The sequence below is a fragment of the Melanerpes formicivorus genome, unplaced genomic scaffold (genome assembly GCF_026170545.1).
Source record: "Melanerpes formicivorus ecotype bairdi unplaced genomic scaffold, bMelFor1.0.p_v2 SCAF_70, whole genome shotgun sequence".
NCBI lineage: Eukaryota > Metazoa > Chordata > Aves > Piciformes > Picidae > Melanerpes > Melanerpes formicivorus.
In genome coordinates, this window is record NW_027142422.1 from 889,490 (window position 1) to 1,031,003 (window position 141,514).

The 141,514-nt window shown below is 47.1% G+C and overlaps 2 protein-coding genes and 1 long non-coding RNA gene across 18 annotated transcripts; all 3 read left to right on the forward strand.

Annotated features, from left to right (window-relative positions):
* Positions 1-15,966: 15,966 nt before the first annotated feature.
* On the forward strand, positions 15,967-18,282 carry LOC137453665 (uncharacterized). Its single transcript, XR_010990435.1, has 3 exons — positions 15,967-16,233; positions 16,363-16,536; positions 17,811-18,282. It is a non-coding gene; the product is annotated as an uncharacterized lncRNA (long non-coding RNA).
* Positions 18,283-20,107: 1,825 nt separating this feature from the next.
* CD96 (CD96 molecule) lies at positions 20,108-79,613 on the forward strand. Of its 15 annotated transcripts, XM_068163076.1 has the most exons (15): positions 20,108-20,559; positions 21,482-21,545; positions 22,588-23,029; positions 23,164-23,288; positions 30,618-30,726; positions 45,324-45,471; positions 54,324-54,678; positions 60,769-60,885; positions 62,246-62,671; positions 69,034-69,087; positions 71,695-71,772; positions 73,968-74,048; positions 74,621-74,710; positions 75,753-75,876; positions 77,457-79,613. In XM_068163076.1, the coding sequence occupies exons 7-15, from the start codon at positions 54,660-54,662 to the stop codon at positions 77,563-77,565; spliced, it is 1,098 nt and encodes a 365-aa protein (XP_068019177.1). In that variant the 5' UTR covers positions 20,108-20,559; positions 21,482-21,545; positions 22,588-23,029; positions 23,164-23,288; positions 30,618-30,726; positions 45,324-45,471; positions 54,324-54,659; the 3' UTR covers positions 77,566-79,613. The 15 variants fall into 15 exon arrangements, with proteins under 15 accessions (XP_068019177.1, XP_068019187.1, XP_068019176.1 ...); XM_068163086.1 differs by lacking the exon at positions 30,618-30,726 and having other exon boundaries at positions 60,740-60,885; XM_068163075.1 differs by lacking the exon at positions 30,618-30,726.
* Positions 79,614-85,585: 5,972 nt separating this feature from the next.
* PLCXD2 (phosphatidylinositol specific phospholipase C X domain containing 2) lies at positions 85,586-130,372 on the forward strand. Of its 2 annotated transcripts, none has more exons than XM_068163099.1 (4): positions 85,586-85,809; positions 98,602-99,062; positions 100,924-101,165; positions 130,266-130,372. In XM_068163099.1, the coding sequence occupies exons 1-4, from the start codon at positions 85,671-85,673 to the stop codon at positions 130,360-130,362; spliced, it is 939 nt and encodes a 312-aa protein (XP_068019200.1). In that variant the 5' UTR covers positions 85,586-85,670; the 3' UTR covers positions 130,363-130,372. The 2 variants fall into 2 exon arrangements, with proteins under 2 accessions (XP_068019200.1, XP_068019198.1); XM_068163097.1 differs by lacking the exon at positions 130,266-130,372 and adding an exon at positions 104,573-110,175.
* The last annotated feature ends 11,142 nt before the right edge of the window (positions 130,373-141,514 follow it).

Sequence of the window (141,514 nt, forward strand, 5' to 3'; positions counted from 1 at the left end):
CCACAACTTGACCAAAATGGAAATGAAAACCAGGTCTTGTTTTTCTCCTCTGGTCAGTCAATCTGCAAGATCTGACTTGGAGTTTGGGATTCTGCCTAATGGATGCACAGAGAAACCTTGAGGTCAGCCATTCTTGTGTGAGATTTCCTCTCTGCGATTCAACAATGAAAAACAGAAAGGAAAAGTAATAAAAAGAAAAGGTAATAAAGAGAAAAGAATTCAGTTCTGCTTTGGAGGCTTTTCCTTCAGCCCTACAGAGCTAGGGTACACACCTTGAGTACTGTAGCCAGGTGGGGGTTGTCTCTTCTCCCAGGAAACCAGCACCAGAACAAGAGGACACAGTCTCAAGCTGAGCCAGGGGAGGTTTAGGCTGGATGTTAGGAAGAAGTTCTTCACAGCAAGAGAGATTGGCCATTGGAATGTGCTGCCCAGGGAGGTGGTGGAGTCCCCATCCCTGGAGGTGTTTGGGAAGAGACTGGATGGGGTGCTTGGTGCCATGGTTTAGTTGATTAGATGGTGTGGGCTGATAGGTTGGACTCAACGATCTCAGAGTTGTTTTTCAACCTGGTTAATTCTACTTTATTCTCCTTAGTTGCAGAGATTTGACAGCTCTAAGGCATTCATCACTTGCTCTTACTTTAGGTGGTTAATTTAGTTGTAAAATAATTCTTCTTTAATTGTTTGCAGTAATTGCCATTAATAACCCATCAAAGTACTTGTCCCTTGGCATTACATCAGAGCAAAAACTCGTAGTAAGAGAGCTTAGAAACCTAGAGAACATCAGGGGGCGGATGGGGGGTGGTGAGGAAGGTGAATGCCAGAAACAAGACATCCTGACAGGCATCTTGGAGTGTTTGCAGTTGGGGTTTGTGCATTGGGCTTATGCAGTTTGGCTTCTTTACAGCAGAAGACGACAGTGTCACATGCAAGAGAAATAATAGAGAGGACGAGGAAGAGGAAGGCAGAAGAGTGTGAAATGACAGGAGGCTGGGAATATTTTAGAGACAGAACAAAGTCATGTGCTGAGAGTGACATCAGCTGCAGCTCATGTGGCAGCAGAGCACAGAGTGCTTTTCCATAGCTGGGCTGCCCGTTTCAGCTAGGTGAAAAAGCCATCTCCACGGAGGTGTGAAGCCTCAGAGAGTGCAGTGGCCCTCCTGAAGCAGCAAGTCTTCACAGCACCTCTCTCCCTTTCCCCACTGATGGTCTGCTCCTGGTAAAATCTTCTCTCTGCTCATGAGAGCCTTTGGGAAACAGTTGTTACTTCTTGAATTGATTTAAAAGGCAAAGGAAGTAATTGTTATATTTCATCATCAGAGTGATTCTGTAATGTGCTGGAAAAGTGGGAACAGATTCAACCCTAATTCTAGAAATTACCTCACATCTAATGAAGGTAAAAGTAGCTCTTGATTTTATTATTATTATTATTAGTTGGAGGACCATGTGGCTCAGGTGGTAGAGCATAAGACTCTTAATGTCAAGGTCGTGGATTCAAGCCTGCAGTGGGCAGCAGTGTCCTCCTTTGAAGGGCCTCAAGCACAGCCCTATGAGGAGAGGCTGAGGGAGCTGGGGCTGCTTAGCCTGGAGAAGAGGAGGCTCAGGGGAGACCTTATTGCTCTCTACAACTACCTGAAGGGAGGTTGTAGCCAGGTGGGGGTTGGTCTCTTCTCCCAGGCAGCCAGCACCAGAACAAGAGGACACAGTCTCAGGCTGCACCAGGGGAGGTTTAGGCAGGAGGTTAGGAGGAATTTCTTCCCAGAGAGAGTTGTTAGCCATGGGAATGTGCTGCCCAGGGAGGTGGTGGAGTCCCCATCCCTGGAGGTATCCAAGAGGGGATTGGACGTGGCACTTGGTGCCATGGTTTAGCCATGAGGTCTGTGGTGACAGGTTGGACCTGATGCTCCTTGAGGTCTCTTCCAGTCTTGGTGATTCTGTGATTCATTTAATTCCTTTTCTTAGTTTTCTTACTTCTTTTCATTCCTGTACAAGCCAGAAGGAATGCTGCCTGCAACTGACACCCTCTTTAAAAACCTGATTACAAATGTGATCCCCCACTCCCATCAGATTTGAAGGGCTGTTCTTTTGGAGCTGTGTTTGTGCTTCCTAGAATTGCTGTTGCTTTTTGAAGAAGGAAAAACAAAAAAAGCCTTTTTTTTCCTCTTCTTTTTGGTGTGTGGCTTAACCAATACTTCCCCATCTGTGCTTTGCTTATGCTCTCTCATTGTGGGGAAACTGCAGTCACAACCCAATGCCTGGCAACAGAGGCAATAGGCTTGATATTTATATTAGAAGTGTAACACATGGGCGTCTGTTCCCTCTGCCCTTTAAAAGATATTGCTTCCAAAGACTAATATTTGGCTGGGGGCTGCTGCTGTCAGATGAAGCTGGTGGCAGCCTGGGAAAGGCCCCCACTGTTGCCCAGAGGTTGGATATTGCCTGGGGAGTGCCCCTGGTTGGACAGGCAGGCAGAGGTCTGTCTGGACAGAGTCTCTCTCCAGCTCCAGGGACGGATGGACAGTCAGATGTGCCCCTCTCTAGCCCAGAGCTGGGGCAGTGTTGGGTTGACCCCTAGTGCTGAGTGACTCAGAGTCCTCTTTCAATGTTGCTGCTGATTTGCTTCTCAGCTCTTGAGGTAATCCTTTTCTTCTGCCTCTGTTTCCTTACACAGAAACTGAGAATTTTGAAACCAACCTAATTTAATCAAATATTTGAGCATGGCACTTTGGGAAATGCTTTAATGGTCATGGTGCTCTTAGGTTGATGGTTGGGCTTGATGATCTTAGAGGTCTTTTCCAACCCAAACAATCCTGATTCTGTGGAGGAAAGGTGCTAGTGGCAGAGCTCTCCGTGGTGATCCAGACACATGTAAGAGCTGGAGGACCACAGCAATTTGAGCAGAACAGGACAACAATGACTTGGAGGATGCATTAAAGCAGATTGTTCTGCCTTAACAAGTTTAAGTATCTAATCAAGACAATGCTTTTCCTTCTGCTTTAGAGTGAGATTTTTGTGGCATCAGGCTCCCTCTCCAAAGCAGTGCTGCATGGCCAGGTAAGCTGGCAGGTCTGTGCTTTGCCTTTTCACTTGGGAGTTGGCATCTGTTATCACAAGATGTCAGCACCTGGGCTGAATGTCTTCACAGGAGTCCAGCCTCTCTGGATTCAGCTCCTGAGCACATCTTACTTGTGGAGCAGTTGGGTTAAAGGGAGCTGCAGATGTGGATGTTGCAATTTCTTATCTTTCTTCTTAAACATGCTTTAAAAGCCTGAACCCTGACCTGTGATGGTTGAAAAAGTGTGCCTCAGAGCTGAGGCCAGGATGAGATGGAAATATCTTACTGCTACCACTGACACTGTTGCCTGCCCTCAGAGCAGATACAGCAAAGATAAGTCAACTGCTGTAGAGGTACTGGACACTTCACACACCTCCTCCTGCATTACTGTGCAGGGATAACAGTCTTCATTACCCAGATGCAAAGCAGAGGGGTGAGAGGACCCTGTGCACAGCCCATTTGGTCAGGAATAAACCCAGGCTGCACTCCAGCAGGGCACTCTGCTTCTGCCCTGCCACAGGCTGCAGATTGGTGTTGCCTTCTAGAAGCTTCTTTGTGGCATTTTGGCTAGGTAAGAGCATTTTTCAAGGGGTAGGCTGAGTGGTAAGAGGTAGCACAGGGAAGATGGGAGGAAAGTGGTGTGCTTAGGTAGTTGAGTAGGCAAACAGCATCCTGGTCTGTGTCAGCAATGGTGTGGCCAGCAGGACCAGGGCAGTGATCATGCCCTTGGACTGGGAGCCGGTGAGACTGTACCTCACATCCTGGGTTCAGTTTTGGGCCACTCACTCCTAGAAGGTTCTGGAGATTGTCCATAGAAGGGCAACAAAGGTGGTGAAGCATCTGGAGAACAGGTCTGGTGAGGAGCAGCTGAGGAAAGTGGAGTTGTTTAGTCTGGAGAAGAGGAGGTTGAGTGGAGACCTAGTTCTCTACAACTCCCTGTGAAGAAGTTGGAATGAGGTTGGGGCTGGTCTCTTCCTCCTGCTATCAGGTGATAGAACAAGAGGAAAGGGCCTGAAATTGTGCCAGGGAAGGTTTAGGTTGGAAATTAGGAAAGCCTTTCTTTGTTGCAAGAGTGGTCTGGCACTGAAGGCATTCCTGTGTGATCTGGTATAGGTGATCCTGCTCTGGCAGGGGGGCTGGACTAGATGATCTTTTGAGGTCCCTTCCAACCCCTAGCACTCTGTGATTCTGTGGTTCCAGAATTACCAAACCACAGAAAATATCTGGTTGGAAGAGACCTCATCCAGTCCAACCTTTGACCCAGCACTGTTTCAGGGCAGAGTTTAATGGCCATGGTGGTCTTAGGCTGAAGGTTGGGCTCGATCTTAGCAGGCTTTTCCATCCCAAACAATTCCATGGTTGTATGATTCCTTTCTGTCAGCCTTAGGAACTGGCTTGATGGACGCACCCAAAGAGTGGCTGTCAATGGCTCCATGTCCCAGTGGAGGCCAGTGACAAGTGGAGTCCCTCAGGGATCAGTCCTGGGACCTATCTTATTCAACATCTTTGTGGGGGACATGGACAGTGGCATTGAGTGCACCCTCAGCAAGTTTGCTGATGACACCAAGCTGTGTGGTGCAGCAGACACGCTGGAGGGAAGGGAGGCCATCCAGAGGGACCTTGACAGGCTGGAGAGGTGGGCACAGGCCAACCTCATGAAGTTCAATAAGAGCAAGTGCAGGGTCCTGCATCTGGGTCGAGGCAATCCCAGGCACAAATACAGGCTGGGCAGTGACTGGCTGGAGGATAGCCCTGAGGAGAGAGACTTGGGGGTGCTGGTGGACAAAAAGCTCAACATGAGCTCTCAGTGTGCACTTGCAGCCCGCAAAGCCAATCAGATCCTGGGCTGCATCAGGAGAAGTGTGGCTAGCAGGTCAAGGGAGGTGATCCTCCCCCTCTACTCAGCTCTGGTGAGACCCCACCTGGAGTACTGTGTCCAGTTCTGGAGCCCCTATTACAAGAGGGATGTGGAGGTGCTGGAACGTGTCCAGAGAAGGGCCACGAGGATGATCAGAGGGCTGGAGCACCTCTCCTATGAGGACAGACTGAAGGAGTTGGGGCTGTACAGTCTGCAGAAGAGAAGGCTCCGAGGTGACCTAATTGTCGCCTTCCAGTATCTGAAGGGGGCCTACAGGAAGGCTGGGGAAGGACTTCTCAGGATCTCAGGTAGTGATAGGACTAGGGGGAATGGAATGAAGCTGGAGGTGGGGAGATTCAGGCTGGATGTGAGGAGGAGGTTCTTCACCATGAGAGTGGTGAAACCCTGGAATGGGTTGTCCAGGGAGGTGGTCGAGGCCCCGTCCCTGGGGGTGTTTAAGAGCAGGCTGGATGAGGCTCTGTCCAGCCTGATCTAGTGTGGGGTGTCCCTGCCCATGGCAGGGGGGTTGGAACTAGATGATCCTTGTGGTCCCTTCCAACCCTGAATGAAACTATGAAACTATGAAACTATGGATGGTCTGTGTGTGTTAATGTACTGCACGTGGGGCTGAGGGAAGGCAGAATAATTCCTATGCACTGAGGTAGGGAAGTGTTGCTCTATTGTAGGTCTTGCTTACAAGGCTCAGGCAGTAACACAAAGAAAGGAAAGTGCTGCATGAGAATTGAGATGAGGCATTTCACAATGGCTATGATTCACTTCTAACCTTGACCTGAAATGTTTGGGAACTGACTCATGGATCCATAGCTCTTAAATCACTGGACAAACAAACACAGGCTGGTCTGTGAAAAGTCGTTGAAAGCTTTGGTGTGCTTCTTTTCACCTTGGGAAAGCTTCCTCTCCTCCCTGCACATACCAATGCCAGCTGGTGATAACTGCCTGAGCTGGAGATGTGCCATCCTCACCCTGCAGTCCTGCATTCAGAGCAGAGCTTAGTGATCCCTGACAGAGTCCTAGAAATTAGAGCCAGCAGAACAACACGGAGCTGGGACAGCAAGTTGGTCCCTTCCCAGCTCAGAGCCTTGGGGAGGAAAGTGAGAGTGCTGATGAATCAGGGCACTGGAAGCTGGAAGCAGGCAGATTTCAACTGGGTATGAGGAAGAAATTCCTTACATTGCAGGTGTTGAGACACTGGCACAGGTTGCCCAGAAAGGGTGTGAATGTCCCCTTGCTGGAGGTACTCAAGGTCAGGTTGTGTGAGCCCTTGAGCAACCTGGTCTAGTGGGAGGTGTCCCCACTCGTGGCAGGGAGTTGGAACCAGATGATCTATAAGGTCCCTTCCAACCCAAACTATTCTATCAAGCTATGATTCTCTGACTGAGGGACAGCTCAAGCTATGGCTCCTTGTCAAGGGAGACTGCAACTCACCATCCTCTTCAGCACACAGCAAAAGGGCTTCCATGTTTCCCACTGGGTTCTCTAAAACCTGAGTGGAGAGAGAACAGCTATGAGACATCAGTCTCTTCCCTTTTCTGGGGTGGAAGGTGCTTGTGCCATTTCAACTGCATTGTGAGGATTCAGGTGACTAAAGTGCAAACTGCAGTCTATTTCAGTGCAAACAAAATTAACTTGTCTTTTTTTACCCCCCCTTTTCTTAAGGACCAAAAAAACCAACCCCACAATCATTCTAATTATGTGGGGGGGAAATTAATCTTTCCTCTGAAGTTAGCTACCAAGTTGAGAAATCAATGATTTGTGTAGCCCTAGTTGCTGCCATTGTTACAGTTGGTGCCAAGCTGTCTTGGTTCAATTTTGTTAGCACAGGAGTGTGATCTAAGCCACGTCAAGTCTTGAGCTTGCTGAGGTTTAAGCCTCTCCTGTAACAGACCAAAGTCTGAGGAAAAAGCCTCTGGTAGAAGCTTGCAATAAGTTTAATTGGCTGCAGACAGCTAAACAAATCTCTGCCTGTGAGAGGCACAGCTTGTGATAACGAATGAATTTCAAATGCTGAGTGGGACCTGTGGATGGGCTGGTTTGGCAGCTGAGCAATTTCATGGAACACTTCATTTAGAACTCTGCCCACAAAGGCTTGGACTAAAGCTATCACAGCAAATCTGCATGTGTCATGGCCTGAGTGAGATTCATTTTGTTACTTTTACTTGAGTCACTTCATGAAGTTAAGGGTCGAGCCTCCCAGGCTCAGGGTTTCTAATGCTTACCCTCAGGAGCTAATCCCCAGTGTAGATCTTCAATTAATTACACCTATTACTTTGGCTGTGGATGGAGGTTGGATGCTGCAGAGAAAAACAGTGGCTTCAGATGGCTTCAGGTCTGCAGTTATGTCTGCTCAGACACTCTACATCAGACTGAGAGACAAGGGATACAAAGGGATTTCCTGTTGGATGCCCTGGCAGTGAGCATCTGAGTGGGGTTATTGATTCCTTGTGCAGCCTGGTATGTGTTTTGTGTTGGGATCAGATGAGTGCATTTGGTCTACTTGGCTTCTGTGATTGTTGGCCATGTGCCATGTCCTACCTTTGCCTCTGATCTCTGACAATTCATTCCTGACCCTCTTCACAAGGAGAAAGGTTCAGGAAAGCTTCCTTGTGTTTGCTCATTCAAGTGTTGCTAGCACAGGGGTGTCGACTGGGGGAAGCAGAGAGCAGATGATGGTTAGAGACTTCAGTTCTAGGCAACCTTTTGGTTGCCATTGCTCTAGCACATGCTTGTTTTATACATAATGTGCCTGCTTTGTGGGAAGAATTCCTTATGTATCTTGCTTGTGACACCCAAGATCTGAACTCTGCTTCCTTCATCTCCAAAGCCGCTGCAAATGCCTAAGCTGAAGGGAAGTTGCTATGTTCCTGCAAGTACCAGACTGCACAGCCTAGAAACAGAAGCAGAGATGGAAAAGGTGCGATAAGCCTGGGAATTTTCCACTGCTGTCTTTTCTCCTTCAATTCCAGTGATTAGAAACAAATGGCTCATGAAATAGGCTGATCTGTGGTGACTGGAAGGAGACCAGGCAAATCTAAGATTGCTTCTTCTGAGAAGCAGCTTTCTAGGCACCAGAACAGAGCTTTGAAGGCGCAGCTGCACACCTTTCTGCCTCCTCATTCCAGCAGCTGCTGCAGTTTAGGTTAGTTTAGCGAATTACTTGCTAATTTTGTGCAGTACAGATTGTGACTTGCTTGATGGAAAATCTCTTTTAGGGGACTATGACCTCTCTGAAGCTGGTGACTGCAGCTCAGGACCGGTCTGTTGCTGTGACATGAAATATATCCCAGTCCACTAAGATCAAATGAATCAAGCGCTTGCTCTCGGCGGTAGTGTCTACAACCCAAAGTATTTATACTGATTGACTGCTTTGTTGGAGCCCTCTGCTTTGAACTGTTAACCTTCCAATAAGTCACCCCATGGGAGATCACTGATGACACAGGCACCTCTCTCAAAATTCAGCTGCTTGATCTTTATTGAACTTGATGAGCAAACATCTAAATGATTGTCGAAGCACTAATTAAAAGCTTTGCCTAGGCTCCTGCTCCAGGAGTTAGAAGAAAGACTGAGTTATTTAATGGCAATTTAGAGAACTGCAGGCTGGTAAGAAAGGGGAGTTTGTTCAGATGTCTCAACTCTGGCTGCTGCTGCCTGCTTCTCTGAATAGCCCAGCTGATCCCCTGGCTTTACAAGGGCATTACTAGAATGCTGCTCACCAGAGTTTCCCTTTACAAGGGCATTACTAGGATGCCATTCACCAGAGTTCCCTAGCAAGTGTTGGGAGATGATATTTGCTCTGGTGAGCAGAGTGGCAGTATGGGACCTTGCCTTTGTGCTGCACTTTCTTTTCATTCTCATCATGCAGTCTTGGCACTATGAATCCATGTCTGCATTGTAAGTTCACCTACCTTCGATAAGCACAATTTGGCTCCTGACTGCAATCAAGTTGTTGAATTTTGTATTTCAGATTCTTCCCTAGTTCCTTAATTTTCATTCCTAATAAGTTTGTTGCTTCTCCCTACTTTCCTCACCCTGCCCTTTGTTGCTGTTCATGTCCATCCCTACATTAATGCTCCTTTTCCTTACAGACACGCTTTGGACATCATTCAGGTCTTGTTCCAACCCAAGCCATTCTATGACTCTGTTAAGGTAAATAGGCCAGCAAACCTTACCAGAATGTCTCAAGCTTAGCAAACCACATATAACTCTAGTCTCAAGTTACAGGAGGTCACTGCTCCTCCCAGCTTAGTCATGTATCACTGTTACCCTGTCCAGGAACCAGAGAAGTGAGAATCATGCTTGGCACTTCCATGGGGAGCTCAGAGGTAGGCAGCAATATCACTGCCAGTGACTTGTGCCCTGTGCAGAACAGATTTGTTTGACCAAACTCACAAGCTTGGTGCAGTGCCAGTTCTTCTTCTGTTACTGTCCTCTTGGTACCAGCAGCTTGCAGACCGATTTCCTTCACTGGGGGTGGGGGCAAGTCCGGAACTGCTACCAGAGCAGATGCTAGGGAAGCAGATGGGACAAGAGCTGAGTTGGAGCAATGACAACTCTGTAACCTTTCAGCATCATCTTTCCTACCATTCACTAGCAGAAAGTGAGTCCAAGGTGAACAGGCATGTTTATTGCTGTACATGGGCAGTGGTGGGTGGCAGCTGGGCTTCTCCACTGCAGTATGTTGGCCATGAAAAGGCAGCTTGTGGTGGAGCAAGGCTTTCTCTGTCCTCTGTTGCATAGCAGACTTGATTGCAGTGAGTACCTCAGGCCCTTTCAAGAGTTTAGCCTGGAAGATACTATTTCAGAACTGATCCAAGTTGCTTCTCTCATGAGGAACATCACAGAACCACAAAATCCCAGGTTGGAAGGCACCCCAAGGATCATCTGGTCCTTTTCTAGGTGATAGTGTAGTTGAAATGAGACAGCCCAACACCTTTGCAAGCTGAATCATCAAATTGTCTAACATAGGGGAATCCACTGCTTCCCTTGGGAGATGATTCCAATGTCTAATTGTTCTCATGGGGAAAAAATTTCTTGTGGAGTCCAATGGGAATTTCCCCAGCAGTAGCTTGTACTCATTACCCCTTGCCTGTTCCATGGGCTCCTTGCAAAAAGGGACTCTCCATCAACATTGTCTCCACATGCTCAATGTCATCTCCTAACTTTTGAAAACTAGAAGGGTGTGCTCCATGCCACTCAGAAGGTTAGAGGCAGAGCAAGTCATGAAATGGGGATGCACAACCTTCCAGCCACACACCTGAGGCAACATCCCATGTGTAACAGAGCTGGGGACGTATGCACAGGGCCAAAGCCAAAGTCTGTTCCTGTTTGTCTGTCCCCAGGGGGCAGGGAGCTGTTTAGTGGTTGAGTTTGCACGTTTTGGAGGTGTCAAAATAGAAACAAAACAAACAATCAAAACCCCAAAAAAAACTGAAACAAATGAAAAAAATCAACAAGCAAATGAAATCCAAATCCCAGCAGCCTGGTTCTTCCCTGGGGAGTATCTGGGTAGTTCATAGCAGGTGGAGAACGTCAGTCTGATAAAACATTCCATTTCAGACAGCATTTTAGAGGCTCTGCTGAAAGCTTCCTTGTCACAAGTTCCCAGTTTCTACAGGGTGTAGAGGAGTCCTGAGACCTGCCTGAGGAAGTAAGACTTCAGTAGCTGGTTGACATTTACTCTTGCAGCTGGGCAAAATCCCATGTAAATCTCCTCAGTTGAAAATGGGGCTTTGAAACAGTTGGTAGGGCTACAGGGAGCCTCTTGGAAAGCACACACCCCAGACTCCCTGGGTGGTTCCTTAACAGTGCTTTGCAAAAGTTCAGTCGTGGGAAACTACAGGATTAACACTCAGTAGGTGCTTTTGGGGTCACTTATTCTCTCTGGTGGCAGTGAAGGTTGAGAGTCCCATTGCTTTTCTTTTCAGATCACCTGCAGGTCTGGCCAGGTGACCACCAAAACAAGTTAGGTTTGTTTTATTTTTCAACTTGAGCTCTACCTGGAGCAGGGTAGATTTAGGTTGGACATTAGGAGAAAGTTCTTAACAATGACAGTGGTGAAATACTGGAACAGGTTGTCCAGGGATGTGGCTGAGACCCATCCCTGGAGACATTCAAGATCAGACTTGATGTGGCCCTGGGCAGCCTGATCTAGTTGAAGGTGTCCCTGCTGACTGTAGAGGGGTTGGACAAGATGGCCTTTGAGGGTCCCTTCCAACTGGATGCATTCTGAGGATCTGTGAGCTGTTGTGTTGTGCTTGTCTCTGGGTTTCAGACTGCTGACTCTCACATGGTGAAGCTCTGTTTCTTTGTGCTTTCCTCTTGAAGACAAGTTGCTGCTGCTTGTATTAACAAGGGACCAGCAGTGCTGGCTAATTCCTAGCATGTTACCTCATGTCTCTCCTGGGCTACAGGTCACCAGAGGATTCCCCTGGGACCTGCGTGAACGTTGGAGAGTTGTATATCATGTAGATGTCAAGCCCAGTCAGAGCTTCCTTGTCAGGAGGTGTTAGGGCAGCTGTCTGCAGTTTGTGTGACACTGTGCATCTCTCCTGTTAAATGACTTCTGCTCCCCATTGTGCTGTGTCTGCAGTGCTGCTGGGAAAGCTGCCAGCAAGAGAGAGAAAGCAGCAGAGGTGGCTGGGCAGCAGCTCCTGTGAGCTGTGTTCTACACAGTGCACTGATGGATGGATCCTAGCAGGTGAGCAGAAGCATCATATACCTGCCCATGACCTTTTAATCACAGAATGCCAGACTGGAAGGGACCCCAAGGATCATCTGCTCCAACCTTTCTAGGTGATAGTGTCATTGAAATGAGATGGCCCAGCACCCTGTCAAGCTGCATCTTAAAAGTGATCAGTGTAGGGGAACCCACTGCTTCCTTTGGGAGATGATTCCAGTGTCTAACCAGACAGGTTTAACTCCTGGGAGAAGCTGGGGTAATGTCTACTCTTAAAAATCCAAACCAAAGAAACAAAGAACTACATTGCACCCCAAAAAAGCACCACCACCTGCTGGCTATTGCTTAGGAACTATGTATAGTTGAATGCAAGGCATAAGGACAGGCTGAGAGCACCCAGATAAAGCTCTGCAAGTTGGTGATCAGCCTAGGCAGTGAAATCAGCATTTGGCACGTGCACAGACCATAGCTGGAAAGCAGAGCCTGCACAGTGCAGCACCATTCCCACCTGCCAGCTGTAAAATCACTTGTCTCACAGGATGGGAAAATGTTCCTGTTGCAGGAGATGGGGCTGGCAAGGAGCAAGAGACATCTCAAAGAAGGTGGCTGTGTTTGCAACTATAGTCACCAGGAAAATACAGCCCTTATGTGCTGGTTCACATCAGCAATGTTTGAAGCAAGGGCTGAAAAATGGTCACCGAGAAACATCAGACAAAGCCCTCCTCCTCAGCCTGAGCCACACTGTGCACCAGAGGAGTTTAGCCTTCCTGCAGAAAAATCTCAGGGTCTCAGAAGAGCTTGGTTAACCTTGAAATTCTGTGTGGTAGGTCATTTCCTACCTGCAGAGGAGAAAGCACCACTTATTCACAGGCACGGGTGAGACAGAGGCTGATCCAGAGGCAGACTTGAAAGGGCATTCAGCTGCTGTTTGGGGGAAATTAACTGAGCAGAAGCTTCTGAAATGCCAAAACAGAGAGAACTGCAAAACTCTCCCCAAAGTGCTGCCTTGCTTCTAATTGCTGGCCACCTCCTTTCAAGAAAAAGGCAAGGAAAGCGGTTCACAAGTGCAAGGTCTTGCAGATTCCAGGGTAAATTATCATCTTTCTTCTCTTGCTTTCAAGCCCTTCAAACGGGAAAGCAACGCATGGGAGTTGACAGAGGAAAGCCAGCCCATGTTACCTTGGTGTCTGATGATCAAAGGCATGCCCCCCTCTGCTGTGCCCTGGGAAGGGCAGCCACTGCTTCCCGAGTGAGCAGCACTTAGTCGAGAGCTGGAAATGTCCCTTCCTTTGCCATGGGGCCACACAGGCCAGCCAGGGGCTGCTGGCTGCCCTGCCTTTGGAGAGCAGAGAATGTAGCTTGTCCCAGCAGAGGCAGGGCAGCTTAACCAGTTCTCTTCTGCCAGTGAAAAGAAGCAAGCAGGTGAGTCTCGGAGAATGATTCCCCCCTGGGTAGCGACATGTCTGACAGGTATTTTCTTGAGGGCTACAGCTGCTAGGCAGCAGTAATTTATGAAATCCATGGCCAGCTTTGTAATTCAGCTTCCTTTTGTCAATGCAAAAGTCTGTGATTTTGTCCTGACTGCTGTACTTGAAAGGCAGAAAATAATAGAAGCCAACAGAAAAATTGTTTGTTCCCCACGTTGGGTGAGCGCTTTGCTGTCTGCATTTCAGCACTCAAAATCTGCTGCCTGCTGGCTGGCATCTCCACCATGTTGGGGTGCCTGTATTCCTCTCATGTTTCTGATGAAGCACAAAGTGTGGAGAAGGTAAGTGACAGGAAAAAGCTACAGTTGTTTTAATGACCAAAATCATATATCTTTTAAAGCTCTAGCCTAAGGTTATAGCACAACAAAGCAGGCAAAGGCTCTTTCATCTGGGACCAAATTTCTGTCTCTCCAGGTGACAGGAAAGAGCAGAGAGCCTCTAGTACAAAAGCAAAGACCCAGACATGTACCATCCAGCACTGAAGACACAATGTGAGTCCTTGCAAGAAGCCGGCGCTATCTTTCTTTGCAGAAGCAGAAGAGATAAGGGCAGGAGAGTTAGACAATGAGATTAAAGGAAATTAAAAGGAAAGGATATTAAAATGAAAGGAAAATGAAAATGAGTCAATATTGTGAAGTTATCACAGAATCACCAAGGCTGGAAGAGACTTCAAGGATCATCGAGTCCAACCTCTCACCACAGACCTCATGACTAAACCATGGCACCAAGTGCCACGTCCAATCCCCTCTTGAACACCTCCAGGCATGGTGACTCCACCACCTCCCTGGGCAGCACATTCCGATGGCCAATTACTCTTTCTGGGAAGAACTTTCTCCTCATCTCCAGTCTGAACCTCCCCTGGTGCAGCTTGAGACTGTGTCCTCTTGTTCTGTTGGTGTTTACCTGGGAGAAGAGACCAACCCCCACCTGGCTACAACCTCCCTGCAGGGAGTTGTAGAGAGCAATAAGGTCACCCCTGAGCCTCCTCTTCTCCAGGCTAAGCAACCCCAGCTCCCTCAGGCTCTCCTCACAGGGCTGTGCTCAAGGCCTCTCCCCAGCCTCATTGCCTTTCTCTGGACACATTCAAGTGTCTCAATGTCCTTCTTAAACTGAGGGCCCCAGAACTGGACAAGAAGAGAGTGTTACAATACCTGATGTGGAAGAACTCACTTGGGCCACACATAACATCTTTCCCTGCCTCACTAAGCAAAGGGTTGCACTGACTTTGCCAGCATAAATTGCAAACAGCATCAAGCTCTTCAAGGATCCTAATATCTATCACACATTCTGGAGGAATTTTTGCCAGAACTGGAGAACCATTTCCTGAGATGAGAATTATTTTTTTGCCACCTGCAAATTGCACTTTTGTGAGGAGCTGTGCTGAGGAAAAGAGAGGCAAGATGTTGGTGGGACAAACCAGAGCACCAAAGCTGCCTAGCTGACAGGTGAAATTTCTGTGACAGAGAGGTGTAGAGAAAAACTGAAAAGAACAAAGTTCAATTCCTGCTGGTTCTAACAGAGCAGTGAAATTGCAGCCTGTCAGTGGAAAAAGGAAAAAACCAGCGCTGCTCAGAGAGAAAAGGACAGGGGACACTGATGTGAAAATGCCAGGGAGAATCAGTCTCTGGATTACATTATTAAGTGCAAATGGGTTTTACCTGAGGGGGCTGGGAGCAGCCTCTTTAGGAGGCTTGCTGTTACTGTTTGCATTGCAGCAGCATTTAGAGGCATGTTCACAACCCATGGTACCAACCACAGCTTCTACAAGCACTGTGCACTGAAGGTGTTGTGTGTGTGTGTGTGTGCATGCATACAGATGTGGTCAAGCCCTCCAGGAACCCCAACATCGGTTTGGAGAAATGAATGGTAAGAAAGGGGATCAAAAGAAATGGCTCATCTGGGGAGTTTCATTTGAGCAAATGAAACACTTCTAAAGGTCCAGGGGAAGCATGGCAACAGCTGGGAGAAGCTTCTCTTCCTTGGCCCTCAAGTCCTGCATGTTTCTCCAGAAGGTGCTACTGGAGACCTTCAGTGGTAAAGGGTCCAAAGCAGGTTTCAGAGTTTCTCTGGCACTTTCCTGTGCACATCAGATCATGTATGATGCAACCTGTTCCATACCCCTTCCCTGCAGGTGTTCAAGGCCAGGTTGGATGGGGCCTTGAGCAACCTGGTTTAGTGTGAGGTGCCCCTGGCCATAGCTGGCACTGTGTGATCTTTAAGGACCCATCCAACACAAACCATTTTGTGACTCTGTGATGGAGCAGGAACAGCCTGAAGGCTGCTTTTTATTTATTGTCTGAGCTCAGAGTGTTGGTGCATGACTTTGTCCCTCAGGCTTGAACTTCCATTAAGTCAGCTCACACTGGAGTACTGCAAATGTAACAGAATTGAATTTGGGAAGGAGGAGGCTGATAAGACACTTGCTGCTACCAGCAGCGTGAAGCAGAGCTCTCCTGCAGCAAAGCTGCCCACGTTACCCACACCTGAAGTGCACCAAAAGCACTGACTGCAGACAGGGAACTTCTCTAGCTGGTTGCAGCTCTCATCTGGTAGTGGGCAGTTCCTATTTGTTGTGGTACTTAAGTGATGCCTGCAAACTACCAACAACCTGAAGCTCTGCAGGATGCTCCTGGTAACGTTCAGGCAGGACAGCGGAATGGGCACTGCAGCTATTGACACCTGCTCTGATTCTCAGCAGTGCTCTTGGAGAGAGTGTGGCAGACTCAGTTTGTATTTAAGCAATGCCTTGGACTATCATTTCTGAGGTGTTTTCATGTCTACCTTTGATCTGAAATGTGTTAATCTAATGAGTGGGTAGAGGAAATGAGTTACTATGGGAACGCCTTTCTGTAACTTACTGCCCCAGTTGGCTGCTCTGGCAATCGAAGCACGCTGCGAAAGGGAGGGGGAGCCACCAGAGACAAACGTGGATGTCAGTCTGAGAGGGAGCTTTGGAGGTCGAGGTGGAGGCACAGAGGATAACAGCAGACCTCTGGGAGCTGGATCATGTGCTCAAAGCAAAATAAGAGGAGGAGGAAGGAGCTGCGATCTGACAGTGATAAGGAGAAGCACTTACAGAGTGATAGTCATCTGGTGGGAGGGAGACAAAGCCTCTGCTGCTGCATTTCTTGGAGTGTAATTGGTAAGTGATTAAGGACAGCTGTTAAAACTTGAAGCTTTACACCTGTTCTGGTGATCTGAAGTACCTGAATGAGGTACTCCAGCATTAAACAGCACTTTGACTACATTTGATTCCCGCTTTCTGCTGTAGGTTTGCAGTAGAAGCCATCAGTACCAAAACCATGGGTGCATCTTCGACTGTCCTAGAGAGCAGTGGCACCTGCAGTGATAGCTGGTGCCCTCTGAGCAGGCACTGCTGGCTGGGAACCATCATCCCACACCGGTATGGTGTGTCCTCTGCACCCCTCTGAAACCCACGCACGAGGTAACGCATAGGGAGAGGGAAATGCTGAATTCCTTGCTATTGCTCATGTAACTCGGGGAGAGCTCTGCTCTGAGGGGGCATGTTTTCATCCTCTCTGATTTCCCAGGTGACCATCCTACCTCCCTTTGGCAGGTGGTTCAAGGAGGGACCTCCCTGACATCAGTGGGGTATCTCTGACCCCAGCCCTTCAGAAGCATGGAGCCAGGGTACGTGGGGCTGAGTGTGTGCCCACCATATTCTGGGGCTGGGGTTCCAACCCCCTGGCCTTTGGCCATGAAGCTCCACTGTCTGGCTGCTGAGTCTCCTTGCTGTAGCGTGGGAACATGCCAAGCTCTGTGGCTTCCTGAGTCTTGGCCTGACCCTAACAGGGTCTGGGGCCGAGAGCCTTTGCACTAAGCTGGCAGCCTGTGTGGTGCATCCACCCTGTTAGCAGGGTGTGGGTCAGGTTTTTTAACTGTATGACAGACAAAGCAAATCTTCTGGCCCTCAAAAACCAAAGTGTTTAGAAGGATTGAGTTGCTGTTTGCTGCCTGCAGGGGGAAAGGCAAACACTATGGCAGAGAGGGCAGCTTCTCTTCTCACTAATCACTTGCAGAAGATCAATGACTGGTGGTTCATGAAAAGAACAAAAATTGCACCAAATCTAGATAGATGCTTGGTGTATCCACACATCCCCTCATAAATGCTTCACTGAGGCTGTGTGCCCACAGCAGTTTCTCTCTGCAGCACCACAAGTTTAAGCAGTTACTCTCCTCTCTGTTCCCGCATCGGTGCCGCTTGCCTGCTTCTGTAAATACAACTATCTGTAGGGCCCCCGAGTGAAATGGATCAGCAAATTGATCCAAATCACAATAACCACGCTGAAAATGAAGTGTGGCTGAGGCTTGGAGGAGGGATTTTCATTTGTGGTCAGACTGAACTACAGTCAGATTGCAGAGCAGTGCTGCAGGCAGGTTAAGAGAATGGCAATATTGTACAGAGCATCACAAATAAAGTGTGTGTGTGGTGAGAAGGTGGCAATATAATTATGTTCTGCTCTATTGATCAAATTAGAAACTCAATTTTTTTTGAGGAAAAAATACCTTAAAGGTAATTAAGTCATGCAGGCATTTGCTGGCTTATGAATTTCTTGGAATAAGCATTCTCAGCACAGTGCAGCCTCTGTTGTAGTGCTGGCTTTAAAAAGACAGCTATGTTCTGGAGGTTAACATACATATGACATTGTCCTGGGTTAACACAGCCTGCTCTCACAAATCCCTCTCCCCCACACACAGATGGGAGGAAAAGTAACCAAACCAAACAAAACAATCTCTCTGGATTGAGATAAAGAATTTTCCTGGGAAGTATACAATGCACAGCTACCTTATCTTGCTTGCAAACAAAAAGTGCAGCAAAATGCCAAACCAGCAGCAGAAGCCAGGCAAAGCAGTCTCCCCCCACCCAAGCATGCAGCAGCCAGGGCAGTGGAAAAGACCAGCACCCCAAACCCAGGAACAGGAACCAGAACAGGAAGCCTCCCATGTTCCAATCTGAACTTCAAACCCCACGATGGCTCCAGCCAGCACTTTCACTTCGAAGCTGGCACGACAGAAGCATGGCATTGAATGGCAGCAGCAGATCCCACTCAACTCATGACAACTGTAGTGCATGGGTAAGCAATTTAATTTTTCCCTTAAGCCTAATTTTGTGGTATAAATAAATTAAGCCTAATTTTCGGGTATAAATAAATTAAGCCTAATTAATAAATTAAGCCTAATTAATAAAATAAGCCTAATTAATAAATGGAGCCTGATTTTATGGTATAAATAAAGACAAGTGCCTTTATTTTCACAAAATAACTGGAAGTTGTGATGCTTGTCAAAAATTCCACTGATCTGTCCCTTGAATTCACAAGCATTCTAAAGAGCTGTCAGCTGGTGAATCATTTATTTATTTGATTAGATTATTATTATTTGAAAGGGTTTCTGTTCTATCTTGAGCTTGAGGAAGGTAGATTCAGACTGGATATTAGAAGGAAATTCTTTACAGTGAGGATGATGAGGCATTGGAGCAGGTTAGGTTGCCCAGGGAGGTTGTTTTCCTACACATCGTCTTCTTGTCCTTCTCTTCTACTCCCTGGCTTCTACAGATGAGAGAGGACATGGCAGATGTCCAGCAACAACCTTTTCTTGGCTAGCGTCACCGAGAGAAGCTGACAGCTGGGAAGCTTATCTTGGAGAGGAAAAACGTAAAGGAAGAGCAGGAAGAGGAAATGGAACAAAATGGAAGTGGTTCAGAGTTAAGCAGCCTGTTAGGTGGCACTGATCTGAAATTAGCTTTGTTGCTATGAAAAGAAGAACACTTCTCCAAAGGGAGGTTCTTCATTTTGGTTGTGGTGACTGTTCTTCCAGCCAGGCAGCACACTTTGTCAGGCACAACAACTTCCCACAGTTTAGTCTGCAGAGTCCTTGTGGATGCTGAAGCACTGAGCAGCTCTTCAGTCTCTGCTGGAACAGCCAGTGTTATCAAAACATGGGGAGCTGTAGTGATTCCTGCAATTACTCTTGACTGAGTTATCACTTAGTGTTAGGAATTCCTCTCTCTCTTCCTTTCTCTCTCTCTTCCTTTCTCTCTCTCTTCCTTTCTCTCTCTCTTCCTTTCTCTCTCTCTTCCTTTCTCTCTCTCTTCCTTTCTCTCTCTCTTCCTTTCTCTCTCTCTTCCTTTCTCTCTCTCTTCCTTTCTCTCTCTCTTCCTTTCTCTCTCTCTTCCTTTCTCTCTCTCTTCCTTTCTCTCTCTCTTCCTTTCTCTCTCTCTTCCTTTCTCTCTCTCTTCCTTTCTCTCTCTCTTCCTTTCTCTCTCTCTTCCTTTCTCTCTCTCTTCCTTTCTCTCTCTCTTCCTTTCTCTCTCTCTTCCTTTCTCTCTCTCTTCCTTTCTCTCTCTCTTCCTTTCTCTCTCTCTTCCTTTCTCTCTCTCTTCCTTTCTCTCTCTCTTCCTTTCTCTCTCTCTTCCTTTCTCTCTCTCTTCCTTTCTCTCTCTCTTCCTTTCTCTCTCTCTTCCTTTCTCTCTCTCTTCCTTTCTCTCTCTCTTCCTTTCTCTCTCTCTTCCTTTCTCTCTCTCTTCCTTTCTCTCTCTCTTCCTTTCTCTCTCTCTTCCTTTCTCTCTCTCTTCCTTTCTCTCTCTCTTCCTTTCTCTCTCTCTTCCTTTCTCTCTCTCTTCCTTTCTCTCTCTCTTCCTTTCTCTCTCTCTTCCTTTCTCTCTCTCTTCCTTTCTCTCTCTCTTCCTTTCTCTCTCTCTTCCTTTCTCTCTCTCTTCCTTTCTCTCTCTCTTCCTTTCTCTCTCTCTTCCTTTCTCTCTCTCTTCCTTTCTCTCTCTCTTCCTTTCTCTCTCTCTTCCTTTCTCTCTCTCTTCCTTTCTCTCTCTCTTCCTTTCTCTCTCTCTTCCTTTCTCTCTCTCTTCCTTTCTCTCTCTCTTCCTTTCTCTCTCTCTTCCTTTCTCTCTCTCTTCCTTTCTCTCTCTCTTCCTTTCTCTCTCTCTTCCTTTCTCTCTCTCTTCCTTTCTCTCTCTCTTCCTTTCCTTTCTCTTTTTTCTACTGTATAATCAGCATTACTTCTGCTGCTTCACACTGTTTCTTTACTAGCAGCTCTTATTGCCAGAAGCTTTAAATGTTTAACAATCTGTCGTGGTGGCAATTTATTTTTCCTTTACTTGAAGCCATTTTCAGTGATACCTTCCAGCACCTGGCCTGCTCAGAGGCTTTAATATTCACTTATCTCTGCCTGGTTGGCCTCATGTTCTTTTTAATTACACACAGTAGCACAGGTTGGAAGGGACCTCCAGAGATCAGTAGGTCAGGCTGCCTCTTAATTCTCTTTCCCTCATGCTTTCTGTGCATGGAGATGCAGGCCAGCAGGAGCTGGTCACCAAAACCTGGCAGAGTAAAAGTTGTGTCATGGCTTTGACGGCAAGAATAAAACCCAGAGGAAGGCAGCAAGTGTTCTTGAACTGAAAAGAATGAAGAGTGAAGAATTACTTGTGGAAAATAAGGTATTTATTTAAAATGGAAAAATAACCTCCTTTGTAGTTGTGTGTCAGGGAATTGTCTCCTTTCCTCATTTTCAGTGCTCCTTCAGCTGTTTTGGGGGCAGATTTTTCATTAATGGAAGTGACTGCCTGCATTCCTTTTAGCACCTTGTCTGTGCCTGGTTTTATCCTGCCAGAGGAAACGGATAGATATTAATTCCTGGGGTTTTTCTTGTCTATATGATAATCCTGGCAAGATATTGACAAGCCAGTACAGTAGCTGCCTCTCAGGAAAGCTTTGATTGCACTAAAACATACACTGAAGTGCTAATCTCTTAACCTTCTGGAGTCCATTATTTGTACAGATAAGAATGGAGTTTTAAGTGACCTACAAGGTCTTATTGCCAAGATATAATCTAGTTAATATTTCCTCAAATTGAATTATGTGGGCTGCATACCATCCATTGATTTTAAAACCCCACATACATATTCTCCTTAATGGGGGTCACATAATAAGAGTCTTGACATGTTTTGGGTTGGGATTTGGGGTTGGGTTTTCTTTGTTCCCCTCCTTTGAATGGAGTCAGTTTCTAAGAGAAACTTCAGCATTTTGTTTTGTAAAGCTGTCACCAGCTCGGTGGCTTCTCAGCCAGCTCAGGCTTTGACCTCTGCACCACTTAGTTGAGGAAAACACAACTGCAGAATTAACTACTCCTGTGCCACTTAGGAATCAGTTTCTCATACTACATCAATATGAAAAAGCTGAAGGCTGCTTTGGATTATATCCTGAAGGACTGGTGCTGTGGCATTCATTCAAGGTGCATCCTTTGTGCTTTTGAAATAGACATTTCAGGAATCTTGCAAAAGAGAAATGTTGGGAAGTACTTTTTTTTTCCAGTTGTCCTTTTTGCCATGATTTATCATTTTTAATTCAATTCTTTTCCAGACCAGTAGAGGAGGAGGTGTGTGCACTGAGGAGACACCTTCAGCTATGACTCGTTTTCTGGAAGGTGAGCAAGGAGTCAGGCAAATTGATGTCAGGATAGAGTAGAGTAGGGTAGGATAGGGTAGGATAGAATAGAATAGAATAGAATAGAATAGAATAGAATAGAATAGAATAGAATAGAATAGAATAGAATAGAATAGAATAGAATAGAATAGAATAGAATAGAATAGTTCAACCATGTTGGAAGAGACCTTTGAGATCATCAAGTCCAACCTATCACCCAACACCATCCAGCCAACTAAACCATGGCACCAAGCACCCCATTCAGTCTCTTCCTAAACACCTCCAGTGCTGGGGACTCCACCACCTCCCTGGGCAGCACATTCCCATGGCCAATCTCTCTTTCTGTGAAGAACTTCTTCCTAACATCCAGCCTGAACCTCCCCTGGCGCAGCTTGAGTGGTGTTGGATAGGAAGGTCCCAACTTTGTCATTGCCTCACCTGGTCACATCTATGGCTTCACTCTGCAAAATCTTTGTTCTGTGTGTTTGGGAACTCCACAGCCATATTCTCCTGTAGATCTGTGTGTCCCCAGGCTGTTAGCTGACCTCCACTCAGTATTTATTGATTGCCAAGGTAAGTGGCAAAGAAGCAACAAAGGGGAAGTGGAGTGTGGAGGTCCCTGCAGGGACACTGTTTTAAGTCTGACTGTGGACCTCAAAGGGAAGTTTGGATGCACCCATCAATGATGAGCCTTTCAAATCTGCCCGGCCTCTTTAAGTTGCTTTGTTTTTAAAGCAGATCGTTTCAACAGTAATACTGGTTTCAGAGGCTCTGCGAGTTGTCTACCGAAACTGCTCCTCTAAGTTGGCTGGGGAGGAAGGGAGTAGGTTGTTCAATGTAAAAGAAGTTGTTGCCTTTCTTTAAAATATTTTGCAGCACACATGAAGCTGACAGCGTTTGTCTGATCCATTGTCATCACTGAGAATGCTTCATTCACACAGAAGCTTTCATGATAACCCCAGGGACTGCTGAGCTTTAATATAAGATGTTTTTCTCTTTATCTGTGATTTTTCTCTCATGATTTCCCCTTTTCTTTTCTACAGGTGTCTCGGTTCTGTTGCTATGATGTTAATTTTTCTTTTCCACATGAAAAGGTGTCAGCAAAGCAGTGGTGTTTCAAGCAGTTCTCTGGATTTCTAGGGTCTGATTCTTACACAGACAAAGCTATTTCTCGCTAAAATTATGTTTGGGGCTTGGTACTGAACAACTTGATCAATCAATAGCTCCTGGTTGATAGAGGAAATAAATTGGGTTTGGTATGTGATAATCCTCCAGTTTTCCCACCACCTAGCAGAAGGTTCCTACCAAGGTGGGAGTGTAGAAACAGAGGAGCTGACAGCCTCAGACAAATGAACAATTAAGTTGGTGTGCTCAGGTCTGTGGCAAGGCAACAGAACAAGGCAGAACACGTGCCTGGAATAGCAAAATCCTACATGCCAGTGTAAAGTGTCCCAGGAGAGCTGCAGGACAGACACTGCATGGGAAGTAAGCTATGCTCTCATTGCAGCAGATTAGGCTGCTTATCAGTAGCCTAAAACTTGGCAATATGGGAGAATGAGCCCAGAATGGTTTGCCAGCAGGAAAGTACATTTCTAAGGCAAAATTCTGTTTGCTTTCAGGAAATATGTTTTGAAGCACTCCCTGGTCAAAGAGGAAGAGGCCTGACATGTTGCAAAGAGCAAAGCGTGGGAGCTGGCAGCAGAAGGTCCTTTGATCGCAGGTTGCAGCCTGGCTGCTGGTGCCAGTAAGTCATGCAGGATTTCAGGTGTCACCACGACCCAGCACCATGGGTGGCAAAATGGCAATGAGAGAAGTTTATACTCGTGGTATCTTTCCCTTCTGTTTGCCAGCCACACTGAAACGTTTGCTTCTCTTCCCACCTCAGAAAAAGCAAACACATGTAGTCAACCTAGTGCTCTGCCCTGCCCCTCCAGGGCAGTTTGGGCAGAAGAGCAGGGTAGAGTAAGGTCAGACCTTAGGAGGAAGTTCTTCACAATGAGAGTGGTGAAATATTGGAACAGGTTGCCCCGGGATGTGGTTGAAGTTCTATCCCTGGAGATAACCCAGGCAAGCCCTGGGCCTCCTGATCTAGTTGGAGGTGTCCCTGCTCACTGCAGGTGGGTTGGACAAGATGACCTTTGAGGGTCCCTTCCAACCCCATGCAATCAGTGAAGAGCTGCACTGGGACAAGCCTGAGAGCCTGAGCAGATGTGAAAGACATGGCCCCCAGTCAGGACCTGATTTCAGGTTTGGGGACAAGTTCAGATGTTTGCTTTGGAAGTACCTTTCTCTTTTCTCTTCTCATTTCTTCCCCCCCCCCCCCCCCCCCCTTGGGGATTTGTTTCTTCCCTTAGTGTCAAACACCTGCAAACTCTTTGGTGGAAAAGAAAGCAGGTTGTGAGTCATGAATAGGATTATTGACTAAATACCTCTTGTGGGATCTACACTGCTGGTGCCTGTGCCAGAAAGCACATCCTGGCTGTACAATTTTATTTCTATTTCCATGGAAGAAGCAGTTTAAAAAATCATTATCACTTCTGTCTGAGGGGATGGTGTTTGATGTGGCAGTCACTGGGATACAATAAACAGGGGGCCCCAGGGTGCCATTTTACTCAGACAGTTTTCAGAGAGGAGCCACAGTTTCTGCTGCAAAGCACTGTTGATTTACATGGATTTTCTTGTCACATGCTTTGGCAAAATGTATCAGCTTCTGCTTCTTAGCATCAACAAATAATGCTTGACTTGCAAACCAGCTCCGTGGCAAGCACCCAGCCACAGGAGGCTTTGGGAACTGACTGCATAGAGAAGACTTTCATCTCACCAGTTTGTGAGATGCTGTCCCTGCAGTGGCTGTCTGCAGCTGCTCTCTGATCCTTGCACTTGATTCATTGCCCTCTACAACTACCTGAAGGGAGGTTGTAGCCAGGAAGGGGTTGGTCTCTTCTCCCAGGCAACCAGCGCCAGAACAAGAGGACACAGCCTCAAGCTGCACCAGGGGAGGTTTAGGCTGGAGGTGAGGAGAAAGTTCTTCACAGAGAGAGTCATTGGTCATTGGAATGTGCTGCCCAGGGAGGTGGTGGAGTCACCATCCCTGGAGGTGTTCAAGAGGGGACTGGACGTGGCACTTGGTGCCATGGTCTAGTCATAAGGTCTGTGGTGAGAGGTTGGACTCGATGATCTCCGAGGTCTCTTCCAACCTTGGTGATACTGTGAGACTGTGATTCTCAGACACTGAAGCTGTTCAGGCTGGTAGCCTTTACCAAATTCCAAGCAATGAAAAGTAAATATGTAATTTTCCCCCCATTTCCATGGAAATGCCTTACAGGGCTCTTGAGCTTATTTGTGCTCTCATGTCTGAACCTCCTCTTTCCTATCATAGGACACTGGTATCTTTTCCTTCACTAAGTAGGCCTTTCAAAATGCTGACTTTGGGAGGGGAAGGCAGCTTACTTTGTGTTTTTCCTCTGTAGCCTCCTTGTTCATAATGAGCTTAAATATAAGGAATATAAACCCATCTGGGAATAAAATTATGCACTGGGTTCACTATAAAAAGTCATTACATTATAATCAAACTGTCACTTGATGAGATAGTGGGAGATGAAATGCAACATAAGCTGCCAAGAGAGGAGGATGGCTTGTTCTTTTAAGCACTATCCATGGCACAAAGCAGTGAAGAAACTCTGAACTGTGTACAGGAAAGCTTCTGGAGCTGAGGAGGGGGGACCACAGTACTAGGATCTGTGAGACAGATATGCTGTCTTCTGGTGGGATGGTGAACCTTCAGCCATATACAGCCCAGTGCCTGTGCAGGCTTCTGCTGTCAGTAGACTGGCAGCCCAAGGGTGTTTGAACACCAGGTGGTAAACACCCAGGAAATGTACAGAATGAGTGCATCACATTTTGCAAGGACCTCCAGTCTCTGAGCACCTCTGCTTACTTCCTGAACTGTCACCCTTCTCTGCCTCACCTGAAGCATGTGTGCCCCACCAAGCTGTCTGCCCTCTTCAGAGGAGGCTGAATCATGCTGCAGGTTAAACATGCAAATGAATCAGAGAATCTGAAGAGTTGCTTTGTCCATATCTTGCCCTTCCTTGTGGCCCCTTGCACCCCATGGTGCCTCAGCATGAAAGGAAATGCCTTAGTTGAGAGGAAATTCCTGGTCCTGTGTAGCAAGGAGTATGCACAGCCATGGAGTAGATGGCAGCATTGTCATGGGAGTGATTTTCTTCCAGCCTTCTGGTCCTTGTCATGTAAACTCTGTTCCTGTTGTGGAGCAAAGACCTTTTTCCCTCCTGACATAGTATTTTAAATGTGAGTCTGTTCCCTGCTTTCCTTTCTCTGGCAATGTACTCATCTTAGCCTGAAAGCAGGAGTGACAAAGTCAGCCTAGTAGGTTTGTGACGCTGTGTGTACCTGGGGAGGCTACACACAACTTGTGAATTCTAGCCTGACTTCATGACTTTGGTTTTGGAGCCTCACATTTGTAGCTAGTGTAACTTGTTTTGTCTTTTTCTTCTGGGTCCCCTGTGTCCCTCCCTACCCTAACATAGAATCATGGGCAGGGACACCTCCAACTAGACCAGGTTGCTTGAGCCCTTATCCAAACTGGCCTTGAACACCTCCAGGGAGGGTGCATCCACCACCTCCCTGGGCAACCTCTTTCAAGGTCTCACAAACTTGTGTTGCTTCCTTCAGCTACTGTGCTGAAAAGAAAGCAGACATTTATGAGCTGATCTGCTGAGGTCTGTCCAAGGCCTGATGATTTTTCCTGATCCTGAAAGGAAGAGAAAATATAGGAGCTTTGTATTTCTTCTCTGTAGGGGTGAGGGCACACAGCCTCTGCTGCAGCTTGACACCGAGTTGTAAGGGCTGGACTTGCCCCAAATGCACTAACAGAGCAGGATTGTTTTCTACTTGCTGGATGCATTTGCTCCTTGCTTTTGTTGGAGGTGCTATAGGTCCCTCAGCTGTCACCAAAGGCCCAGGCACTAGTTGTTCTGTAAGCTGAAACCTGCCTTTCTGAAGTGGCTGAGCACCTCTCTGTTTGGGCTGTGCTGTTCTCCCTTTCTGTCTCATCTTGATTCTGAGATGCATTGTATGGGCAGGATGGCTCTGAAACTGTTTTGCTGTTCATTACCAGAATCCACAGCAAGTGGTGAGGCTGATAATTCATGTAGCTTCTCTCTGTTGTTTTTTTTCTTCTTCTTCAAGCATGCAGAGACAGAGGAAAATTAATATCACACCTCTTATAAGCCTGTCCTTGTGACTGATGTGAACTCTCCTAGAAGCATGCCAAAACAAAATGCCTTGGAAAACATGACAAACTTATAGGAGGACTTGTAGGAAAAGAACTTGGGCTAGGTAATCTCCAGAGTTTAAATAGAATATCAGCTCAGAGGTGTGTGATGAGCTCTGCCTGCAGAGAAGGAAGCCTTTTCTGTGCCCCCTATTCTTCAAGCAAAGGCAGCAAGGCATGCATGAAAAGAAATCACTGGGCTTAATACAGTATTGGAGTAGAACATGCTCTGAAACCTAACCTGTGCAAGACCTGGGGAGTTGGCAGCTTTCGTATTTCTCAAATGAGAAGCTGCTGATCCAGTTGCTTACTTTTCTGCTCAATTATCTTGATTATTCTCCTCTTTGTCAAAACACACTATTCCATTTTTCACCCTGTAGATTAAAGCCCAACAATCAGGATCTTTGCTGCCTTGTTAATAATGAAGTGCTCATGGCTTCACTAGAAACAATGCAAGCTCTTTACACTCCTGACCTGTCTTAAACCAGATCTGTAAAGCACAACAAGCCCAGTGAGAAAGTGTTAGTGAAGAAGGAATACTTGATGTGTTAGTGAAGAAGGAATACTTCTTCCTTATAATGCTTAACAGCAAGTTCAGCTCAAAATTAGAGGCTTCAACATTCCAACTTGATTTTGCCTCCAAACCTTATTGGCTGGCACTGAGTTCTCTGCAATGTAAATCCCACTACCCAGCACTTGGGTTTCTAGCCTTAGAATCATAGAATCAATAAAGTTGGAAAAGATCTCAGAGATCATTAAGTCCAACCTATCAACCAACAGCTCATGACTAACTAAACCATGGCTTCAAGTGCCACATACAACCCCTTTTTAAACACCTCCAGGGACAGTGACTCCACCACCTCCCTGGGCAGCACATTCCAATGGCCAATCTCTCTTTCTGGGAGGAACTTTCTCCTCACCTCCAGCCTAAACCTCCCCTGATGCAGCTTGAGACTGTGTCCTCTTGTTCTGGTGCTGCTTGCCTGGGAGAAGAGACCAACCCCCACCTGGCTACAACCTCCCTTCAGGTAATTGTAGACAGCAACAAGGTCACCCCTGAGCCTCCTCTTCTCCAGGCTAAGCAACCCCAGCTCTCTCAGCCTCTCCTCACAGGGCTGTGCTCCAGACCCCTCCCCAGCTTTGTTGCCCTTCCCTGGACACCTTCCAGCAAGTCAACATCTTTCCTAAACTGAGGAGCCCAGAACTGGACACCAGACTCAAGGTGTGGCCTGACCAGTGCTGAGTAAAGGGCACAATGACTTCCCTGCTCCTGCTGGCCACACTGCTCCTAATGTAGGCCAGGATGCCATTGGCCGCCTTGGCCGCCTGGGCACACTGCTGGCTCAAGTTCAGCTGCTGTTGACCAGTGCCCCCAGGTCCCTTTCTGCCTGGCTGCTCTCCAGCCACTCTGACCCCAGCCTGTAGCACTGCATGGGGTTAGTTTAGCTGCTGGCCCTCATCACACAGCCTTTCCCAAGTGAGTTTCCTTCAGTAGCTCATCCCTGCTGCTTACGAGCATGCTTTGCCCTTGCCTGCCCGGAGAGATCATTTCGAGCACAACCGCTTCAAAAGGCGCAGGGTGATAAACAGTGAGTTAGAGAAAACTCAGGAATCAGAAATAACACAGAGTTTACTAGGAGGCAGAGAGTCCCAAGGGAGCTTTTTATGAAGGGAACATAAATCCAGTGAGTTGCAGTTGTTATGACCCATGGATGTCAAGGCTCCGGAGGAGTGACTTCCTGGGCCGTTTATAACATGAGCAAATTACACCCACGTATGAAACTGAAAATAGAATGAGAGCTCTGCTCTTAGAAAAGTTTTGCACCTCGCTGCCATAACCTTGAAATTAATCTTTCTTCCTTTAGCATTCTCATATCTCTTGCAAGTAACGTTGCTGTGCTAGCTGTTGAAGCAACTTTCATGCCAGTGCTCCTTGGCAGCCATACTGGGAAGATGCTGATGAGAGAGGAGAGGTCACTTACAGGGAGCTGCTGTGCCAGATGACTGTTGCCCTCATTGTGTCCAAAGGAAAAGTCTGATTTTGTGGAAGCTGCCAATGGACTTGGTTGAGAAAATATTCTGAAAGATAGCCTTATCTTTCACAGGCTGCCTAATTAAAAAAGCTAATTGAAAATCAGCTCAGAATGAGCTTTTTCCCTGTAGGCATGACCTGTGCTCAGGCTTCAAGCAATGCTTTTGAGACATCAAAATATGTAGGCAGTGATCATAGACTGAGAGCAGATGACACCCATCTTAAGCCTCTCCAGGATGTACTTGAGAATGAAACCCTGGACTGATTCAGCCTTTATTTGCCCTACAGACACCTGGGAAACTTAGAGCAGTTTATGGGCTTTCCATCACAAAGACAGGGCTGAGAGTCACTAGCCTGGAAATGAAATCCCAGCTTACAATAATGAGAAGTATATCATGAGAACATGATAAGCACCCAGTAAAATGAATGAGATTTTTAATGGACTCCTGCAGGAAAGACGATGTCTTAGTTGAGCCATGATGTCCTTAAATCTCTGCACCAGTGAAGATTCAGGCAGCAGCAAAGGCAAGTGAAGCTGGATGGTAAGGACACTGAGGATCTTTATGAAAGAGCAGAGAGAGAAGAGAGCAGCTCCCAGAAGCACGGTGTGACTGGTGTCACACACATTCCCCAAAGGATAACTACGATGAAAAACAACCAAAGCCAAGTCTGGACACTTCCTGGCCTTCCAAGTTAGCAGCCTGGAGTGCCTCTGTATTTCCTGGAGGTGTTCAAGGCCAGGTTGGATGAAGCCTTGAGCAATCTGGTCTAGGGGAAGGGGGGTTGGAACTAGATGATCTTCAAGGTCCCTGCCAACCCAAAACATTCTACGAATCTACGAATGTATGTCCCCATTCCCAGGTGAACCTACCTGCATGTGAAAACTAGCTAGTTCCAGAGCTGAAAAAAAGGACTGATGTTGACCAAAACCATCCTCTCTGTTAACATTTGCTGCCTGTGCAGTAGCTCCACTTATTTTCTCACCCTCACCCATTAGTCTGATGAATCGCTTTATCTGTGCCAGGCTGAGTAGGTAAGCTGGAAGTATCACAGTATCACTTAGGTTGGAAAGGACCTCGAGGATCATCGAGTCCAACCTGACACCGCAGACCCCATGACTAGACCATGGCACCAAGTGCCACGTCCGATCTCCTCTTGAACGCCTCCAGGGATCCTATCCTGAAGGTAAATAAAGGGGAAAGAGGGACTCAGATGTTGAGCTGAAGGGTGGGAAGGTGGAGCTGGCTGCCCAGGTTTACAAAGCCTGTGGGAGCTGAGAACAGAGCTTGGGGTACTCGGAGTCTGCTGAGTAGCTCCACGTTCCTTTTGGTAGCTCCACAGAAAACTAGGGTATTTATTTATCTATTTATTCAGGAATATCATCTGCCTGGGCTTGCTTGTGGCAGGGCAAACTCTTTTCTGAAGGATGACATACGAGATCATGATATGCAGCTGAGCTTCCTGATGGCTGAGCTGGTTATTTGTTAGCCTCCCGACTGAACGTTCGCAGAGGTCCTGTCGTAATGGCTGCGGAGAGGACAGATGTGTAACAGTCACTCTGACTTATGCAGATGAGGAGAGGGAAAATGGACTTAGGTAATGGGGATGTCATAAATACCTCTGAGTTATGAAGTGCTGTGTTATCAGAAAGGTCAGGGGTAGGACACAGTGATTGCTCACAGCCTCACAGTCATTACGAGTCCCTTCTCTAATCCCTTTGGTCCTTTTGTACCTTCCACAAGCAGAGAGCTGGAAACGGAGTCTGGTGAGGCTCACACCCTGAGAGAAACTGACTCCAGCAGAGGTGGCTAACTGGTGGCAGTCCTTCCCCATATGTTGGTGTTACAGTGACAGGTATGGCACATATTCAGATGCATTTCTCCAAGAGACACGAGGCCAACAAGTGCTTGTTGGTTTCCAGCCTGCCAAAGATTTCTATTGATGGCAAAAATCTCCAGGAGGCACTCACAGAGGGGAAGAGTCAGTGTGGGCATCAGAGCCACCACACCAGAGTGGGACAGAATCACAGAATGCCAGGTTGGAAGGCACCACAAGGATCATCTGGTCCAACCTTTCTAGGTGATAACATAGTTGAAATGAGATGGCCCAGCACCCTGTCAAGCTGAGTCTTAAAGGTGTCCAATGTAGGGGAATCCACTGCCTCCTTTGGGAGATGATTCCAATGTCTAGCTGTTCTCATGGTGACACATTTTCTTCTGTATTACAATGAGAATCTCCCCAGCAGTAACTTGTACCCACTGCCTCTTGTCTTTTCCATGCAGAAGCTGAGCAAGGGTGAAGGGGTGGCTGTGCAGGCAGCCCAGTGATAACTCCTAGTTGCCTTACTGGTTTAGGTCTCTTTGCTGGATTTTGGGGTTAGCTCTCCAGGGCTGCTGGTCTGAGCTCATACTCTGCTTGTCTCAGGAAAGCAGTGCTGGGTGTGGTTAGAGAAGGATCTTAGGGCAAGTAGAAACAGTTCTAATGTTTATGCCAGAGATAGAGGGTGCAAGGCTGAGGAACAAATACAGTGATTACAACACATAGAGAAGGTATATGATGATGAATGTGCAGTTGTGTTGCATCTCCTTCTGTAGTGCTCTAATAGAATCTTTGTAACAACATCTGCTCATTTCTTCTGAAGGAGGCTCAGGGGAGACCTTATTGCCATCTACAACTACCTGAAGGGAGGTTGTAGCCAGGTGGGGGTTGGTCTCTTCTCCCAGACAACCAGCACCAGAACAAGAGGACACAGTTTCAAGATGTGTCAGGGGAGGTTCAGGCTGGAGGTTAGGAATAATTTCATCATAGAAAGCGAGATTGGCCATTGGGATGTGCTGCTCAGGGAGGTGGTGGAGTCACCATCACTGGAGGTGTTTAGGAAGAGACTGGATGGGGTGCTTGGTGCCATGGTTTAGTTGATTAGATGGTGTTGGGTGATAGGTTGGACTCCATGATCTTGAAGGTCTCTTCCAACCTGGTTAATTCCATTCCATTCCATTCCATTCCATTCCATTCCATTCCATTCCATTCCATTCCATTCCATTCCATTCCATTCCTCCATTGGCTTTTCCCAACTATTTAACAGCAGGGAGTACTCAGGGAACATCAAGTAACTCAAAAAAGCTAAAGCTGCATGTGGACAAATAGTTCTGTACTTGAGAAATCATTTTTCAGGCAAAATTATTGAACTAATTGGCTGTAATTGCTGAATCACTTCCTTGCATTTGTGTTTTACAATTTCTCTTGCTCAGTTGTGCTCCACCACAATCAATGAGTTGTCTCTCAGGTGTGACTGAGGGGTGGTGTAACATTGATAGTTGTTAACTTTGCCTCCATGGGAACAAAATCGCTTCAGGAACCCTAAAGTTGATTTTAGGGTTAAGAAAGGCAACAGCATTCAGGTCCACAGGGATCTTCCTGTTCTGTGTCTGTTAGTAAGCAATTAAGGAGAGTGTGGCTTGTGTTTGGAAGGAGCTGCTCTCTGGGCTTCTAGACAAGAAGCTGACTATGAAGATCTGGTACCTAACATTTTGCAGCTGATTTGGTGCCAGAGTGATTGATTTTAGGCTATGGAGACATTATTTATAAGCTTAAAACAATAGGAGAGCTTGTCATTACGGGGAAGTTTCTATTTGTCATGTTTGCCATTACCTTGCTGCTGATAGTGGCTTGCTGTTGTGATTTATCAGAAGTCGATGTTGATGATATGAAGGATATGAAATAGAGTACCCTTCTGTGAAGCTCGGCTTCAACAAACCTGCCACTCCACATTTCTCAGTTTTGAAGTGTTATAAGACTGTGGTGCTGCTTTCATGACCAGTTCAGCTTGTCAGGCTGATGGAATACTCTGTTTAGCATAAGATTTGTAGCATATGCACAATCGTGGCCTGAACCAGAGGAGAGACTATCCACAGGAGTTCCTCATGAGTGTGGTATCTACAGTCCTATTTACTCAGTTCTTGGAGGCACAGAGAGAGTGCTGAAAAGAGCAAACAAAGCAACACAGGGGTGGGGAACAACAACAAAACAAACAAAACCCCCTGAAACGCTCCTTGCCGTGTTGGCATGTCTGTTTAAGGACAAGGAGTGTGTGAAACTCAGCTCTCTTGAGCAGGATGGCCATTGGCAGTCTGGATGGCAGGAATCTCCATTGCATGGCCCTTCTGTATCATCATTGTATCCATTGTGATTATCTTAAGCTGCTGTTCAAAGCACCCAGCAGTTCAGGAGCTGGTGACTGTTTCTGCATCTGCAGGATGAATTTCTGCTGTTTCCCAGTGTTTCTCCTATACAGAACTTGGCCAATTCTGCAGCAGTAACTGTCTGGGGAATTCCTTGGACAGGCAAATATCCCCATGGGATGCTCACTGGCATACTGAAGCAGAGATATTGTTCTATGCATATCAGGGATCTACCCAAGTTCATTTCCCAAACTCCCTCCTGACTGTCTCCTGGGAAAGTTAGTCACACATTTTGCTATGACAGTGACAAGTGACAAGTCATTTGGTCAGCACTATGCCTCACATCCATCTTTTGTCTTATCAGTCCACTACTGCTTCTGTGCAGAGACTAACCAAGGATCTGCTGAAAATCTGGAACTCAAGGCATTAAGGACTCAAATGGATTGGATGTGCACACAGGCACACTCTTGAGCACACCTCAGTTGTAATTACAGAACAAAACTTCAGTTTCCTCCTTGTTTCTCACAAAGTAAATGCAATAGCTCTTGCCAGCCAATACACATCACAGTAATTTACAAGGTGTATTTCCATTCTAGCTGATGCCCCAGGAAATGGTGGCTGCTTGCCTCTGAGCTCACACACCAGGAACTCCTCCATTTCTGCCATCACTGGCTAAAATAAGTCATTTACATCGATAAGTGAAGCTCGGTGGTTTCATATGCACAGCACCGCTGCCTGCTCAAAGCACAGCTCTCATGCATTTTCTGTAAACCAGAAAACATAGCTGCTCCTGGAGCTGTGCCTTGAATTTCAACATGAATTAAATAAAAGCAGCATTTTTTTTGAGGATATTAGCTTAGAAACTTAACACTGCCCTTCTTCACTCTCCGTTCCTCCTTACTCACGACGCTTCGGGTCTGTAACACGAGCAGTCCTTTACAACGCTTGGGTCAGTGACTGAAACCAAAATCAATGCAGCTTCTTCTGCTGAGGAAATATTGGGAGAGATTCCTGGAAATGCCTCAACAGTTGAAGCATCTAACTAAAGGTGCCACATAACACCTTAGCAATCATTCAGTACTTTTGATCTGCAGCTCCACGTGGCAGAGGAGTGAGAAGCCAATCTGGTGCTAGGCAGCCTCTGGCAAACAGAAATGGATGTGCAAAAGCCACACAATTCACACTGGCATTTTCTACAAACAAAGGCAACTCTACCCTGCTCAATGATTGAAAAAAATCCCTGTGCCATGAACATGCATGATGATGGACAGCAAAAATGCTTTGTCTTCCTTGCACTGCTTGTTCAGGTTTCACGACTACAGCTTGCTGAATTATTCATTGGAAACAGTTCTTATGGTGGAGGTCTCCTTTTCACACTCAGAAGCCAAGAGATGCTGTGCTTCAGTTAGAAGAAGCTGTCATATGATATTTGTTGGGCCAAATCCAGCACTCAGCTACTGTGTTGGGATGAGAGAATCAAAATGTTCCTTAGTGGAATCACAGATGTAGCTCAACAAAAATCAGTCTTCTCCCTGGTTTATCAGGCAGTTAGGTGCCATGCAGCCTTCTTATCAGCCTATGTGTGCTCAGCTTGCTACAGGAACTTGTTGCTCCCTAATCTTGTACCATAGGTTACCCAGGGAGATAGCAGAGTCACCATCCCTGCAGATGTTCAAGAAACATGTGGACATGACACTCTGGGATGTGGTTTGATGGCCATGGTGATCTTAGGTCAGTGATTGGACTTGATGGCCTCAGAGGTCATTCCCAACAGAAACAATTCTATGATTCTGTATCTGGACACACTTCTCTCTTCATGGTTCTTCACCTGCATCTAGTGATGGAAGTGCACAAAAAAAAGCCTGAAGGCAAGCTGTGAAACTTCACCATCATAGTGTTCTCCCAGATGACCTCCCAACCTGTTCAAGGCTTGCTTTGATAACATGAAACAAATATCTCTGGCCAGCGTATGTGAAACTTGGTTTCAATTAGCCAGTCACTGCCATGCCTGTTCAAACTGGTCACTGAGAGTTTTATCTCAGCAGGCCACAAATGGTTTTGCACAGGTCACCAGCTCTGGAGTGCAAGTTCCCAGTGGCAAGGAAAAAGCTGTGGAGATTTCTTTCACAAAAGCATTGGTGGTGTTCTGCTGGGCAGCAAGCAAGCTACCCCAGTCAGCTACTGCACAGTTAGTCTCCAAAGTGATGAATCATGCAAAGACTTAGTTCCTTGTGACTGTCAGCACCTTTGGTGAAGTACAACTAGACTGTGACCATCTTGCATATGGACAGCACATTCAACCAGCATTGTTGTAAGGAAGGGGAGGAAATCTCATACTTTTGGCTATGATGCCAGTAAAGGTCTTTAGTGAGTTCATCAATTCCTTTTAAATGTGAAGATAAATAGGGTGCACAAGCCAGATTCTTGTTTTAGGTAGGGTCTCGTAACTCATAAGCAAACCCCATGATATGAGAGACAGCCTGCTCCTGCTGGTCACACTATTCTTGATGCAGAGAGGGACCTGGGGGTACTGGTTGATGGTAGGCTGAACATGAGCCTGCAGTGTGCCCAGGCAGCCAAGAAGGCCAATGGCATCCTGGCCTGCATCAGGAACAGTGTGGCCAGCAGGAGCAGGGAGGTCATTCTGCCCCTGTACACTGCACTGGTTAGGCCACACCTTGAGTCCTGTGTCCAGTTCTGGGTCACTCAGTTTAGGAAAGATGTTGAGATGCTGGAAGGTGTTCAGAGAAGGGCAACAAAGCTGGGGAGGGGTTTGCAGCACAGCCCTGTGAGGAGAGGCTGAGGGAGCTGGGGTTGCTTAGCCTGGAGAGGAGGAGGATCAGGGAAGACCTTACTGCTCTCTACAACTACCTGAAGGGAGGTTGTATCCAGGTGGGGGTTGGTCTCTTCTCCCAGACAATCAGCACCAGAACAAGAGGACACAGTCTCAAGCTGCAGCAGGGGAGGTTTAGGCTGGGTGTTAGGAAGAAATTCTACATAGAGAGAGTGATTGGCCATTGGAATGGGCTGCCTGGGGAGGTGGTGGAGTTGTTATCATTGGAGGTGTTTAGAAGGAGACTTGATAGGGTGCTTGGTGCCATGGGTTAGTTGATTAGGTGGTGTTGGATGATAGATTGGATGTGATGATCTTGAAGGTCTCTTCTAACCTGGTTAATTCTACTCTACTCTACTCTACACACTTGAATGACAGTTTAACTATTCTATATGCTATAAATGTGAATGACAACTATAAACATTTTATCTGTGTTCTCTAGGGGTGGAGAAGAGAAAGAAATCTTCTTTTCTTCTAGGGAAAAAAAAGAAATCCCCAATCCCAGACATCTTCTTTTAAGCTCTAAGTGTTCAAATTTGTTCCTTGTCTATTTCCCACTGGTTGTCCTACAGTTTTCTGTGCTAGGTTTTACAGTGCACTAAATATGTTGGTGTTGTATTGCTTTCCTTGAGCCAAAAACCACAGGTGGCTGCTCAGGTACACATTTGTCAGTGAAGCTGCTGCGTGCAAGAGGTAAGGAGTCAAAAGAGAAAACCAAATAAAGGCTAGGGAAGGGGAAGAGACTTCAGCACCTACTTATTTTTAAGTCATTAAATGTTAGCAAAAGATTCATGAGGAGCTTCAAATGAATGTTTGAATAATCCAATTGATTTAAATATGGCTAAGGAAATTGAGAAATTCATCTGACAAAGGGCAATATTTGCCCAACAGAATGTTACTTTGCAGCATGTGAAGGAAGGAATTGCCACCCGCCCCTCTGAGCTCCAATTTCTGGTTTTTAAAACCATCCTAAATAGAGAGTTTGCTTTACATGAAGCAAAACTAGCTCCTTTCTGCTGCCCACCCCTCGATTTATAGGTGAGACAGGTGAACAGGGGAATTACTGTTTTCCAGACTAGTAAAAAAGTGGCCTGAGCCAGCCTCAGCTCCAATACCTCATAGCCTGAACCCAAATGGAGCAAACTCCAGACGTGGTGGAGCAAACCTACAGCTCCTCAGCTGGGCTGCTGACACCTCACCACTGTGAGACGAGCCAGCAGACCATATCTATGCCCTGGAAAATCTGCTCCCTGGCTTATTTTCCTTTTCTCATCTCACTCTCCTTGCAGGTCTCTGTCATCAGCACTGTGACCAAGGGGTGGCTTCTCGCTAGGGCTGCTTTTAGAGCACCTTATTCTTGAGGCTTTCTTGTCTTGGGACTTTCTGCTCTTGGTACCCAGCTCTCAGATGCCCATAGGCTTTCCCTGACCTCAGAGCCTTGCTGCTGGCATGAAGGAGAGTCCCTGGTGTCAGCTTCTTAAAGCCAAACACCAGAAAAAACACAACAGCAGGAAACCCCATGAGAGGGACCTGGCCCATGCAGGCAGCTGTGTGATACCCTACTAGATCAACCAGTCCCTGTGTGTCCCATAAATCTTTGTTCAATGGCAGGAACTTCAAGATAAATAAGCAAGTAGCATAGCCCATGTGCACTCATGAGTGTAGCAGCTGAAGCTGCCTCATAGGGGACCACAAATCCAATAGGCAGCTACATTTAAAAGAGCAAAACCAGTAAAAGTCCATTTGAAATAGCTCCATGTGCCAATACCAATGACTCCATACGTGTCAGGAGCAGCTTTTGAATACCATAAATCACTCCTTTGGATTGCTGGAAGGAGAGGAGGTTTGGTCAGATGTCAAGAGATAGCAGGCTGCAATAACTCATAAAGACACTTGCCTCACATTCACAAGTGGAACATTTCCAGAGATAAATATCAGGATAATGGAGTCATTATCCAGGCTTTCTGGCTGAAGAGTAAATCTTACAGAACTGATTTTTTCTTCTTCTTCTTCTTCTTTTTTTTTTCAGTCCCTAAGAAGCAATAAAGGAGAGATCCTGCCTCCAGCACTGTGCAGGCATGTGTTTGTGTTCAGTGCCTCAGAAAAGGCTTTTGAAAAGTTGAGTTGCTATGGAGAGAGAAGTCTCCTCGCCCCCACCACTGGCTCTCCTCCCCTCAACAAACAGAGAGCACCATGGCTTTCTGCACCCTGCCCTTGCAGCGTGCTTCAGCACTGCTTCCAGCCACCAAAGGCATGGATCCCCACTTTTGTCTTTTGGCAGGAGGAACAGCTCAGTGGAAGCTCTAGCTTCACTGCAGGAAACTGACAAGTTTAAATCCTGACCTGAGACCTCTCTCAAAGAGCTCCAGTGGAAGCCAGGGAACAAAATGCAACAAATTGGTTGGCTTTGCCTCCAGAGGGTAGAAGCCACCAAAACCTGGTGAAGCCAGGTCCTGCTGCAGTAAAAAGCCACACTTCAAAAATGAGACTTGCAACATACTCACTACAACCCAGAGGTAAATTGAAGTGATCACCTCTCAGTGACTCAGGTTGGGCCAGTGTGAAATAAGCTTTTTAGAGGCAGGCACATCTCTGATAGAAACAGACTTGTTATTGAGTTCCCATTGTACAGGAAACTCTATTGCTCCTTGCAAGCTCTCCCTGAGAAGTGTCACAAACTGGAGCAGGCCCTGGAGACTCTAACTGCTCTGGCCAGCATTTAGAAGAGGTTCACTCAAGGTTAGAATGAAGGCCTGGTATTGCTTTTCTGCTGCTTCCTTGCAGGGTAAATGTAACTTCCTTCACCACAAAGCTTGTTAGTCAGCAGAAGTTATAAAGCCTTTATGGAAAATATCATTGTATTCAATTGCATCAGGAGGAAAAGAGAGTTGCAAAACGGTGCCTTCAGAGATGTAAATACAGCACACAGCATTTCCTCGAGAAGAGGAAAAGTAACATAAAAGAAAACCAAGCAGACACATGCACTTGTTTCTGGCAATAGGATTAAGACACCTGATAAAATGTGTGCAAGAGAGAGTTGGGATGTTTCGAGTGAGGCTTCAGTGTTTTCTTTAAAGAAATGTTATTTCAAAAATAATCCTTAAGGGAGACGTCCCCCAAAATTAAAAACCTCATCTTGATGTTTTCTTCCCTGCTGATTAGGGCAAAACTGAACAGGAGAGTGGTTAGAGAGTGGTTAGAGAGAGTGGAGGATTTCTGCTGTGCCAGAACTCAGAGTATCTGAGACATGTTTGGGTCAGCTGTTGAATTTAGTCTTTGCTCGGATTTTTTATCATGTAGATGAGTGCTGCTTCAAGACTTAGAATTCCCACTTTTTGCCACAGCCTGTTTATTCATCTAGAATAGACTAGGATAGAATAAACCAGGTTGGAAAAGACTTTTGAGATCATGGGGTCCAATCTATCATCCAACACCATCTAATCAACTAAACCATGGCACCAAGCACCCCATCCAGTCTCTTCTTGAACACCTCCAGTGACGGTGACTCCACCACCTCCCTGGGCAGCACATTCCAGTGGCCAATCTCTCTTTCTGTGAAGAACTTCTTCCTAACATCCAGCCTAAACTTCCCCTGGCACAGCTTGAAACTGTGTCCTCTTGTTCTGGTGCTGGTTGTCTGGGAGAAGAGACCAACCCCCACCTGGCTACAGCCTCCCTTCAGGTAGTTATAGAGAGCAAGAAGGTCTCCCCTGAGCCTCCTCTTCCCCAGGCTAAGCAACCCCAGCTCCCTCAGCCTCTCCTCACAGGGCTGTGCTCCAAACCCCTCCCCAGCTTTGCTGCCCTTCTCTAGTTGTGCCTTATAAGGAGTACCAGACTATTTTAAGGCTGTGAGGCAGAAGGTGATAGGAACAAACAGGTTTTCCATAGCTCTACCAGTTTCATACATATAAAGCATACACAGAACAAGAACAAGAAGGCAAGGCATCCTTTTATCCAGCACTATTGCAAATAAAATGATTGTTTATCAATACATACATAATGCCCTTTACAACCCCACTGTAAACAGTGAGAGCTGAATGAATTTCAATTACGCAGCCCAACGCTGTTGTGCCATCCATCCCATAAATCAGACCTAGGCACAGGCCTATAAGCTCTTGCTGCCTCACTGATTTTTATTGCTGTACCAAATGATAACTGGAAACCATATAGAACAAGGCAAATTAAGAATCTATTGGGGGAGAATGCAATTGGAAATGAACATCCTCCTGGAAGCTGTGCTCACCAGCCAAATGCCTTGTGAGATTTTATCTGCCGTGCACAATGGGATGATATTCCTATGCATATAGAGCTAAATTAATTTTCCCTTATCAGCATAAAAATGTGACTGGCCAAAATAGATTAGAACTGCATAATATGTTGGATCACATTTTATTTAGGTGAAGAGGGAAATATTTAATTTCAGTGCTGGAATGCCATCGAGCTGAATAAATGATTGAGTTCAGACAAAGGGATTGTGCTTCCTGGGGTTTTGTGCTTTTGTTAGGTGAATGAAATGATCTCTGCGTTCCTGACAAGACGAGGATTTTCTCACTTGCAGAACAGTGAAAAGACAACAAAATAATTTCTCTGCAGGCAAAGAGAAACTTCTCTTCCCAAGGGAGTCCTGTCTCAGTCTCTGAAAGGTTATTGAGTTCTGTGCTGTTCAGTCTGTTTGTGCAGTTTGTCGAGGGTAAGGGGGGTGAGGTTGTCTGTGTCCCACATCCTGTCGTCTTGTAAACAGCTGTCATTACCCACATCTGTGAACAACAGCTTGGTCCACAGAGGCTAAGCAACTGACTTCAAAACAGCCCAGTCAGGTGCTACAATTAACCTGGCATTTGCTATAAGCATTACATTTGCCTTTTCTAGCAGCAGTTTGAGCTCACCTGCAATTACTCTGAGCAAGTGGCATCAGGGCCACCAGTACAGGGTTGGCAGGCTTGCCCCTCTGCTGAGCACAGGCAGCAGCACTTTGGCCCCCGAGGATGCTGTCCTTTCTGCACAGCACACCACTCAAACTCAGGAAATGGAAGACCACTTTGTGGGGAGAGAAAGAAACTGTAAGGGAAGGGTGGTGGCTTTGTTCACTCTCTAATTCTGCTGCTTCCCTTCTCTTTGTCACGTAAATGCTATCTTCAGGGTGGTTGGGCTTTACCTTCTTTTTTCTTCAGCCACGATGCTATGGAGAATTATTCAGCCTTCAGCTATTTTCTTATGAAAACTTTTGAAGAAAACATCTAGAGTGTTCCTTAGCTTCGTGTTTCAATGACAAAAAGCCTTTCAAACAAGACAGGCAAATATCTGCAGTAAAGGAGATTTATTTTGATGGCTACTTCTAGTTTCAGCCATGTAGGTATTTTTAAACCCAAAATTCAAGCTTTTTTTTAACTGAACTGGTGAGGATTTAACCTTAAGATGAGATTTAAATGCTTGGGTTTTAATCACAACATCATCCAGGCTGGAGAGGACCTCTGAGCTGATCAAGTCCAGCCATTTCACCACTCCGCCAAGTCTGTCATCACGCCATGTCCCCAGGCACCAGATCTATATGGGCTTTTTAACAAGTCCAGGGGTGGCAACTCAACCACCCTCCTGGGCAGCCCATTCCAGTGCCTCACAATCCTTTCTGTGATTTTTTTTTCCCTAATGTCCAGCCTAAACCTCCCCTGGCACAGCTTGAGGCCATTCCATCTTGTCCTATCCTTAGTGACTTGTGAGAAGAGACCAGTGCCTACCTCTCTAAAACCTCCTTTCAGGTAGTTGTAGAGAGCAGTAAGGTCTCCCCTCAATTTTGTAGACTGAACAGGCCCAGTTCCCTTATTGTAACTTATTTCACTGCCTTCTTCAAAATGTCAGCTTTCATTCATAGGTGTTTCTCCTCCTTCAGTAAGACAGTATTTTGTGTGCTGTGCTAAGCATTTTGGCCAATGTGCCTTCCTAATGCCCAGGACTCACTTGTCTCTATGCCCCATGTGGTGGAAACCTCCCGACAGCAGGCTTCATTGGACCAAACAATCCTTGGGGTCCCTTCCAATCTAGCATTCTATGATCCTGTGAGTCTGCAAGTCCCTCAGTGGCTGCCAGCACTGCTCTTGTGTGCCTGAACTTCCCACGGAACTCAGCTCTTTGGGAAGTGTTTCCTCCAGAATGTGACATTTTGTTGAAGCTACAGAGGCTAAGAATAATGCAGCTGAACTCTGTTCTCTGTGATTGTGGCTTTAGAGGTTTGGTGTATCATAATTTAAACTGTTTATAGCTTCTTACACCCCATCCCAGAAGTCTCACGTGCTCAACAGTGTGTCTGAGTCTTGGGGTTTGTGCAGTTCTGTCAGCTGGTTTGGGGAAAGACATTCCTTGTCCTTACAGATCATAGTATCATAGTATCAGTCAGGGTTGGAAAGGACCACAAGGATCAGCTAGTTCCATCCCCCCTGCCATGGGCAGGGACACCCCACAATACATCAGGCTGGCCAGAGCCTCATCCAGCCTGCCCTTAAACACCTCCAGGGACGGTGCCCCAACCACCTCCCTGGACAACCCATTCCAGGGTTTCACCACTCTCATGGGGAAGAACTTCCTCCTCACATCCAGCCTGAATCTCCCCACCTCCAGCTTCATTCCATTCCCCTTAGTCCTATCACTGCCTGAGATCCTGAGCAGTCCCTCCCCAGCCTCCTTGGAGCCCCCTTCAGATACTGGAAGGCCACAATGAGGTCACCTGGGAGCCTTCTCTTCTCCAGACTGAACAGCCCCAACTCCTTCAGTCTGTCCTCACAGGAGAGGTGCTCCAGCCCCCTGATCATCCTCCTGGCCCTTCTCTGGTCACGTTCCAGCACCTCCAGATCCCTCTTGTAATAGGGGCTCCAGAACTGGACACAGTACTCCAGGTGGGGTCTCCCCAGAGCTGAGTAGAGGGGGAGGATCACCTCCCTTGACCATGGTCCTAAGAAACAGTTGCTCCTCCTTATTTGAGGCATACCCTCCCTGGGCAACCAGATTAAATGAGAGACATTAAAACAAAGAGTGAATAATGATAATTCACTAGGTACCTATCAGCTGATTCCATCAGGAATAACATTGTCTTTGGGTGAGTTTAGGAAGACCACATAGTTGTCAAAACAAATTGCTCAGTTTGAGCTCTCTGTGATACAAAGCAGGTGTTACAAACAGCAACACTGGCGCTAGCTGAATTGTAGATGACGGTTTCAATGCAAAATTGCTGTATTTTAGGGAGGAAAAACGAGGGGAAAGGCTCTTCAAGGCACCAAAGGTCTGGTAGAGGAAAGTAAAATTAATTTTAAAAATGAATTAATGGGGGAAAAAAAAAACATTTTTTAAGTCCTCACTGCTCCCTCTCACACACACACACACACACACACACACACACAAACACACACACACACACCCCTGCCCAACCGAGCCCCAGGTGGGGAGTGGGAGCAGCATCTATTGTGGTAAAACATTCCTTGGGCTGTCTGTGTCAGAGGAAATGAAAATCCATTAAATGGGTAATAGAATAAAACTGCAATGAGCTGTTCAGAGAACCCATCAATAAAAGGATGGCAAGCAATTGCTAAAGACACCCCGTTCTGAATGTATCTTTATTGCCAGAGGAGGGAAATGTGAGAGAGAATTTGCCAACAATTGGATTTATGGTAATGGCATGGAAGAGTGTGTTACCACCTAAGCAAAGCACAGAGCAAATATAACAGACAGAATACTCTCCTATCCCATGGAAACTCCTGTGCTTTGCCTGGTAGGGAAGCTGTTCTGTTGTGATATTGAAGTCCAGTGCACTGCAGAGTGCATTAGGAGTCAGTGGCTGGGTGGTATTCTGCTCTGTGCCTGCTTTATAAGGTGAATTATCAGACTGAAAGCTGTTCAAGATGTGGGTGACACAGAGCTTGCTCCTGTGCACTCAAGGTAGCTTTGTTGCTTAGCTTCAGTGATAGCTGGTCAGTCTGATACTCTTCCCTTGGCAGCTGATGGGTATGTCACCTCGGAATAACCTAAGGCAATTTGCATTTTAAACCTGTTTGAGGATGCACTGTCACTGGGGCTGCTGAAGCGGCAGAGGTGGCTGCTGAAGGACAAGCAGGAAGAAAGTAAATGGTGGGCTCAGAGATGGAGCTTGCCAATAACCAGATAAACTGCAAAGGGAAACACAAATTATGCTGCCAGTCACAGCTGCCTCTTCTGGGCAAAGCCCCAGACAAACCTTGATAGAGCTGAAACCCTGTGGTTGGAAAACCAGAGGCACCAGGAACCCTAAGCTTGGAGAGAGCCTGTGCTGGGCAGGGAGGGTGGGGAGGCTTTCCTGTAAAGCATGCTTGGGTTTGTGTGTGCAGAGAAATTGCTGGCACGTGTTCAAAGAGGATATTTATGTCTGGGGCTTGGATTGATTTTTATTCTACATCCCCACCTCGTGGTGCAGCAGCCTACTCCAGCAGCCATGCCTTTGCCTGGTGACCATGGAGGCTCAGGATGTGCATCCCTGCCGTGCCCCAGTGCAGTGCTGCTGGCTGGGTCAGCTTCAGAACCAGCCTGAGATTTCTGTTGGTCTGGTTTACAGCGTGCAGACCCATGAGAGTCAGCCAGAGGATGCTGATGAGGCTTAGCAGAACAAGAGCAAGTGCTTGGTTCACCCTATTGCCTCTTTTTAGCCTCTCCTTACTGTCCCCAGGCAGCACAGCAGCCAGTGAGGAGCAGTGCTCACTCTCCTGCTGTCCCTCCAGTTCAGGACAGGTGTGTGGCACACGGTGCTGCCAGGCTGTCTGCTCTCCCTCCTGCTGCCTTTGGCTTTCACTTGGATGGTCATTCCCCAGGGAGCTGACAGCAGCCACTGCATGTCCCAGCAATGATGGGGCTCCTTGGCTCTCTGCTGAGTTGAGGCTCTGCAGATAATTCTCAGCAAGTCACTGATGGTTTGCTAGGTTTATCTTCTTTAGGTTTGCCATTGAGAGCAGTACTTGGAAACTGAACAAATGGGAATAAACTAACCCAGGTCAGGACATGTCATTCTGGAGCATATGGTCTTCCTGAGGCAGACACAGACAAAGCAGAACCTATGTCAAATTAGGATGATTTTTCATAGATTCATAGAGTGGTTTGGGTTGAAGGGGACCTTGAAGATCATCTAGTTCCAAGCCCCTTGACATGGGCCAGGGCACCCCCCTCTAGACCAGGTTGCTCAAGGCTTCATCCAACCCAGCCTTGAACACCTTCAGGGAGGGAGCATCCATGCCCTCCCTGGGCAGCCAGTGCCAGTGTCTCATCATCCTCACTGGGAAGAAATGCTTTCTAATAATTTGTTCTGTGAGTTCTCTGCAAAGACTGAGCCTGCAAACAAGTGTCAAATACTCCAAAGGAGGTACAGAGGAGCAAACCCATTCTTTCAAAGAACAAGCAATCATCATTGTAAACCTTTTTTTTTCTAGGCATTATTCCCCAGGCCTCCACAGCAGACACTCAGGGTGGAAGATGGAGAGTTTCAAAACGGGTAGAAGAGGGCTGTAAGGTGCTCCATTAACAGTCAGACTTGATGATCTTAAAGGCCTCTTCCAAGCATCAAGATTCAATTCCAAGGTAACCAACCAGCAGTGAGGTACTTGCTGCCTTTCAAAGCTGCATGGGGCAAGTGGAACCTAAAGGAATGAACAGCAGGAATGAGAGTAAGCAGTGGCAGCCCATCTCAGCCTGAACCTGTAGAGAGCAGAGCTAGGAGAATGCCACTGAGTTTGAATGAAAATGTTAGTGGCCAGCTGCTGGTCCTGCTGAGGTGGTAGGACAAGCTGCAGCTAGGCAAAGTACCTCTGATCAAAGCCTCTCTTGCAAAGATAAAGCCTCAGATGCTAATGGCTTGGGCTGTGGCACAGCCTTGTATCTCTGCCCCTGAAAATCTAATAGCAGGTGTAATGGTATTGCTGTTATTAATGACTCTGCCCTGCCCAAAGGCAAATAGTTCTGATTTATGACAGGGGTTTTTTGTTTACACTGTTCTACCTGAAGCATAACAATTGCTCTATCTCTGGAACACCCATAAATGGCAGAGGCACAGCAATGTGACTTCTGGTGGAAGATTTAAGCAGTGCAGTTTTCTTGGCAGCAAACAAGGACTCAAGTACCTTTGAGATATTTGTCTTTAATTGTGGGGGAATGGCTTCAGCAGCTGCAAAAAGGTTTAAAGCTCAGAAATGTTTGTCTTGCTCATTAGTACCTCATTGAAGCACTAATTACAAAGAGGGTGGCTGGAGGAGGGGGCTACTGCCTTGCCTGAGAGGCAAGCAGAGCCATGGAGGTTCAGCTGAGCCTGGCCTCAGGAGGTCTCCAGGATCTCCAAAGGGTTTATTTCTTTGAGTAGTCTGCTGACTAGTTCTAGTGTATTGACAAACCTGATAAAGCTGTGTGGAACTGACAAAGCAACCGTGGAAGCCAGTCAGGTCCCTTCATAGGACACAATTTGGGTCATGCTTCTCTCAGCATTGTCTTCAGCATGCAGGAGCTGGATGTGTTTGATGCACAGATCTGTAAGTACCCAGTGTATGAGGAGCTGGGGAGGGGGATTCTGATGTCAGTAGCTGCAGAGCTGTTCTCCTGTACCATTACAGCTCTTGTGATCAAATGTATATGCTGGGGGGGGGGGGCGGGGAGAGTTACAAATTCCATTTTCCCAGATTGCTTGCTGTATCAGGGGGAAGTGGAGTGGTCCTGCCTCCAGCTTTTGTAAAGCCAGTGAACAAAGCAGTCAGGATGGTGGCTCTTCGATTCTGACTCCTTCAAACCTTGCTTGTCAGAAGGCTGTGCTGGATTTGCCAGGCACTGACACACAGCCGTGGCTGCTGCTTTCTCCCCAGGAGCTGCCTCTCCCACCAGTCACTACCCACACAGTGGTGGTTTGATGAGCTCTGCCAAGGCTGGCTGCTTCCAATCTCTGGTTAGTCAAAACAAGTGCTCAGCAGGCTGCCCATGCCCCTGCTGCCTCCTCCTGTGCCCCAGACAGGAATCCTCATTTACTCAGCTGTCTTGAAGCCTAGATCTGATTCAGTGTGGTATTTGTCATCCTCAGCCTTCTCTATTCAAGTAGAATGGCTGAAAAATAGCAAATGCAAAACTGTACCTGGTGGGGTCCACCACTGTAGAAATCCCTTTCTGAAGGCTGGAGGGTTTGTGTAAATTAAGCTCTTTACAGAGGAAGCTGTGTTTTTCCTTGTCAATCAGTGCCTTCTGCCCAGTGCTCAGCTTCCACCAGTTCCCCACCAGTCCTGCCTTCAATTTATTGTTTGTAAATCAGGATGCTGTAATTGGACTTCTCCAAGTCTGCACTGTAGACCAAGTGTCTTATCCAGGCTTAGATTCTTCCTCTGATGGTCTACAGGCATCCTGCTTCTTTGTTAGACAGCTCCTTATCTAAGTTGTAGTCTTAAGAAACTTCATAATTTCAGCTGCCCAGCTACAGTAATTAGGCTTCCTGCTTTTGTGGTCTGGCTGATGCTGCCTTAGCCCATACAAAGAGAGCAGAAAAAGGAAGTGTGAGAAAGAAAACCTTACCACTGGCAGCAGTCACCAGTGCCAGACAAGAACACTGGTCACGCACATCAACCACTGAATCCTGTAAGGCTAAGGTGTTGGAACAGATCAAAATAGTGCTAGCACAGGGCCAGAATCTGCAAAAATGAACAATATGAAGCCTTGCCACAAAAGCTCTTTGTTGCCTTTTTCCATTGTTAATTGTATCAATCACACACTGGGAACAGGAGCCATACTGGGAAGCTGCACCAGGGGAAGTTTAGGCTGGAGGTGAGGAGAAAGTTCCTCACAGAGAGAGTTATTAGCCATTGGAATGTGCTGCCCAGGGAGGTGGTGGAGTCACCATCCCTGGAGATGTTCAAGAGGGGATTGGATGTGGCACTTGGTGCCATGGTTTTGTCATGAGGTCAGTGGTGACAGGTTGGACTTGATGATCCTTGAGGTCTCTTCCAACCTTGGTGATTCTGTGATTTGGGGTTGCAGACATATCTGACCATCAGGTTCTTCTCTCCCTCTATTCTTCACTGATGGGGCCTCACCTGGAGCACTGTGTGCAGTTCTTTGTCCTTCCTGAGCTAGGGTGCCCAGAACTGCTGGAGAGAGTTCAGCATGGGGCCACTAACATGCTGAGGAGACTGGAACATCTCTCATGTGAGGAAAGGCTGGGAGAGCTGGGGCTGCTTAGCTCAGAGAAGAGGAGGCTGAAGGGGCACCTTATTAACACTTAGATATTTGTTAGGAGTGGGCATGCAGAAGATGAGGCCAGACTCTTCTTGGTGGGACCCAGTGACAGGACAAGATGTAATGGGCACAAACTTGAACATAGGAAGGTCCATCTAAACGTGAGAAGGAACTTCTTTACTTTGAAGCTGACAGAGCACTGGAATAGGCTGCCCAGAGAGGTGGTAGAGTCTCCAGCTCTGGAGATTTCAAGACCACCTGGACACGCTCCTGTTCCATCTGCTTTAGGGGGTCCTGCTCTGGCAGAGGCATTACACTTGATCTTCATAGGTCCCTTACCACTCTGTGATTACATGGCAGCATGCCTCTGCCAGGCTGCTAAAGAACAAATGCTCTGATTTCTTTCCCACACAACAATACCTGAAGTTAGGAAAAGACTGAGGACTTCCAAATGCCATCTATCCCCTGGAGAAGGGAGCCTGACTGGAATGCATTTGAAGGTGCTGCAAATTAGAAGTATTTCACTCCTGTTCCTACTGCTGAACACACACAGACACAGAGCAGCAACAAATATTTATCCAGGTGGATGAACACAGGAGTCAGTTTCAGCCTGAAGCTGTCATTGCTCCTAGCCACCCACATCCTCCCCTGGTGAGTCTGTGCTGACACACCATTCTCCTTGCTGGAAGCAAGTCACCAGTCAGGCTATGCCAGGTACACAGGCCACCAGAGCTGCTCCATCTGCCAGCCTTTCACAGCGGGACAACCTGGGGCGGCTCTTCTGGAGGACAGCAATGCTGCCAGGTTCTTGTACATTGTGATGCCCTGCTGGAGCAGGTTACATCAGACACTTGCCTGGCACCAGTTTAATTCCTCAGCAGGACCGTGCAGGATACAGCCTTCCAGTGCTGCTGCTTATTCAACTGCTCTGAAATGGTGTTCAGGCAGGAAAGGGTTTTAATAAGCTGTTGCTGAACAAGGAGAGTGGACATAGTTCTGCATCGTAGAACAGAATGTTTGTGAGCTAATTGCAGCCTGTCACACTTCAGCTGCTTTCTTTTGAACTCCTCTAGGGGAATTCAGTCTCTGCTGGGTGTCAGGGGTTGGGGTTTTGTTCCTCTTTGGCAGAGCCCCGAATACCTTCACTTTTCAAATAGAGAGGCTGATTCCCTACCTCCCATGAGGAAGCTGCCTCAGAGAATGACACAGATCAGCAGGGAAAAACTGGCCTTCAAGTGCAGAGCTTCAGGCCCAAAAAGCAGGGCTTGCAAGCTTCTGTCCCCTTGAGAAGTAACTAGTTTCTGCAGTGAGATGAGCTCTAGCCAATGTCATTTTAAAGCCAAATCCTGAGAAAAAAATCTGGAAGACAGCAGACCAAACTCAGCTGTTAAAAAAGCCAGCTGGGTGTTATGGAAGGGCTTAATGAGGATGATCAAATTGGCAGCAGAACTGCAGCAGAGCAAAGCTGTCAGACCAATTTCAACACAAGGGTTTGGTACCTGCTTTTGAGCTGCAAAAAAAACAAAAGTAAAAGCAAAAAGGCATGAGTGCCAGCAAGCTCTTTCAGGCCCAGGAAACTGGGCATTCAAAACCTGCCTGAGAGTTATCTGCTAGGAATTAAAATACACAGGCACAAAATGTTTCCTTAAACTGATTCTCCATGCACAGAGAGGGGACCCCAGATGCCTCCTGAGGTTTCTCTCTAGAGAGCCCCAGGAGACTTCCTGTGAAAATCAATGCTAGAGGTGCCTTTTCCCTGCTCCAAAGCCAGAGTGCCACCCTTGCTTGAAAATCAGCAGCTTTAAAGAAACTCCAGCATCAGCTGCAGCATTCAGAGCCCTCCCCATTGCTCACATCTCTGTAATGTATGTCAGGAAGGACTGGCAGGGTACAGGGTCTCAAACACCTGAAAACCATGACGGGTGGGAAGAGCTCTGGCACCGCTGGCTGGAAAGGATGGATGCTGGCATGTGGCAGCAGCCCAGCATGCCCCAGGTGACTTGCTCCTGGTGGCCTGGCAGGCAGGGCAGTGCCCTGCTTCTCAGCCTTTTTCTGAGCTTACTGCTTTGCTCATTAAATTAATAAGATTTGTCATAAAAAATATGCACACTGACCATCTGTGTTAATAATTGACTTAACAAGGATCTGACTGCCTCTGGCCCAACCCAGAAAAGTTAATTGAGGGCATTGTGTTTGCAGTCTGCCTCGAGAGTCCTAATCTTCTGTTCCAGTGCTGCCAAGCTATGGGTTGATTGATTGATTTTGGTCTCTTGGAGCAAAATAACAACCTCCTGAGACAGGCTCTGGCTGTTTCCCAGAAAGAAAGTACACAGCACGAGGAACAAGGGAATAATAGTGCAGGCTTCTTTGTGGTGTTACACTGGGAGCTGCTAAATGCTGTTAACTACAATATGCCAACCAGTAAAAAGTTGAACTCTTAGGTATGCATCAGGTCCTGGGGAAAAAAATCTTGTGAGCAAGGAACTTGTGACTGTAGGGATGATGCATGGCAAGTGTGGGGTTTAAATAGCAAGACAGGAGGTCATCCTTACCTTTTGAGGGGTGGGAGGCAGGTCTTACAAAGGTAACTCCATGAGGAGAAAGTAATCACTGAGAGAGTCATTAGCCATTGGAATGTGCTGCCCAGGGAGGTGGTGGAGCATCCCTGGAGGTGTTCAAGAGGGGATTGGACGTGGAACTTGGTGCCATGGTTTAGTCATGAGGTCTGTGGTGACAGGTTGGACTTGGTGATCTTTGAGGTCTCTGCCAACCTTGGTGATTCTGTGACCCACTCTCTGGAGGAACTGCCCACCCACATGAGCTACTGCACAAGGAGCAGGTCAGGGGGTAACAAAAGAAGGTGCCAGTGAGAGAAGGAAAGGTCACCCATAGAGAATGGCTGCTGGAAACTGCAGCTGTCAAATGGAAAACTAAGGAAAACTGGCTGGGGAGCCCATTAGGAGATAGAACTCTTCATCAGGTGCCCAAGCCAGACTGACTGCATCAAAGGTATTTTCACTTTCTATTTTGAATAGATAATAATTCTAAGCAGGAGATGGCTGGTATGCTTGCTCTGATCCACACTTTGGGTAATTTTGAAACAGCAGATTACTTCCTTGAAGAAAAACTCCTTGTTCTTTGCTGTGGGCAGCTGGTGCATGATGGAGGTGTTGATCCTATCCAGCTGGGCACGAACTTTTTCTGTTCAGGAGAAGAGGGCAATGCTCCCTAGAATTCAAAGGGATACATTTGCTGCATCCAGTGGTTTCAGACACAGGCAGCATCCACATTGCTATAATGAAACCTTTCTTCTAGATGAGCATAGATTGTATCTTTCCTTTTCTGTTTCATATACAAGGCAAGTGTTTCTACTCTTCAAACCACTGAGCTATATATGAATTTTCTTTGAACTTAGATTTCTTTCATTATTCACCTTGCCCTCTTCAGCTTACTGGGAATCAGAGCCTGTGCACAGCAGGAAGCCTGCCAGTGAAGTCCAATATCTCATGGTGATATGAGCTTACAGCCCAAATCTAATAAGGATAGATTAGTTTTATTTCCCATTTAGCCATGAGCAGTGTTGGTAGAACAAGATATTAAATCAGACTTCTTAAATTGTACCTGTGTTCTGAGCAGCTGGTCAGCTGTGCTGCTTGTCAGCCCTGACACTTTCTTGCATGCTGGAAGATCACTGACAGATTGCTTGCCAGAAGCACTGCAAGCCAAGGGTGCCTGTGGCATACTCAGGTAAATCACTGAAATGGTCCTGGAATTGCTGTGACCCAGCCTCCTGCAAACAGATCCAGGGCACTTTTAAGCTCGGTTTTGTTGGTTTGTTTTTTCTCATGCAGCTCTGTGGTGGGCTTTATTCCCCCTCCTTGACAAGCCCTTTGCTGCAGAGTAGAATCTGTTAATCCACTCTGAGTCAGTGCAGCATAGAAGGGAAAAAGGATGAGTGGTATGGGCTGTGGCTGCCTTGCTTTGCATGATGTTTGCTGCTTCAGCTGCTGTGCACCCGAGCAGGGGGTAGGAGGAGGAAGTGTCCTCTGGAGAGGCTGATTCACAAGCCAGCTCAGTTCTGTAATGAGAGATCCTTCCTTATTTGCAATTAAAATGTCAAACAACATTAGAAGTGTTTGATTTGTGCTCAGTCACAGGGTGATTCTTCACCTTTCTGACTTGAAGGAAAATCTCACAAGGTACTTTTATTATTTTTTCTTTAAATCCAATTACAGTAACAGACTGGAAAATAATTTACTGAATCACTGATTTTCTAAGGAGCAGAGGTGGCCTCAGCCTTTTGGGAGATAAGACTTGGGGAACACAAGTGCCTTCCCTTGTCTACGCGGTGGTGCTCTCTTTGGAGGGCACAGCCTGGAAGCACCCAGCTGCCAGCCATTGGTGTGGGCAGTGCTCTGGTGAGACCCTTAAAACCACTGCATATTCATCTGAACATGGAGGCAATCATGCAAAAGAGAAGTTAACTCCTCTGGTAGAGGTCTCAGATGATTTCTCTGCTGTTAGTAGTGCTGCTAAGGTAAATCAGCTGTGGAGAAGCTGAAGCACATCCTCATTCTGGGCAGGAGGACAAGTGGGGCTGAGTCAGGTGGTGCTTGTGTGCCTGTCACGAGCAGGCTCCGAGAGGCAGGTAGGTCACACATCAGTGATTGGGATGGAAATAGCATCTAGGACAAAGGGTTGAACTAGGAGAAGGGCTGTGGGAGGTGACTACCAACCTACTCTTGATTTGCAATCAAAACGCTGGTCCAGGTGACACCTAGGGACAATTTTCACATGAATGTCCCTCCTCCACTTTGAGCAGCAAATGTGTAATCAGTGACTCTCTTAAATCCCCCCTGGCTAGGACATGGTGTTCCACTGAAACAAGAAGCAGCAGCTCAGGCCCTTTCTGATGCTGCTTCAAGAGGTGACAGGCACAGCTAGAAATTGAACATCTGTTTTACATAGGCAGTGACCCCTATCAACCAACCAAAAGCTAGAAATCTCTCTTAATTTTAGTGGTGGTCAAAACTTCAGGAGCTCATACTGAAGGGTGAGAGGGATTTTATCTGTTGAAAACCATTTTAACTCCCCATCCTTTTCCTCAGCTTCTTAGCCAGGAGTGCTCTGTAAGATGGATGTTCAGCACACACTGCTGTACTAACAAGTCCTCACAGGCTCCTTGGGGTAGGCTTACATTATGCCTTTGAGCATGGAGTGAACCAAAAAGATCCACATCTGAAGAAGCTGAATGTTACTCTGATTATGGCCTGGAAAATACTGTTTTGCAGAAATGTCTTAGAACTTTCCCATTCTCCATTTTTACCTTCTAGCTACTCCTGTGCTGCCTTTATCCCATCCAACTGCAGGTTGTTAACTCTGTTGAGATCCTCAGGAATGCCTTTGGCTTGTGTTGCTGTCATGTAAGCTGCACTCAGCTCTGTTTTGCCTTCTGGAGTAACTTCTCTCTTTCCAGGACCCGGGTGAGGTGTCCTGATCTACAAAGCTCCAGGTTAAAGCACTTTGGAGTCCAGATAGGAGCTCCTCTGAGGCACAGTTCTCAGTCAGGCTCAACATGAAAAATAACCTCTGCTTTGCTGTTCTCACTTCTACTTCACCAGCTTTTCTAGAGAGACACAGAATGAGGGTGTAGTGGGCAATTTAATAGGTGATGGATGTGGTGGGAGAGAGATTTCACTTTTCCATGGTTGCCTCTGGCTTGCTGATAGCATAGAAGTTATTTATAAGACTACAAAGGCACTACATGCAAACAAACTCATTAATACCTGATGCTTTCAAAGCATTCTCTCAAAATCAAACAATAAATCTAAGTTCTCAGTGTCACTGTAACCTGGTATTTTATTGCTCTCAATGATGTGATAGTTTATATATCTTTTTTAATGCTGAGAAGGCAGTTGCTGCCCTCAAATTGTCACTGTACCTGGAGTCAGCTTGCATACCTTTCATCTTTTCCTATGTGATGCATTCCTTCTGTGGTGAGTCCTAAGCAGTCTGCTGCCTTGAGCTCTGCCCAGGTGTCTGTGTCTGCAAGAAGGTATCAACATACAGAGGTGTGGAGGCACCCAGATTTATCAGGGGATGAAGTCCATTAGGCAGTTTGCAGGGTAAGAAACACCTGGGCTTACAGCACATGGGACGGGAAACTGCGCTTGTCGCTTCTCATCGAGTGGTCTGCTGCTTCTCCTGATAACTTCCTCTTTCCAACACAGCTCAAGATAAAGCCCCACAAGCTCGGCACAAGAGCATGGACTTGATGGAGCTGAGCCAGAGGAGGGCCACAGAAATTATTAGAAAGCTAGAGCACTTCTGCAAAATAAACAGGCTCAGAGTTTTGGGGCTTCCAACCCAAACCATCCAGTGATCGTGTGACTGAGCTGTGTCTGCAAAGCCCTCTGTCAAGCAGGCTCCTGTGTTCTCTTGCTGGCACCATTCCTGAAAGCTGCTCCACACATTGTCTGAAGCTCCTGACAAAGTGACCAGGGGATGGCATGGCCTTTCTGAGAGGCTTCAGTAGAAACCTCAGCCCTGTGGTGTGACGTGAGAAGATGCTTCCCAACACTGCAGGTGGGTTAACTGTTCCTAACAAACGAGACTTTGAGACTTTGGGTGCCACTGCATTTCAGTACATGGTTTTTAACCTGCTTTGAAGCCATTTCTGACACAACGTGGAAGATGAGATGTACATGAGCCTTTTAGCTGATGCTGTGCCAAATGGGAGGGAAACATTGCTTAAGCTGTATCTGGAAAAGAGAAAGCAATCAAAGAAGGCAGGGCTGCTCTCATCTGTGCCTCCCATGTTAGTTTGAAAACAATGAGTCTGCAGAGTCTTTATTTTTTAATGTGTTCCTGCTTTTCACACAGTGATTTTTCATTGCTGTGCAGTTGTCAGGTCAATGCTCTTAACAACTGCTTTGTTTTGTTCACTGGCTGCAGTTTTTATACTCTGTTGTCTCAGTAACTTGCACTGTGCACAATGCAATGTTGAATGGCTTATCCAGGTGGACACCATGGCTGGTCAGAAATGGCATTAAACAGGAGCAGGAGAACACAGGGGGGTGTGGCTGGAATGACAGAGAAGGTGAGGGAGCTGGTTCTCTTCCATTTATCCCCAAGAGCATGCTTTCTCTCTCTGGAACATGCATAGTGTGGTAGGTTGAAATTTCCCTCCCAACATTAACTACCTAAAGCTACCACACACAGCAGCTTAGACTGCTCAATTACACTGCTGCCAGCTTAGGCAGCTCCTTTCTTGTAACACAGAGGTGAGGAGTAGAGAGATGCTCACACAGGGGAACTCAGCACTAGATTGCCCTCTGGGATCCTCCTGCTTTCACAAAAGGCACCTACCTTGTTACCTCATCTGGAAGGGGCTGTGAACACAGAGCAGTCACAGCACATGCTAAAAACACCACCCACAGCTGTAACTGAACATGTCTGCTCATAAAGTGCTGCTAGATGATGACAACCTTCTTCCTCTGCTTCATTTAACCTTTGAGTGTCATGGTTTTGGAGACTTGATAGGCTGCTTGGTTGCATGGTTTAGTTGATTAGGTGTTGTTGGATGATAGGTTGGACATGATGATCTTGAAAGTCTCTTCCAACCTGGTATATTCTATTCTATTCCATTCCATTCTATTTTATTCTATCTTCCCTCCAGACAGCAAAAAGAGAGGATTGGGGGGCTGTGGGCCTTGCTACCCCTTCATCTAGACTTGAAGGCTCAGATGAAGCCCTTCAGAAGCAAGTTCCCTGCTTACAAGGGAATTCTGGCAGGATTTGTCAGTGGGGTGAGCAAAAGCCATCATTAAAGAGCTGTCCCTCATTTGGATTTGGGCCCAGCATGTCTGTAGGATGCAGTGTCAAATGAGATGTTTGCAGAAAGTGTCATTTTGAATTGTGCCAGCAGCCATGAGCTGGGGAAGGTGATGGAGCAGCCCTGCTGCCAGGCCAGGCTGAGCTCCTCTTCATTTTCTCTGCTATCTTTGAGAGAGCAATGATGAAAAGTCTTCTCCCATCTTTAAACATCTTTCATCTGGAAAATGGCTGGAGAAGGCAGCACATGCATCTTGCCATGCTGCTTAACCCCCCCAGCCAAAGCCCAGGCTGCATTGTGTCAAACAGAGCATGTGGGTGTGGATGTGTAGCCATGAGGCAAGAGGATGGAGCAGAGTGGGAAACCTCTTTCCTGCCTCACTCAGAATCAGCAGCGCTGTAAGGAGAGGTGTGAGAGCTAAGGGTGGGAAGGGCAGATAGAGGAAGCAAGGGATCACTGAAAAAGCCCAGTGGGGATCTCATTGCCACCTCAGTGCCTCGTCCCTTGGCATGCTGCTCAACCCAGCCAGTGCCACCCACTCACCACCCCTCTGTCAGGTGCCATGGCCAAGGTTGCCTGCCAGCTACAGTCATTAGTGCAATTTTCCAAGCAGCTCAAAACCAAAGCACAATGACAAAGTGGGAGCCTGTGTGCTAAGCACCAAGCAAACCTGGAAGGTTAGTTTACTCTGTAATGAAATTCCTACTTCAAAGTCTCCATCTTTTTCTCACTGGGGAGCAGGGCTTTCTCTAAGCAGTGTTTAGAGGACACCAGCCTGCAAGGGTAATCATCCTCGCCTCTGGCAGCAAGAGCTTGCACTTCAGAATATCTGAAAAGGTTCTCTTTGTGAAGAATTGAATTTGTCCCTGGAGTTCAAGATGTTATTTTTTTTAATGTGGGACTGACTGCAGCTCTGTTCCTTCCTTAGGTGCAGCTCACTGTAATTGAGGTAGAGGAATTCTATTGCAGTCGAGGTTTTTGTGTGCATGGCACATAATAGGGGTGATTTGCACAGGAGGAGTCATTTGTAGCATTTAGAATACCTCCTCCAGTGGCAAACAGATGTGCAGAAAATAATTAGAGGACCCCACCAGTGCCACAGCAGGGGAGAGAGATGAATGTCTCATGAGGTGACAGAGGTGTCCCAGAGCCCTGTGCTGCACAGCACTGTTGGGCAATGCTCAGAACCCATCGCTTCTGCCTGGCACACAGGGGAGGCCAACTGCTTGTCCAGTCCAAAACAGAATGCTGGGGTGCACACATCCTCCTGACAATGTGCTGCTTGCCTGGGCATAGTCTCTGTTCATTTAAAACCTCCAAGCCTTGCTGTGGCCTCTTGGTCTCTCTGGAAAGCACATGTAGCATGATGGAAAACAAATGTGCAGCCTGGCTCTGGGACAAACATCCCTGCAGCTACTCCACCAAGGAAAAGCCAGTCACAGATATGTCCTCTCTCCAGCTACCTATGAGGTCCACTGCCCTGTGCATGTTTCTGAGCATCCTCTCATCCCCACCACCTGGAACCTGCTGTGTGACATCCTACTGTGGCACCTGCTGAGCTGCCTGGGAGTAAGTTTTCAGGAAGGAGGTTGAGAGGGAGAAACCTCTCATGATAACTTCCTCTGCTGTGAGCAAGACCTCCTGTCTGCCTCCAGGGAAGGGACAGCTTCCTGTAAGCAGGCTGAGAGGAGCACCACGTCTCAGAAGGGTTTTTTGATGCCATGTGCATCAAAAGTCCTGCCATGAGGACACCACACACCGGTGTCAGCAGCAGGGTGAATGACTGTTTCAGCCTTTGGGCTTATGGTAGGAATCAGGGCAAAGCACAGCTCTGAAGTGAAGAAAAAGAAATCCATCTTGCTGGGAAGTTTCTTTCTCTATCACAACAATGCTGGGTGGCTGCATTCATGGCAGCAGTATATTTTTAGGATGTTATTTTAAGGGGGAAAACACATTCTAAGGACAAGACATATAGTGATCTAGGAACTCAAATGAGCTGCTCAGGGATTTCTGTGGTTGCTGAATACACCAGGTGACACTTGGGCTGTCTCTCTGAATGGTGATGTATGTTTCAGATCAATGAAAAGGCTCATCTGAGACTTATTTTTCCCCATCTTACAGAAAATACATTATTTCCAGGTGTAAAACTTGCATGAACTGATCAGCAGTAGCAGCTGAGGTAACTGGACTTACAGATGAGAGCCCAAATTCTGGATTGAAATCTAATTCTCTTGGCCTCTAGCATCTGCAGATAAGATTAGTGTTCACTGTGGTCTCTTCTCTGAACTGGAAAACAGAGCATATGTCTTTAATACTTTTATTCCCTCCTTTGGCTGCCAGTTACACTGGCCTGAATATTCTGTCCATCCTCAGCTTAAGGGTTTCTTGATCCTCTGAGACAGAGGCTTCTGAATGACAGGCAGAGATTTCATCCCCAGAGACAACTCCCTTAACATCCAGTGTATTCACCACAACTGCTTTGAGTGTGTTTCCTCAGATGGGAGCAGGGAATCAGGCAGCAGCATTTATCCTCCAAGACATATCTGAAGTGCTGGCCATAGCCTGACCAGCACTATGAGCTGTGCCAGCTGGAGAGCTCAGCCTGCCTAAACATGCTTCTAAAAGGCTGCATATGCATGAACTAGGCATGTGCTATAGATGTCTTTTGCATCTGGTGGTGCCCTAGTGAGACCACACCTGGAGCATTGTGCCCAGTTTTGGGCTCCCCAATTTAAAAGAAACAGGGATCTGCCAGAGAGAGTACAATGGAGAGCCATGAGGATGATTAGGGGACTTAAGCATCTCACCTATGAGGAGAGACTGAGGTCCCTGGGGCTGTTTAGTCTTGAGAAGACTGAGAGGGGATTTCTGATATCAATGCCTATAAATATCTGAGGGGTGGGTGTCAAGTGGAGGGGGCTAAGCTCTTTTCAGTGGTGCACAATAAGACAAGGAACAATGGATACAAACTTGAACACTGAAGGTTTCACCTCAACATGAGGAGAAACTTCTTTACAGGGAGGGTGATGGAGCACTGGAGCAGGCTGCCTGCAGAGGTTGTGGAGTCTCCTTCTCTGGGGACTTTCAAAACCCACCTTCATGCATTCTTGTGCAGACTGCCCTATGTGATTCTGCTTTGGCAGGGGGTTGGACTGGATGATCTCTGGAGGCGATGCTCTGTGATGCTGTGAAAGGACCAGTGAGGTCTTTTTTAGCCTTGGACACTATGCATTTGCATGCTGGAGCTATGGGGAGGTCCACGGTCTGCAAAAGCAGACAGCTGGGAAGGAAATGGAAAACAGTTGGCAAAAAATCCTGCAGGTGGTGGCTGGCAGTTTCTGTAGGCCCTTGTCCAAGCATCAGAGAGGAGTGCCATAACAGAAATGGGATGACAAAGGCGCTCAGGCCCCTAAGAATTGTTTCAGAAAAGACACAGCCTGAAATTCTCCCAGGGGAGGCTTAGGCTAGATATTAGGACAATTTTCTTCTCTGCAAGAGTGGTCAGGCATTGGGACAGGCTGCCCAGGGAGGTGGTGCAGTCACTATCCCTGGAGGTGTTCAAGAAACATGTGGACATACTCCAGGACATGGTTTAATGGCCATGGTAGTGTTGGGTTAACAGTTGGATTTGATGATCTAAGAGGTCTTTTCCAGCCAAACTAATTCTATGATTCCATGTTAGGACCCAGATGACCCAGGGGTAGATTAGCCACTCAAGGGAAGGTGGTGCTGGTGGAGAGAGGTGCCTGTGTACAGGACTGGGGCATCCAGGCCACTTGCTTTCTCTGCCCTGGTAGGTGGGCTGGAATCAGTTCTCTCAAAGACCAAAGGGTGGGTTGTCCTTGGTCCTCCAGTGAGTGAGCTATCAGGAACAAACAGCTTCCTGCCCAGCTGTGCTTCCAAGCACCCTTTCCATATCAGGCAAAGCCAGCAGGTAACATGCATCCCCACCGTGCACATGAGGTGTCCTGCCCTGCTGTCCCGGTTGTGACGAAACAAGCGTGATAAGCAAGAGCTCAGATCTGTCTCTCTGAAAACCTGCCAACAGCAGCTCCAGTCTGCATGACCTGCCTGTGATGAGCTGCTTTGCTGACAGGTGTATGCCTGCTTTATGGAAAAGCAGTGTGATTCCAGGGACAAGTTGGAAGGCTTTACAGGGGACCTGCAATAAACACAGGTGACAGGAGTGGCAAGAGCCATGCGCTTCTCCCTGGGGGCGCTGCCACTGCCAAGGCCGAATGCAGAGAGCCACGGGGGTTAATCAGACCAAGTGGTGTTGTCATGTGTGGTGCTGCAACTATTCATGCTGCAGAAAATCGTTCATGCTCTGATTCTCAGGAAACAAAAACAAACAAACACAAAACCCACCCACCCAAAAAAAGGTGAATCTGGGACAGTCTCAAGCCAGTAAGTTTTAATTTAGGGGAGTCAGTTTCTTGTTGGTTTTCTGGGTTTATTTAAAGGTAGCATAGAGAGTCTGGCATTAGTGTATTTGAGCTACTTTGGACTAGCATGTGAAGGAAACCAAGGCTGTGTGCCTTCTATTCAAGCCTAAGACACCTGACAAGTTTTAGAGAGGACATAAACCAGAGAATGACTTACTCTGAATGCAGATGAAAAGGCAAGTGTCAAAAACCTGGACTCCCAGGTGGGCTCAGCGTAGGTGGGGCTTTCAGTGCAGAGTTTTCACAAGATGCTCTGCTGTTATCACCCTGGCAGGAAGCTGAGGCTTTCACACTTAGTGAAGCTTTTTTTTCTGAAGTCATGCTAAAATGATGAGCCTGACAGTGTTGCACCTGCCTGTCTGCACAGGGCACCTAATTTTTGCTTCCTTTTCTGAGGCACTGCTGGGGAGAAGGCCAAGAGAGTGGAGTCTTTACCAAAACTTCAGCCAGTGAGGATGGAAAAAAGGCGGCTCCTCTCCTTCCTCTCTTTGCTGCTGTTGCACAGGGCTGCAGGTAAGTGTGTCAGCCTCAGCTCAGCTTATGACAGAGGGTGGTGTGGGGGTTTTAGGCTGTGCCTTTAGAATTTAGTTACAAAATACAAGCAGAAAAGTAGGAAAATATAAATAAGTCACTCTTGGGTGTGGAAGGGAACACAAAAGGTTATTCTAAACACATTCATTGGGGAAATATCTAGAATAAGAGGAGCTGGACCATAACAACTCTTCCCTTTTCTCTTCTGATCTCTGGCTGTTTTGCTTCACTCAGGAGAGATAACCTGCTTATTGGCTGGCCTTGGCCAAGTCTAACTTCTCTGCTCCTTCCTCTTGTCCCTTTGGTACAGGAGGGGAAGGGGAAGGTGGAGGGGAGAAGCCAGTAGCTTCCCCTGGTCCTTGGCCAGGGGGATCCTTGTGCTGTTTGCTAATTGTCAATATCTGTATAATACTGTAAATCCTGTATGTTTTGTACACACTCACTGCACTCCATTGTAGATCTTGCTTGTAAACACAGCTTCATTTGCTTCTAACTGAGCTGGTCTGGCAAAGCTAACGTTGGGGGGAAACTTCCACCCACCACAGGTGGTGAGGGGCAGGGTGGCATGTGCAAGGGCAAGATGTAACAGCCTCCTGTTTCCTGCCAACTTTCTAGTAATCCTAGTCATAGCGTGCAGCTAGTCAGGAGGAAATGGTTTGTGCTGACTTTAACTGCTTAAGCTGTTTTCACCAGCATAACCACTGAGATGAGCTCCCCTACATTTAGGGCAGCATGTGCTCATCTCCAATGGGCAAAAAGGGAAGCTGCTTTCAAAAAGTAAGTAAAAAACACCTCCCTCGCACACGTGTATCTGTGCACGCAGAGAGAGGAGGAGCTGAAACCATGCACAAGGGGACAGCTTGCTCTGACACTGAAACAGACACAGGTTAGGCCATGCAGAAGCTGTTTCATACCATGGTGGTAAAAGAAGTTTTCTCTGTCGGCTCAGTGAGGGCAATGGGAGTGGTGCAGGGCTGAATTAGGCAGCAGGGATAACTCTGTGCTGCAAAAAGATCTGGAGGATCGCTGGGCCCAGATTCTGGTTTATTTCTATCACTTGAAAGATGTCCGTTTTCACAGAGGCTCTCAGAACTCCTATTCCTCTCTCACAAGAACAACAGGAGCTCCCTGCTCTCTTCCAGACAAGTGTGCCTTTACTCTCCCAGTTCTCTCTCTGCAGCCTGTACTGGTCTGCTAGAAAGCTCCTCACTGGAAAGCCTGCTGACAGTTTTAGGGTCTTCATAACTGCTTGTGGCTAAGGCACCAAGTCCTGTCTAAGATGGCTTAGGAAAAAGCTTTGTTTGAATATTGCTTTTACTTAGTGGTCTCATTTGTTTTTAAGGCCATCCTGAAGACATCATCACAAAACCAGAAGTGGTCCATGCTTTGCCAGGCACTGATGTGACCCTGGCATGCCGCTTCCTAAAACCACACAGCACCTACATAATCCAAACACAGTGGTCCAAGACTGATGGCACCCAGCTTACCAGGATAGCTGTTTATCACCCCGATTATGGCACCCACTACTTCACATTTCCTGAGGCTTCCTACAACTTCTCAGTGTCCTTCAGCACGAGGAAGTGCTGTGGCCAGGATGCTGCAGAAGCTTTGTGTCCCCCTGATGCAAACACCACAGCTGAGTGCAGCCAGTGGGCTCTGAATCTGACAAACGTTACCACCTCCCTCAGTGGCCACTATGAGTGCAGCTTTTCTACCTACCCCCATGGGAACAGAGCTGCAGGAATTCAACTCATCATCAAGGCAGAAGGTAAGTGGTTATGAATGAGATGTTGGAGTCTGTGGTGGTGGCAAGGGGGGGCAGTGGGATTATTGGGATAAATGAATATTTCTTGGTTAGTGATGGTGATTCTTTGGGGTTTGCAATGCCACTCTCTACAGAGTTGCCTATTTACCAGGCACTCTTTGGTTGCTGTTATCCAGCTCATAATTAGGAAACTTTATTGGTTTGGAGGAGCATGAAGTTAGATAGGAAGGTGGGGTGGGGGGGTGGGGAAGTTGTGAGATGAGTAGTTTCCACATTTTTGTTTTGGATAAACACGCTGCAGAGAAGAGGCCTTGAGCCACCTGGTCTAGTGGAAGGTGCCTAGGGCAGGGGAGTTGGAAGCAGATGATCTTTTAGGTCCCTTCTAACCCAAGCCATTCCATGATATCTATGATATGCAGGAAGACTGGATGAGCAGCTCAGGCTATGGTGGAGATGAAGATGCTGGATCTTCAAAGCATGTTATGGTGCTGCCCTGGGTGTGCAGTACTAGGCACCAGAAAGAGAAAAAGCCTTGTCTGGTTGAGGCTGAGAGGTGGCATCTGGGATGGAGAAAGATGCTAGTCATCAGTGAAGTACAGCTCCCAGCTGCATCAAAGTGAAGTGATTCCAGGTGGAGTCAACTTGTAGATGCTGCAAAAAGCCCACAGAGTAGCAGGCCTCTGTAGGACTGACAAACACTGAGAACCTCAGCCAGCAGGCCACTAGTAGAGATGGGAATCAAAGACAGGGGGAAAATAAGCAGCTGGGGCACATGACTGTGAGGACAGACAGCAGCTTTTTGCAGACTCAGCTGCTGGGGCAGCTACTCATCTTTGTATCTTTCATGTGCTGCACAGCACCCTTGCATGGCAGCTTGCATCAGCAACATCTCCTGTGCAGCTTTCTTCCTGGGAATGCTATAGACTGCCTTCCTTTGCACCTACTCTTCCCTTTCTGCACCATCCAGCCCCTTCAGAGCTTGTGCACTCCATGACCCATCATGATAGCAGCTCCTCACCTGCTTCACTCTGGTGGACAGTGGGGACAAGCTGCCTCTGCCACTCGGTCTCCTGGGAACCACTCTGGGCTTTTCTCTGCATCCCTGTATCAAAGGCTGTGTGCTGTCACTTCATGATATAGAGGAAGTCACAGTCACCAGACCATCCCCACTGCCAAGTAACATCACAGCCCAACTGCTAGACATTCTCCCTGCACCCCAGATAAACAATAAATGAACATCTTGTCATGCAATCCACAGCTGTGAGGGGAGCAAAGTTTGCAGGCTCCCCTGCAGCATGTAGTGCCTGCCCAGAGGGAGGAGGGAGGCAAGCCCCTGGCAGGCTGTGTGGGGATACCACCTGGGTTCAGGGTCAGCGAGATCAGTGCCCACTAAGGCACTCATAGCATCCCCTGGGCATCACCACTGCGGCCATTGGGCTGCACCACTGCTGTGCTCTGCTCAGTGCATTCACTCTGTTCTTCTGCAGGTGGCCTGGAGGCCTGGGCTGGGAATGGGCAGGGCAAGAGATGATGAAGTGTTTTTTGAAAGTGATGACAAAGGGGGAGTGTCAGGCTCTGCTTCTGGGAGCAGGCAGGCTAGAGGATAACAAAAGGAACACTTGCCCTGGGAAACAGGGTTAATCTTAACCTGTCTGACATGCTGGGGGGAGGGGGGGAGGGCGTCTGTGAAAATCCTCAGAGAAAAGGAAATACAGGTGCACAAATTTGATGGTTTATTGCTGCAGAGGGGGGGGAGAGGAATAAAAATAAAGAAAAGAAGAGAAAAATGGAAGCTTCAATTTATTCTCAGCTCCAAAAGAAGACTTCTTGATCCCACACTTAAGCAAAGGCTTTTATGAAGCACTCAAAAATAGAGGTAAAGCTGTGAATCAGAGCCATGACACTGTGTGCAAAATCAAGTGCAGGGCTTTCACTTAAATGTCTGTGGGTAATGGTTGAAAAATACAGGTCCCTTCTAATCAAAAAAAATCTGCTTTCTGGAACAGGAGACTAGGCAGTGGCAGTTCTTAAAGCACAATAAACACCATGGTTCTGATTTTCTTTCTTGGGCATTTTGCTGTTGCAATGACAAAAGTGGAGCATGAAGGAAGTGCAGTGAAACCAGGCTTTAGAAATCCCATGCCTTGAGAGCACCACCTCAGAACATTTGTCCCATTCTCCTTTGAAGTGGCTAGTGGTGAGTATTTGTCATCTCGGGTGTAAGTTTCAGAAGGAGCTGCAGGATGGTTTTGCAGATTGAAATAGAAATGTTGGACTTACTCTGTCCTGCAGAATCTGCTAACAAAAGGTATTGATTTTGTTGGACTGTGAAAGTGGAAGGGGAAAAAGTATAAATGTGATTTTGCAACATAGCCAGCACAAACTGTATCTGCTAGAGACAAAGAAAGCAAAGTCTCTCTACACAGAGAGAGTGATTGGCCGTTGGAATGTGCTGCCCAGGGAGGTGGTGGAGTCACCATCCCTGGAGGTGTTCAGGAGGAGACTTGATGGGGTGCTTGGTTGCATGGGTTAGTTGATTAGGTGGTGTTGGATGGTAGGTTGGATGCGATGATCTTGAAGGTCTCTTCCAACCTGGTTTGTTCTGTTCCATTCTGTTCTGTTCCATTCTGTTCTGTCCCAATTGTTTTGAATTCTTCAGGAGTACCTGTGGAGCAGGTTCATGACAAGAGGCAAAGAGAACTAAAGTACTCCTTGCACTGGATTTCTCAGGGATATTTTTTTTTCTGTACTGGAGCTTTAGCATCTCTGAGACATGGCTGCAGCACGGAGGAGTGAGATATTAGGCTGCTTGGAAGCAAGAAATGAAACAAAAAGCAAAGCAAACAAAACTGCCCAGGGAGGTGGTGGAGTCACCGTCCCTGGAGGTGGTCAAAAAGGGATTGGACGTGGCACTTGGTGCCATGGTTTGGTAGTCATGGGTGACAGGTTGGGCTTGATGATCTTTGAGGTCTTTTTCAACCTTATTGATTCTATGAAAACCAAACAAGCAAGCAAACAAAAAACCCCAGGGGGCTGACTGTAATGTTTGTGGGTGGTGTCAACCTCTGTCACTGATGCATGCCAAAGGCAGGCAGCCCTGCACACCCAGCTATCCACCTGACCACATAAGCAGCTTGCTGTGAGACATAAAGCTAGCTGAGTGTTTGCACTGCATCTCACTTGCTGGATGAACACATGTAGGCATGTTTTACTGTAACCTCTGAGCATTAATTTCAGCTTGCAGAGGCAAATGCCAGCCAGCAGTGTCCTTGAGCTTTGCCTGCTAATTTCCATCTGCTGGCACTGAGGAGCTGTAACTGCTGACAGTTTTCTTAAGGGTGACTTTCAAATATTCTAGACTTTTTAACCTTTTCTTTTTCCCCCCTCCCAGCTTATCTCTGTAGCTCTCCCCTTTGCATATTGAAATGCTCCCTTGAATATTGAAATGCTTCATGTTTTTGTAGGGAACATCCTTGTCCTTAACTTGCTAGTTCACTCTACAGAGTAGCAGAGGGAAGGGGAAAGCCCACAGAGGTCGTCACAATGGTATGTGTGGGCCACCATGGGTCACTCAGGGTATCACTTGCAAATGTTCACCAAGGCACAGATGCCCAAGATGTCTCAGCTGCACCCATATCTAAGGCTGCCTGGCTCCCTAGCATGAAGAGGAGACAACTTTTAGCTGTTGTTATCAAGTTCTATTTACCACCTAAAAGAGAAAGTATTTTCTTGTCATTTCAGACATATTTACCATTTATTGGATGCTCAGCATAACTTAAACTAGACAGCTTTTAGATGAGATTAGATCTAGTTTATCAGACCTTTTCTTACATCTGAAGAAGTATGGTTGCCTTCTGCCAGCCCCACTACTATCTGCACAGTTTTGGGAAGGCAGAAACAAGGAGGAAATCTTAAGGCTTTTGTGACAGGAAGAACAAATAATCCCAAACAATGAAATTCCACCCAAAAAGCACCCTAAGTCCAGAAAACCATAAGTAAATATATGTCACTCCCAGGTATAATCCATCAGTAACACTAGGCAGAAAAATGGGCAATAAAAAACAAGGTGGAAGAGTCCCTGGTGGATTTGAGACATGGAACAGCAGGGAAGCTTCAGCTGTTCACCTCACAGGGGAATGTAATGCACTGAGGTGACCCTATATAAATTAGCAGGGTTAATGGGGGGAGGGAGGGTAGGAATTATCTTAATGGTAGAGATTAAAGTGAGGTTTAGATTGGAAAGAGAAAGAATTACACATCTCTTAGATAATCCATGGGATGCACTTGTTTCCATTTGTGTTTTAATGCTCAGGTAAGATCAACAGCCCAGCTGATGCAAGGCTGCTTTGTCCTATGTTAGCACAGCTTTAACAAGCCAGTTTATACTCCTGCAAGCCAGTGACCCCACTGGCTCCTGCAGACCTGGAGAGGCTTTTATCTACAGCCAGCTGTGCCTAGAACCAAAATGCTTTTTCCATTTCTGGGGGATGTGGTCACCAGAGATTCACTGCTCTGATGTAACAGCAGGCTCTGGGCTTCTTAGCAAGGCATCTGCCCAGATGACAGCATGTGGATAGCTGGTACCTGAAGTCAGTCAACACTTGTGGTGATGCTTAAAGCTTTTGCAGGGAATCTCTGTTGAACAAGACAGTGAGGGTTTCCATCAGCTGAGATCAACGCTGATGTTGCAGGAGACCTACCAGACCCATAGGGCATTCCTGTGTGCATGTCTGATTCCCTTCCTTGGGAGTGAAACACAGAATGCTTCATCAGAAAAAAACTACTGTTTCCTTGGGTAGGTTTTTCATAGCTGAAACACCAAATGTCTAAACTAGCAAGTGTGTGTATTCTCTGTTACTGAAAACACTGAGGAAATGCCAAGTGTATGGAAGCTTTATTATACAAGTTAATCACACAGCTTGAACTTTCTGACAGGTTTTTTTAGCTCAAGCTTTTGCTCAGGCTCTCAATGAGCTAAGCAATTCCGGCACAAGCACTAGATTCTTGCTGCTTGTTTAGGCAGCATCTTGCTGCACTCCTTACAGACAAAAACGCAGCAGCTCAGCCCCATGGCACCACTGAGCTGTTACAACCATGTGTTTGCCACCGAGTGCTCCTGGCAGAAGGCTTGCAAGTGTGCAATGCAGCTCTCTGGAAAATCAGACCCTCAGAGTCAGGGCAGTGTTGTAAACCTTCAGCAACACCTGCAGAAGGCCTCTAGAACAGCTGAACCACTTTGGACGGTGAAGAAACCTCACTACAGCCTGTGCTGCCCAAACGCAGCAGCTGGTCAGAGTGGTGTCCTTTAGCACCCTCTTGTGCATGGCTCCTTTTCTGGTGCAAATGCACAGCTATCCTTTGCTATTCCAGTTTTACTGTGTGTGGTCCTTGCTGCACAGGAAACAACTGAACTGCTGGCTCCTTGGCACTCCCCACAGGTCATACCATGGTGGCTGCTGTCAGCTCAGCTGGCTTTGCTTGTGGCTGTGCTTACTGGCATGCTCTGCCTCCTCAGTTTAGGAAGGAGGTTGATTTGCTGGAGCATGTCCAGAGAAGGGCAACGAAGTTGGTGAAGGAGGAGAGGCTGAGGGAGCTGGGGTTGATTAGCCTGGAAAGGAAGAGACTCAGGGGTGACCTTATTGCTCTCTACAACTACCTGAAGGGGGATTGTAGACAGGCAGAGGTTGGTCTCTTCTCCCAGGCAACCAGTACCAGAACAAGAGGACACAGTCTCAGGCTGTGCCAGAGGAGGTTTAGGCTGGAGGTTAGGAGGAAGTTTTACACAGAGAGAGTGATTGCCCATTAGAATGGGCTGCCTGGGGAGGTGGTGGAGTCACCATCACTGGAGGTGTTCAGGAGAAGACTTGACAGGGTGCTTGGTGCTATGGGCTAGTTGATTAGGTGGTGTTGGATGATAGGTTGGACACTATGATCTTGAAGGTCTCTTCCAACTTGGTCTATTCTATTCTATTCTACCTCAAAAGCCACAGCTTAGTCCTCTGGAAATGGAGCTCTGGAGGGCAGGTCAATAAATTATCATTTTTCCCCCCAAATTACTCATCTCACCCAATTTGCAGGTTTGTAGAACTCTACTGAAATCAGAGAGCCAGCAATTAAAGCAGTCTGCATCCTTGCCTGCAGGCTGAAGCAACACTGAAATCCACTCTGTACAAAAACGTTAGTGTGTGTGGATGTGACAACAAGGGAAAGAGCTGCATTCATCCTCAGCTCTGCTCTGGGAAGGTGCCACACTAATGCACAGGGTGACACAGCCCCCAAACTAAATGTTCAGCCTAACAAAAGCCTAACCACTTTCCAGAACTGCTTTCATCTTTGCTTTGCTTTGCTTTTTTTTCTCTTCACAGACAATAAGCCTAATGAAGCCTCATCTGAAGCTTTTACAACCGTGGCTTCAGAAGGTAGGGATGAATTAGAGAGCTAAACACCTTGGGGTTTGTTAGGGGTGCATCTATAAACTCATGAAGGTGTTGGGGAAAGTGGTTTCCCAAGCTTGTTCCTGTGTGAGTAGTAAGGTACCACTCACTCCAGAGAAAACACAGCAAACAGATATTTTGGTGATGTAATCAGTCACAATTAGGCCAAAGCATAATTAAATTCCAGCCTTGAGAGGCAGTTAATGTTATTTCTGCTGCTTCAGCTGGCATTTGAACATAGCTCTTTCAGCACTGAGCTGGTAATTAAAAATAACAGCCCTGCTAATGGCTCTACCTTCTGCTTAAGTGCACAGACACCATCCTCAACACTTTTGCCTCATTAAAGGACTGATGGGAAGTTTCTCAGTTTGTGGAAATTTGGTAAATCCATGCTCAGCCCCCTCAAGTTTGTCTTATGACCAGCTTTTTGTAGGGAGAGAAATTGTTCCCTCCACCTCTCAGCTGAATCTCTTTGGCCATGTCTGTCCTGGAGCAGCTTGCTCTGCTCCCCGTGGGAGAGAGCTGCATTTCAGTGGTGGGTGACAGGAGTGTGTGTAATAAATGTGTATTTTATATGTGGAGAAGAGGGGGCTCAGGGGAGACCTTATTGCTCTCAACAACTCCCTGAAGGGAGGTTGTAGCCAGGTGGGGGTTGGTCTCTTTTCCCAGGCAACCAGCACCAGAACAAGAGGACACAGTCTCAAGCTGTGCCAGGGGAGGTTTAGGCTGGAGGTGAGGAAGAAGTTTTTCATAAAGTGAGTGATTTGCCATTGGGATGTGCTGCCCAGGGAGGTGGTGGAGTCACCATCACTGGAGGTGTTTAGGAGGAGACTGGATGGGGTGCTTGGTGCCGTGGTTTAGTTGATTAGATGGTGTTGGGTGATAGGTTGGACTCGATGATCTCAACGATCTCTTCCAACCTGGTTTATTCTATTCTATTCTATTTAATACTTCCTGGTGGTGGTATCTGCAAACAAAGTATATTCACAGGGGCTGTTACTCGGTTGTGAGTGACACATTCCACATATGAAGACAGTTAAATGATGCAGGCACAGATCTAAGAATTTCCAATGCAGTGATTTAAACTGGAAATAAAGGTGCTGTGGTTTCCCACACATGGCATTCTGTGGCAGATTAGCCAGGGACTCATGGCTTGCTCCTCTGTCTGGTATCTTCCCACATGCTGTGGCTGTAATTTGAGCAGCTCTTGGCTCAGAGAGGGCTAGGAGCCTCTCTCTTGTGTGCTCTGTCGCCAGGCTGTAGCCTTTCTGGGATTCAGCTCTCTTGGTGCTTTTCCCCTTTCTGCCTTGGGCCAGGTGCTACTCTGGCAGCATTTGGCTCTTGTTGCTTGCTGGGTGAGAATAAGGCAAGTTGCCTACCTTCTCATCTGGTTTAAATACTGTCCCAAGGCAATTAATGTCCTTTGGTAACAGAGAAACCTGATAACTGAATCTATAGGATGGGGCACATCCAGACATGGCCAGGAGCACACACAGTTCACAGCTGTGACACAAAGTTAAGGTTTATGTGGACCCCAGGAAGTGTCCAGGTTTGCACACTCACAGGTGCTTAACCCATTGTCTGGCTCAGGGCATGTTTGGGGGTTTGACCCTTCAGCAAAGTGCTGTAGAAAGATGGCATGGAAAGAAGTGTGGGGGGCTAGTTAAGCCTGCTTCTGCAAGTACAGGTTGTGGCAGGCCCTGGAGATTGAGTCAACACGATGCTAGGCACAAGACCATCCCAGGGACTGGGGATCTTTGAGGAGACTTTGCCCTCTTAAAGGAGCCCTTGCAGCCTGTGCCAGATCACCATCCTACTTTGCTTTGCATGCTGCAGAAATGTCCTGGGAGTTTGGCAGAGTTTGAAGTGTAGACCTGCTGTATCTTGATCAGGAGTCCTTCTGCATCACACAGGCACTATAAAATCCCTGCCAGTGCAGGCAAGGTTGAGATTAAACACAAATGAAGAGCTACACTCAGAACAGTCAAAGGAGGTAGAAATGCTTGCAAAGGAAAGCAGGTGGAGGGCTGAGAGTTGTACTCAGAGGGGTGCTCCCTGCTCAGTGCCCTCCCAGCATGACTGACCAGAGAGGTAACTTCTGGCTGCCCTCTCAGATGTGTTTTTCTAACGGAGTGTGTGAACTTTCATAAATCACCTCCTTCCTGGAGCCCTTTGGGGAGAGTCAATCCTTTCTTCTAACCTACTCAGGGGGTACTTTGCCTCACCTTCTGGGTGAAAAAACCCCAACCAAAAAGTGAGATCCTATACAGGGTTCTGCTCAAAATCTGTAACTAAATTTTAAAGGCATAGCCTAAAGCCACCACAGCATGCTTAAATGATTGATATGTTATCTGAAATCCTATTCATCCATCTCACCAAACTCCTCTTGGGTTGTGACAGCTTATGACAGACTTTCAAGCCAGACAGAGAGGTTGTGCAGCTCTTGTCTGAGGGAAGCTAGCACCTCAAGTAATAGGTTGCAAGTGTTTGACCTCATTAGGCAGGAGATGGAGAAGAAAAAGGGGAAGATGAAAAACAAATTATATGGTCTTCCAAAGCCATTTTCACAAGGCTGTGTGTTTTTCATTTCAGCAGGAGTCCTGACTTCTGCTCCAGAGACAAAAAGAGGCATCAGCTCCACAGCACTTAGGGAGAGTTTGACAACAGCATGTGAGTACATGGTGTACCTCCTTTGCTTCGTGGAGCTGTAATAAGGGCACAATGGGCACTGCAAAGAGCAAACACGGCACCAACTTAGTAAGTGCTGAGTTACAAATCTACAGTGACCTGCAGTATCAGTCAAGGAGTGACAGGACAAGGGGCAATGGGCACAAAGTGGAGCACAGGAGATTCCATGGCAACAGAAGGAAAACAATTCCTCACTTTGAGGGTGGCAGAGCACTGGAGCAAGCTGCGCAGATTGGTAGTGGAATCTCCATCACTGAAGGCATTCAAAACTCACCTGGACATGTTCCTCTGTAATTTACTCTGCTCTAGCAGGAGAGTTGGATTAGCTGATCTCCAGAGGTCACTTCCACCCCTACCATTCTATGATGCTGTGAAGTACAGCAGCAGGTACTCAGCTCTGCAGGGTCCTCAGCTTGTGATGTCTTTGCCTAGAGCATCAGCTCTGTAGTGCTGCTTATTGTCAGCTGCTAGCTGAGAGTCCCCACATTGCCATGCAAAAATGGTTACTAACCACAGAAGAGTCATGGCCAAGCAGAGGCCAAAAGTTGGGCAGTATAATCTGTACCAGCTTCTCAGCACTTCATAGAAGTTACAAGGTAAAGGCTTGAGCATTCTAAGACATCAGGGATTTGCACCAGCAGGAGAGGGACAAAAAAACTCCTTAGAGTATCCTGGGTTTATTAGACAGCTTTATTTTCATAATATTAAAATTGAAAGAGTTGCTAGGCAAATGTAGTAACTAATCAGGGTAGTTTATAGGCAAAATAAATTACTGAAGAAGCAGCAATGAAACTGAGATAATGTGGGGCAATAAAGGCTGGCTAATAGGACATTGAAAGGCACACTCATTAAAGATCAATAAGTCAATAAAAAACTCCATAGGGGTGGACATTTTTTCACACATCTTTCCCTTTGGAAAACCTCTACTCAGCAGCAGAAAGCCAGAAGTTGCTTCCCTGCAGCTGTGCCTGCCTGGCCACCAGCTGAGGTATGGCCTTGAGGGGTCCTCAGTCCATCAGCTGTAGCTGAGGGCAATTTCAGGGCACACGGGCACTGGTGTGCCCGCTGATGCATACCACAGAGTGTCCTTGTAGCCTCCCAGGGCCATGGAGCTTCCACAGCAATCCTCAGAGGCTCTAACAGAAGCCATTATGTAAATAACAACAATTAGTGCTCATCAGCATGCCGCACAGAGCACGGTGCTAAGTGTCCTCCTTCTTCTATGTAAATTTTTACAGGCCAGATCTACTCTGTGCATTCCCCTAAAATCCAACACTTCATAAGCAAGGAGGAAAAAAGAACTGACTGTGGCCGAGTGCCCTAAAATTGGTAGAGCTTTCTAATATATATATAGAGTGAGTTATCTATATAAAGATATCTGAATAGAATAGACCAGACCAGACCAGACCAGGTTGGAAAAGACCTTCAAGATCATCATGTCCAACCTATCGTCCAACACCATCTAATCAACTAACCCATGGCACCAAGCACCCCATCAAGTCTCCTCCTGAACACCTCCAGTGATGGTGACTCCACCACCTCCCCAGGCAGCCCATTCCAATGGGCAATCACTCTCTCTGTCTAAAACTTCCTCCTAACCTCAAGCCTAAACCTCCCCTGGCACAGCCTGAGACTGTGTCCTCTTGTTCTGGTGCTGGGTGCCTGGGAGAAGAGACCAACCTCTGTCTGTCTACAACCTCCCTTCAGGTAGCTGTAGAGAGCAATAAGGCCACCCCTGAGTCTCCTCTTCTCCAGGCTAAGCAACCCCAGCTCCCTCAGCCTCTCCTCACAGGGCTGTGCTCCAAACCCCTTCCCAGCTTTGTTGCCCTTCTCTGGACACGCTCCAGCAATTCAACATTCTTCCTAAACTGAGGAGCCCAGAACTGGACACTGTACTTGAGGTGTGGCCTAACCAGTGCAGAGTACAGTCAGAATCAGCATCCCATAAGAAAGATATTTGTCTGTCTGTCTGTCTCTCTCTGCCTACTCCTTTTCATCATTTTAACAGTGGATTTCTCTCTCGGACTTCCGGGTCACCCATTACACTGGAGACTTACAGCTCTCTCTCTTGTCATCAGAGGAAAGTAAAGGGTGTAAACTAGCCACAGCTGAGGCAGATAAAGCAGTCAGGTCCAGGCTTGTAAGATTACTGAAGGATATTATTTCTCTTTGTACAGATTTGAAGAGTTTCAGCACTGAATCCCTGCAGAGCCTCAAGAATGCCACACGCTCCCCCGAGAACTCAACCCCGCTGCCTCGTAAGTGCCATGGCAGCTCTGGAAAGGCTGTGCCCATGGGCTAGCCACATATTTTAGCTGCTGTTTCAGAAGATGTGAACGTGGAGATGGGTAGGAAAAAACCAGCACTATATCCTTAGGCAGCACTGATCTTAAACATAGGTAGCTTAGCTGTATTAGGAGAGGCAGAGAATCTGTCTACAAAGGGATGACATGGTATTTGTGGGTCAGACACAGCACTTGACAGAGGAGACTGAGGTTTCACTCAGTCATGGCAGAGTCAGACTCTGTGTTGCTACTAAGCCACTTAATATCTTTAGCTTTTTCATTACCATCAAAGAGGTAAAAAGCTTAACCTTCTCCCAGACTACTGTGCAGCATACTGCTGGCTTGCTGGAAGATCTTAAGAGGTGTTTGCTAATAGTCTGTCTTTCCTCTAATATTCTTTGATTTCATACATATTTAGCACTGTAGTTCAAAACTGGAGATGTCTTGCCAAGTGATTCTGGAATTTGCTTTCCACCTAGGTGAAGCCTTCTTTTAAAGTAAGACAAAAAACTCACTGAAAATGTTCTGTGCCTGTGTCTTTTTAGGTGATTTGTCCTTCAGCATCACAGAGCAGCCAGTTTCAGTTACCAGAGAGAAAGATTTCTTCACCACCAGCAGCCTGCTCAATAGCACTGGTGAGACTTTACCCTACAAACCCTCTTCTTCCACCCAGTGCAGTCAGCAAGGAAGACTGAGAATGAAGCTTGGAGCATCATGTGCATTTGACCAGGGGAGCTCAAAAAAGGGAAAAGCAGATGAAAGGAGGAGTCATGGCTTCCCTGTCCCTCCATCACAGCTTGTCACAAGCTTTTGACATTGCTGCCATCTGCAAGCAGTGCCCTGATGCACGTTTTCCTCCAGCAACAAAGTTTGGCTGGTTCCAGCCCTGTGCCCCAGGGGCCACACGTGGCTCATGCAGCATGGTGGGCTTGGCACCTGGCCACAGTGGTGGCTGCCGGTCTAAGATCCAGGCTGGGTGACATACCAGTACCACTAACCTTCAAAGGGAAGTGGTACCACTCAGTGACTCATGCTCCAGCCCTCTCTGGCACCTGACCCGCTGCTGTACCCTCCACACAGCATGAAGTAGGAACATGCTTCTCCTTCCTCCTTGGACTCAACACCTCGAGGCACCTCTTCCAGCCACCAGCACCCCAAAGGGTGGCTCTGCAGCAAGGGGCAGTAGGTAGGAAAGGTCAGGCAGGGTGAGGTGGGGGACTTGCCCTGCCAAAAAGAGCCCACCCCAAAAGGCAGCTGCACCCTTAGCTAGATGTTTCAGCAGGGTTCAGTGTCAGCAGCATGAAAAATAAGTGGGAAGGAGGGCTGGGGAGGGCAGCTGTTCCCATCTGTACCATGACATGCTCCCTTTTGTCAGAGAAACTCACAGGGACCAGAGCAAACCAACAGGTTTGGGGTCAAATACTTCCTGGGCTGTGCCTGAATAGACTTGTCATGAACCAATGGGCAGCTGAAATCAGCCCACAAACCCAGTCAGAGCCAAAGTGGGTCTGTAACTTAGGGCTGCAGTGCACAGAGTTTGGGGTCCTCAGCTTGGGAACCTGGGGCTTGTTTTTCACCAGCACTGTACTGGGAGGGAGCAGAGAGCCAAAGGCAGCAAGCTCAGGCTCCCCTCCTCTCTGCGCACCTTCAGTGAGCTGTCTCCTGTGTCCCTTCCAGGTGGCTTGTGGAACATGGAAGGCAGTCACTTCCCCTGGCCAGCTGTGGTAGCCATCCTGCTCCTCCTCTGCAGCTTTCTAATAGTTCTAGGCATCAGGAAATGGTGTCAGTACCAGAAAGAGATGTAAGTACAGGGAGGGGGATGAAAGGGGTGGAAAGGTGGCACAGAGGACACCACAAATTTCAACCCAGCTGTTTGGAGTTTTGCATTTGCAGCTGTGACTGCCCATGGTGCAAGAGGCCTTTAAATGCATGGATTACTGATGTCACTTTTCCTCTGACAGCAGTATGGCATGTGGGGTATTCTCAGTCCTTGCATCTGTTCTGTGGCTGATCTCTAAAACAAACTTTAACAAAAGAGCTGTGGTGCAGCTTCAGGGTGGGATGGAAGAGTACAAGCCAGCTGTATCCCCCAGGGCCCCACACACACTTCTATCAGCCTGCCTGCTTTTGCTCTCTCCTTTTGCATGGTTACTTGAGGACATGTTTTAATGAAATTGTACTTCTAGGGCAACTCTATTTGAGTTGTGAATAATATATGTGAAAGTAGGCTACCTGGGAACTTAACCCCAGCCAGAGAAGCATCAAGTTTATAACTATTACCAAAGTTTAATGCCCCACTAAAGCACCTGGAGATCTAGTGATGGAGGCAGTGGCTAGGAGCCAAATATCTTCACTCTTACCAACATTGCTAAAACATTTGAAAATTCATGGTGGTGATGAATCTTTTGTGGTGCCAGAAAACCCTTTGGAGACATGACTACAAATCATGTACCTCCAAGGTAAAAATGGGGTTGATTTGTTTCACTGATTTGGGACAGGGCTTTTCTCTACCTTGGCCTATAAATTGCCCCCCAAAAGAAAGTTACAAGAGAGAGCCCTGTGAGGAAGAGAGCTCTGCCAGGATTTTGAGTGGCTCACTGGGGTGCTGGTTTTGGGCTATGCCTTTAAACATTTTTCACAGATACTGCACAGAAAGTAGTCACATGTGAATAAATCACTATTGGGTGTGAAAAGGAAAATAATGATAGTTCTAAACAATCCCTTTGGAAAGATGACAGACTTAAGCTTAAGTAATGTAAACAATTTCTCTCTCTTCTTGCTTCCTCAGGCTAGGAGATGCTAACTTGCTTCTGCTTGACCTTGGCTGCACTGCTTTGGTTGTGACTGGCATTAACTTCTCTGCTTCTGTCTCTTGTCCCTTTTGTACAGGGAGGAAGAGGGAGGCAGGGAGGGAGAAGCTGGTAGCTTCCCCTGCTCCTTGGCCAGGGAGGTTCTTGTGCTGTTTATTAATTGTAGATCTCTGTAAATATTGTAACTGCTGTATATTGTGTACATATTCATTACACTCCAGTGTGGGCTGTAGTTCTGCCTGTAAATACAGCTTTCATTTGCTTTCAGCTGAGCTGGTCTGGCAAATTTAATGTTGGGGGGGTGGGAATTTTCAACCCACCACAAGTGGGACAGTGACCTGTTCTTTTATAGCATGAATAAAGTAAAACTGAGGTGGGAGCTGAGAAAGCCACATGAACACCAGAAGATGCTCTGGGGCTGCTGGACAGAAGCAGGGGCATGGCAGTGTGCAAAAGCAAGCATCAGGGGCTCTTACCCTGACTCAGAGTCCACGTGCCTCTTCTTGCAAACGTTTCACAGCAGCCTTTATAAGCTTTTTGTCATGGCACTTTTTTTTCTCTTCTATTTCAGTATGAACAGACCTCCACCTTTCAAGCCACCACCACCCCCCATAAAGTATGCCTCCATGGTGGAGTCTGACGGGACTGCCCCATCCTGCCATGAACTGGAGAACCTGTGACATGCCTGCACCCCTTGTGGAGTAAAGTGGCTGACTGATAGTGAAAAGGTTCTGTCTTGAAAACAGTGATTACAGGAGCTGTCAGCTGGGCAGGGGAAAATCCAAGGAAATTCAGTAAGGGCAAGTATAAATAAGTACAGGTTTGGGGCTGACCTGCTGGGGAGCAGCTCTGGGGGAAAGAAGCTGGGAGTGCTGGTCAACAACAGGATGACCATAAACTAGCAATGTGCCCTTGTGGCCACGAAGGCCAAGGGCATCCTGGGGTGCATCAAGAAGAATGGGGCCAGGAGGTCGAGGGAGGTTCTTCTCTCCTTCTACTCCACCCCAGTGAGGCCACATCTAGAGTATTGTGTCCAGTTTAGGACTCCCTTGTTCAAGCAGGGCAGGGACTTGCTGGAGAGGGTACAGCAAAGGGCTACAAAGATGATGAGGGGATTGGAACATCTCTTATAAGAGGAAAGACTGAGAGAATTTGGGCTTACCAGTGCGGAAAGGAGAGGACTGAGGGCAGATCTCATCAATGCTGATGAATAATTAAGGGATGGGTGTCAGGAGAACAGGACCAGGTTTATTTCAGTGGTGCCCATGACAGGACAAGTGGTAACAGGCACAAACTTGAACATGGGAAGCTCCATCTAAACAGAAGGAGGAGCATCTTTAATTTAAGGATGACAGGGCCCTGGAACAAGCTGCCCAGAGAGGTGGTGGAGCCTCCATCTCTGGAGACAGTCCAAACCCACCTGGATGTGTCCCCGTGTGACCTTCTCTATGTGAACATGACTTGGCAGTAGGGCTGGAATCAATGAGCTCCAGAGTTCTCTTCTAACCCCTACCATCCTGTGATGCTGAGATACCCAGGCTTATCTCTGCAGAACAGCAAACACTTGCCTTCCTACACAACCATACAGACCTTGCAGGCATGGGGAGCTCACCATTCATTTGAGTACTTCTGGTCTGGGTGGGTTTGCAGAAGCAAAGCAGTTTACTTTTGGTCACACTGTCAGTCACCACAAAGCAAGGCAGCTTTTTGTTCTTAAAATCAGAAACCAAAAAGCTGGGCAGCTACATTGCAAGGGCTGTGGAGAGCTGAGGCTCCCTCCCTGGCCAGTGGATGGGGATGAGTGACTGCAGCACCCTCTGTAGGAGTGGTTATTGTACCATCTTGGGTATGGGAATGACCCGGGCTGGGTCAGGTCAGAGATGGTCCCTCTGGCAGGAGTGGTCTGCAGGTGCTCAGGATGCTCCAGCCTTGGTGGTTACCGCGGTCCCCACTGTTCCCACTGCTGCCTGGGAATGGGGCAGGCCGCATGGACAGCGGGGAGAGTCCCTGCCGCACAAGGGTGCTGCTGCTGCTTCCATAGCTCTGGATCAGCAATACAAAGGCCTGCGGGTGGCTCCTGCCTGGCTGAGGAGCATCTCTAGCCTCTCCGGGGGTTCTTCCTTACACCCCGGCCGGGGACAGACGGCCGGGAAGGGCGGGCGGGCAGCAGGGGGCGCCACAGCACCGCCAGCGGGCGAGGCGTCCCGCCCAGCGTGGGACGTGCTGTAGGGGAGGAGCAGAAGGGGCGCTGCGGGGCCGCTCCCACGCCTGCTCCCGGCACACCCGGGCTGCGGGATCGGGACAAGGCGAGTGCCAGCCAGCCCCTGCCAGCCCCAGGCAGGGGCAACATCAGTGCGGGACCTTGGCGGAGGAAGAGGGAGAGCCACCCCCACCTGCCAGCCTACCTTTCCAGCCCCCTGCAGCTCGGGCGGATGCTGGACTGCTGCTGCTCCTCACGGGATAACACCCAGTCACTCAGGAGCAAAGGTCACCCCCACTTTAATGTAAAGAGGAAACAGCCCTTGTGTTGGCATCCAGCCTCTCAAGCCATCACCTCTGGCATCGGCTGACTCAGTGTGTAAGCTTAAATCATGCAGCCTGGACTTGGGCTCTGTCAACCCTGCAATAACCTGGCCCAGATGAAGTTGCCATATGCTTGGAGGTGGCTGCAGGAGCATCAGATAAAAGCTTTTCCGTAACAGTAAAGTGTTCCAAACGTTAAAGATTATTAAGCAGAGCCTTGAGTGTTACCTTGTTAAATGCAAATACATGGCACAGTAGAACCTGTAAAGCACAGCTGAGCCAGCCTAGGGTCACACAGCACCAGTGTGATACTGTGAAATTAACCCAGTCTGCTGCCTTTCCTACGGGCACTCTGCAGCTGTGCAAGCAGCTCAGCTTTTAAAAGCCAACCAGCAATGTGTTTTCCTGCAGAAGTGGTTTTCACCTGCTTCTGGGAAGTACAAATATTGGGGAGTGGGAAGAAGGATAAAAGCCAGACATTGGTTTCAGTATTTACTTTCAGTGACTAATGTGCCTGGTGCAGTCAGGGGCAAGGCCTGGGGGCTTCAGTGGGAGTGAGAGACTTGCCCGGCACTCTGCAGCTCCAGTTCCTGCTGGCTGCATCCAGGCTGTGCTGCGCTGCTCACCAAGAGCAGGGGAAAGGCTGCTAGCCCCAAACCTTTCAGGGGCAGGTGGACATCTCCAGCCTCTGCCTTTCTGAAAGCAGAAGGGACAGCTGTGAGTTTAAAGGATGCCCTGGCCCATGCCAGCCTGGCAACCATCCCACCAAGCCTTGCTCCTCCTGGAGTATTATCCTTTGTTTCCCTCTGAATCACACGTTTTTGAAACAGCATTGCAGTGGCTTTTGTTACGAGGTACCTTTGCTCCTGCTAATTAATTAAGCTTGGCTTGTTTATTTAAGCAGCACTACCACAGCTTGCAGGGTGTGCTGCAGTCATTGCAGTGCAGATGACTCTGGAAACTTGGGCTGGCTGGCTCATCCCAGGGCTGGAGTCAATCGACAGTTGCAGATGACTGGCTTTACCGCCTGGGACTTCATGGGGAAACGCCCATGTTAGGATGGATCCAGAGAGTTTTCTCTTTGAGGGAGATGTTTTCCTCCTTGCATTCCTCATTGTTGAAAGCCCTGTGACGTGCTCTGGCTTTGGTTTAATGGGTATGTTTGGCTTAAAAAGCTGTGTACAGAAATTATACCTGCTAACCACAACAGGGAATTAGTTAAAATGACTAAATTGAAACTATTCAAATCATTAAATCCAGTCTTTGCTGGATTTAAAGCCATTACTTATCAGAGCAGGCAAAGATTAGCAAGGCCTGCATGCACTGAAACTCCAGAAGCAGCAGTATTTCATTTATTGTTCATGTTAGTAGGTAATTCTTCCCGACTCTGCACTTAACTCTGAGCAATAACCCCAGTGGAAAGGTTCTTAAAAGCTCTGCAGAGGGATGATGACTGCATAACCCTGTCCAAAGAGATGTTAATGGAAATAATGTAAAATCATATTGTATTTTAAATGACTGCTTAGGGACAGGACAAAGTCTGAGGAAGTCCCCAGCAAAGAGTATTTGATTTCAGGAACCAGCATATTGCCATTAAAACTCCTCTTCCATCTGTTTTCTAGCAGAGGCTATTCCATCTCTCCTGTCTAGGAGAGATGTTTCCCAGCATATGCTGTGTCATCTCATGTCTCCTTACCAGGCTGATGCAGTAAGAATTTTAATTGGGGGGAGGATGGAGAGGGGGAAAAGTATCTGCTTGCCCCTTGGCTCCTCTCCAAATAGGAAGACTGCCAAATTAGCTCTGGAATCCTACACAGTTTGAAACACCCTCATGTGGTGTAAATGAGGTATTGAATAGCTCACTGCTGCCAGATAAAGACTCTAAGGTGTCAGGGCCTGTCTTTAAAAAACAATGAGCAAACAAAGGCAGGAGAGAAGCAGGTAAAAAGTTGGCACAGATGGACACCAAGGCTGAAGAGTGGACAGGGAGAGGGAGGACATCAATATTAGTGAGGGTACATTCTGTTGTATGATAGACATCCAAGTGTTTGCAGTGGGCTTGGGAAAGGCAAAAAATGCTGTGATAGTCACACTGTATGTCTGCCTTGCTGTAAAATGAACACTGCTCTTTGGTCTACTGCACTTGAAGCTGAGCTTTAAGTGCGGTGATGTCTGCAGAGCTTTGTGATTGAGTGTGTTTGATGGTTTTAAATGTTAAATAATTCCATTACAGTCAGAGGGAAAATGGTAATGAACAGCTTGGAAGAGTCTGAGTATACTTGCATGAAATGTTGAGCAATTAGCTTCTCTCTGGGAGAGTGAATCCTGCAGTTCTCATCAGTAGCAAAGTGACCTTTAAAATATGCAGATGGCACAGAAGTCGTTTCAATAGCCTGTTTGATCTGTTGTCTGCTGATAAACTGCATGTAAGGGCTTGGAACTCAAATGGAAGTGTAGATTTTGTTCTGAAATGGATAATTTTGAAAACATGAACAGGAAGCCTTTTAACAGTAGAAACATTACCAGAGCACTCCACTTGGCGAGGAGGAGGCAGCACTTGATGTTATCAACTTGTTTTCAGTTGCTTTAAAGCACCTTTTAAAGTTCATTGCTTTATATTCTGTCTATGGCAGCCCCAAAAGCCTCTTGTTAAAACAGAAATAAAACACATTTGTGTATTTGGAACTGGGTAACAGCAAACAACATGCTGCTTAAATAGCATCAGTCTGATCTGCACTGCTTGTCTTCTGGTTGTGTGTTTCAGAAGAGGAGGGCGAGGGCTGTGGGAGTGGGATCTGAGCGGCTAGATTGGGCTGCCTGCGACGTTGTGCACCCAGGCACAAGAGAGCAGCTGAGCTCTTCAGTAAATCCACAGCATCTCCATGGCTGTAAAATCCATGGAGAAAATGGATAGTAAAGTGTGAGTCAGGATCCTCACTGCTGAAACACAACTCATATGTGAGTGCTCCAGAAATGTGGGAAAACAAAACAACCTATTGACCTTGATGTAGACATGGGAAGAAAAAAAAGGAGTTGCTAGTGTGATGTTCTTTCTGTCTGCTTGGGCATTCATTTCTGCAGCCACTTAAACACACACTTGAAGTGAAGCACTGGAGCAGTCTCATGGGACAAGACTCCAGATCACTTGTGAGTGTAGACTGCAGAAATAAACCTGTATATTAATGCACATTTGTTCCCTCTGGCCATGGCAGTTAATGTTCAACATTGCAGGGTTTAGCACCAAACACAATTACAGAGCTCTTTGGAGATGGTAGAGGCTGAGGTTTGGGGGAAGAACAGGCAATTTAATGCTTTTCTTTGCTAGAAAAATACAGGCAGGGTTCTGCTTCAGTTACTCTACGTGGCATCTGATGCTCACCAGCTGGCACCTCACCCTGCAGTGCTGAATGGATGCACCTCCTCCTCCTTTCATCACTCTGGGTTTGAACTGCATATCCTAAGTGTCCTTTGCAGCTTGGAGGTCTAGAAACCATCTCAACCCCAAGAGCCAGGGTGTGCTCACACTGTAGGCCATGGTATGGGACTTGAAGCTGTGAAAAAGTGACAGTGCACTGCGGAGCACTGAGGCACCCCAACCCTGTCACAGCTTCAGTACTGTTAAAAAGTGATAGCAAAGGGTCAGAAACTTTGGGAGGCTGTGAAGGGAGCTGGTTTGAGACCACCCCCAAGTCCAGCTTTAGCCCCCTTCTCCTGATCTGATGGCAGAGCACTACCAAGCCAACATATTCTGGTGGAGGTTACCACTGAAGGTACTTGCGACCAGGCTCCTTTTCCCACACTCCTCCTTGCTCTCCTTCAGGCTCCACTGCCTGTCACACACAGTCCATCTTCTTTGTGTCACCTGAAAGATGAGAGATGCAGGAGAGGGTCTGGTAAGGACACCAACAATCCCATCTGTGTCAGCACTCAGTGCCAAGAGGTTTGGCTTTGGACTACAGCTTTGATGTTTAGAACTGTTTAGAAGGGCTTGTAGCAATAGAACAAGGAGCAATGGTTTGAAACTGAAGCAGAGTAGTAGATCTAGACTGCACATAAGGAGGAAGTTCATTACAGTGATAGTAGTAAAATCCTGGAATAGATTGCCCAGAGATGTGGTTGAGGCTCTGTCCCTGAAGACATTCAAAATCAGACTCAATGTGGCCCTGGGCAGCCTGCTCTCGGAGGTGTCCCTGCTGACTGCATGGGAGTTGGACAAGATGACTTCTGAAGGTCCTTTCCAACCCAATGCAATCTGTGAACGTTTATAGTTTCACTGGCCACAATGAAACATTGTCCCAAAGACAGAAGGATATCCTCCAGACCACAAAAACACTGGTGAAATGGCCACCACAATAATTGTGGTTGCCAGCCTTATCTAAGGAGCTCACGCACTGGTCTGCTGAGCAACCCCAAGCTGTGACAGTGGGAACATGAAAGTGAAGCAACATGAAGTGATTACACTTCCAGGGATGTGGACCAGTAGTGTCACTCATAGAAAACGCTGGAGCTCCCACAAAATAACGCTGCCTTTGGGTCAAGACATGAATTCCATGTCAAGAGCAACGTTTTATGATCCTATGCCTATGGCCAGCCTGGCTTGCTCCCTCCTACACCAGAGGCAAGTATCCTAGGTTGTGCTGATGGGCAGGGGAGCAGCACTGGGCAGCTGAATGCACATCACACCTGTGTTTGTCCCGGGGAGTGGTGAGTCCCAGGTGAGCAATGCTCTGTGCAAACCTGTTACTGAAATGGCACTGTTTTGAGGACTGTTCAGCATCAAAGCTCTAAAAGCAAAACGCCTTTGTTCCCTTCCTTGAAAAGTAAACTGCAGATTCCTGGAAGGAGGTAAGATTCTGGTTGTACTTACAGATACATTACACTTATTTAAAATAGATAGTACTATTAGCTGGTTTACTCTGTATTACTTCAAAGAGTTTATGAATAATATGCAAACTTTAATAGTTCACATGAAAACTCCTTTTTTTGTGCAAATAGTATTTATTTTAAACTACCACTCGAAAATGTTTCCTTACAGGGAAAACAAGGACCTCATGAAAACTTACTATTTAATATTCAGCCTTTAGTTGCTTGATAGTGAAAAATTCTCTTTCAAAGCAATGGGTTTCTCTCACTACCATAGGATGGAATAGACTCCAGTGTTGTTGATCATCTCTGTCCAGCGTGGGGAGATGCAAATATGTTTGTATGTATTTTTAGGAAAACAGGCGAGATGAGAACTTGCTCATCAAGATTCGTGATAGTGCCATGGAGAGGAAAAAAAAGTACCTCTTAGAGGATCCTTTCGTGTGTCACAGCAAATTCAGAAACAGGTTTTGACAAGATCCTTTCAGCCACAGCTCGGTGCAGGGTGAGGGAGAGCGTGCAGTTATGGGGCTGTGACACAAAGTTGCTGGAAGAGCGAGGGGAAGGGATGGAGGCTGCCTTGTCTCGCCCCTTACATCCTCTGCGGGCACTCGCTGAGCAGTCCACACCGTGAGGCCCCGGCCCAGGCCCTCCATTGCAGGCAGCTTCTCTGGTGCTTCAGCACAGCGAGCATCACAATCCGGCCGTTTCCCGGCATAGGGAGGGTCGCCGTGCGAGTGCCGCACACCCGTCTGCTCGGGGAGCCGGCGAACAGGACCCCGCAGCGCACGGCCACAGCGCCATGCATGGGGACGTGCGGAGCTCCACAGCGGGAGCCGCGGAGTGAGGGCAGAGCCGGCTGGCTCGGAGGGTCCCGAATTCCAGGTGACCGGGCCTGCAGGAGCCGTGCGTGTGTCAGCTGCGGTGCCAGGGCACGCAGGCCCGCAGCTTGCGTTCCTCTGGTCCCGCGCAGACACCGCGCTTCGGTGGTGCAGGCGGAGACAAGCGGTGATGCCGGCTGTGCCGGCTGGTGAACGCTGCCCGCGGCGTGCTCACGGCGGAGGCTTCACCATCCCACCACTCACAGACAGGCGCCACGGTAGCCAGGCGGGGCGGGGCGAGCAACGGACAACCAATGGCTGTGCGGGTGTCTACGGCTGAGGTGGGACAAGCAGAGGAGAACGCCGTGCGCGGCGATGTCATTGGCCCGACTGTGGGCGGGGCGACAAGGAGATAGCCAATGGCTGGGCACGGTGCTACGGTAACGTCACCGCGTCCTACAGGGGCCGCACCTGTTACATAAGGGGAGGGGCGGGCCGGCCCCTGTGGCTGGCCCAGGTTGTGCCGGCTGCGGCAACGCCGGTCCGGCCCGGTCCCAACTTGGCTCCCCGGGCCGGGCATGGGGCTGCGGCTGCCGGCGGCGAGGGAGGGCGGCCGGCGGCGGGCCGCGGGGACCATGGCAGAGAGCAATGCAGACTGGATGGGTTCACTACCGGTGGCGCTGCGTTCCTACCCGCTGTCCAACTTGGCCATCCCGGGTAGGTCGGCAGGGAGGGGAGGGGGGTGTGGCGGTGCTGCCGGTGCTGCGGCGGTGCTGCCGGTGCTGTCGGTGTCGGTGCCTCTGGGGCGGCGGGGCCGGGTGCTGCGGAGGGTGCGCTTTGGGCAGCGGTCTGTGCTCTTTCGTGCCCCGCTGTCCGGTGGTGGGCGGGCCCCGCCGCGTCCGGTGCTGTCACCGGCGGTTTGGCCGTGAGGCGCTACCCACGCCTAGGAGCCGGGGCTGGGTGCTTGCTTGGGGAATAGTAGCCAGAGCCCGCTTCGGTGTCCGAAGGCCGGTATGTGCGTAGAGGAATTAGCGAGAGTCCCATCCGCCGCGGGAGACGAGCGGGGACTACAGCTTCGGTAAAGGCTTTGGGGAAGCCCTGACCGATTCACCTGCCTGTCCGCGCTGGCTTTGGAGCAGGGAGCTGTGGCCTCTGGAGCTCCTCTTTAAGGTATCTCAGGTTGCTTAAGCATATTTGTGTGAGGAACGGCTAAGAGAGAGCTGGGTTTGCTCAGCCTTGCGGAGAGAAGATTGAGGGGAGACGACCTTATTGCCATGGACCAGTACATAAAGGGTGCTCCCCACGAGGATGGTGACTCCCTCTTTACAAAGAGTCACATGGAAGAGACGTAGGGTGATGAGGATAAGTTATTCCTTTGGAGATTCTGATTGGACTCCAGAAGAAAATGTTTCCCCATGAGATGAATTAGACATTGGAATCGTCTCCCAAGGGAAGCAGTGGATTCTCCTACACTGGACAGCTTTAAGGCTCAGCTTGACAGGGTGATGGGCCACCTCATTTCAACTCTGCTATGACCTAGAAAGGTTGGACCAGATGATCCGTGGGGTCCCTTCCAATATGGCATTCTGTGGTTCTGTTTGTTTGCATCGACACCTTAACAGCTGGAGCTCATCCAATGGCAGTGGCTTTTTATGGCAGAACCTATGGTTGGTCAGAAGGAAAAGATACAAGCCAGGTGTGAAATGTCCCAGTGTATGACGGTGCACTGAAGATGCTAAAAGGCTTTAGTTAGAAAATTCCCCCCTCCACAGTTAAGCTTAAAAGAACTCCTAGGTCCTACAGGGCTTCTTGAAGTGGTAAAATTGTTGTTGCTTTGGTTGTAGTGATAGATAAACTGGTGAATGAGGAAGACAGCAGATGACCTAAACGTAGGAACAGGGTGACTTCTCATCTGTAAAGGACAAAAACTTCTCAGGGATTGTTTGTAGATGTCATTGAAGAAGGTTTTAAGGGTGGCTTATGCTGAAAGCTAATGTTAAGCTGTAGTCATTAGTGATACAGGCTTAATTTTCATGGCAGTGCCTTAGCTTGCCAGATCCCTTCGGGTGTGGATTGCACAGAGGATATGTGGAGACCCTTTCTTAGAACCAGAGTAACGTCCTCTTTTGTGCCAGCAGAGAATAACCAAAGGACATTTGATGCATGTGGGGAGGGGCTGTGCAGCTCTTGTGGAGCACCACAGCACTCACTGTTGTATTATCTGGTGTAGAACAACTGAAGTGCCAAGTTTTAACCAAAAGTAGTGCCCTTTCCTATCTTGACAGTAGCAGACACATGTTGTGTTCACTTGAACAGGGACGGGGGACAGGAAGGAAAATCTGTGTTCCTGTGAAACTCAAGGGGCTGCACATTTGAAACTTCTGGCAAAGAAATCTGTCTCTGTCTGCGTGAAGAGAAAGAAACTTTCTGTTGCTGCAGCGACTTCAGGGCTTCGAAACTTTGCAGTGTTAGGCTGTAGATCGTCTGGGGGGATGGCCCCTCTCCATAGCTTACAAGCATCCTGTAGTCAGTACTGCAGCAGAGAAACCAAAGAAACGAGTTCTTGTTCAGTAGTGCTCTGCTGTTTTTATAATGAATAGTGCTTCTTTCAAAATGCTTGCAGGGTGTGTTTGTTTGTGGTCACAGCTGGTGTATCTTCCTGTCGTCCCCTGTGTGTACCTCATGCAGTCTGCCAGCAGGTTGCAAAGCCTTTTTGGATAGGTGCTTGGGGAAGAATTTGTTTGGTTGTGTATTTGGTGCTTGACAAAGGAAAGCTTTTGGGAGCCCAAGTGGTGTTACCAGCAGTGTTTGGATGGAAGGGCTTGCACAGAAGAGCTTGCAGTTGAGGCATCTGTTTACAGATGCTGTATTGCTATGCAGGCCAATGCTGTCCTCCTAAGAGAGATGGAAAGTAGACTCCAGCTCAGTTGAGATCATTTTTGTGTGTGCATATAATAGGGGTGGCCTGCTTTTGTCCATCTCCAGGTGTGTTTATTTTCTCCCCTGGAGTGATGGACTCTACTGGTTCAGGGGCTTGGATTTTTTTATCTTACTTCCCCCTCTTCCAGTCACTCTGTGTGTAGAAGCAGAGCTGTAACTCCAGGAACTGAAACCTGAACACATGTTTTAACTATAGTTAAGGTTCAGAACCACAAAACTCTAGTTTTGCTGTGGTTTTGTGTTGGCTTTTTCCACCTTTGGTTTGGTTGTGTGGGGTTTTGGGGGGATTGGTTTGTTTGGTTTGGGGTTTTGTTTGTTTTTAACTTTTTGTTTTGGTTGTGTGGTTGGGTTTTGGGTTTGTTTTTTAACCTTGTTGCACTTTGCCAAAGTATAGCATTTGGAGGGGGGGGGAAATGTTTGCTTTCTTCTCTGTTTTCTCAAGAACAAATCAGTATAATAAGGTTGTTTGAAGTGAAAGAATTGATACATAGAAAATTAAGTGCTTAGATTTATTGTATGATCTTGTAAGTGGGAAAGTCTTAGAACTCACTTGTGTGAAGCTAAGGGTGTGTGGAGTTCTGTTTGTTGCAAACAGTCCTCTGTGACCTCTGAAGGTCCTTTTTGACCTGTATCATCCTATGATTCCCTGATTAAATATCATGTGAAACATGATACTTGAGGGCAGAGTCAGAGCCAGCTGGTAGCAAGTGGTCCTTTAACTGGGTATTTGATGAAGCATACCAGTTTGTTGTTAACATCTTGATTTCACTCTGCCCAAAATGGAGAATTTTTCAGCCTAGATTTTTCTGTTGCCTCTACTGGATCTCCAGATAAAATGCTAAACTGGTGTAGTATCACCTAAGGAAAAGAGATAAGGTTTCCTCTGTGATGCCATGAGAGAAGGAATCTCTTGCAATGAAAAATTGCTATATACCAAGTAACTGAAAGGTCATCAGTTTACGTGCAAGCAGTGTAGTAAATGAAATGAACCACCTTCAAGTGGTGACCTTGTGTGAAACTCCAGAGGATTTCCTTGTAATTACACTCCAAAGTAATCCTCTTTGAATGTGGGATTAAAAATGAACTCTTAAGCATTGTGACTGTGATCCTTGGCAGGATATTGTGTGGTGTGGTATTTGTTTAATCTCAAGCTGGTTTGCTTTAACCAATTTTAGGAAGACATGCACAACTCTTGACACTTATTGCTTTCCTTGCTCATCTCTTAATCTGCAGCTGGCAGTTTTCTGATTTCCCCTCTGAGAGACAGAACACAGAAAAAGCTGCAATGCTCTCACTGATCTACTGCTGAAGTCAATCAGCTATTTAAAAAAGCTTTATTGAGGAGCCTAACCTGTTTCCTGCTTGTAGTTGCACACTGATAGTGCATAGCACCAGTTTGTGTGGCTTCATTTTAATTACTTGCCTTTATGAGTAATTCTTGCAGTATCCTAGTTGATGAGGCGCTAGAGTCTGAGAGATCTGCTGCTGAAGGTACAGCACCACTGTGCAGCTTCATCCAGCATTTGACTGAGTCCTTGTGTTAGGTCAGTGAAAAACTTTTTCTTTCTCAAGATCCACTGCTGAGATCATATTAAGCTTGTGACTGCTGTTTTGAGACAGGAAAACAGTCCAGCAGATGTTCACTACCAGCTAGCAGTGTTTGCTTCTTGAGTGTATTGTAGTTCCAGCCTCCAAGGTCCTGGATGAATGTGATGAGCAGAAGAGAAGGCAGTTCTGTTTTCCTGTGGGTGTCAGTAGTAATGCATTTACTTAACCCTGCCTAGGTTATTCCATCTTGGAATAATGAAGAGCCATGATGTAGCAGGTGGTGCTTGCAATTTTTGATCAAGCTGCTTCCCTAGATTGGTGGTCCCCTGTTCTGGTCCTTATGGTTAGCTGGGAATTTTCCCCCAGTATTGATTTTTCTTCCCTTCTAGAGGAAATTTGTAATCATTTTGATGGGGGTCTGCTGCTGCTTGAAGGAGCACCTTCAGTACTCTAATCACAACATGTTATTCATAAGGAAGCTAATCAAATGTGTCTTCTGTCCCTTGCCTTTCCTCTTCTGCTTCTCTAAGTCCCACAAGTACGAAGGAGTGCATTCAGCAAGCTACCCTGGTGGGAAACTTTTTGATGATGGTTTAGAAAGTTGCTTTTGTTTTTTTTTGTGGTTTGTTTGCTTTTAAGAAGTAGTTCCTGCCAGAAAATCTTCAGGACAGCTGTTCATGGGATTGGGCAAAGCCCAGGTGTGTGGGTGCTGGAGCATATGGGCATCTTCAAGGAGCATGAAGGTTAACCTGGTGTGTCATTGTCCTGAAGGTGTAGGCAGGAAGGAACAGATGGGCTGTGTTTGGGGTAATTTGTTTCATGCAGCTGTGGTGAAACATCTGCTGTTAGTAAAAACTCAGCTTGTTTGGGGAGCTAAGTTCAGTTAAATTGGAGTGACTGGAGGAGACAGCTTAAAAAAAAACAGAAAATTTCCCTAAATGCCAATGTTTTACTTCAGCACTGTGTGACATTAAAGAAGCTTCCACCAGGGGTTTTGGCCTAGAGTAAGATTGATTTCTTTTATTTTTTAGCATCTCTAATGCAGAGCATTTGGAATGTGAAGCCATTCCTGCCTGCATCAGGTTGGGTGGTTGGTGAAGAGCTGCCTGTGGGATGCTAAATGATAGGTGGCTAGAGATGGTGATGAGTTTTACAGTCCCAGAAACCTTTACTCTCATTTTCCTTTCAGAAGAGATGGCCATCTTGGCTTGAGCATGGCTAAAATGAGACCGTGCTGGAGAGCTGCAATGGCTGTTGGAATGTCTTTAACTTTATTGCTTGCTCGTCTTTGGGCAGAGATGTCTCTGTGGCCTTCTAAAATAGTCAGCCTTTGTCTTGTGCCCCAAACTGCAGCACTACTCAAGCTGCTCAGTTTCTCTTTATGACAGTGCAGTCTTTTAATTAACCTTCTAACCAACTGTTAATTGAATGACTTTCCACTGTTTGTTCATGGTACTATCAGTATGGTGGGTTGGACTTGGTGATCTTTGAGGTCTCTTCCAACCTTGGTGATTCTGTGGAAAAACTCTCATAAGCATGCTACTGGTTGTGCCCCTTGCCAGGATCACCCCAAAAAGCCTTAGGCAGAAGTCTAATGGCTTTGATCTAAATTAACTGGTTAGCCTTTACAGCTGGTAGGCTTCTTCATGGGGAGCAGCCCTACCAGCCAAGACTGCAAGGGGGATGCAGAGCAGGGAGGTGTTTCCTGGGGTGAGGAGCTGCTGTGGGTGACTGCCTGATGCCATAGCATGGCTGCTGGCTTCTTGCTGTGCTCATGTCAGGCATGTGTGGATCACCTGGAGCTGGTGGGGCCCTGGATATCTGCTCAGCTCTCTACCTGCTATCTCCAGCCAGCTCTGTTCTGGCACTGTCATGTAAAGCCCTGTGTGCTGCTTTGCCATTCAGCTGGTCAAGCAGAGTTGAAATGGCTCTCAAGAGAGGAAGCAGCTCAGTCCAGTGAAGAGCTGGCCACTAGCATTTTGCTAGATTTTATATTGTTGTTATTTTTCCTCTTTGCCTGCATGACCCTGAGGCAAGCTGCTGAACTTGCTGTTTCCTTGCTTGGTTGTGGTGTAGTGTGCACTGTGGTTTGGCTTCTAGGGGCAGAAGTGGTGATGGGCTTGAGCCTGCATCGACCTTCCAGGCAGAACTCCTTTGGAGTCCTAATTGAAAGGATTGTTGAATCAGCTAAACTGCCCATCTGTTGGGGTAAGGCTCAATGAGGTAATAACCATTAAATGAAAACATCTGTGTGCACATGAGGGCATTTGGTACGATTTGCAGAGGCAGAGTTTTCAGGATGAACTCCTGAAAGGACAAGTCATTTTATTGCCTTGGGTGTCTCCTTTATTGGAGCAGCAAATCTCAGCTCTTGTTAGAGAAGGGCTGTTAAACTGTCTGCACCTTAGTCCATTTGTACATTCCTCTGAGGAACTGGTGTGACAGACAGGGAAATAAATGTAGTGGGGTTATGCAGGAATTCCACTCAAAACCAGCTCTTGGGTCTTAGGGTTTCTTCCTTTATTTTAAAGGGCCACTGCCAACTGCTGAGCCCAGACTGGCTTGTTCTGGAAATGCTACAAAGTGTTCTTAGGACAGCACAGGAACAGCTTCATTCTGTCATCAAGGAAAAATTTTCTTTCTCTTAAAAAAAACTAAGATCTGTCTGCCCTGTAGCATGACTTCACTAGTGCTGAACATGCTGACGTGTGCTTCAGAGAAACTATAAGGTTGGTATAAGTAGCTGTTGCTCTCCTTCCTTCTGGTGTCAACGTTACCATTTGCCTGCCCTTCTGAAAAAGACAAAAAGATGGGAAAGGACTGTGATGAAAACAAGGAAACATTTCCCCAGAGTCCTCTCAGATGAGAATGAGCCCTTGGTCTACACATTTCTCAGCGGTCACGTAAGAGGAGTGCAAGACTCAGCTGATTGATGTTTTCAGAGCAGGTGGATTCACCGAGGCTATGGAATGGCAGGGAAGTGCTGCCCCTTTCTGCTTTCCCAGTGCAGCGGGCTGAGGTGGTTCATAAATAGGAGGTGGTTGGTAGATCACAAAACACCCAACCAACCAAACAAAACCCTCTTAGTGGCAGTAACTCTCAGAAGTGAATTTCTTCTGGGTGGGAAGAGCAGCAAGCTGCCTTGTGATGCTCTCTCTGAGACCATTTTAAGTAGTCCCTTCCTCCATTTTCATTTGTATTTGCTCTCTTCCCCCTCTTCTACCTCCCAGCCCCAAAGGCACAGTGGGAAGAAAACAGGGTAATTCTTTGATAAGGAGAGGAACTTTTCCTAAGAGGCTTGGTCTGTGCTAGGCTGTGTCCTCCCTAATGAGACTGCATGAAAAATACCTAATGGATTCTTTTAGGATTCTATTAAAATACAATCAACCATCTCAGTAGTCTCAGATAATTGATTACCAGCAGGATGTTTGTTATTCCTGCCTCTCCTGCTTTTGCTGGGTAAGTTAGTATGAACTCTTTGATTTGCTGTTCATTAGTGAAGAGCTCTTAAGATGTTAATCTTTCAATTAGAAAATCTGGGTTGTTACTGACCTGAATCCTGTGGACTTCTGGCCTTTGAGAGACGTTTTCTTTGGTCGAGAAGAACATTTGAGGGACAGCCTGAACTTGATAGCCACTTGAATCCTGTGCTCCTAAATGTCTTGTGTGGCACTTGCTGTGCTCTCATGTGCAGTGTCTTGTAATGCATGGGGAAAGCACTTTGTGTGGCGGGCAAAGCTTGCTCTGATTTCAGTTGTCCCCACAGCTAGGGTGATTCCTGCGTGTAAATCACTCTAATGCTCTCAGTGGGTTGGAGCAGTGTGCTGACCGCCTTGCAAGTGTTTAACACAACAGAAGAGGTTTTATTGCCTTTTGTTTTTCCCCATCCTGCCCATGTGAGGCTCAAACCAGATGAGTCTGCCTGTTAGACATCCTGCACTCTCCTGCCTTTCTGCCTTTGTTCTTGTTTACTGGTTAGACTTGTGCAGAAAGTGACTTTAGCTGCTGCTTCTGGCCAGCCCATAGCCTTGCAACCAGGAAGGCATGATGTAACCACAGACATGCTTGGGTCTGAAAAGCCAGGAGCTCTTTTCTTGTTTTCAAGTAATTGGCAGTGGACAAGGATGGTCTGTTGGATGATCTCTCTGCTTCATGTGCCATACAGACAGCCCTCGAGGGTAAACGAAGGTAAATCTACCTGCTTTTAAAAGAGCACTGGGAGGGGTGAGATGATGATGATTCCTCTCCCTGAGCTGCAGCTGTGTAGGGAGAAAGTCCTGATGTGGAAATAAAAGCTAATGCAGAGCGATATGGCTAGTAACTGTTGAAATTCAGGACTTAATAACGCTTTGTTGATTAGCATCATTTGCCTGAGCTCCAACCTGGATTGACTTGGCTGTGACTAAGTAGCATGACAGATAAGCACTCTAGAAAGTTAGTGTGCTGCAGATGTGAAGACAAAAGGCTGCTTCCTAACAATTAGTGCAAAGGCTTCAACAAAAAGGTAATTCTGAATGGTGAAATGGAATCTATTTAACATACAAATTGAATTGAGAAGTGATGTGTTTAACATACAATTAACTTCAGATATTAGTGTAAGGAGAATAAAAAGGAGCTTAAACACATTAATAAAAATGAATCCCCAGTTGCACTTGCTGAGATAAAGTTAAGAGGACTATCCATCACTTTAACAATCTAGTGTCTGGGAGATACCTCTGTAATGCTATTGTAACCATATCATAGCCTTTGATGCTAGAGTGCCTGGGTGTATGGTAAGATGTGGCCACTTGCCTTGAAGCTTCCAGTCTTCATCAGATAAAAGAAATGCAGCCAAAGCAGAGCAGCTCTGTAAGAGCTGATTAGCAGTCCCCTCATTTATTTTTTTATTCTCCCTACAGACTTTCATGCTTAAATTGGCTGCTTGCTGCTTCATGCTGTATTTGATCCATGTGAAGCAGCTGGCAAGTCATCATCTCGGTTTGGTTTTGGGGAAGGCTGAGCATTAGGCTGATGTCACTAGTGAAGCCCACTGGGGTTTGCAGTCTGAATGCTTCTCCGTTCTCATGTACAGTGCCTGCTGCACATGCAAGAACAACCCCTTGAGGCAGCTCAGACCTGGTTTCTGCCCTCTTTGCCTACAGGACAATGAAGAATAAGGCTCTTGACTCCTCTGTGGCTTTGATTTCTCAGTCTGGAAGGTAGAAGCTGCAAATACCTGGGTTTATTAGCTGTTTTGCTGACAACTGAGTTTAAAGAATGGAATTTTTGGAGTCAGTACAGGGTGTTTCTGATTTTTAAGATCTAAAATGTTTTGCTGAGGACACCTTTTGAGCTTCTTTAACTTCCTAGAGAAATTTGGAGAGATGCTCAACATTTGGATGGGGGAACCCTGACTATAAGGAATTTCTTATACATGGAAAAGACCTCTGTGTGTTGCTACAAGGGTTCTGTGATACTCTGTCCACTGTGGTTAACTGTTCAGTGTGACAGCATTGGGGCTGGTCTGTGCCATCTTTCTGGTGTGGGCTCTGGTCTTTGCCTTGCAAATTGTACAGGGTTGGGATGCTTTAGGCTTTTTTCAGAACTCATGCTGTATCAGCAGTCAGCCTGGCTCTTGCCATAGCTGCAGGATGGCTAGGCCACCCATGGAGTTCAGAGGATTACTTTGACATCATGATGAGATCAGCTTAGCATGTAGCTTACCATCACAGCTAAGTTCAATCAGAAGCCAGTGGCTGAGCTGGTAACATAACACAGTGATCTTAAATTAGAGTCTGATGGATGCCTTGGATCCTCCCCTAGTTCTTACCCCACAGCCCAACAAGCTTTTTACTTCAGGTTTTTTGTTTGCCTCTTTCTCATACTGTAGTACAAATGATCTGGGTCCAAGTCTGGCCTGCATGTTTCTCATAGTTGGTGACTGGCCTTCAGTAAATGACCACTGAAAATCTAGTTGAACTTTCATTGTGTCTTTCCAGCCTCACAGTTGATGCTTCTGTGTTGTTCATAGGAGGTGGTCTTCTATCAGCTGTGAAGAGGTAGAGTTTGTTTTTCAGGTGCTCCTGTTCATGTTCTGCCTGGCTGTATCTGGATATAAATGTTGACTTCCTTGTGAATAAGTAGTTCAGTGTCTTAGGACTTTAAGCAGAGCCACAGGGCAGGAGTCTTGAGGATCTTGGGGCACTTGGTGCCATGGTTCAGTTGATCAGATGGTGTTGGGTGATAGGTTGGACTCGATGATCTCCAAGGTCTCTTCCAACCTGGTTAATTCTGTTCTATTCTCAAGTGTGTGGTGAAGAAGTTGCTGGGTGCTTGTGGTTTGTTTTCTTTCTCATTGATTTTTAGAGCTGTAAATCGAATTTAATTTGTGGTAGTGCAAGGAGAAATTTGCTCTTCTATCTTCCATGTGCCTTGTGTGTGGCAGCCTGCAAAGGAAAGGCTTTTGTAGCTGCAAAGTGTCACTTAGGAACACAAGCTGCTGCTTGAATCAGATTTGCTTAGACAACTCTGATTTGACAGCAATGTATTTGGTGCCAGATAAAATTGTCACTCCTCTGTAAGCCAGAATCATCAGTGACTGCAGGAGCAGAAGGATGCAAATGACTCATGCAAACAGCTCTTCTGAGGCTTCTGCACAGTCTTAGTTAGAATGAAAATAAAGTATTGCTTTTATGGCCAAATTCTAGCTTATTAAACAGTGTTCTGCTAATGACCTAAAGAGAGGAAGAAATTCAAATGGATGGAATTGGGAACTCAAACCTGACCCAAGTCTCCCTTCCAAATGTAGAAGCTTGAAAGGCTCATTCTGTTGCATGAGGAGGGAGAGGAAACTTAAATGTCTCTGAACTGCAGCTCATAAAGTCTCCTATGGTTTCTTCTGCAATGCCTTCCCTAGATGTTTGATTCTGTGTTCTGTTTGGGGTTACACGTTTGGAGGTGGGAAAAAATATCTAGGTGTCACTGGGAAGCTGACAGCTACTTTGTGATGCAGTTTACTGTGACAGGTGCTAAAGAGGTTCTCAAGCTGACATCCTTTAACAAACAGCTTTGTTGTTACTTGTCACTTGTTGCTAGAAGATTGGATAAACAGCCACACTTCACACAAGTTGTGAAGGATTTGTGGAGGATTGATCAAATTTGGGTTATGTGTTCATTTGTCAAGCCTGGAAGCTAAACTTCCAAGGTTCCTCTTCATCACGCTGGAGCTGGCTGAAATTCATGGAGAAAGTGCATTTAAGGTCACTGAACTGAAGTTTGGTCTCTGTACAGTCTGTCCTTCCATCTGGATCAAAAAACCTTGACTAGGTAATCCAATTGAGATCATAATCTTGTTTATAGCTCTGACACTGCATCACAGGCAAAGTATCAGTCTTAAGGGAGCACTGCTACACAGATGAGGGTTGGCTGAAAAATTAGGTTCTGTTTAACAGAGTTGCTGTCTGAGAGGAGGAAATTCTGGTGAAGTATAGCCCCTGGAGCAGGGACAAGAACCCTGAGGCATGCAGGAAGGGAACATGTAGATGCTGGCAGCATGGTGCAGGGTCATTGTACCCCCCGGGCAGCTGGAAAAGGAGCTGCTTGTGACTGGAGGTGAAGGTGCTTTTTTTCCCCCCTACTTGAGCAAAGCTGGTGGGATTTGGCTCAATGGAGAACCTCTAATCTGCTGTGCTGAAGGAAGAGGAAAAAAGTAAAAAGGGGGCAAGCAGGGCTGTTAGAGCTCCTGTGGTGTGTTGTCTTGCTGGGGCTTCACAGGGAAGTCATGCCTCGAGCAGTTGCTCCTCTTGACCAGAATGCCACTGCCTGCTCTGAATGATTGGAAATCCCTGGTCAGCCTCAGTCTGTGCTGCATCAGCCTCTGTCCCTCTCTGCTTTATGCTGCCCAGCTGCAGAGCACACTCTGTGCACTGCCCTGTTACCCTTTGTTCTGTTCCTTGGGTCAGCTCTGAAGCTGTTCTTTTGAAGGACCTCTGTTACTCCTCACTTTTGATTCACACTGCTACTGGGTTTTCAGTGGGCAGGGTTTGTGGCCTTTTTTTCCTAGTAAGCACAACTTCTGTCCAGTTTCTCTGCCCATGCACAGGCTGTGTTACAGGAGCTGTTGGACATGCAGGGTCTGGTGACTCTTTGGCTGTTGGTCATTTTGGGTTTGATTTTATATTCCCCATATCTGTGGTCAAAGACACATTCATGAACTTGAATGTGAGCTTGGTGTTGAGCAGCACAGTAATTGGTGCTGTACTTGATTGTTCCACCTCTGTTCAGCCAGTTGTTGCCCTTTGTCCAAGCTACTAATCATTTATTTATGCCCCCCTGGGGCTAAAGTAAGATGTGCTGGTAAGGCATGTGCACATACAGATCCCTCTGTCCAGCACATGGATAATGATAACTGGTTCAAGAGCTTTGAGGTATGATTTACCAAGCAGAATGAAAATAATTGTGCCAATGAATCTGGAGCCTCATCTCAAACCAGCCATGTGCCAAGCTCTGGGAAAGTTTTGGAGATAGACTTGTAGTTTGTACTTGAAGGAAGGTAGGAAGGAAGTTTCCTTCATGATTTATACTTGGCTCATGGTCATGATTTTCAGGGTGTGGTGAACTGGGGAAGAGATCAGACAGACCCTCAAGTTAGCATTTAGAATAAACCAAACCAGCTTGGAAGAGACCTTCAAGATTGTGTCCAACCCACCATCCAACACCACCTAATCAACTAACCCATGTAACCAAGCACCCTGTCAAGTCTCCTCCTGAACACCTCCAGTGATGGTGACTCCACCACCTCCCCAGGCAGCCCATTCCAATGGGCAATCACTCTCTCTGTGTAAAACTTCCTCCTAACCTCCAGCCTGAACCTCCCCTGGCGCAGCCTGAGGCTGTGTCTAAAATGGAGCTGTAAAGGATAGCCTGAAAGCATAACTCTACATGCATGGCAGGGTTGCAGAAGGCTGTTTCTGAGCTCAGAGCACAGGGGTCTGTGTGTTGGGTCAGTCAGCATTCTGAACTGTTTCTGGGTTTTGTTTCCAGGGTCACACGATTCCTTCAGCTACTGGGTTGATGAGAAATCCCCTGTGGGACCAGACCAGGCCACAGCCATCAAACGCTTGGCCAAGATTTCTTTGGTTAAAAAGATCATGAAGAAATGGTCAGTGACTCAAAACCTGACTTTCAAAGAGCAGCTGGAAGGTGGCATCCGCTACTTTGACCTTCGTGTCTCGTCCAGACCCGGGGAGATGGGGCAAGAGATTTACTTCATCCATGGCTTGTTCGGCATCAAAGTGTCGGATGGACTGAAGGAGATCAATGCCTTTCTTGAGCAGCACCCTAAGGAAGTCATCTTCTTGGATTTCAACCACTTCTATGCCATGGATGACAGCCATCACTTCTTCCTGGTCAACAGAATCCGCTCAGTTTTTGGATCCAAGCTCTGTTCTGTGGAGTGTGTGGAGTATGTCACACTGCAGTATATGTGGGAGAAGAAACAGCAGGTGAGGAAAGGATGTGTAACCCAGGAGGCGAAGATTGAAGTGGTTTGGGAGTGGTTGCCACTCAGTGATGCTGGCCCAAGAATGCTGACAGCAGGTGTGAAGCCCACTAGGGCTTCCTTTATGCAGCACTACAGGCTGGGGACAGAGTGGCTGGAAGCAGCCAGGCTGAAAGGTTGACAGTAGGCTGAACATGAGCCAGCAGTGTGCCCAGGTGGCCAAGGCGGCCAGTGGCATCCTGCCCAATATCGGGAGTAGTGTTGCCAGCAGGAGCAGGGAGGTCATTCTGCCCCTGTACTCAGCACTGCTTAGGCCACACCTCGAGTCCTGTGTCCAGTTCTGGGCCCCTCAGTTTAGGGAAGATGTTGAGTTGCTGGAACGTGTCCAGAGAAGGGCAACAGAGCTGGGGAGGGGTCTGGAGCACAGCCCTGTGAGGGGAGGCTGAGGGAGCTGGGGTTGCTTAGCCTGGAGAAGAGGAGGCTCAGGGGAGACCTTCTTGCTCTCTACAACTACCTGAAAGGAGGTTGTAGCCAGGTGGGGGTTGGTCTCTTCTCCCAGGCATCCAGCACCAGAACAAGAGGACACAGTGTCAAGCTGTGCCAGGGGAAGTTTAGGCTGGGTGTTAGGAAGAAATTCTTTACAGAAAGAGAGATTGGCCTTTGGAATGTGCTGCCCAGGGAGGTGGAGTCACCATCCCTGGGGGTGTTCTGAAAGAGTGTGTTGTGCTGACTTGTAGTGGCAAGGATTGAATCAGTCAGGACTGATTCTGGCAGGTGTGAGACATGACTGAGGTGTCTGCAGAATTCCATGGCTGCTTTGCAGCCCTCCAAATCTACAGTGGCAGGATTCATTAAGCCTCTTCTGTGGTAACCACTCACACACTAAGAATAGGGCTGCAGTGACTGCATGCCACTGTTTAAATTGGCACAGGTGAGGTTTTGAGGGGTTCCTCTGAGCTGGTGGGGTCAGTGCTGGGGGCCAAAGTGAGTCATTTGTAAGTTTGGGTGTGAATAAAGTGTGTTGTGTCTTTACATGCTGCCCTCTGATAGAGAACCCCTTTAGAAGGCGTGAAATACAGAGCAGGTGGAGGGAGGACTTTGCTGAGAGCAAAGTGGCTTTGGCACCTCATGCAGGAGGAGCGAGTGGAATGCTGCTGTGCCAGTCAGCCCAGGACACTTCAGCTGTTCAATGGAGGCATGCAGGAGAGGGCATGGCAGCTGAAATCCTTAAGTGCAGATGATGATCTTCTCTGGCAGTACTTGGAAATGCTCTCAAACTGAGCACTTTGAGTGACATTTCAGTGTACTCCTGGCAGCCTTTTCATTTTAGACTGATGACCCTTGAAGCCTGAAGCAATCTTATGCTCACAACCAGCAGAAGTGATCTCCATCTCCTTTACTGGCAGCACTGTAACAGATTTACTGATGCCTGTGGCTTGGGAGTAGCTTTTAGCTTGATCTGGTTTTCAGCTGCTGTGCTAACTGCACCAGTACTACATAAGCACAAGCAAGACCAGATCTCACAGTATCACCAAGGTTGGAAGAGACCTCAAGGATCATCAAGTCCAACCTGTCTCCACAGACCTCATGACTAGACCATGGCACCGAGTGCCACATCCAATCCCTCTTGAGCCCCTCCAGGGATGGTGACTCGAAGTCTGTGGTGACAGGTTGGACTCGATGGTCTTTGAGGTCTCTTCCAACCTTAGTGATACTGTGATTCCTCCCTGGGCAGCCCATTCCAGTGGCTAACAACTCTCTTAGTGAAGAACTTTCTCCTCACCTCCAGCCTAACCTTCCCATTTACAGATAAATTTATATCATTGGAAATCTGTTTTCTCCTGTTTGTTTGTTTGTTCTGCCAGGTCCTCATATTCTACCACCACCCTTTGTATGAGGAGTACCCCTTCCTGTGGCCAGGGAATAAAATGCCAGCACCCTGGGCCAACACGACCAACGTCCACAAACTGTTGCAGTTCCTGGAGACCACTCTGGAGGAGCGGAGTCGCTACGGCACTTTCCACGTTTCCCAAGCCATCCTCACCCCGCGGGTGAAGACCATTGCGCGCCACCTGGTCCGCGGGCTGAAGAACACGCTGGTTCACAGGTGAGCACCTGCCTTCCTTTCTCAGTTGTGTGCCTGCCAAGAGGCTCTGAGGAAAGCAAGAAACTCTGAAATCACAGAATCAGTGGATAGAATTAGCCAGGTTGGAAAAGACCTTCAGGGTCATCGAGTCCATTGAGGCTGGAGAAGACCTCTGAGATGCACATCAGCTCAACCATGGCACCAAGTGCCACATCCAGTCTTTTCTTAAAGACCACCAGGGATGGTGACTCCACCACCTCCCTGGGCAGTCCCTCCCAGTGCCTAGTTTGCCTTTCTGTTTTGCTTAGAAATGAGACTTGATGAAAGCATGCTGTTTGCTTCCTCACTACTGCAGTTACTGAAACAAGGGATTTTTGAAGATGGTGAGATAACAGCAGATCCCTGTCTGTGCTTCCTGCTCATTGGAGCTCTTTCTGAATGGGAGGGATGTGAAGGACATTGAGACACTTGAATGCATCCAGAATAGGGCAACGAGGCTGGGAAGAGGCCTTGAGCACAGCCCTGTGAGGAGAGGCTGAGGGAGCTGGGGTTGCTTAGCCTGGAGAAGAGGAGGCTCAGGGGAGACCTTCTTGCTCTCTACAGCTACCTGAAGGGAGGTTGTAGCCGGGTGGGGGTTGGTCTCTTCTCCCAGGCATCCAGCACCAGAACAAGAGGACACAGTGTCAAGCTGTGCCAGGGGAAGTTTAGGCTGGAGGTGAGGAGAAAGTTCTTCACAGAGAGAGTTGTTAGCCATTGGAACATGCTGCCCAGGGAGGTGGTGGAGTCCCCATCCCTGGAGGTGTTCAAGAGGGGATTCGATGTGGCACTTGGTGCCATGGTTCAGTCATGAGGTCTGTGGTGACAGGTTGGACTTGATGATCCTTGAGGTCTCTTCCACTCTTGGTGATTCTGTGCTATGGACCAGACCTGTTGTTTCCCAGTATCACAGTTCCAAACCAGTGATTCATTCCAAATTGGCTGATCTTGAATTTGGGGTGAAAACACTTGCCCCAGTCTTTGTGGGCTGAGTTTTTCATTCCTCTATACAGGTCTGTCTCACTAACTTCAGTAGCAGCCAAAGATGTGTGGCATGGGGCAGTCATTTATCTGGGAGATTTTTAACCCAAAACCAGAGTAACAGTTTGCTTTCTTTATAGCTTGGACTGTTACACAAGCCATTTGCCTCATGACTTAAGTCTGTTCTAATGAGTTTTGCATTGCCAGCAGTTTTGCCATGTTTAAAGCATGACCCAAGTAAGATCCATGTGACTGTTTTGTGGCATTATCACTTTGTGGCCTGTTTGATATAAAGTGCTAGGACTTAGCAGTCCTGGTGAGATCTGATCTCCTCACTCACTGTTTAATGTTGCCTGTCCTGAAGTCACTAACAAGGTTATCTTGCTGAAATGCTATTAAGCTGTAAATTGCACTTGTATAGATGGTAGCACCTGCTCTAAATTGATCAGCAACTGAGCTTGATATTAAGCAGTGAGATAAACAGTCATAAGCAGTGAGGTAAACACTCAGCCCGTGGGTGAGAGAAACAGCATAAAAGATAAGATAAACATCTTCAGCAGCCAATTCACGTCCCCTCTGGGAGAATTACTGGTCACTTTGGAAGGTATTACAGTGCTGGTGTTCTGAAACCAAAGCCAATATAACTGAATTAAAAAGTCCTTTCCAAAAAGAGAGAGAGTGAGGTGCTGCTTCTTTCAGCCCCAGAGTTGCTGTTAGAAGTTAGGAGATGCCAGATGAAGTATCAGTCATGGAGTTTTCAGTCTCCTTCCTGTTTACAGATACTAATCTAGTGAAGTATCATTAAATCCCAGTGATGTTAGCCAGGAGATGCTCAAGTCCCCACTCAGACTTGCTCCCTGCCAACACCTGTGGCCATGGGTGGCCACTAGGTGGTGCTCTGGGGCTGTGGGACTGCACAGATAGGCTGGGATGGGGCTGCCTGAGGAAACACAGATGTGACTTGCAGCTGCCCATGAAGTGCACAGCTCTCCCCTGATTAAAGCAAAAATCATACTGAATTGCTGCTCTGTAAACTAGTGAAGAATTGCTCTGGGACACGGCCATGGTGGTCTTAGGTTGATGGTTGGACTCAATCTTATGTCTCTTACAACCCAAGCAATTCCATGGCTCTATGAATTTCATGGGCTGGACAAGCAGCTCTGTTTCCAGTAGCTCTTGGCACAAGCCTGGGCTGGAAGCCTGCCTTCACTCCCTCCTTTTTCTTCAGCCCCATCGTTGCCACTGAGTTGTCTGAAAGCAAACTGAACATTGAAAGTGGATGCCACTGCTTGCTAAAGCAGGATTGCTTGTGTCCATTTACACCTGCTCACCGATCTGTGTGTGTCAGTCTGCCTTTGCAGCTCTGTGGAGAGCTCTGCTTTCCAGGGAAACTTTGCCCAGAATATATTTAAATGTTCTTGAGCTCTTGATAAAGGAGAACTGTGCAACATCTGCACAAAGCTGGCTAAGGTGGCCTTGATCCCTTCCTAGGGACAGTAATTGTGTCTTTGCTTCTCTCTTCTCTTGGTTCTTGACAAGAATGTTTCTGGAGCAAGAGCTGTGAGATGTCCTCAGGTTTTCTGATCTTCCTTTTTTCCCTTCCCCATCCTGCTAGCTTGACTACCATCTTAATTCTGTATGCATCTTGTGACACTAAAGAATTCTAATACATTTAGTAATTTGTCTCTGTCTACAGAAAATCCTGGGGTTTGCATGTTAAGAGTACCAAAAAAGCTTGTGCAGACTCCTGACTTGTACTCTGTCCAAGAAATTACTGAAACTCCTTCCCACTGCAGAATTTCTAGCTACATTTAACTCATTCTTGACACACCTCACCTTTGCTCTGGTTACAGTGAAGTATCGTGGGATGCTTGACCCTTACAGAGCTGAGAGCTTGATTCTGGGTTTGTTTCCTGACTATTCTCTGGGTGGGTCTGAAGGCTGAGAGGGATTTGTTTGGGGCAGCACACTGCCTTTCTACCAACTTCTTTCCTGCCCATCTGAAGGGAGAAGTGGCCAGGAGAACATCTTGTGCTACACTGAAGTCTGATGCAAAATTTAAGCTGTCAGTTCAACATGTTCTTGGGCAGAACCAAGCCAGGGTGGAAGATGGTAACTCAGCATTAAACACAGAAGCATAATCTGCTCAGTGAAGAGAGAGTCTGCAAATGTCTGTCATAGGCAGGGTAGCTTGGGTTGGTGATTGACATTTCTACTTGACAGCTAATGACCATATGCCATTAGGCCTGTCTCTCATCAGGCTAGTTGAGTTTTGGGTGGCAGGAAGGACCTAGTCCCAAATGTGAGGCAGTAACAGTTAGTGAGCCAGCATGTTGTGTTTAAAGCAGAGCATGTCTAGAGCAGAGGCTCTTTGAAAATGTGTAATTCTCTTTTTATTCCACTTCCTCTAGGAATCTACCCATGATTTTGAACTGGGTGAAAACACAAAAACCAGGTGTTATGGGTGTTAACATAATTACCTCAGACTTTGTGGAGCTGGTTGACTTTGCTGCTACAGTCATTGCGTTAAATGACCACCTTCTAGAAGAGGATGAATCTGCTACTGCATCCTGATGGGTGTGAACCACTCCTCCTCCTTGGACATCTTCGAGCTACACTAGATGTTCTATTTATGAAGTGAAACCTGTTGTAATCTCTGTTTATTTAAAAGCATTCTAGAGGCAGTGTGGTTAAGCATCACAGGAGGGTCCCTTCTCCCAGGGATTTGTGGCTCTGAGTGGAGCACAACAGGCTTCGCCTGCCTGTCCACGGCTACCTGGTGAAGCCATGAACGCATCTGCTGTGGCCTGGCTGCTGTAAACCTGCCAAGGAGAGGCTGGCCTCTGAAGCAGATGTACCCAATGTCTCCCTGGTGACTGGGCTCACTCTGCCCTTCATCTGCACCCTGCTGGTTCTTCAATGCCAGGGCTCCAACCAGGATGGCCACTGAATCCGTGGCAGCAATGTGGCCAGGCTCGTCAGGATGTCCTTGGTCTCTGGCAGCCTGTGGTGGAGCTGGGCTTAGCTGGAGGCTCCTGCTGGCTCCACCATGCTCTTTCAGACACTACCTCTGACTTGATTCATGAAACAGTACTGCTGTGCAGGAGGAAGCCATCATGCTGTGTCGAATATCCAAACTGTCCTTTGGGCCTGAGAGGGGAAGGCTTGGCATGCCCAGCCTCTTTGGATTCCAAGCTGTTCCCCTGGACCTCTGTATTTTATTTAATGCCCTAATACTTTTACTGCAACCGTGTTTAAGTGTGTTTCCTTTGGCATTCATGCTGAGCGCATTTCGGTCTTCAAATTCTATTGACCATAACTCAGGAGTCTTAATTCCTGTGGTGAGAGGTTTGAGAAACCACAGTGCAACCTTTGCACTTCTGCATGCTGAGCACTTGGTGGTTTTTTTCCATCCATCAAGTTTTCTTTGGGGAGAGCTTTGCCCAAATGGCTTTTTCCTGGAAGGAGATGCTGGAAGTGGGAATTGACTGGGTAGTCAAAGAGCATGAGCTGACAGGGATTGCCCAGGACCCAAATACTGAATCCCTAATTTGCAATGTGAAAGTGAACTCCAAAATCTGACCTAAAGGCTGTGCTTGTTGTCAAAGAGCCACAGCTGTGGAGAGAGGCTTCCCCAGCCTGTGCCTGTGACAGGCTAAGCACCAGTCTCACACACAGAGGCAGATGTCAGTGCCGCAGCTTTGCTGAAGTCATACCCATTTCTGAGTTGATTCACAGCAGAATGTGACCATGTGTGCTTGAGCCAATACAGTCATGTGTTGATACTTATCAGTGCTTAACCGACTAGCTGATTGCAGTCATACAGTCTGATTCATCTTTGGTATGAAAACAACAACAAGACGACAAAAACATCAAAACAAACACCCCCCCAGAGCGATTAGCAGATGCTTTGCTGCTCAGTCATTCCTGCTGTAGCTGTTGCTGCACTAATTACGCAGTGATTATGAGTTTGTATTAATCTCTACCCCACTTATCACTACTGCCAAGAACAGTGGGTCTCCAGATTGATTGGTTCTGTTTTGTGATGTCCTCTGTCTGCCATCGTGGTCTGCCGACACAGCAACATCCAAAACCTCTTTGCATGTGTGTCTCAAACTCAGACCAAGTTTATCTGAGAGTCTGCAAACCTATGTGAACCTTGACCAAGTTCTGAGCAGGCTGTAATCTGATTTTAATGTTGGTTGCATGGTTTTCATTACAGTTCCTTGAACTCTTTTTTAACTGACTCTTTCTTCTAAGGGAAGTGGGGGAGGTGTCTCTACCTCATCACTGTCTCTTAATCTTTCTCCTGTTCTCTTGTTTCAGTGGTGGGGAGCTAAGTCATGGAAGTTTGAAATTAAAGCTCAATTTTCTAGTTTGAATCTTCCTTTAAGAAACTGAGCAGAAGCTTTTCCTTGTGGATGAAACTGTTGGAACTTGTTTTGAGCAGCACTGTTCTGTCTGCAAAGCTATTTAAAATACCTGGATTTTCCTCAGCTGAGTCCTGTGCTAAGCTACTTTTCTGATGGCCCCAACTGAAACTCCATGATGGTATTAAGTGTTTGGTTTCAGTGGTCTTTTTAGTAGCATGTTGGTAGAGTTCAGAGCTCAAAATTAACTTGGTCTGAGTGCTGAGGAGGCAGAAGCAGCACATTTGTAAGGTTTGCTGCAGGACTGGAGGACAAGGTGAGAAGGTGAAGCGAGTATGATGCTTGCATTTGACCCTCAATGTGTTTTGTACTGCATATATCTACCTCAGAAGTGATCTGTGGGGCTTAACCAATACTTATGCTGTATGCAGAGTAATGGCTATTGCTAGTCCTGCTGCTGCCTCTGCTTAAATGGATGTGTGGTGATTGTAACTGGGGGCTTTCCTCAGATGTATTGAGGTACAATCTCAGAAGCTTCTGTTAACATGGACTGTTAGCTCTTACCTCTTGCAATGAAACAAAGGCATGCTAGGTGTTAAGAGTGTCAGCAGAGGGAGAAGAAATGGGAAGTAGCTTTAGGTTTATTGATGAAGTGAAGAGGAGGGAGGAGAGGAGGAGACATCTCTGTTTAGCTATCTTAGAGACTTGTGTCATTTCAGAGCTGTGCTTGGATTTATGCCCCTCTCTTAGTAACCCCACAGTCTCAAGAGTGAGTTGGGCAATTGGCAGAGACAATTGCCTGTGGCAGTGTATTTATCTCCTGTGGATGCTCTAGACAACACAGATGTTGTTCAGAATTAGTCTCAAGGTAGTCCTAAACTATCCTAAAAGCATGAGCTACCCTTCTTCAGTTGTACATTACAGCTTATAACAAAACTGCCTGTGGAACTGGCTCATCTCTCTGGCACAGGACCACACTGTGAGCAAGTTCCTTTGTGCTTTGTAAAACAGACCTCATCACTCTTGGGCTTTGGGCTGTGAGCTCTATTTTTCTGGCTTTGGGAAAGGCAAGCTGGGCAGGAAGGGGGAGTGAAGGAAGCAGGGCAATAATTTGCATCCAGTAGCCACACTGAAGGTGTGGCAGCTTTTGGCCAGGTTTCAGGGAGCAGGTCTGATGGTGTGACAGAGGCCACAGCTCCTACTGAGAAACCCAGATGAGAGTCTGGCCTCTGTGGGGACTACAGCTGGGTAGAGTGTGTAGTAACCAACAGCTTGCAAGGGCATGTACCTCTGAGCCTCAGAAAATAGGCTGGCATGAATGGAGCTGAACTTGGTTTAGATGTGAACCTTCATCTGTTGAATGTGATGGTTGTCTTGTTTCTAGCTTCCCAAAGCAGTAGGGTTCCCTTTGAAACAGTTCAGTTGTAAAACTACCCCAGAAGAATTGTTCATAGGACTTGACCATTCTGTAGGTGCTGAGAGAGGAAAAGCCAGGAAACCAGTAGCTGCTTGAGGCAGAAGTACTTCATTGAGTTGCATGATCTTGAATAATTACTTGGGTGGCTTACTGCAAGTCTGGGTTACTTAGACATTCTTGTCAGACTGTTTGTGTGGGGTTTTTCCCTTCCTAATGTGCAGTCACTTGGTGCTGAGCACACTGGTGATACACCTGTGTTCTTGGCACTTGCACATCGCTGCCATGTGCTAGTCAAGGGCATACCCAAAGCACAGGAGACCTCTGATGGGAAGTATCAGGGAAGAGGGTGCTAGGAGTTGTTGCCATCTTGCTGTATGCTTGTAGGTGAAAACCAAGAGGGATTGTTACCAGATTTTGCAGACTGACAATCATTTGGTTCCTTATTTGGAACCACTGGCCTAATAGGTTTAAAAACCCTGGAGCTAGGAGTTAAAATGTTGATTTTTGGGGGGTGGTTTGGTTGGTTTGTTTTGGGGTTTTTTGTTGGTTTTGTTAGTTGGTGAGAACAAAAGGCAGATTCCTGCTGTCTAATGTGAAGTGAAGGAACACTAACCTGCATGTGCTTTGTTTGTGATGGAGAGGACCCTGCTGGAGACAGTGCTGGCAAAGTTTCAGGGGTACTGGAGTGAGTGAGTGGGGCCAGACTGAGTCTCCAGAGCAGCAATGCAACTGCAAAAGGCCCTGTTCTGCTGGACAGGCTCTTTGAAGAGGAGAGGAACAACAGAGAAATGGTCTGTGCTCCTGACATGCTGTCTCTGCTGGGCTGGTACTGGATTAATACACAGGAATTTAGAAAGCACCTGTGCTTTGAAGCACTTTGGATTCTTGGCTCAAAGAGAAGCAGGGCACATGCCAAGATGCTTATCTGTTCTCATCTGGCTAGGCCTGCAGAAATACTTTCTTTGCATACCTGTCTCAGGTGTCAGAGTTCATTGCTGTATCATCTCACACCCCAGGGTTTAGGACTTGTGTAGGTAACAGAGGACATGGCCATTTCCAATTCAAAATTGGGTTACTCAGGGGAGTCTGACAGAACATGTGTGACTGAGGTTGAGCAGACCATGCTGAACACAGAGGCCATCTGCAGACTTACTGGGGCTTTCATCTAGGCTTGTGCAGCTTGTTACCCGTTCCTGAAAAGCAGATCCTCTGGTTACAGGGCCACTGTTTGGAGCAACACTTCAGGTGGGTTTTCAGGGGTTGTGTAGACACAGAAAAATTGTCTACCAGGAGGAACCACCCAAAACCTCACTGAAAACTCAAAGCAGGTCAAGATGGAGTTCTTTCAGCAGTGGAGGAGAATTTTTTGCCTGTTCTGTCTGACAAATTGTTATTCCACCTTTGGTTTTTGACTCAACAGGTGGAGAGCCAGAGCATACACTGAAGAGCAAATAAATTTTAGGCTAAGGACATGTATGTTGGGCCAGCTGTGGTAAGAGTATAGCTAATGGACTTAGTCACACCTTCCAGTGGTAATCCTATTGGCTGCTATTGGTTTAGGTTGTCAAACCAGGCTTTATGCTGTATTTAATGTCTGTCTTGTTGAAGAAATGTGTTTACTTTTGTGAGTATTTATTTCTTTACAGGTCTGCTCAAGGAGACAAGCTTTAACTTTTAGTTGGAACAGGATTGCCAACTTCAGAACTGTTGGCAGAATCTCATGACTTTATATTGCTGGATATTTATCTACTGTCTTGCTCATAGGAACAGTTCTTCTCTTACCTTGTTACACCCACCATGACTGCTGTATCTCACTTCAACTGAACTGCAGTGTATTAATTCCAGAGGAAGTATTGATCAGTACATCTGATATAAATCATTTGCAATGGCAGTTGTATTTTACAGTTGTTTGGTTGTGGGTTTTTAACTCCTTTTGGTGCTCTTTATACTGTGGAATAGTACAGATAGCAGAGGGAGCCAGGTGAGGAGGTCTTACCTGTTCTCAATGTATATTGTGCAGTTCCTTTCCTTTCTCGTGGCAGTGTGTGTGTGCATTACTCATCTGTGCAGTTCAGATCTGTGAAACCAGGATGCCTCATTTGGACTGCAGATAAACCAGGGCTGACATCTGTTTGTTTCTGCTTTACTCTGCACCTACATCATTTGGGGGTTTTTAATCCTGAAAATAAAAGTACCACTTGAGTTAATCACCTCTGCGTGTTCTGTGCTGCTGATTGTTGTGCCACATGATGATTGCATTGTGAGGCAATCCACATGACTTTAGCTCAGTTACTGTTCTGATGCATTGAAGGTTATTTTGAGGGGCCACATCTTGCATTTGTCCCCTGGGCAGTCAGATGTGGACAACGTGCTTGTGTTCAGGATGTGCTGAGAACTTCTCTGCAGGAGTTGAAGCACAGTGGTTAAAGCTGGATGGGCCTGCACTGGCATGCTCCACAGCTGCACCTCTGCCTGAGCACTGCCAGGGAAGCACATGGAGGCATGGATCCACTTGTATCTTGAAAGGCAATTGCAGTTTTTATGTAGCCTCTACCCCTGTAGAAGGTGAAGCTCCATGGTAACACCTGATCAGGAAACAAAATATTGATAATGATTGCCAGAGCCTGAGCTAATGCTTAGTAACCTGGTGAGATGAGTAACCCAGAAGGAGGAGTTGAGCTCTCAGCTTGCTTGTCTTGAGAATGGGGGGGAGTGGAGGTGCTGGGAATGGATACCCCCAGTTCCCTTGTGTTTACAGACACAGGTGACTGAGCAGTGCTGGTTTGGTAGATAGTTAATCTTGTCTTTTATTTTAAAGGCAGAGCTGGAAGTTCAGAGCCTAATCACTGCTGGCCCTACCTGTAGCCTCAGATCTGAGGTAAGTGCTTACAGACCAGACTGACTAAGAGTGACTCAGGCACAGAGGCAGCCAGAGGTTTCAGCAGCCTGTCTGAGATTGCTGTAGGCAGGGATTGTGCCACTGCTTCTTGGCAAGCATACAACTGTGCAGTGTGTGATGTGAGTAGCATACACTACCACTGTATCAAACAAAGTTAATGTGTAAACAGCTTGCAGTAGCAGTGTTTCTTTTTCTGCTTCTCCAGGTACTGCTTCCCCAGGACAGGAGTCATATAGCTTAGGGAGGATTTCAGGTGCAAGAGTGAGCATGATTTCACCATATTGCTTCCCTAGGGGGTTAATAAATGCTGTTTCAGTCTGTGTGCCTTTCAGCAATGCTGGACAAGGGCATGTGTGTATGTGCACATAGATACACAAAGCAGATCCTTCTTGTGAAGCACATAATGGGACTGCAGGAACTAGATGCATGTTCTGTGATAAATTCATACTCATATATACTTTATGCTGAGTTCCACTGCTGCCCCAGAGCTGTGATTAGATGTGCAAACAGCAGTCCTGAACTGTGTGCTTAGCATTTGCCTGTGAGGAGGTACTGCTAAACCTGCATGCAGGTTTTCAGCTGTCAGAAGGTCAATTCTTCCATGCTGCCTGCAGGAAAGCATGGTGTGTGCTGCCAGCTGCTCTCATTGCACGTGTAGCTGGAAGGTGAACAAAGTGCTGGCAGGCTCTGGAGCTGAATAATGGTGATGTCACTGATTCTTCTGATCAGTTGGGTGACACCAGTCACTTGCATTGGAATAAAAAAGTGTTTGACTAGAAAGCCTTTCCAATTTACATGTAGTAAGTGAGGCTGAGCAAATGCTGGAAAGAGAAACCCAAGTGATCTTTGAACCGCTGGTTTGTAAGCCCAGCATGCCTTCTTGTGGATCCAGAGTTCCATGCTTGTTTCTGCTCTGCTGATAGCAACACCACTGCCTGAATTTGAGACCAAATGTAATCTGGAGAAGACAGAGCAACCAGGATCATTAACAGGTAACTTGCTATAGGGATAAGGTGTGAATCATGCTTGAAATAACTTGCCCTCAGTTTAGATATTTGCTTTAAATTGAGAGCAAAGATTGCTTAGAGTAGAAAATGGTTTGGTGTGTGTCCTTTGTATGTCTCTTACCTGGAATAGAAATAAGTGCCTTGGGGGAAGAACTGCAGGATGATGCAGGGTCAGCCTGAAGCAGAAGCTGCCAGCTGACATGTAGCTGTTCAGGTTTATATCTGCAGGTTCACAAACAACTCAGCCTCAGTGAGTAGGTAGCACTCCTTTCAGCAGCCAGGGAGAGCACCCTCCTGTGTCAGAGCTGTTCCCTGGCCAACTGTCTGAATCTGAAAGTTTTCAGTGAAGTCACCTATGGGCTGAAATTCTCATGCAGTAGTGAATTGGGTAGTGCTTCAGAGAGGTGAGTGCTTGTCTTGTCTGCTGTGTGTTTGGAGTTGCTTGGTTTGTTTTCAGTAGTTTAAAAATAAACCAGATATGCTGGTTACAACCTATCACTGCTTATCCTGGCTTCTAATGCAGAAGCAGAATTGGTATGGAATGGTTTTGTGGGGCCATATCTCCAGGGAGCAGTTTCCTGGGGGAATAAAGGAAGGAGCAGCAATACCTCCTGTAGCAGTGCATCAAGGTAGCTATCTTGGAGGTGCATAAAGAGGAAACTGCAACACTATCAGCACAGACTGTCTCTTTGTAAGCAAGGCAGCCACTTCAGCTGCTGGGTGAACCTTTGACAGAGTTCTGGTGACTTGTGGTGCTGAACAACATAAAAGTTGATATTCGTGTGAAGACTTGCAGCTTTCACTGAAACAGCCTAAAAGCTTGCTAGGTGCGTGCACAGCCCAGATGGTATCTCACACTTGGGTTTGGAAAGGTAACTTCTGTGTTTGAGCAGAGCTGTAGATGCCTTTGGTGTTTCATCTGTTGTAATTGTGAAGAAGTTTTGATGCTGTTAGTGGCAGATGCTGTTTGGGATGCTCAGCAGGCCCAGCCACGTACCCCAGCCCCTCACCTCGAACTGCAAACAGCACCTTGGCACTTCAGGTGCTTTTGTAACCAAAAGACCAATTCCTTTTGGGTTGTGGATTTGGGAATGCAAAGTGCAGAAGAAAATGAGTGCTGAGTTATTTTCTGTCTTGTTTCTTCTTGCAAATATGCTTTAAGAAAAGGAAAATACAACACTGCCTGAGGGGGATGTTCCTCCCTGCATCAAAGTCTTCTGCTAGACTGGGTTGAGAAGAGCACGCAGTGTGTGTTTTGAGCTCTCTGGAAATGAGACTTGAAGATGGTAAAAATATTTTCCTTGAACTTTCTGCTACTGAACCTTCACTTCTCTTCCTGCTCATGGCAACTGAGCAGAGTTGGCTTTCGGTGTTCCTGGGTTTTATTCCAGCTTGAAACTGCAAAACCTGAAGTCATGGGTACAAGAAAAACAAAAAAGCATCCTCGGTCTGAAGCAGTGGAAAATAGAGGAGGAAAGGTATGCAGTAGAGATGGTGCTGCAACTTGCCCTTTGGAAGGGAAAATAAAGCTGCTCTGCTTTGGGGCTTGCTGCATTTTTGTTGTGTGGGTTTTTATTGGTTTTGGTTTTGTTGCTGCTGTTTGAAACAGGACAAATCATTAGAGGAAGCTGACTGTTGGCATCGCATCCAGTACAAAGTTCATGTGACAGGCTGAGTGCAGTTCCACGGTTACAGAAGTGCTGGATTTGACTTGATTGCATCCTTTGAAAGACTACCCTGGCAGCAGAGAAAATACAACATGCCAGGCATTTCTCCTGAGAAGAACAACAGTCACCAGTATTTCAGCCTAAATATCTCAAATGCCAGTAGTGGTTTTGCCTCTAATTTGGCTCCTCTTAGAGGAATCACAGTTTGAACTCCTCAGTATTAGAAGTGGCAGATTCACCCTGTGTGACAGTGGTTATGGCTGGAAAACAGGCTTTGGCCACTGCCAAAACAGAGCAAAGTACATATCACAAAGATAATCCCCTTCTGGCCTCCCATAAATCTCTTTGAAACGGCCTTTAGTAGCAGGACTGTCTGAGGATGAGTGACATGAGCCGGCTCACCGTGCTGCTGCCTTTGCTGCACACTGCAAACATGTTTCGAGTGATGAACTGGTATTTCTCAATGCTTGTTTTTAATTGTCCCTGCATGCTGATTAGCTTCACAATGTAGCCATAACACTTAAAGCCTGCAAATATTTGTCTGGTTTCAAGATTCAAATTGAATCCCAAACTCATTGTTGGCTTGCTGCAATGGTGTGTCCGTGAGGGAGGAGCAAGGCTGCTGCAAGGACACTTTCTGTCAGCAAGTGCTAATTTGGAAGGTACTAGTAGTGCCAACCAGGCAGTCATTTATTTTCATAGCAATGCATGTGGAGATTTAGCAGTGCCATCTTCATGCCACCTGGGTTTTGTCCATGAAGGAGCTTGTGTTCTCAGATGGTTATTTGATGGAGATCTCCTGGAAAGAATTACTAGAAATTCAACCACTAAAGCTGCAAAGGAGATAATAGCAGTCTTTTATTTTTGCATTTATGGCCAAGAACAAGGACTTCTAGTAGCTTAATTTCCTTTATGCATTTAGTTCCTTCCTCCTGTCTTGAGGCTGGGTTTGTTTCCTTCCCAAGGCTGGAGGAGAATGCAGGCAGTGTTAGTAACGTGCACCAGGGAACCGGCTTATCGAGATCGTGGTTGTGGTGAAATGCTGTTTACCCTAAAGTGAAATAAAAGACTTGGCCAGTGTGTGCTCTCTGCTGTACTGCGGCCCCTGGAGCAGGAGAGGCTATAGAAGCTGTTACAGCAACACTTTTAGCTGAGAACAAGGGAGATCAGCTGCAAATCAAGCCTCTGAAAGGCAGTGGGCTCCCACCAATTGCATGTGCCTCTGTAGATGGCTAACAAGCAGTCAGCTGGAAATCCTTGTCTTCCTGCCACAGGAACTGGGGGAGCTTGGTTAGAATGCTGTAAAAAAGATGAGAAGGAAAATTCTTGTTGCTGTCCTTAGGCCTACTGAAGTGTAATGTTTAAACAGACAGGTATGTACTGCTCTTCCCCCTCCCCCCACCTTCCTCCCCAGGGGCACTGGTAGCTCTAGAGGCTCACCAGTGTGGCATCCCTGGTGTGTGCCATGTATTTTCTCATTGCTGGAGGTATGCACCTGCCCTGTCATGTTCCCAGGACCTTACTTTGCTTGGATCTGTGTGGCTTTAGTGATCTTCATGCACCCTTTGTACCTGTGGATCTGATAGGTGAGGTTTCCTTTGTGGGTTTCAAGCTCTGCCAAAATGAAGTTCTGAGAGTGACCAACTGAAATAACTTGTGGTGGTGGTTGTTTAAAAGAAAAATTACTAGCTTCTAATGTGATGAAATTTAGCAGTGATCATTATGCCTGCTTAGATCACAAAGGTGTTGCACTGCATTCATTGACGCTTCAGAGATGCTCCAGCTGCAGTGCTGAGGACCTCAGATATGTAGGGCAGCTTGGGCTCTAGGCTGAGCAGATGGAAACTGAACTCCCACACAGAGGCTGGAGAATGCTTTCTGTGAAGGGCAGGGGCATGTGTCCCACTTGGCTTTTCCTGTGGGCACAGGTGTGCCACCTCCCTTGGGAGCATGGACCCCCAGGGTCAAAGGTAGGCTCAAGTGTATGCTCAGGTACTCTCAGACATTGCAGGGTACCACAACTCTTTTTGAAGGCTCCTGTGCATGGTGGGACAGGAGAAGAGGGGCAAGATCCTAGCTTGTCATGTTAGGAATTTTAAGGCCATGCTCAGAGCTATCTCTTGTCACCCTCTTGCTGTGTTCCTGTCCATTAGGACACAGCTGCTCTGCCCAGTGAATCTCAGCCTGGATGCTGGTGATGTTTTTGGTAACTCAGAGGGAGCTGGTGCATGCAGTTTTGTTCCCCAAGAGGGTTCAGATGAGGTGTGGCTTTCTGGCTGCAGGCTGGGACAGTGCTCAGATTGACTCTTTTCTGTGCTTTTTTTCCTCCATTGCTGGTTGTTCTGGGACTGCTGTTGAAAACTGCCTGTTAGTTTCACAAGCACTTAACTGTCCTACTGAATTACTGGCTTTGACAAGATGCTGCCAAATGGGATGGAGTTCGGTTCCAGAGAGGTAGCAGAGCTGTTCTTTTACTTTGTTCTTGAGTAGCAACCACAAATAAACCACCACAGTCATCAAAATTTTCCCTCTGATCTGATGGGGGCAGGATATGTCAGTGCTGAATGTGAGGCTCTTGCTTCCTGCTTTCTGACAGTGTCAAGTAAAAGAAAAGGAACATTCAGAGAATGCAAGGAATTTTTGTGTCACTTTTCTCCCTGCTTGCTTTTGAAATGCCTGAGAGTGAGAAGCCAGGACTCTGGCAGGCTTATTCTAGACTTCTGTTCTGAATATAATTACTCCATGACACTCTTCATGTCGGTTTTGATACATGGGGAGGAGGCATTCTGCCCCGGTGGTATTTTGGACTCCTGTTACCACGCTGCTAGCTGAGTGGGTTTGCTGGTGTTTGTAAAACTCCATTTGCTGTCCTGTCTGTTAGCTGCTGTTCTGTTTCAACACACCTTTGGCTGACCTGTGCTCTAGAGCACTGTTAAACATTGCAGGCATGCTAAAGGAAGGAAAACAATCTGCCTCTTAACTTGGAGTGCAGCACTTAAGCTCCCTGGTGTGCCGCAGGAGCAGTAGGTGCACTGTGGGCGGTGCTGAACTGATTTAGAAAGAACTGGGAATGCATGGAGTGTGGAACTATGAACTTCATGCCATGGTGGGATGGATAAGTTAGCACCTACCTGTTGAAAGACTCGTGTGTGTGTGTGGAAGTATTAGAGCTTTAAGATTGTGTGCTACAGAAAGAGCTTGGAAAGGGTTTGAGGTTGTTCCCCCCCGTGCTGACTTTGCCTTGCTCAAGTAGAAGGTCACCAGAGATGGTTAATAAGGCTTTAGCTGCTGAGCTCACCAAACATTCTTCCAGTTCAATGGCCTATACAGAATGACATGTTTAGTCAATGTTTAATTCCTAAGCAACAAATGGTGAGTGTCATACTAGGAGGCACTTGCAGTGTTGACTGAAGCAATGGAGGCCAAGGATTAGAAAGGTCGTGTGGAGAGATGTCCTCTGCAGCCTCAAAGCTCCCTCCTGTAGGGCCAGATCCCTTCACAATAGGAGAAAAGGGGGGAGAAGTTGATGCTGCCTTAAGGTCAAAGAAGGCTTTCCAATAGAAAAAGAAACCAGCCCTGGCTAAAACACACAAATTAAAAAGTGGATGTAGGGAAAAACCCAAAAGGAAATGTTAACTGGGATGGCTGAGGGAAGGTAGTGAAAGCAAGACATAGGGAGACACCTGCCCTTGCCCTGGTGCCAGGAGATGAGTGTATAGCTGCTGCTTTGGGCAGGACAGGCAGGCTTTGACAGGAGGGGAAAGGTGCTGCAGCTGCCAAGGAGGTTGAGCTCTGCCCATATGGCTCAGATCTGAAGAAGAGATGCAGAGAGAAACTGCAAACTGTGCCCTCAGAGTGAGGGAGACCTGGGTGGGATGTCAAGTACAAAACTCAAGAAATTATCTTTTTGGATGAGTCAGAAATGAAAAGAGCTCTCCTCTCAGATGAGAGCCTCCAATCCTGCCTCACCTTTCTCCAAGAGCTGCTGTTCCCAGCAGAGCCCCTACCTGCCCTTTTAGCAAACACCATGCTCTTAAAAAGCCCCAGCCCTTGTGTCTGCGCAGAGCACAGCCCAATGTGTGTGCAGAAAGTCACTGCCATGCAAGCTCAAGGGCTTATCTTCTCTTGGACATCTCAGTGCTGAAGGACTGTCACAGCCAGGCCCAGGGGCTGTTTGTCCTTAATCTGGCCTGGTTTTGTCTGCAGCTGCTTTTTCCAAGGACTCTGTTAGCTTTGACACTTTCACTTCACATAAAATCAGCTCCAAGCATCTGTTTGTAACGTTTGTCCCATTGTCAGTGGGACTGGCTTGGCTGTTTTATGGCATAGGAGCTGAGAGATCTACAGGGGTTCATTTCCACACAGGCACTGGGAGAATCAGTATGACTTGTTCTTTATTGTCCATGCTTTATACATCAACATCTATAGTAGTAATTGTTCTGCTGGGTGAAGTATAGTAAGCTTTTGTGATGCAGAAAAGAGCAGATGCTGTTCAGACCTCTGTACCTGCGTGGCCATTGGAATGGACTGCCCAGGGAGGTGGAGTCACCATCACTGGAAGTGTTTAAACCCAGCCTGGATGAAGCACTTAGTGCCATGGTTTAGTTGATTAGATGGTGTTGGATGATAGGTTGGACTCAATGATCTAAAGGTATTTTCCAACCTGTTCTGTATTCTATTCTAGATGGTGACTCAGTGTTTGGGATGGCTTTGTCTTGAAGGCAGATGGAGACAGTGCCAATCTTGGTTTTGTAGCTATTACAGATCTTGAGCATGTGTAATACAGACCAGAGTTCTGCTTCAGGTTTTGAAGATTAAGGCAAGACTGAAGAGATTCTTTGACCTACCAAGACTTCCACTGCTTAACTACAAAGAGCAAGGCTGGGAGCTAATGGCAGAGTTTGCTTGTGGCCAGGACATGTTACTCCTTACATCCTAGATACTGACTTAAGTGCTGAGGTAGTGGGCACCAGGAGTAAATTTTCACCCATGGAATTTTCAGCTGCCTGATAAGCTTAGTACTAGATTACTGATCTGTATTTCAGTCATAGTGGTGATTTATTTCACAGGTGACTTGATGCTCTTGTCACCACGTAGGGCAGCTGTGCAAAAGTCATAGTTGGAGGGCTTAGCTGCTTTTTTTTTGCCTTTTTTTTCCCCATATCCTTCTGTTTACCTTGAGAATGAAGAATGAATTTGCTTTGTAAGAGTGGCATGTCCTATAAACCAGTATGACTTTGCTCAGTGTATCAGCAGGAGAGGGCTGTTCCAGCAGCCAGGGTGCGCATTCCAAAGCAATTAGAGCAGTTTCATGAGTAAATACTGCTCGGCAGCTGATGAAATGCCTTTCAGATGTCTTTGTGAAACAGATGCAGGTGACCAGCAAAAATCTTTACAATCAAATGTGAAAATACTTACTTTGATTTGAGTAACTTCTTAATTTGCCAGTTGCTGTGAATTGGAAGGAGTTAATTTGTTCTGTCAGAATAGCCTGCAACTGAGTGGCAGGGAAAAGGAAAGGTGATGATGAAAAATTCCCCACCCCTGTCTGCTTCCCCAGGGTGCCTACCTTCAGCATATCTACACATGCAACTCATTTGATGCTTGGTTCATCTGAGAGGATGAAAACTTCTGGGGAGGAGGAACAAGCAGGGGGGATGGAAACCATGAAAGGAGGATTTCCTCTGCCAGCAGATTGACACGTCCGTAACTGCAGCTGAGCTGGAAAGCTCAGCGGACTCTAAAGCATGACTTTGTGCTGCTCAGCAGCACGGCTGCGAGCTGCAGCACTGCTTCCCAAACTTCTTGGAGCAGCAAACCCCTTCAGCCCTCAGCTTTTTCCCATGTTATCCTTTGCCATAGAGCTTTGAATTCCTAACCTCACAACAGTGGTGTTTTCCCCTCACAGGCCCACCAGCTCAGTTGTGAAAACCCCTGGCCCAGAGCAATCTTTGGGTACAAAGGTAAAGAGTTGGTGATTCTGTGTTCCACTCCCAAAGCTGAAGATCTTTTCTCCAGAGACATGCTTTCAGAAACTAAACAAAGCAGTTATATTTTTCTCTTTTGTGTTCCCAGTTTCCTTTTGGTTTTTCCTTTCCTATCCTTCATACCTCTTGGCTAGAGCCAGTTTTTTCCCTGGATTGATTCTGCACATTGCCTCTGTGTAAAGGATGGATATAAAACTATGAAGGGATAGTTTTCTTTCAAACACTTCTGTGAAAGTGTTGCTTTGAGTTGTCTGAGAGGGTAGGCATTGTGGAAATTACCTGGGTCACCTCCTGGAAACTTCTAACTCATGTATGAAGGAGGCCAATGTGAATGGAGAGCAGTACAAGCCCCTTGAGCCAGGCTGAGCCTGGAGAGCAGCAAAGAGTGGAGGTGTTCCTCAAGCAGAGCCAGCTGAAGCTCAGCCTGGACAGTGCCTGAAGCCAAATCCTCCATCTGTTTGCTTCAACTGGGTGATTTAAACCCTGTACTTGGATGCTGTGGCACAGGCCCTGGCCAAGCTCATGGAGCATTAGCCTGATGGAGTGTAGGGAAGAAGTCTTTAGGTTTGTCAATCTGCTACCCAAGCCTGTCAGATAAGCATGGCCTGAACTTTGAGTGTGTAGCTTAAAATGTGTCTTCACTCCAGTCCTTATTCCTGATGAAGAAAATCAGTTTTAAAGAGAAGATTGTAAGCATAAAATAGTCAGGTTTTGTTCTGCACTGTACTGGAACATGCAGATAGGAACTGCACACTTACATCGATTTAAGCTGGCAGAAGGATAGTTTGGGGGTTTTGGTGGTTGGTTTTGTTGTTGTTGCTTTTGCTCTATCTTGGTGTAGCTTTCTTGGGGGGATTAGATGTGGTAGCATGATAAATATGTCAGAAATCTGGCTTGGCAGTTTTCTGTGGTCACCCCATGGGTTGCTGGTAGTACATACCTAGTGAGGCTCTAGGTGCGACCACCTATAGGAAGATAATTCTGCTGCCTCTTGCCCAAGTGAAGCCTGTTTCTACTGGAACCCTTGTCCAGCTCTCTCCTGGACCTGGAGCCTGATGTGGTATCTGGTAAGTCCACTCCATTTTTTTTTCCTCTCCCTCTCTCACAAGTCTCTATACAGCACTCTCATGTCTGTGTTTTGGCAGTTTTTGGTTTTTAATCCTCAGACTACATAAGAAAACAAGTGTTGGCTGTGTTGTGAAGCCTCATTACTGGAAATAAATGCCTCTAAAATGAGGTGGCTGTGCCTAAAGCTTCCCAGCATCTCTGGGGCCTTTAGTTCACAAATATCCTGGCTTTGTTTTGCTATGAGTTGAAACATAAACAATCATGAGCTCAATCTTATGTCTGCTTCTGAGTTCCACTACATTAAAGGCAAGTGTTCAGATTTTACCCAGATGATTTGATGGACCTTGCTTTCACAGGCCCTTGCTCAGCTTTAAAACCTTGTGAAAAGGCAAGAGGAAGCTTCTCTAGCTTTACATTTCATTTTAAGCTGCAGGAAGCACCTCTGTAGTATTTCCTTGCTTTGGCTTGGAAAGGGAGCTGCCTTGGCCCTGAGCCAGCTGGCAGAGATGGAGCCTGCAGGCCTCCCCATGGAGCTCTGCTCTCGGCAGGTCAGAAGCCTGGTCACGGGCAGTGGAGTTGGGTCCTGGCCAGTTTGGCATGCTGTGTCCCTTTTGGGTAGGCATGCAACAGGCCAAGATCCTGAGCTCCCACAAGCAGGGAGAGAGTCTGTGTGACTCTTGGGACCTGATGCTTCTTTCCAGCTTTAGTTCAGAAGGAAGATGTTTCCATCATGCAGGATGGGATGAGGGGGAATTTGTCTCTCTTTACTAATCCCCCACTGAGTGGAACAGGGCTGAAATCTGCCAAGTTAGCTCTGAGCCCTCCAATTCTCAAACTGGCATTCAAGCTCAGAGCTTTATTAACATCATTATAGTAATTCTCCCCTAGAGTGCGTTCCAGGGCTCCTCGATCTGAGGAGTGCTTTGGCTAAGGAAGACTGCAAAACTGGGCAGTGTTGAGAGCAAGGCCTTTCTGTTGTCATAGTTTTGACTATTTAAATAACTAAATAATCACCCACTATGCTTCTGAAAACTCATCTTATTCCCACCTGCTCCAAAAACCTTCATCCTTGCATGACCAAGGGAAGTCACACAAGTGGGTCCACATGATAGAACAGAATAGAATAAATCAGGTTGGAAGAGACCTTCAAGATCATCGTGTCCAACCTATCATCCAACACCACTCAACCAACTAACCCATGCAACCAGGCACCCTATCAAGTCTCCTCCTGAACACCTCCAGCGATGGTGACTCTGCCACTTCCCTGGGCAGCCCATTCCAATGGGCAATCACTCTGGATGTGCAATGTAATTTGCCTTTAGAGGAAGAACCTCCCAGTTTCTCTTATGCTGACATCCAAAACTCAAGAGTTTGGAAGACTTGAGAGAAAATAATTCCTGTCAGTTGAAACCTGGATAACATCAACATAGTTACTTGGTTCTATGCTCTAGGCCATGGTCCTGGCTTCAAGGACAAAACAGTAAGATGAAGACTGCAGTTTTTGGGAGCCTGATCTCAGTGATCCCAGATAAACCTGGCTGTATCCCCTGGTGTCTTGCATGCTGTGTGGCAAAAGGTATTTCTGCCACACTTCTAGTCATTGTTTTTGTTTTGCTAAATTTAATTTTGAACCATTTTCTGGACAAGGGAACCTTTAAAGCTGCTCTTTCACCTTTGATTTGGGGCAAGTAGGCTGAGTGCTGCTAATACAATATTACTTAAAGGGATTAGGTAACACATTAACAGTTTCAGTCCCCAGTCTCCTGCAGAACCTGGGGATTTTGGAAGTAGAACAACTGCTGCTTTTTCCTGATGAGCTTCAAGAGCTTGTTCTGCATGAATACAGGATACCTCCTCGGTATCTGCATGATGCCAGCAAGCAGCGTGCTGACAGCTCAAATGGTAGAGTGCTTCCACAAAAACTAGGAGTCAGCTGAGGTGCTGGCATGAAAGCCACCTTATGCAGGACTATACTAATGATGATCAAAGAGATCAAATGCTTCAGTTCATGACCATATCTTCTTTTCTCAGAAAAGCCAAGAGAAGCTTCTCAGTCACACAGTGTTCACAATGCCTAATCACTTCTCATAGCTCAAAATGTTAGATCAAGCAGCAAAAATCAGTTCTGACTTTCTGCTTCCACTTCCAACTTGAGGAATTTATGCTTTTTCCACCCCCTTGAATGAAGGTTTGGTCCAGGTATTCGTTGTCTCCATGGTGGTTTTCTTACACTCGTGGTACATAATGCTAACTCCAGTGTTTAAGTACTTCAGCTGAAGCAGTAGGAAGCTGCTTGCTTTACCATGTCCCAGATGTTTGTAGTTTCAGGGCACATTCGTAATAGGGATCTTGGTCTCTATGTTCCTGTGAAACAGCTCTGTGCTTCTCAGATATGGCAGGTTGGAAAGCTTGAAGTTCTGGAGGAGAAGAGGTAATGTATTTGTGGTCAAAGGGTCACAGAGGAAAAACAAGTTGGAGTTCTTCCTTAGGAAGTGTTTGCGAAGAAGATACTTCACATGCAGTCACAAAATGCCAAATAGTTAGTCTCATTACAGAGGCAGATATCTCTGGCTACTCCTTCAGGAGGAATGTTGTCAAGTTCAGAGAGAGGCTAGAATTCAAATTCTCAGGGACATTCATTGTGTTGCACAGCCTACAAAACTGTCTCCAGTGTGTCTTTCAGAAGAGTGCTTGCCTCCAAGCTGGAGAATGGCTTCTCAGCATCTGTTGGCAAATGACACCATTTTTATTTCAGGTGAAGCTTCAGCATTTTTCCCTTCAGCATAGCTTTCCATTGATGCTCTTAGCCTTGGCCTCAGAATCACTGAATCATTGAGGTTGGAAGAGACCTCCAAGATCACCCAGTCTAGCCTATGATGTAACACCACATCAGCTGAACTGTGTCACATCCAATCTTTTCTTAAAGACCTCCAGTGATGGAGACTCCACCACTTTCCTGGGCAGCCCATCCCAGTGCCCAATCAGCCTTTCTGTGAGGAAGTGCTTCCTAATATCCATCCTAAACCTCCCCCAGTGCAGCTTTGTACCATGCCTCTTGTCCTATCACTAGTAGCCTGGGAGAAGAGCCTGACCCCCATCTCACTACAACTTCCTTTCAGATAGTTGTAGAGAGTGATAAGGTCCCCTCTAAGTTTCTTCTTCTCCAGGTTTAACAACCTCAGCTCCCTCAGCCTTTCCTCATATGACTTTCCCTGCAGCCCCCTTGCCAGTCTTGTCACTCTCTTCTGGACCTGTTCCAGCACCACAATATCCTTCCTGAAGTGAGGGGCCCAGAACTGCACACAGTACTTGGCTGAGGCTTCACCAGTGTCATGTGCAGGGGCAGAATTACATCCCCAGTCCTGCTGGTCACACTATTCCTGATACAGGCCAAGATGCCATTGGCCTTACATGCCATGTGGGCACACTGCTGGCTCATGTTCAGCTGGCTGCCAACCAGCACTCCCAGATCCCTCTCAGCCAGGCTGCTCTCCAGCCACTCCTACCCCAGTCTGGAGCACTGCATGGGGTTATTGTTGAATCTCATACCATTGACCCAGGCTGCCCAGGTCCCCCTGCAGCATCCTCCTACCCTCCAGGAGATCCACACTGCCTCCCAACTTGGTGTCATCTGCAAGATTGCTGACAGTTGACTCGATCCCACCATCCAGGTCATTGGTAAAGGTGTTGAATAGAACTGAGCCCAGTACTGATCCCTGGCTGACACTGGTCACCAGACACCAACTGGATGAGGCACCATTCACAACTACTCTCTGTGCTCCCACCTAAAATGCTTCTTTTGGAAGTTAGCTATTTAGAGGAAAGTAATAAAAGGAAGGCCTTGCAGCATCCTGTTGAAGGAAAACAGCTCCTCAAAGCTATGAGCAATTTCAGGCCAGGTCTGCATTTTTCAGATTCTTGGTTTGCCTTATTTGGCCATGCAAAATGGAGTCCAGGGGCTGGGGGGACTTGGCTGGGAGGCCATGGGGCTTTGTTTAGGATGAAAGTCTGTGCTTTTTAGTTTGGAGACACATGGCTAAATATGGACTGTGTTAATAACAAATGAGTCTCTTTTCTGGCACAGTTACAGCTCCCTAGCATCCCTCCAGCTAAAAAGCCAAACTTGCAGCAGCCCTTCAACACTGAGCTTTGGGGCTTTGGCAGTGACTGTATTGGAAGGTCAAGGGGGATGGAGGGATGGGATGTGCCAGTGTTCACAGTGACAAAGCTTGCTTGGCTTTCAGTGAGTAGCTTGTGTACAAGACAGCTAGATTTGCCTGAAACAGCTACTGGAAATGAAACCAGCCAGGAAGGGGATGAGAGTTGAGGGGCTTTTGTGAGCTGACAGAGTCATCTTCGTTGTTCTTTGTATTTTTCCTGGTTTGCTTTGGTTTTGTTTTATTTAACAATTATTCTCTATCTGAAACAAATCAAGGAGACAAACCTTAAGATGGCCAAATAAGGCATATCTCTCTTGGAATAAATATTGACTTGGGATCTGATAATGGCCAAGTGATATAGCTGAGGTGTGTCTTGTAAAATGTAGCTCTTGGGGAAGGAGCAGTAGCAGATGAAAAGCAGCCCTATGCTGGCTGCACACCTTGTTTACCTGTTCCCAAGAGCCCCACCACCTCCCTGGGCAGCACATTCCAATGACGAATGACTCTCTGTGACGAACTTCCTCTTCACCTCCAGCCTAAACTTCCCCTGGCACAGCTTGAGACTGTGTCCTCTTGTTCTGGTGCTGGCTGCCTGGGAGAAGAGACCAACCCCTTCCCAGCTACAACCACCCTTCAGGTAGTTGTAGAGAGCAATGAGGTCTCCCTGGAGCCTCCTCTTCTCCAGGCTAAGCAACCCCAGCTCCCTCAGCCTCTCCTCACAGGGCTGTGCTCAAGGCTTCTCCCCAGCCTTGTTGCCCTTCTCTGGACACCTTCAAGTGTTTCGATGTCCTTCTTAAACTGAGGGCCCCAGAACTGGACACAGCACTCAAGGTGTGGCCTAAGCAGTGCAGAGTCCAGGGGCACAATGACTTCCCTGCTCCTGCTGGCCACACTATTCCTGATGCAGGCCAGGATGCCATTGGCCCTCTTGGCCACCTGGGCACACTGCTGGCTCATGTTTAGGCAGCTGTCAATCAGCACCCCCAGGTCCCTCTCTGTTTGGGAGCTAGGTCCTCATGCTACTTAGAGATTTAGCCCCTCAGAAACAATGTCAGGCCAAAATCCTCATAGGTATTTCTCTGCTCACAAAATACAGGAAAGGAAACTTAACTGCTTAGAGCTTAACTGCTGTTAGGTGGGATTTCAGCTGAATCATGGAGGAAAGGCTGAGAGGCTAGGTCCTAGTGAGACTTTGATTAGCAGGACATTATGTCTCAAGCTCAGTTGGTTCAGAAGTTTCCTATGTAGGTGATGAAAATGTGACTCATCTCAAATGCTTTTTGGGGATGTTGGAAACAAGGCAGCTACAAGAGCTTGCAGGCATGCTGGTGACAAGGTGCCTGTCAGTGCGGCCCCATCGTGAACAGAAGCAGGCGGTGGTCAGTTGCATCGTGGCTGCATCCCTGTCTTGGGATCTGCTCTTGAGAAAGTAACTGTAAGCTCACCACAGTCTCCTCCTGTGTTCATGTGTCACCACTGGGATTGTACCAATGTCATTAGCAGAGCTGGTTGAGTATTTTGAAACCAACCTAATATAATCAAATATTTGAGCATGGCACTTGGGGAAATGGTTTAATGGTCACGGCTCTATTAGGCTGATGGTTGGACTTGATGATCGTAGAGGTCTTTTCCAACCCAAACAATTCTGATTGTGAGAGAAGTGCTGCAAAAAAAGGAATTTACTGAAAAAGAAAAATTCTACATGAAAGAGGAAAATTGTTTCTGGAGAGCTGCTCTGGGGGTTCTTGTTCTCTGTTCAAAAGATTTCTCGTGCCAAGAAGAGAGGAATTTCAAAGTTAAAGACTCTTGCCTTCATAGTTTCTATGTGTATTTGTACTGTGGTGAGATGGAGACCTCATTGCTCTCTACAACTACCTGAAGGGAGGTTGTAGCCAGGAGGGGGTTGGTCACTTCTCACAGGCAACCAGCAGCAGAACAAGAGGACACAGTCTCAAGCTGTGCCAGGGGAAGTTTGGGCTGGAGGTGAGGAGAAAGTTCTTCACTGAGAGAGTCATTGGTCATTGGAATGTGCTGTCTAGGGAGGTGGTGGAGTCACCATCCCTGGAGGTGTTCAAGAGGGGACTGGATGTGGCACTTGGTGCCATGGTCTAGTCATGAGGTCTGTGGTGACAGGTTGGACTTGATGATCTTTGAGGTCTCTTCCAACCTTGGTGATACTGTGTGTGTGTGACAATATTGGTCCCCATAAGTGTGGTGTGGCTTAGTCTTGGCAGACCTTTGAACACGTGAAGTGTTACAAATTCTGTTGGTTGTGTGATGTGAATGACAGCCTCAGTCTTTTGTAAATGGTTTTGAAAGCCATGAGGTGCAGAAAAAAAAGCCAAGAAGCCATCTTTGCTCCACTTTGCATGTCCAAGGCTACCCCATCACACGCCACCAATTTCTATTTCATTTTCTTTTCAGTGCCCAGGTTTGTACCTGAATGTTTGTAGGAGCGAATTACTTCGGTTGGAGCTGCAGGTGGTTCAGAATTATCTCAGGTTATACTTGAGGCTTCTCAGGCTCCACACTAGAACTAGGGACTTTGCCCAGGGAGTTTTGCCAGCGGTGCTGGTTTTGCACCGCTGTTGTGTGATGATGAGCTGATGATTAGAAGGTGACTGCTGAGGACTGATTTCAGTTGGCTGTACAACTGCTGTAACTTTGAAGTGTGTGACCTGCTCAGGAGTCCAGAGGTCTGCCTGCTGAAGTCCAGAGGTCACTGGAGAAGGGGTGAGTGAAGGGCTGAGAACTGAATATAATCCAAGTCCTCTTAAAATGGTAGCTGGTTTACTCCCTGTGGATGGGTACCTAAGGCTGGTGATTTGGACTAGTTCTGCACTCTGTCTAGAGACAAGCTGTCAGATGTTGCTGGGCTGTTTCCTCTTGCACTCAGACACTCAAGGAACTGGATATCTCTGCAGAGATGGGGATGCAGCAGGCTTGGGGCTCTTCACAGGTTCAGGACTCTGAGCAGGAGCCAGTTTATCCCTCTAGCTTGGGCAAAGCATGCCACAGAACTGGACCTGTTCCTGCAGCCCCTGGGTGAGTCTCAGCGAGGTGGTTATCAGATTTGTGCCATACTCATGTTATCACTGCTCATGCTGCCTCTGTTGTGACTCTGAGCACCACCCCCGCTCTCACAGCATGCCGATGGCTTGCCAGGCTCTCTCTGCGCCGGCTGGCTGTGCCCACGTTCTGAGGTACCTCGGGACAAGGCTGGGATTCATGCCTGGAATGCCTGCTGCATACCAGCTAACCCACTCCCACTGCCTGCCTGTTTGGAGGAGGCACTAGCAGACCAGAGGGCTCTCCTGGGCTGTGATAAGTTAATTAGGGGTGGCTTCAATCTTGATGGGATGGAATGTGCCTCCCGTTCAGCATCCATCTGTGCTGAGAAGCTGCCTTTGATGTCTTGTTTCAGGGGTGAGTGGTTGAAGGTGTCTGTGCAAAGCTGAAACTTGCCTGAATGATGGATAACACTGAGGCTTCCTTACTGTCAGTCTGAAGGTACCAGTGCATGCAGAGCATTAGGGCTGGGCACCTGAGCTCCTCAGACACAGGGTTCGAGGGAGCAGCCCTGTAGCCTCCTCAAAGCAGCATTCCCTGTGCAGTTGCATTGCTAATTACAAGGTAGTCATTGTTTATACCCTCGTCTACCCTTCTGTCTTCTGGGATGGATGGGCATAACTCCATCCCCTGAGACAACTGGAGGCAACCTGCCACAGCTAAGAATGGTTGGCTGCACCAGCCAAAGGATGCCATTTGGAAGGGGAGTATCTGAGTTGGGACCCAACACTTGCTCCCTGGATGGTTCTGAGTAGGACAGGGAGGAGCAGCTGATGTGGGAGACTAGTGGGATAAGCCTTAGGGAATGAGATCTCATGTGATGTACAAACCCCCACCTTATTCTGTAATAAAGGGAATATGAACTCCAACTGGGATAGTTAATCTGAAACAACTCCATGGCTAAGTCAGCATTAGATTCGTCAATCAGGGAATAGAGGGGAGTGTTCAAGAAACCATAGAATAGCATGAGTTAGAGTTCTAATCCCTTCTACCAATCCCTCATCCCCTTACTAAGGTTGCTCAAAGCCTCATCCAGCTTAATGATGTGTTCATGACTTGTCCAGGCAACTTGTTCCAGTGTCTCACCACCCTCATGGTAAAGTGCTTCTTCCTAATGCCCAGTATAAATCCACCCTTCTCTAGTTTAAAACCACTGCCTCTTGTCCTGTCACCACCACAGGCCTTTATAAAAAGTCCCTCTCCAGCTGTCCTATAGCTCCCTTCAGGTACTAGAAAGCCACTGTAAGGTCTCCCTGGAGCCTTTTCCAGGCTGAACCCAAACTTCCTCAGCCTGTCTTCATAGGAGAGGTGCTCCAGCCCTCAGATTATCTTTGTGGCTTTTCTCTGGATCCTCTCCATTGGGTCCATGCCCTTCTTGGGGGCTCCAGAACTGGACACAGTACTCCAGATGGGGTCTCAGCAGAGCAGAGGGGCAGAGTCACCTCCCTTGTCCTGGGCACAGTTCTTTTGATGCAGCCCAGGACACAGTTGGCTCTTTGGGCTGCCAGAACATGGTGCCAACATGTTAAGCACCTCAGCAACCAGCACAAGTCCTCCTCTGTGGGGCTGCTCTCAATCCACTCATCAGCCAGCCTGGATCTGTGCTGAAGTGAGAAGGAAGGGAAGCATGCTTTCTCTTTGCAAGCAGTTATGTAGGACTTGTATTATCAGACAGCAGCTGTGCTGATGCAAACACAACAGCTGTCTGCCAGATCAGCTTCAGGGTGAAACTGCAGTGCTGCCAGATCCCAACACACACAGGTATCTGCTGGGAGAGGAATTGCTAATGGCCATGGGGGAGGCCCTTCTCAAATGGAAGGGTTTTCTGGCATTGCAGCTTGAGATGCTTGGGAAAGTTTGGATGAAAAGGGTTGGTGTAGGCTAGAGCTTTATCAAAAGTTAAAATACTTCCTATGAAACCACAGATCCTGAGGAAGGAGGAATGGTTGGGGGGGAATGAAGTGATTAATTTCCTCTGACTTCAGCTGGCTAAGATTGGGATATCTCAATTTGAAATGAGACCTCTACACCTAATCAGTCATATCTTAGGAAGGTGTTATGGTTCATCTGGCTTTGTTAGAGACCGTGCTTAATCCAAGTTGTATCTGGTATGTTGAACTGCATTTAAAGTGAGGAAAAGGCTGAAGACAATGGTTGTCTTTTCTGAAATCAGCAATTTGCTTCAAAAAGATTTTTATTTGCCTTAATTTAAACTAGGATTTTTCCAGCCTCCCATTCTTGTTAAGCCTGGCCTGTTCTTAAATATCAGAAAGGGGGTTTTGAACACAGAAATGAATTCCTGACTGGCTTACCTACAGCCAAGTACTGAATTCAATATCTGCCTAACTGCCACTGGTCTTTCTTTCAGTGATTTCATTGAGGCTGTTAACTGGTAACACTTCAAATGGCATCCCCCTCTCCAGTCACAGTGCCTCACCAAGAGCTTTTTGTGCCATGCAGGAAGAAGGAGCAGACAGAAGAGTCACAATCAGCTCAACATCACTCAGCACCCCCGAGCTTGCATTGGTTTAGGCTCCTAAGACAAAAGCAACACTGAAGCACCTTAGGTAAGCTGTGCAGACTCAAAACCTCTGTTTGTGTTGGTGGTCAGAGAGTCAGGAGCAGCTTTTTGTCTGTGTCACAGTGCTGATGTCTAGGTGTCCAGGGCCCCTCCTCTACCATTGCTAGCTGGTGGATCTGCCTGCTCTGCAGTGTCTTGCAGGGCTGATGGATGTGGTAGTCACAAAAGAGGGAAGGAAGTGTCTGTAAACACTGAAACATCCCCTGCAGGACACCCTGCAAATCCCTGACCTGCCTTCTCTGCCCTTCTGTGGATAAGGACACTTAGAACAGGTTGATGATTATATTAGTGCTACTGCAAGGCACCTGCTGCAGACCTCATAGTGCAGCTCACGCTGGGTGGACCTCTTCTGGGCTTTGCACTGTCCTTCTGCTGGAAGCAGGGGGAGCAGAGGCTTCTCTGCAGCTGTACCTTGGGGTGGCAATGCAAGCAGTTGTGAGAGGTCTTGCTGAGGAAGAGAGGAGTGTGAGCAGGACTCTTTAACAGGTTTATGCAACAGGAGGGAACTTACTTTAATATTAATCACTTTTATGAGCACCCCTTTTGTTTTTGCTTACATCCTTGTTGTCTTTGGAAACATAGGCTGGAGTGTTGGTGGGTTTTCTTATGCCCTAGTGGTCTGGGAGGATACCAGGGTCAGGTGGAAGAACCATGAGGCCAGAAGTTCCAAAATACATTTTTGATGAGGAAATGAAGCATGAGATGGAAAGCTGGAGTGGATTGGAGGAATGCCTGACCAGCATAGCTTGCTGGAGGCTCTCTCTCCCTGGCAGTGAGGCCTACAGCAGATGGGAAAATGGTTATGGACGGAGGGTTAAGCAAAACATGGGGCCTGGGAAAGGGCACATTCTTTGGTGGAGTTTAAGAACTATTTCTTTCTGTCTATTCTTATCTTGCATAAATATTCTACACTGGCACCAGTCTGCAGCCACTTGCAGCCAGTGTTGCATATTTCACATGTACCAGCTTTTTGTAAGTGTGACTTAGAGCTGCTCAGATCTGAGGTTTGGGTTTAAGTCTAAAAAGGGAGGAATGGCTTACAAGCCTTCATCTGAAACGAAGCAGTTTAGTACCCAGTTATTTTTAAACATGTTGTGGCATTGCTAAGTGATGCAAACCAAGCAGGGATTCTCACATTGTACCTAGAAAAGGGAAGGGTTGCACGAAAGAGTCAGATAGCACTGAATCTAAAAGGCTCCACTGGCAGCAGTAAAGAGTGTCAGTGCAAGTGAAACAAAACACAGCACAAACCCCAGCAACCCCCCCATGGCTCCTAAGGATGCAGAGCTGTCTGATCACACCTGCTTTGGTGTCTGTGTGTCTTTCTGATGGAAACTCTTGGCATCTCTTGTCCAACTTCAGGTAAGTGTGGCAGAGGGAGGAAGGTACCCAATGTAACTAAGTTCTGCCAAGGTTTGTGGAGGCAAACTGAAAGGGTGGAGAAGCCATTGCCATCCCCTAGAGAGAGCTCCAAGGGCACCAGAGAACCCATGGAGGGGAAGCCACTGTGGGAGGCTGCTATCTCCCCTTGGGCATCCTCAGCCCTCAGTGCCACTGGAACTGCTTCTAGTAGAACTATGAGTTCCTGTGTAGTAAGAGAGGAGCACAGGCAGTGTTTGAAGTGAGGTAGAGATACCACCAGGCTTTGTAAAAAAGCAATTAAAAATCAAATGGAAGCAATGAAAGCCAATAAAAAGCAAGCAGCCGTGTGTGTAGTCGGTCCATTCCTATCCCTGCTACCTCTTTGGCATCTTTGGCTGATGGCTCAGTGCACCTGCTACCACCACTTTGTCACCTCTCCATTTGGGGCTGAGAGAAGCAGCCAGATAGCTCCAGCCATAGTAGGACAGGCTCTACTCTTTCAGCGTGCTTGTGGGAAATGCTTGCTAGAAGTAACAGTGTTTGGGAACTTGCAAAATCTCTTCTGAAGCCTTGTGGCTCACCTCTGTCAGGGCTGAGTGGGTGCAGCTGATCCTGCCTGGGGGCATGGCTGTGTGTCTGCTCGGTCTTGTGCTTCTGTGATCAATTGGTGTTGTGAGGAGGTGGGGACCGGGGACCCTTCAGTGTGGTGATGCAACGTTCTGGCCAGTGCTTGCTTCTGCTGTTCTTCAACCCCATGCTTCCAGTTCCTGAACTTGGACTCCTTTGTTGCTCTGCCTGCTTGTTGACATAAATTATGCAGCAAGCCCTTTCAAGCAGGGGCTCTGTTTACCTGCCCATTTATCTGGCATCAGTGGGGCTCCAGTTTTGACTGGAGCTTCAAGCATAAACAACCACCATTGTCAGAGGAGATTATTCAGAGCAGAGCAATCTGAAGTCATTTGGTTATGAAAGGCTCCCCAGAGCATGAGTGCTTGCTGTGACCTAGAAATGTTGGCATGAAAATCGATTACATGGTTGGATTTATGTAGCAAAGTCTTCCTTGTGCAGGCAGCACAGGGTGTCAAGGAGATGGTGCCTGTTGTGTGACATCTGTGTGCAGCCTTCCTAAAGCGAGCACCAGCTCCAGCCCTGGGAACGAGGGCTGAAGGAGCCTGTGTGTCAGCAACTGGGGCAACGAGGCTGGAGAGAATCTGGACCTTCTGAAGTGAGATGACAAGAGCAGTAATTGCTGGGGAAGGGGGTGAGATGTCAGAGCAGAGATGCAGAGTGTGAAGCCAGTGTCAGGCAGCGTCTCCAAAGGGAAGCAGCTGTGTTGCTCCAGCACTGATCAGATGAAGCACAGAGCTGTTTGAAGTGGGCCAAAAGCCTTTTTCCATCTCTGCTGCTGCGTGCCTCCAAACATTTCTGTCAAGTCCTGCTTGCTTCTTGGCTGGCAGGGAGATCCTGGGCATGATTACTTGTCACCTGCCCTGTTTCAGGCAGCTTTGCTGTTGTTACTGCTCAGCCTGGCACAGCTGGAGGTAGAGAATCTCTTGAATGAGGATTCCAACTCTGGAAACCATGGTTATGTTCCCCCCCAGCACTGTGGGAATTGTTGAGAAGGTCCCCAATGCGTGGTGTTGAGAAGGCTCCTGAAAGGGAGACCCTAGTGTGTATCTCAGAGCTGTTAAGGACAGCCAACAGCAAGGGAATTTCCTAGCAAGTCATTAGCAGTGCATGAAAGCACAGCATGTTAGATACCTACACTTAGCTCACAGCAACAGAGCTGACATCTTGTTTTCTGCTATTTCCAACTTTCAAAAACAGGGAGCTGGCAAAATAAAGTGGCAAGGAGAAGGTGTGTGTCCAGCATCCTCCTCTCCAGTTGTGGCAAATACCTAATCCTTGAGAACGCAGCAAAGAAGCCATTAACAGAGCTATGGGCTTGTGTGGTAGCTTATATAGTGAGAAACAGTTTCTTCCCTAATCCATATGGTGATCATTTTAAACCATGAAGTGTGAAATGTGATTAGCCTTGTCCAGTGTTTGAATTAGAGGGCTGTAAAGAAAGGCTCATTGCTCCAGCTTGCTTGAGGGGGGGGGAGAGCAAGCATAAAGACCAAGAGCTGCTTCTGTCTGCTGTGTGAGACAGGGAAGAAATGATCCTTCTCCGTTTGCTCACGGAGACGTTAAGTATGATGAACAGGAGCGTCACAGCTCTCTCAGGAGGGCTCTGATGCAAACCTTTGACACAGACAGCAGCTGCTGGGGAGGACACATGGATGACATCTTGCCATCGATTGGAAATCAATTCCTGGTGAAAACAAGGCACTTGGAAACAAGCACTGAGCCAGTGCCAGGCTTTGTGCAGATCGTAACCACTTGTGCCATAGATCTGCTCAGAGTCTTATCTTGCCTGTACCTGAACATCTGCTAGTTGGCACTGAAGTCTGAGCTCAGCTGCCTGTGGATTAACCTGTGTTTGCAGGTTACTTTTTTCCCCCCTGTTAGCCTCACCCATTTTGAGGACCCTTCTGGTTACATGAGGGGAGAAGGTGACAGGAACCTTTGCTTCATTTTTCTTCACCGGCTGGTAAGATGCTCTGTCTGCTTGGGCACAGTTGTGATGCTGCTGCATCCCAGTGGGAGCTGTGATGTGGAAAGATCACCACTGCTGCTGCCTGCTGTACCACAGAGCTGAGGATGCCTTGTGCTATTGTGTTGCACTGACAAACAGGTGTCAGTTTGGCCCCAAAAAAAGGCATTTTGTGGCATGCCTAAGTGAAACAGATACAGGTGTGTCCACAGAAGTACAGAAAGCAGTACTAATAGTGGCCTTCCATTTGAAAGGCACTGGCTGTGAGAGTCTTCTCTAGCATGCCCCAAAAGGTTTCTAATGTTAATAGAAATCCTGGTGTGCTATGTTGAGAACAAGGCTGGGAAATCCACTCTGAGGTTGAGTAACCTTTCCCTTGAGTCTATGCTGCCATTGGAGCTGTTAGCTTCATGGAGAAGCTGTGGTATTCACTAAACTCTGCTTGTCAGGCTGGAATGTGTAAATGAGAAGGGCTGAAAACCACTGGTGCTTGTCACTGAAATACCAAGTGACATTTCCTGCTGCTTCTTCACTTGCTTTGCTTTCTTAGACTGCACTTCCACAGTTAACTAACTAGCCATTTGTGGACACTCTCTGGAGCCAGAAGACTTGCTGCCTTGCTCTGGAATAAGCTGTGTGAAATGTTTTGATTTGAAGTGTGGTTTCATTTTAGTGCACTGGCATCCTGTGATGTCCTTTGGAGAGACAGATCCCACAAATGCCAGCATTCATAGCTCTGCTGTAACTGACTACTTGCAACCACTGGACTCTGCTTGCAGTTGCTTGGGCTTGGACATGTTACAATATTAATGAGAGATTGTTGGTCCATATCAAACTGAAAAAATCCATGTTGCTAGCCAAGCCTGGAGGACAGACTTGCAGAAATCCACACAGTACAAAAGGGCAAACCCCCTCTTCAGTCTGGTGGGCTGCTTATCTATGTGTGGTTGGCTCATCTGAGGACAGAATGGTGTTCTCCACCTGCCTGTAAAATGCAACACAACAGATATGGTAGACAAGTAAGGAGCAACAGATTTTACTCTTCCTCAGAAACTTTCCTCCAGCTTTTGAAAGCAATCTTATTTTTCTCTTCAATGTCCATTTCAGGCAAGCTATGGTGTAGACTGTTGGCTGACAGCCTATAAGGAGATTCCATTCTGGTTGCATGTCACCCTTCTCTATAACATTACCAACAAATCAGTATCTCTTCAAGCACAAGTCTGCATTTCAGGGCTTCTTTTCCCCCTGTCTGCTGTGCCTTTGTGGGAATTCTGGAGCAGTGCTGAGGAGCTGTCATCGTGCTGGGCACGTTGCACTGCTGGGTGCAGGCATTTTCACTCCTCAGCTGAAGTCTCAGATCTGCTTCCTGGACCCAGTTCTGTGGCTTTGCTGTTCAAAAAGAAAAGGCAGTGGAGGAAGTGGGATGGCCTCAGGCTGGAAGCCAGGAGAGGTGGAGAGATCCCTGTGTTCAACCCATGGTGGATTCAGCTGAGTTCTGAGGTGCCTTTGGGGAACGCCCCTATGCAGCAGCAACAGCTTTTTCCACTCCTGCTCTGTCCTGAACTTGACCTGACAGCATGTAGCTGCAAGGCTGGGGATCCTGTGCCAGTTAGGCAGTGTTTAAAACGTCCATTATTTATTATAACATAAACAAGTGCAGATAGGAATGACACAGCTTGAGCTGTGAATCACATCTGACTCACATAAAAGGCTGCAAGTCCAATGCTACTTTCATCTGTCCCCAGTGCTGTCCTGCTGCTGGTGCTCCCAACATGCAGAAACAGGCATGAGTACCACAAAGGTTTTCACAGCAAGGATTCATCTTAGCTTGTTTCAGACTGGGTGTTTCAGGTGTGCCATCACCTGTGTTCAACAACTGTCAAACAGCTGAACATGGCAGAGGGCTTGTTTCCCATCAGCTAACTTTGTAGCCTGCCCTACTTCAGGTAATCAATCCCTTTGCAGCAGCAAGTGTTTTCTTTGGGAGATACCAGTTATTAACTTTTGCCTTCCTCAAAGCTTTAATAACGCACTGCATGCAGGAGCTCTCTGTGGTTTGGATGGGGGAGAGAGAGAGAGGAGGGGAAATGCAGTAATTGATATTTACATATTAGGCAATGTGTCTGGGTGATGGGGGATGTGATGGAATTAATTATGCAGAGCTTCAGTGACAGCCAGAAACTGGAGCATACAAACATGGATGTGTATTTTGACTGGTGCTGGCCACCACAAATAATGGTGGCTGTGAAGTTGGCTTTGCTTGCTTAGTTCATTATTTCCAATTAGCTCTCATTTCCTCCAGATGTATGCAGCATTAGTCATTTTTTTGTATGGTATATATATAGTTAGCTTAATATTTTTTGGATTACTTGCTATTCTTACCCTGGGCTTGGTTTAGTAATCCTGATGGAGTAGGGAAACAGAAAGAGCATCATGGCTGGAACACACTGGAGAGAGCATCAGGGTAAGAGAGGAAATGCACTTGGGCATTCTAGATGTCATAATCTTGTTAATACTGAACAATGTTTTAGGAGCCACAAATGCTTGGCAATCTCCAAGTATTTCCCAGCAATTAATATTCTGGTCTGGTAAATTAATACTAAGCTAGGGATTTATTTTGTCTTTAAGCTGTGTTGTATTTTTAGCACTTCTTTCCCCCCCTCCTGTTCTCATGCTCCTGCACTTGCTGAAATTGCTACCAGCCACAAGGGTTTGTGTTGGTCACAGGTGTCTTTTTCCAGGGGAAGCTAAAAGCCTTCGGGATCAGGAGGCAGGGAGGGTAGGTCACTTACTGCACTGCTGTGCAGCACTTGGCTTTGGGGGCTCTGCCATCAGCAAGGCCATGCTCACAGCTGCTTTGCTGGCTTCTTGCTATTCAATTCACTCAACTGCTGTTGGGCTTCTGTGGCAACATTTTGGTACCAAGAAGGGCTACAGGTGTAGATGCTGTGAGAAGCTTCTAGACCCCTTCCTTGTGCCTGACAGAGTGAATGCCAGCTGGCTCAGATGGAGCTGCTGCTGGTGAAGGCTGAGCTCATCAGTGATGGTGATAGCTCCTCTGTGATAACATATTTTAAGATGACTAGGGGAGAGGGTGGGGGGAAGGGTGCTCATTAGTATCTGGAGAAGAGAGGATGAGAGAAACAACTCTGCAAACATCAAGGTCTCATGAAGAAAACCATGGTGAGGCAGACTGTGCCCCTGCAGCCCATGGAGGCTAACAATAGAACAAGTATCCACCTGCAGCCCATGGAGAACTCCATGCTGGAGCAGATGAATGTGTGAAGGAGGCTGTAATCCCATGGGAAGCCTGTTCTGGAGCAGACTCCTTGTAAGACCTATGGAACCATGAAGAGAAAAGCCCATGCTGGAGCAGGTTTGCTGACAGGACCTGTAACCCTATGCAACAGACTGCTGGAGCAGTCTGTACCTGAAGGCCTATAGCCTGTGGAAGGGATCCACGCTGGAGCCCAGCCATGGCAAGACCACATCATCAATTTGTTGCAAGAAACTCATTTTTTGGCATTGGCAGTTGCTGTTATGGTCCTTGTGCTTACTGACTGGTGCACAAAACCCAGGAAGCTCCTGACCAGAGCCTTCAGGCAGTTCTCAGCCTAGTATCAGCGAGCGCCGCCATCCCACATTTATCATCCTGCTGAAGCTCCCTCTGGCCCCCACCACCTGCTAATTGTTCACTGGTAGATCTTCACTGGACAGAAGGATGCCTAGAATCAGTTTACACCAGCATTGCCACTGGTAACAGCAGCAGCTCTGTCCTGTGCATGAGCAGAGCTGGCTGTCAGTTCAGCCCCCTGTATCTAGCTGGCACACAGCTTGTCTGAGAGATCCTAATTAAGACTGTTCACTCTCACTCTTGGTGCCAGAGCTCCAAATATTTGCTACTTTTCTTGAAGTCTTGAAAGAAGTGACATTGGTGTTGCACTTCCCTTCCTGGCACGTGAGTAATGAATGGATCTAGTGATAACCAAAGGAGACACAAAGCCTGTAACAGGAAACAGAGAGGGACAGGCTCAATACTTTGCAGGATTTTCAGCTGTGTAGCTTCTTGGGATGTTTGTTTCATTTCTGTGGCTTTCAAAATTTGGGATTAATCATCTGAAATAGAAGCTGAGCAGGGTATATCATTATATATAAGTCCCTTGGTAGCCTTTGGAAGTCAAAGTGACTTTACTGTTAGGTCCTGCTAATCTGGGTAGGATAATTCAGCTTTATCATTTCAGGCAATGAAATGAATCTTTACTCTAGCTGAGACCTCTTTGGGTATTGATACAACTTTGCATGATGCTGGGGAAATGTCAGATGTACACCAGCCTAATAAACTTCCTGCTGTGTCTCAGCTGCAGGCAAATGGCTCCATCTCTGAACACTCCATGCAAACGCTTGGCTGTACTTGAGGGGCATATTGTATGATTAGACAATTAATAGGAAAAACTTTGCCTTTCCCTGCTGGAGTGCAACAAAATTCAGCTGAATATATTGCTCACTTGATCCTTGAAGTTCTGTATTGCTTTTTAAACAGTCAGCACTGGCTGGGTGATCTTTTTCTCCTTTTTTTCAGTCCCAGAAAAGCAGCTCTGATTGCAGAGTCACTGCTTTCTGTGGTCCCAGCCTGAGCACATCCCAGACTCATTTCTCCTTTTGGGCCTCCATTTGGAAGAGTCATCAATACAAGATACTTTGTAATTACCTCTGCTTGTTCAGAGATGGCAATTAAGCCTGTGATTCTTCATCTTGTGAAAGGATGTTTTGTCTTAATGGATCATTTGGCAAACAAACTCTGATGATCCTTTGAGCACGTGGATGACAGTGCTGCAGCCTCATGATGAATGTTGCTGCAGCCACAGGTGGAACATGAGGCAAAAGGATGCACACCATGAGGGTGCATATGGTGTGGTTGAGGCAAAAAAATACTAGCACAGCAAGGAAAAAGTAATCTTCCATCCCTCACATGTTGGCTGCTATCCAGAAATAATGATGCCACTGGATCAGTCTTCCCAGTGTCATCAGTTCTGGCTAATCTGCACCTGTTTGTAAGGAGCAGTATCCAAAATGGAGTGTGTCTTCCTGGGGAGCCATCACTCCTGCTTGGAGAGGATTATGTGTGTTTACTGACTCGTTTGGCATAGATACCTGATTGCTTTGCTTTGTTAGGTAGTGTCTGAAGGTGGTTTCCTGAGAACTATGGCTTGTGAGCTCAAACAGCACTGTGGCTGACACAGGGAGCAAATAGGTTGAGGAGGATGTTTAATCTTTACACTTTGCTTTAGTAATGGGAGTGGTAAGAGAGAGGATGGACTCTGGCATTGAATTTGGTCAGCTACTGTGAGATATTGCCTGCTCTGCTTGCTCATGATGTCTAGCTTGGGCTTTCCCTAGCCAAAGTCCCTAGCAGATGTGAGTAGAACCTCTGCCCAGAGCCTCCCAGCCTCTGGGGGTGGCTGCCTCTGATCAATTAAATATATGCAGTAATCATAATCAAAGAGTCAGTGAGAAAAGCAGACTTCCCAATTGCTGTAAGAATTTCAGCTATGCCTGCAGGAGGCCTGCAGCCAGCTTGGGGTCTGAACCAACAGCAAAGCTCCTTAGGCTATTTCTGCTGACATGATTTTTGTATAGGAATAGTTCTTGGATGAGAGAGGTTTTCAGTTTTCCATCCTACATTTTAGCTAACTTTAAACACTGACACTTCTAATGTATTCGTCTTCCTAATCCTAATGTGTTTTTCTTCCTAATCCGGGTCTTCTAATGCTGCCTCCTTTCCTTCTCTGCATCTCCAGGAGGTTGGGGAAGTTGGGGTCTGAAATGCTCTTTCAATGCTGTCTGAGCATCACAGCCTTGTGAGCTGCTGGGTTGCATGTGCAGCAGTGGAGGGATGCAAGTTGCAGTTATTTCAGGAAATAGGGCCTGGGATATTTAAAAATTAATCCCTCCCCTTTTCATTTCTGGGAATAATTCTGTTGATATCACTACTGACATACCAAATGTCAGGCTCTCGATTTCATTACCCCTGCAGCGGGTGCCATAGCAATAGGAGCTTTACGTTTCCAGCCCTCAGAATGCAGAGGAAATCCCAGCCTTTTCTTAGAGACTGATCTGACTGAATTCAGAGCAAATCCTAGTCCTTGGCCTTTGCTTAGTTTGGGTGTCAGAATTGGGAGCTTGGTTAAATGGTCTTTTTCTGCAACTCTGTATTGTTTCTTGTCTATCACAAAGCAAACAACTCTACAACTCTACAACTACCTGAAGGGTGGTTGTAGCCAGGAGGGAGTTGGCCTCTTCTCCCAGGCAACCAGCACCAGAACAAGGGGACACAGTCTCAAGCTGCGCCAGGGGAGGTTCAGACTCGAGGTGAGGAGGAAGTTCTTCACCCAGCGAGTCATTCGGCATTGGAATGGGTTGCCCAGGGAGGTGGTTGAGTCATCGACCCTGGAGGTGTTCAAGGGGAGATTGGACGTGGCACTTGGTGCCATGGTCTAGTCATGGGGTCTGCGGTGTCAGGTTGGACTCGATGATCCTCGAGGTCCTTTCCAACCTAAGTGATACTGTGATACTGTGAAAGGGCGAAGTGAAACCTAGCAGGAGTTCAAAATACTGGCTTTTCCAGATGTGGCACTCAAGGACAAAATCCTCAAAGAAAAGGCTTTTGGCTTTCAACCAAGATGTCATTCAGGATTAATTAAAATCTATTTAATTGCCAAAGACTAAATGGGGGAAAAAAAGAAAACATTTTATGTTCTGACTGAAAAATTATTCTGACTCCTTTCTGTTAGACATTACCAGAAGGTCAAAGTTCCCTCCAGGGGCAGATGCAGATCCAGAATCATAGAATCATAGGATGGTCTGGACTGGGAAGGACTTGGGAAGGTCATCTAGGCCAACCCTGGGAAGGTCATCTAGGCCAACCCTCAAATAATAATTCTTCTCCTGAAATCAATCAGTACCTAACCCATGCTTGCACTGCTGTTCAGGCAAGTGAGCTGCACATTGCTCAGGTACCCTCTGCAACTTTTGGTAGAAGATCCCAGTTCTTTCAGATGAACCACCTTGGATTAAGCTTTTAAAAGGCTTACATTGGCTTTGGTGAGTGTTTATTGGCTCATGAAAGCACAGAGCTGGCTGGCTGTGGGAAATGAAGCCCTGTTTTAATTG

Excerpts from the sequence above, each read along its gene's own strand:
- PLCXD2 (XM_068163097.1), top strand. The coding sequence starts at position 85,671 with ATGGGGCTGCGGCTGCCGGCGGCGAGGGAGGGCGGCCGGCGGCGGGCC. Across the intron at positions 85,810-98,601 it reads GTCCAACTTGGCCATCCCGG|GGTCACACGATTCCTTCAGC; the intron begins GTAGGTCGGCAG and ends TTTTGTTTCCAG. Across the intron at positions 99,063-100,923 it reads TGTGGGAGAAGAAACAGCAG|GTCCTCATATTCTACCACCA; the intron begins GTGAGGAAAGGA and ends TTGTTCTGCCAG.
- CD96 (XM_068163076.1), top strand. Across the intron at positions 69,088-71,694 it reads TACAACCGTGGCTTCAGAAG|CAGGAGTCCTGACTTCTGCT; the intron begins GTAGGGATGAAT and ends TTTTCATTTCAG. Across the intron at positions 74,049-74,620 it reads GAACTCAACCCCGCTGCCTC|GTGATTTGTCCTTCAGCATC; the intron begins GTAAGTGCCATG and ends GTGTCTTTTTAG.